Source organism: Aotus nancymaae, unplaced genomic scaffold (genome assembly GCF_030222135.1).
Source record: "Aotus nancymaae isolate 86718 unplaced genomic scaffold, 86718_ANA_hifiasm-v0.15.2.pri h1tg000089l, whole genome shotgun sequence".
Lineage (NCBI taxonomy): Eukaryota > Metazoa > Chordata > Mammalia > Primates > Aotidae > Aotus > Aotus nancymaae.
The window spans coordinates 8,485,532-8,626,314 of NW_026988504.1; the positions used below are offsets into that span (position 1 = coordinate 8,485,532).

Below are 140,783 nucleotides of genomic sequence, written 5' to 3' on the forward strand. Positions count from 1 at the left end.
CTTGCTATTATGGCTAAAGCATTTACCCTTAGAAAAATGGTTCTGGTTAACTTCTGGACTCTAAAATCCCCTTACTAATTAAGTACCATCTTAATCGGAGACAGAATAGGTGCCTTAAAGGAACATAGGAACCAAATGGCCATTTTTCTGCCAATGGGACAATACTGAGACTAAAATTTGGCTACAGAAGATATCTTAGTCCTAACTGCTAAAGGCAGAACTTTCCCATTTCCAGAAGAGGCCTACAGCCTGATTTCTAACAGTGCAAAAGGAAGCTGCAGTGTTACCATGAAAAATACATATATATGCCTTCTGTAGAGGATTTCTATTTCTACTAGGTGGCACTATTGGCTTAGAAATACTATGTGCTCCCCAGAGAAGTGGTAGTGAGTAACCTCACCATAGGAGAAAGAGAACTCTTCCTAGAAGATTGTAACGGCGTCTTCTCCTGACTTTGCCTAACAGGATTACTTTCCTAGGCTGTGAAAATTGCCACACATTTCACACAGAGAAAGAGTTAAGAGACCGCAGATAGAGAAGGAAGAAGAGTTTTGCAACAGGACAGTTGGGGATTCTTTGCCAACACCCAGAATGGGCTGTCGGAGGCTGGGTCCAGTCCAGAGGCCTTTGAATCATGCCAGGGTGTGTCCTGGCCAGAAATTCTAAGTTGTCTTGGAACTTTTCTCAGCCTTGCACAATGGCGAGGTCTTCCTGTGAAAAGAAGCTGATTTGAAACATGGCCACATTCCCAATGACCTGGTGGCATTGTGGGGGCGGGGGGTCTCCATGTTCTCACTAACAAGCCTCACATTTGGGTCTTTAGTACTGCAGCCAGCACTAAGTGTATGTACCCAGCTGATGGATGCTCATTGATTTATTTTATTTTAAAACAGAGGCTAAGAGCACCTCAAAATGAAGAAACAGATTTTAAGCTCACTCCCATACTTACCACTTCGATAAATGCTGTGCCTTGGGTTCTTGCCCAGTGCACCAAAATGATATGGCTCCAATGACTGGAGGAACACTTTGGTCTCGCGCCAGTTTGAATAAAACGACATGGACACACGTGGAGTGGTTTTAAGGAGCAGAGAATTTAATAGACAAGAAAGAAGGAAGAGGCTCCCCCTGTACAGAGACAAGGTTGGGGGTTCCAAGCTGATAGAGGGAACCTTGAGTGTGGCAGAAAACAGCCAGTTATATGAGAAGGCTGGAGTGGAGGAAGTGGTATCTGATTTGCATAGGGCCCAGGGGATTGGTTTGACTGGGTGTCATTCAAGTACCCCACGAAAAAAACTAGCCCTCCTACCCTAGCCTTTTAATATGCAAATGCAGGTGCCACGAGGTTCTACATACATGAGGATATGTGGGGGCAGCCATGTTGCCAGGCACATGTAGGGTCAAGAAGAAGACGGTGGGAATCTCCATGTTTGTTTGGACCCAGTTTCTAATGGCCTACATTTGCACATCAAAGCTTGCCTACCCAGCTAAGAGCCGGGGCTTTTCTGCTAGACAAGAAATGTTTCTGAAGCTGTTTTAAAAGAAAAAAAGAACTTCCCAAGGACCCCTTTTCCTCTCTATCTGCCTAAAATAATTTCTTTTTTTTTCATTACCTCCAATAATGGCTATAAGCAAGCCTCAAATAATTTCTTAATAACTCCTATAATAACAACAAACATTAGGAGCCCAGTTAATAGATGCAATAACTGAGGCACAGAGATGTTGTGTTGTTCACAGTCATGCAGCTTGCAGGTGGTGCTCATGGGTTTAGAGCTAGGTCTGTCTGACCCAGCAGTCTGCACATTTATGCTCTTGGCCATAACACCTGAACAAATGCATCTTCTAGTGTGCCCAGCATGGCTCACCTGACATCTCAGTTGGGTGTTCCCTGCTCTTGGGAGAGTGTTACGCCCCTGGGACCCAAGGCCTGCTAGGCCAGATGCCCCCACCCCACTCCTTCTGCAGACATATCTCCCCCTCCCCTCCTCACCCTGCACAGTCCCCTCTCTCCTCTTTTTCACATAGTGACGATGCTCAAGCCCCGTGGCCCAGCCCTGCCAAAAAATGACACCTCTTTCGTTGAATAATTAAAAGCAGGAAATACCCACTCTATAAAAGGAAGTGAATGAGTGAGAAAGTAAAAGGCGGTCTAGATGTGCACAAGGTGCAAGCTGGGCCCAGGCAGAGCTTCCAGAGTGCAGCTGGGATCTGCGTTTGCCACTGATGCAGATCAGGTGATGAGGAGCCGGGAAGGTAGAGCCATGTGGCTTTCCCCAGCTCTGCTCCTTCTCAGCCTCTCAGGTGAGTAGGGCTGGGACCTTGGGCAGTTGTATGACAGGGGCAGAGCAGGCGGCAGAGGGCATTTATCCTTCCACATCCAGGGGAATCAGAGGTGGCTTTGTGAAGTTATTCAACTGGGGCACTGGGGACTGACATCAGTGCCTCGGGCCCTGAGAACATCGAAGGAAAAGAGTAGAACCGGCGGTAAGGAAGACTTGAGACCGGGCACGGTGGCTCACGCCTGTAATCCCAGCACTTTGGGAGGCCAATGCGGGTGGATCACCTGAGGTCTGGAGTTCGAGACCAGCCTGGACAACATGGTGAAACCCCATCTCTACGAAAACTACAAAATTAGCCAGGTATAGTGGCAGGCACCTGTAGTCCCAGCTACTCGGGAGGCTGAGGCAGGAGAATTGCTTGAACCTGGGAGGCAGAGGTTACAGTGAGCTGAGATCATACCACTGCACTCCAGCCTGAGCAACAAGAGCAAAACTCCATCTCAAAAAAAAAGAAGGCTCCAGGCTTGGGGCAATGGCTCACACCTGTAATCCTAACACTTTGGGAGGCCAAAGTGGGATGAGTGCTTAAATCCAGGCGTTTAAGACCAGCCTGGGCAACATAGTGAGACCTCATCTCCACAGAAAATTAACAAAAATTATCTGGGCATGGTGACATGTGCCTGTAGTCCCAGCTACTTGGGAGGCTGAAGCTGGAGGATCCCTTGAGCTTAGGAGTTCAATTCTGCAGAGTTATGATCACACCACTGCACTCTAGCCTGGGTGACAGAGCAAGACCCTGTCTAAAAAAAAAAAAAAGTGAAAAGACTCTGGATGGCTTAGTGGGTGAGACATACACATAAACAATGAGCAGGACACAATAAGGCTTTGGTGGAGGTGTGTGCAGAGGGTGAAGCAGTTCTCTCTGGTTAGCTAGAGAAAGACTCACGCAGCTGTGCACTTCATGTGCCCTGTAGCAGGAAGGTCAGTTCCTGAAGCAGAGCTGAGAGAAGAGCACTCTAGGGAGTTGGGTGGGGGGAGGACACCTGTACAGAGGGATGGAGGCTTAGAAAGAACGGTGCATCCACGCAGAGGGAGCTGCAGTGTGCAGGACATCTCGTCTTGGGGGCGGCGAGTTGAATATGAGGTTGGAAACACAAAAGACAAGATTGTGAAGGCCATCCAGGCCAGGCTCAGGAGCTGAGACTTTCAAAGAAAAAAACTCAAGAACCCAGGTGGAAAGTGGGAAGGGCTAGATTATCTTCTCCATGGCAAAGCTTGGTGGACACCTACAGGGCATTACGGGGCAATACCGAATTTTGCACAGGCTGTGCAATGTGTGGGCCACACAATTTTCTCTTGGAGCCTCGGGACTGACCGTCTGGCACAGACAGAGCAGTCCATAGAGGAACAATGGGAAGGGGCACAGCGGGGGAGTTCTGAGACCTGACTCCAGCTCTGCCTGGGGCCGGGGATCCAGACAATTCCCTGGTTGTTCTAAGACCTGGATTTCCAGTGTGAATAGAAAGTCCCCAGCTGGGCGCGGTGGCTCATGCCTGTAATCCTAGCACTTTGGGAGGCTGAGGTGGGTGGATCGCAAGGTCAGGAGTTCAAGACCAACCTGGCCAATATGGTGAAACCCTGTCTCTACTAAAAATACAAAAAAAAATTAGCTGGGTGTAGTGGTGCGCACCTTAGTCCTAGCTACTCGGGAGGCTGAGGCAGGAGAATCACTTGAACCTGGGAGGCAGAGGTTGCAGTGAGCTGAGATTTTACCACTGCACTCTTGCCAGGGTGACAGAGCAAGATTCCATCTCAAAAAAAAATCCAGGAGGTCCTCTTTACACCCCTCATATTGGATGGAGTAAAGAAGGGCTGTGGGCTCTCTCTGAATTACTGCCACTGTTGTTGACTTTATTGATGATGGAGAAGCCCAGCGGTAATACCAGGAGACTGACTGGCTATGAGGGCAGCAGCTGTAGGAATTAGGCAGGACTCCACAGGGCCCAGAATTCGCAGGGCTCCGTGATTCAGAATGTTTGCATCACCCCTGAGCTCCAGGTTTGCATTTGAGTTCAGAGATCCCCAGGTGGGATCTCAGCTGGGATCCCTGAACTCAGTGGGAGAGGGGTGATGCTCCTCTCTTAATCTCTCCATCCTGGTCACCTGGAGGCCAGGGAGAAGGGTGTGGACAAAATATGCCTGGGCACACTCTCACACGCACACACACAACACACTCAGTGGAGTCTAAGGCACATGCCCTCATGCAGTCACACTCCATACACATCTCCGCCACACACTCATACAGTGGCACAAAATGACATGTACACCTGCACTCACTTGCACACGGCCACTCACCAGGTGAAGGCTGAGACCCACCATGACTGCTCTGTGGCTTGGGGAGGGTGGGTCCTGCAGAGACAGGACAGAGAGGCCCTCCTGGTCCATCCCTGCCAGTCAACATGGGAAAGGGGTGAGTCACTCAAGGATGGAAGAAAAGCCACCCTGTCAGGTTTTTGTCAACAGATTGCCATTAGCCACTCTGGGGGTGTTTCTGTGAGATGGAAGAAAGGGAAACTCAGAATGACCCAATGTCTGGTAGGATGTCTTCCAATCTGCTTGGTTATATGACTGTCACGTCCACCAAAGCCACAAGAGGAAGGCAGGGCACTGGTGTGACAGCATCCAACGTGACAGGAGTGTAAGGCCAGCTGCCTCGCCAGGAGCTCGGACACACACCCGCCCCCCCGCTTTGTCCGAAAGCTCGGACATGCTCGGGTTGTTCCCTTCTCCCCTTCTCACACAGCCTGGCTTTCCCTTAAAGAACCCAGTATGCAAGCGGGGTCTTGTGATTCTAGCCAATAGCAGCCGAGTCTTTTTAGCCAATAGCAGTTGAGTAATCCTAACCAATAGCAGCCAAGTCCTGTATGCAAATGAAGGCTTGTGACATTACCCAATAGTAGTCCTGCTCTCCCACAACCAATCGAGCTCCTCCACTCCCTATAAAACCCCACGTCTGAGAGGAGTCTGTGCGACTTCTCCGGCCCCTCCTGTCGGACCGCAGAACCTCGCCCAGGAGTCTGAATAAGTTCCTTCATATTGGATCTTCTTGTGTTGGCCTCAGTTTCTTCCTTTTAAACTCAGCAAGAACAAACCTTGTAAGGTTTGAAAGGAGGAAAGAAGAACAGCGGGAGGGTAGGGAATGAGGCAAGTGGCTGTGAGGCTTTGATTGGCACTCACTGAATCCTCATTTTACATGTGAAAAGAGGGGAGTGCTCCGTAAAACCTACATTGTACGTGAGATAAAGTAGGCATGGGAAATGACCGCTGTCTGGGAACAAAAGGAAGGTAGTTCTTTTTCAGTTTTGTTTTGTTTTTTGAGTGACAGATCCCAAGCTTCACTTTTCCCCTTGGCACAGTGAGTCCGGGGGTCTTGAGATTTTATTTTCCTTTCACAAAGTCTTAATCCCCAGTTTCTCAGAATGGGACCTTATTTAGAGACAGAGCCTTTATGGAGGAAGCCGAGTTAAGACAAGGTCATTAGGGTGAGCTCTCATTTGAAATGACTTATGAGAAGAGGGAGGCCAGGCTCAGTGGCTCATGCCTGTAATCCCAGCACTTTGGGAGGCCAAGGTGGACGGATCACAAGGTCAGGAGTTCAAGACCAGCCTGACCAACATAGCGAAACCCCATCTCTATTAAAAATACAAAAAAATTAGCTGGATGTGGTGGCGGGCACCTATAATCCCAGCTACTTGGGAGGCTGAGGCAAGGAGAATCACTTTAACCTGGGAGGTGGAGGTTGCAGTGAGCTGAGATCGTGCCCCTGCATTCCAGCCCAGGCAACAGTGCAGGACTCCATCTCAAACAAAAAAAAAAAAAAAAAAAAAGGGAAGAAGAAAGGACGGAATGAGGACACAGACGTATGTAGAGGGCATCTACAAGACAAGGAGAGAGGCCTAGACCTCCCACTACTCTGCTGACCCTAAGTGTTTGTGAGTGGAAGAACAAACCCCGCTTCTCCCCAAGGAGAAAGTGATGTGGGGATAGCGGAAGGCACAGATCTCCACCTAGGAGATGAAATCTTCAGAGCTTGACTTGTATGGACACACCTTGGGCATGATGGACACTCGGAGGTCTGCAGAGTTGCACTGACCTCTAGGTGCAAAATGAGATAGGCTTAAATGACTGTGACCACTCCACAGTCAGGGAGGTTCCAGCGAGGCTGCCTGGATTTCTGCGACATGGGCGCTGACTCTCCCAGGGGCGTCTCTGCGCTGAGCTCTGTGCTTTGCTGCCTGGGGCTCCATTTGTGCACTATTCATCACTTGCCGTCAGCCCAGACACGGAGCGCAGACCATTCTCTTGATTTCAAGACAAGACCATTCACACCGGGATTTTGTTCACAATGAGGACATGTGGCAAGCCTTCCTGGAGAATTGACACAAAACAGGATGTTTACATCTCAGGTTCACAAAATGAAAAACCTGAAATTGAAAGAGGCTTATGCTTTTAAAAACCATTTAGGTCAGGCACAGTGGCTCACACCTGTAATCCCAGCACTTTGATAGGCCGAGGCCAGTGGATCACCTGAGGTCAAGTGTTCAAGACCAGCCTGGTCAACATGGCGAAACCCCGTCTCTACCAAAAATACAAAAATTAGCCAGGCATGGTGGTGGGTGCCGTAAACCCAGCTACTCAGAAGGCTGAGACAGGAGAATCGCTTGAACTTGGGAGGCAGAGGTTGCAGTAAGCTGAGATTGCGCCATTGTACTCCAGCCTGGGTGACAGAGCGAGACTCTGTCTCAAAACAAACAAAACAAATCAAAACAAAAGCCCTTCAATCCTTCAGCCCATTCAACAGGGCTCTGCTCCAAGCTGACGGCTGCCCTGTCATTTCCATCCCTACTGTCCCTCATACCAACTCTTGACAAAAAATAGAAGCCTGATTAATAGCTCCAGCCATCATACTCTGTGGTAGAGAAGCCCCCACGTATTTTTTAAACAGGCCTAATTACACTGTGAGCCCTTTACAGCTTGAATGACTGCAGCTGGGATTGATGACATTTTATTCAATGCAGCGGCATCTCTTATCTCTTTGCTGCTGTTAGTGATTGCTGACAAATCCAATTTAGGTTTTTGATTTTGTTTTTTGAGATGGAATTTCACTCTGTCGCCCAGGCTGGAGTGCAGTGGTATGATCTTGGCTCACTGCAAACTCCACCTCCAGGATTCAAGTGATTCTCTTGGCTCAGCCTCCTGAGTAGCTGGGAATACAGACACCTGCCACCACACCCAGATAATTTTTGTATTTTTAGTAGAGACAGGGTTTTGCCATGTTGGCAAGGCTGGTCTCAAACTCCTGACCTCAAGTGATCCACCCGCTTCGGCCTCCCAAAGTGCTGGGATTACAGGCATGAGCCACGGTGCCTGGCCCTGAAAACTTTTTAGATGCTCAGGACAAGTGCAGCCGATGAGGATGAGACAGTCTCAGTACCCAGCTCGGGCAGCAGTATGGAGAGGAGAGCTGGGGAGGATGCTGCTGGGGCTGGGAAGACCTCTCCAGAAGCACTGCCACGATCCAGCCACAGGTGAGGGCCTGACCTGTTGATGAGCTGTCACCAACAGAGCAACCCCCAAATGTCTGGTGTTGGAGATACATCCAAGTCTTCTTTTAAATTAAAAAATAATTTTTTAGAGACAGTGTCTCACTCTGTCACCCAGGCTGACGTGCCATGGTGGGTGATCATAACTCACTGCAGCCTTGAACTCTCAGGCTCAAGCGATCCTCCCACCTCAGCCTCCAAAGCAGCTGGGACCACAGGCATGCACCATCACTCCCGGCTAATCTTTTATCTTTTGCAGACACAGGGTTTCACCATGTTGCCCAGGTCAGTCTAGAACTCCCGGGCTCAAGTGATCCTCCTGCCTCAGCCTCCCACAGCGTTGGGATTACAGGCATGAGCCACCTTGCCCAGCCTACACACATCCAAGGCCCATTTGTTTTTGTTTGAGATGGAGTTTCATTCTGTCACACAGGCTGGAGTGACAGAATGGCTCTTCAAGATAGAGAGTAGCATGACTGTTTCACGAATAAGGAAGTGACACTTGCAGAGGTTAAGCAACTCTGCCAGGGTTTCCCAACTAGTTCAGGGTCGTCAGGTCTTTCTGCATTCAAAGCTCACACCCCCTCTGCTGTCATGCTGTCCTGTGGCCTGCGATGGCGGAGACTGAAAGAAGAAGAAGAAAATCTAAGGAGCATCTCTAGGGTAGAGCTGACTAAGCTGGCTATTAATCAGCTGTGGGGGCTGAAGGAGAGGACAGCATTGAAGAAGATGCCAATGGTAGGCTGGGTGGTGAAGCTGCTGGTTTGAAGAGAATCAAGTTGGTTCTGCTGACTGAATGCTGTGTTAATTTCCAGTGGCTGCTGTAACAAATTAACATGATCTCTGTGGCTTAGAACTGCAGAAATTCATCATCTCATTGATGCTTCTGAAGACCAGAGTCTGGCATGGTCTTACTGGTTAAAATCGAAGTGTAGAGTTGCATTTCTTTAGAGCAGTGGGGTCCCCAACCTTTTTGGCATTAGGAACCAGTTTCATGGAAGACAATTTTTCCGCAGACCAGGAGTGGGGTGAGGATGGTTTGGGGATGATTTGAGAGCATTACACTTACTGTGTGCTTTATTTCTATTATCATTACATTGTACTATATAATGAAATAATTGCACACTGCACCATAATGTCAATCAGTGGGAGCCCTGAGCTTGTTTTCCTGCAATGGTCCCATCTCGGGGCAATGGGAGACAGTGACGGGTCATCAGGCATTAGATTCTCATCAAGTGTGCTCAGTGTAGGTACCTCACACACGCAGTTCACAATAGGGTTCACACTTCTGTGAGAATCGAATGCCACCACCGATCTGGAGGCGGAGGTCAGGTGGCAATTCTAACAAGGGGGAGCGGCTGTCAATACAGGCGAGGTCCTGACCTGTTGAGCTGTCACCGAGAGAGCGACCCCCACATGCTTTGCTTGCTCGCGCACCACTCACCTCCCACTGTAAGACCAGGTTCCTAACAGGCCATGGACCGGTGCCAGTCTGTGGTCTGGGGTTGGGAGTCCCTATTCTGAAGGCTCTAGGAGGGAATCTGTTTCCCTGCATTTTCCAGCTTCTAGAAGCCGTCTGCTTTCCTTGGCCTGTGGCCCCTTCCTCCTCTTCAAAGCCAGCAACAGACCATCTTCCAATCAGACTCTCCTTCAACCCTCTTTCACTTAGAATATCCAGGGAGGTTATCCAGGATACCCTTCCTGTCTCAAGGTCCTTACCTTCATCATGTCTGCAGAGTCCCTCTGGCCATGTCTAGGGGACATATTGGCAGGTTCTGTGTATGAGGATGCCAACATCTACGGGGGACAGTATTCTACCAACCATGAATGCCAAGTTCAAGAAAGCTAAAATAGCTTCAGGGGGAGAAGGCCCAAGCTGTGAGGAGGCGGCACCTGCCTAGGGAAGTAGACCTGATTCTCCTGGTCTCCTGCAGAGACCCCCAGCCTGGGCCTGCAGCTCTGAGGCCAAGAGACAGTCAAGAGAGTCTTCCCTGGTGATTCTCTGCCCTTTTATCCACTTCTGCATGATCAAGAAACCTGTGTCATTGCCAAGGAAACAGCCTGTCTGAACACAGCCTAACTGGAGTCAGTCAGCGGAGGCAGGGGCAGCCTTTGATTAGGCTCACCTCTAACCTGTTCGGCTTCCATCAGGCCTTTGCTAGTCTTTCCACATCCAATCCCCCACTAGAAGAAAGTTCAGGGTGGGAGAGTGTGGGGAGTAGAAAAGTTCCTTTTTAAAATTTCCTTTCTTGTTAAAGAATAAATTTGCTAATAACTCTGTTAAGCCCTATCCTATGTAGCTGTTAGACATGCTTATAGGCATGTAGTACATTCTATGTCCTTGTACTTTAACCAAGACATCTGTGCTAGATGTGTTCACAGGCATGTCCCAGCTCTCCGTTGCTTTTACCTTTTAGAAAAGTTTTAAGTTGTTAGCCAATCAGGTTTTAGTTTAGATTGTGAGGTCTGGCTCCAGCCAACAGAGATCAGACAAAGCGGTAAGGACAACCCCAGATGCATAAGGGATAAATATGTCTGCTTTTCCTTTGTTCATTGTACTCTTGTGGCAAGATGGCTAACAAGAGTACTCTTCCTGCAGTCCAGGAAGTAAAAATTGCTCGCTGAAAGATCCTTTGTCTCCGTGCTGATTTTTCTTTGTGGCACTGAGCCTCTGTTTCCAACAGAGAGGAAGTGCATTCAGTTCTGCAATGAAGGAATTTGGGGTGGAGACCTCCAGTGTGTCTTTATAAATGGTGGGCTAGCTAAGGGGAGTCTGAGCTACAAATATGGATTTGGGAGTCATTAGGAAACAAGTCATCATTAAAGCCATGGAAATGGAGAGACTCCCTCCATGGAGGCTTGTAAGGTGAGACAAGATGAAGGCTGGAGAGGGAAACCTGGGTACCCCCGCAGAGTCCTGGAGCCGGCTCACACTGGCTCACAGGAGCTGGTTTGGGACACCTTTTCCCAGCTCTGTGTCCAGGGACATCACATGGATAACCTGACATCTGCCACCGTGGGAGTATTTACACTAGAGAATTTGGCAAATATTAAAACCAGAGTTTTTTGTTTTCTTTTTCTTTTTTTTTGAGACAAGCGTCTCAATCTGTTGCCAAGGCTGGAGTGCAGTCCTAAGATCTCAGCTCATTGCAACCTACGCCTCCTAGATTCAGGTGATTTTTGTGCCTCAGCCTCCTATGTAGCTGGGACTACAGGTGACTGCCACCATGCCCAGCTAATTTTTGTATTTTTAGTAGAGACAGGGTTTCACCATGTTGGCCAGGCTGATCTTGAACTCCTGATCTCGGGTGATCTGCCTCCCTTGGCCTCCCAAAGTGTGGGATTACAGGTGTGAGCCACTGCACTCAGCCTGAATACCAGATATTTTTTTCCCCCAGAGGGCTGGTTGTTAAATATTTGGCCCTGATGAGAATAGCATTGAAAGGACAAGGAACGAAGGTGGTAGGAGACCATGGTGTCACATGCTAAGCAGGTCTAGAAGCTGATGGGGGCCGGACTGATGGGGAGGTGGGGATGAGGAATTGGGTGAGCTAGAGACACATCTGGGACTCTCATTCAGTCCGTGAACCTCAAACTGGCTCAGGCAACAGGAGCTGTATCTTGGGATTCTGTTTTCCAGGCTGTTTCTCCATCCACAGCCAAGAGTCCGTGAGAGCCCCAGAGCAGGGGTCCGTGACCGTGCAGTGCCACTATCAGCAAAGATGGGAGACCTACGTCAAGTGGTGGTGTCGAGGGGTGCGCTGGGATTCATGCACTATCCTCGTTCAAACCAGAGGGTCAGAGCAAGAAGAGAAGAGGGACCGTGTGCTCATCAAGGACAATCAGAGAGACCACGTGTTCACTGTGACCATGGAGGGGCTCAGGCGGAATGACACAGACATTTACTGGTGTGGGATTAAGAGACTAGGAACTGACCTTGGGACTCAAGTGAAAGTGATTGTTGACCCAGGTAAGAACTTTCTCATCTACGTGAGGAGGCCCTGGAGCTCAGGACTAGAAAAGTCAGTGCTTTTACCTATGAGCCTAAGAGAGAGACAGATAGACAGACAGATGACAGATGGAAGGACTGGGAGGGAGGTGAGAGAAACGAAGGGAGAGTGGCAGCCAGCATCACTCTGCTGTCTCAGTCCCTGAGGTCTCCCCAAGAAATCCAGGTGTCGTGTGGCAGGGCTGGCAGGGTTTGGGGTGGGAGTGGGAATGTGGACCTCAGCTTTGGTGACTAGTGGCTCAGTCCTGCTTATGACATGGGAGGTGGAGGGCCTAGAGCAGCCCAGAGGGTCCTAGTTTGAGTCGCAAGAACTGCGCCAACCCAGAGTAGCCCTGGGTGTCTTACAATGCCCTCCTCTGTGGGTCCCAAGCCACTGCTCTGCTACTTTATCTGGCTGTATAAGATGAGCATGGGGTAAGGAAGCTCATGGAGGTGCATGAATGACAGTGGACTCTTTAAAGCGAAAGGATGGCTTCAATCATGGGCAATGTCAGGGATCTCTCTGGCTGCCCTGGTGTCTCCTTCATGCCTTGGACTCCACTCACAGAATCTGGGGTCTTCCTGCCGTTGTTGGAGTCAGGGAAACAGCCCTCCACCCACTTCCACCCACATACCCGTGCTCAGTCCTTTGTCAGCTCAGTGTCCACTTGGGTCCATTTGGTGGTGATGTGCAAATAGACAATGGTGGCATTAGAACAAGCCTGTGTACTGTTGGGGTTGGTGCCAAAGAGGCACATGGACACAGTGGCTGCATCTGGGTAAAGAGGAGTCCAGGGAGGGTCAAGCAAGACTTTCTCAGGGCTGCCAAGTAGGGGAAGCCCAGAAGATCTATGTGGGCAAAGAGGAGATCGAGCAAGACATGCAGGCAGTACAGAGAGACAAAAAACCATGGCCAGTGTGGAGCTTTAGGGAGAGAGACATTCAGGAGTCTCAGGTTGGGGACTTACAGGAGCATCAGCCTGTAAGACGACAAGGGGCTTCACAGCAACTGTTGTGACTGGAATTACCTGCAGCTTAGACAGGAGCCTTCCTAGCATGGCCATACCCTGGGCTGTTTTGTTGTTGTTGTTTGTGTTTTGTTTTGAGACAGGGTCTCACTCTGTAGCCCAGGCTGGAGGGCAGTGGGGCGAACTTGACTCACTGCAGCCTCGACCACCTGGGCTCAGTGGATCCTTTCACTTCAGCTTCCTGAGTAGCTGGGACTACAGGTGCACATGACCATGCCTGGTTCATTTTCTATTTTTTGTAGAGATGGGGTTTCACCATGTTGCCCAGGCTGGTTTCAAACTCTTGGGCTCAAGCGATCTGCCTGCCTTGGTCTTCCAAAGTGCTGGGATTACAGGCGTGAACCACTGCGCCTGGCCAGCCTGGCACTTTTGGGAAGAATTTTCTGGGGCCAAGGACTGAAATAAAAGATCATTGGTGGGTCATGGATACTCAGTGCTGGGCTGGCCTCAGGGGCCCCCGACCGGACTGCCCCCAACAAATTGCCTACATAGTTACTCTAAGAATGTTCCATTCCTCACAGTCACTGTTCACCATTTAACTGGAGTGTGCCCTTTTCTTCATGAGCCTTCTGGAGCCCCCTTTCTCTTTTCTGGACTACCCCAATTTCTAAACAGCCCATTTCCAGAATCTTCTCTCCTTAAGCCCTGCTCAGGCACCACTCCAGTAGAAAAGACCTGAGATTTATTTCCCCATCCAATAGTCCCACTTATAGGATAGGTGGAAAGAGAGTATGAAAAAGTCTCTCTCTCACCCAGAATACATTACAGTGCTTACTCCTATTTAATTTTTAATTTTTCTTGCCACACCTGAAAATGATGGGAAAAGAATGTCTCTGTGTTGAGATTGAGGTGACTCAGTAGAAGCTCGAGGGGCTGTAGCAGGAGAGGAAAATCCTCCTACTCCAGGGCAAAGGGTCTTCTGGTGAGGGCTGGCAGGGTCGGGTGACTTTGTGACCCCTGCATGAGCTCCCAACTGTGCCAATAACCTGCGGCTGACTTTGCCTGTGTCTAGTGGGAGCAGCTTCCACACCAGCAAGCTCGTCTTCCAAATTGACTACCAACAGGAATATGGGGGTGTTCATCAGCTCCCACAAGAGGTGAGTCATGAGGTTCTTTCTCCTGCCCCTACTTGGGGTCCCTCCTAAGGGGAAGCCAAGCCTGGGAACTCCTTCTGCCTGTTACCAAATGCCAACAGCTGCTCTAGCCAGAGTCAAGGCCCCAAGCCCATCCTCCATCTCTCTCCTGCCCCCATCACTGCAGTCCACCATTTCCCTACTCTAGCTCTCACCAGAAAACCTCTCCACAGAGCCCTTCTCAGTGAGCATCATCCATTCAGTCAATCGGTCAACCTTGCATTGGTGGCCTCATGGGTGCCAGGGGGAAATACGAAACCACCTTCCATGGTGCAAGACATCAAGGGACACAGAGCAGGAAGGGTGATTTACCAACCTGGAGCTGGCATTAGCAGGAACAGAGGCAGGAAAAACAATCTGTATTTGGTGACCTCTTATGCTTCCATTGAGCTGAGATGTACTTTGGCCAAAAAGGGTCCCAGAAGGTGACATTAGAAAGGTGACATTTGCCCTGTGCAGAGCCAGCCAAGGTGACTGTCAGAGGAGCTCTTGAGATTGAACCAAGGAGGAGATTTATGGGGATCTTTAGAATGGGGCTGCCCGGCCCAGGGTCACAGGCTTTGGCTGGTGGCTCACAGGGTCAGGGGAGGGGAGTGATGTGGCCTTGGGAGGCCCAGGGTTCTGACCACTCTGTCCCCTTCCCCAGGACCCACTACGTGCTCCTGGTATTTGTGAAGGTGCCCATCTTGCTCATCTTGTTCGGTACCATCCTCTGGTTGAAGGAGTCTCAGAGGGTCCCTGAGAAGCCATGGGAACAACCTATCTATATGAACTTATCCTCTAAACATCTGAACAAAGACATGGCTGCTTAGAGAGATGGATCTGCAGAGCCTTCCTGCCCTGGACTGCATTTCCATAAGAGATCTGGACTGTGGAAGGAACATCTCTGAGTCCTTGGGATGCAGCCACTGAGATGGGGGCCCTGGGCCTCCACCCTGGCCTTGGAGCTGGTGGGTACATCCCTGTTCTGCACAGCTTAGGGACTTAGCTGGGGCCTCTCCTGAGCCCCCATCACCTCCTGGAATGTCAGCACCTGTTTTCTTGGTCAGGAGCTGTAGAGATGGAGCTCAAGCAGTGGATGACTGTGTCTCTACTGCTGGAATAACTTGGGGCACAGAGCCTGGGGCCAAAATACAGAGAGAGGTTGGAAGAGACTCCCCAGCCCTAGACTTCCGTCATTCCGGAGCCCAGCTCAACACCGTCTTTGCCTGAGAGCCTGACAGATCCATTTTTAAAAAATATTTTTCCTGGTAAAGTTGGGTGTTGATGACTTGTGTTCATAGGAAAACTGACTGATCCCACACACAAGGAGGGTGATTCTGGGCTGAGTTCCTCGTTCTGGGGCACGAGGGGCTGGACGGACCCTCTCCCCTGGGAGGACATGGCTTTGAGCCCACAGGGCTAAGGAGGCAATGGGAGCCTCCCTGGCCCACGCTAATACTTAGCTTCCTCCTCCTCCCTCCTCCTCCTCCTGGCCCCGCAAGCTCCCTGGCCACTCCCCCACCTCCCGGGGGCTGTAGCTTGGGAGCCTCCTCAGCACGACAGCTCGGGCCTCCTCCCCAAAGAGGCTCTTGGGCCTCGAGAACCACCTCCAGGTGGGGAGGGCAGTAATGAAAACCATCGCAGGAAATGGCACCCTCCCGTTTCAGTGATGTTGAAATCATGTTACTAATGAAAAGTGTCCTAGGGAAGTGGTGCTGTCTCCTCACGCGCCTCACCCACTGCGATGACACCCTCGAATAGGGTCACTTTGTGCTGTATGGGTGACGGACCCCCACACCAAAGGGACCTTCACTTCTTGGGAGGAGAACCAGCCCCATGTGAGACGTGCTCCCGCCCCCAGTTGCCCACACGCAGACACATCACACGTGTTGGGAATGCTGCCCTTTGGACACCCATAAGGATGCCTCCATCCTGCCCTTGGTTCTAATAAGGATCCCTGACTGCCAGCAGTGGGTAAAGGAGAGGGGACCCTCTGGTCCCTAGCATGGCACCCGGAGCCTCTGCTTCCCATTGGGACTCTATAATCCCCTCTTGTTGTCCTTCAGCCAAAGGGAAACTTTCTCTGATTTTGAACTGAATTTAGGACTCTGGACATGATGGGCCTAAAAATTCCATAATGGCCAGAGAGGAGAGTTCAAGCCAGGCTAAGACCCCCTCAGTCATTCTGTGGGGACCAAGACCCACAGTCCACCAGCCCCAGGGCCCTGCCTTCTGGAATGCTTTTCTGGATTCAGCCTCCTGAAGATCCAGCCAGACTCAGGAAGGATGCCACCGCTCTGCCAATGAATCCCTCAATCTTCTGGGAGCTAGCTGGGTTATTATTCTTGTGGGTCCATCAACAAGAATCCACTGAAGTAGAGCAGGCATCTATTGTCGTCTGCTCAACTACCACCCACCACACACGCCCTCGCACCACCACCCCACGTACACATTTCTAGGAAACACCCCTTGGGGTTCCAACGCAAGCTGACAAGCAAGGCTTGCCCCATATGCCCCTTCTCTAAGGTAGGGAAAAAGACAGAAAGTCAATAAATGAGCCGCTAGTGCTGGCATTGCATTTTCCAGCAAATGCGTTTCAATCAGGAGCCTGGAGCCAAGCCCTCATGCCCTTAAATAGCCACGGACCATGAGGATTTGTCATATGTGATTTTCACACTTATGGAACCAAAAGTTAGTGATGGGCTGGGCATGGTGGCTCCCGTCTGTAAAGAACTTTGGGAGGCTGAGGCAGTTGGATCACCTGAGGTCAGGAGTTCAAGACCAGCCTAGCCAACATGGCGAAACCGCTGTATCTACTAAAAATACAACAATTAGCTGGGTGTGGTGGCACACACCTGTATTCCCAGCTACTTGGGAGGCTGAGGCAAGAGGATCACTTGAACCCGGGAGGTGGAGGTTGCAGTGAGCTGAGATCGTGCCACTGCACTCCAGCCTGGGTGATAGAATGAGACTCTATCTCAAAAAAAAAAAAAAAAAAAAAAAGGTAGTGGGCAGGTGTGGCTCTCTTGCTCTTTGAAGAGAAAAGCACAACTTCTCCTTCCCTGTGGGGCCCTTCCCACAGGCCTTTACTTCTGAACAACTGCACAGCCACAGAGGAAGTTCAGAGCCAAGGGCAGCTGGCCAGGGGCAGTAGAGAGCAGTGGGAAGGCTCTCACCAGGGCGGGGACATGGGTTCCTTCTTCCCCTTTTTAAAAATTGTGGTTAAAAATGAACAAAGAAAAAACACCTAACCTGAAATCTGTCCTCTTAACAAACTCTTAGATGTGCAGAACAACATTCCTGATTATATGCACAGTGCTGTACAGCAGAATTCTAGAACTTTTTCACCTTGCATGACTAAATCACGCCCATTGAACAGCAACTTCCCCCTCCCACTCCTCCACCAGCCCCCAGCTACCACTCTTTTAGTTTTTGCTTCTATGAGTTTGATTAGTTTAACTACATCATGTAACAGAACCATGCAGTCTTCATCCTCCTGTGTCTGTCTTATTTTAGTTACTATAATGTCCTCAAGATGCATCCATGTTGTTGAATATGGCAGGATTTCCTTCTTTGTTAAGGTTGAATAAAATTATAGTCCACTGTAAGATAAAGAACGTGTGGCACATATACATAGTGGAATACTACTTAGCCATAAAAAGGAACAAATTTGGCCAGGCATGGTGGCTCATGACTGTAATCCCCGCACTTTCGGAGGCTGAGGTGGACAGATTATGAGGTCAAGAGATTGAGATCATCCTGGCCAACATGGGGAAACCCTGTCTCTACCAAAAATACAAAAATTAGCTGGGCCTGGTGGCTTGCACCTGTGGTCCCAGCTACTTGGGAGGCTGAGGCAGGAGAATTGTTTGAACCTGGGAGGCAGAGGTTGCAGTGAGCCGAGATCGCATCACTGCACTCCAGCCTGGTGACAGAGCACAGCTCCGTCTCAAAGAAGAAGAAGAAGAAAAAGAACAAAATTCTGTAATTCTATTGCTTGTAGCAGCATGGATGAGCTTAGAGGACGTTCTGTGAAGTGAAATAAGTCAGGCACAGAAAGAGAAACACTGCATATTCTCAAGTTGACCTCAAGACATAGAGAGTAGAACAGTGATTATTAGAGGTAGGGAAGTGTGTTGAGGGTTAGGGGATAGCCAGAGATGTGTTAACAGATTCAAAAGTACAGCTGGGTAGGCGGAATAAATCCTTGTGTTCTATAGCACTAGAGGATGTCTATAATTGTCAACAATTTATTGTATGTTTTCAAATAGCTAAAAGAGTAGATTTTGAATGTTTCCAACACAAAGAAAAGTGAGGTGATGGCTGTGCTAATTACCCTTCTTTGATCATTACATATTATATACAATTATCAAAATATTACAATATACCCCATAAATACGTCTGATTATGCATCAGTTAAAAAAATAATAATTTTTAAAAAGAAAAGAAATAGAAGAAAAAACTGTGTTCTCACCCTACTTTCAGCCACATTATAAAATATTTTTTTCTCATCCCCACCCTAAAATATTATTCCATTGTGTATTAGCCTGTTTTCATGCTGCTCATAAAGACATACCTGAGCCTGGGCAATTTACAAAAGAAAGAGTTTTATTCCACAGGGCTGGGGAGGCCTTATAATCATGGTGGACAGCAAGGAGGAGCAAGTCACATCTTGCGTGGATGGCAGCAGGCAAAGAGAGAGCTTGTGCAGGGAGACTCCCGTTTATAAAACTATCAGATCTCGTGAGACCCATTCACTATCACGAGAACAGCACGGGAAAGACCTGCCCCCATGATTCAGTCATCTCCCACCAGGTCCCTCCTACAACATGTGGAATTATGGGAGCCACAGATGAGATTTGTGTGGGGACGCAGAGCCAAACCATGTCACATTGCATGTACATATCACACTTTCTTTATCCATTCATCCACTGATGGACATTTAGTTTGTTTCCATTGCTTGGATATTGTGAATAATGCTGCTTCTAGTGAACACGGGCATGCAGATACCACTTTGTGATCCTGTTTTCAGTTCTTCTGGATAAATACCAGAAGTGGGACTGCTGGATCATGTGACAGTTCTATTTTTAATTTTTTTAGAAACATCTATACTGTTTCCCATAACAGTAGCTGCACCATTTTACCCTCCCACCAACAGTGCACGAGGGTTCTAGTTTCTCCACATTCTCACCAGCATTTGTTGTTTTCTATTGTTTTTCTACATGTGTCTGCATATATATGTGCATGTGTATATACATGTACATACACATACATATACATATATATGCACACATGTAGAAAAACACACATGTATACATATATACACATACACATGTATACATATATACACACATATGTATACATATATACACACACATATATGTATACATATATATACACACACAATGGCTATTGTAACAGGTGTGAAGTGATATCCCATTGTGGTTTTAATTTGCATTTTCCTGATAATGAGTGATGTTGAGCAGCTTTTCATGTATTTGTTGGCCATTTGTAGATTTCCTCCGGAGAAATCTACAAATGTCAAGTCCTTTGCCCGTTTCTTAATCGGGCTTTCTTTTTTTCTTGTAGAGTTTTAGGAGTTCTCTCTATATTTGGCCTATAATTCCTTATCAGATACGTAATTTGCAAATATTTTATCCCATTGTGTGAGCTGCTTTTTATTGTGTTGATATTGTCACTTGGTGCACAAATTTTTAAATTTTAGCCAGGCAAGGTGGTTTGCACCTGTAATCCTGGCTACTCAGGAGGCAGAGGTGAGAGGATCACTTGAACTCAGGAGTTCGAGGCTGCGATGCACCATGATCATGCCTGTAAATAGCCACTGCATTTCAGCCTGGGCAGCACAGCAAGACCCCCATACCTAAAAAAAAAGATATTAGTCAAAAATGCATATTTTAAATTTTCACGAAGCTCCGTGTGTCTGTTTTGTTGCTGTGGGCTGTGCCTTCAGCATCATGTCTGTGAAATCACTGGCAAATCCAATGCTGTGAAACGGTTGCCTTGTGTTTTCTTCTAATTGTTTTGTGGTTTTAGATCTTACATTGAGGTATTTGATTCATTTGAGTTAATTTTTGTCTATGGTATGAGGGAAGGTTCCAATGTCATTCTTTTGCAGATGGATTTCCGGTTTTTAAATTATTACTATTTTTTTTAAAAAATCATTCCCCTTACTCACAAGTAGGTAGCTTCTAGTCCAAGATTTTATCTGGGAGGTAGCGCCTTTGAGTATTCTGACCGTAAGTGGAGTCTCAGACATGGTGCCCCACTTGGGGTGTTCTAACCCTATTGCTCCCCTGAACCCTACAGTTCATCCTCTAAACACTGGCCTCTCTGTAAGGTCATTTGGCTCCAGGAAGCCACTGCCTCGTCTCTGGCTTCACTGTCAACTGCTCGTTTGAGGCTTTTGGTTGGTTTGTTTGGCCTTCGCGGTGTCCTTGGGGTTGGTTGATGCGAGTTCCTTCTTGCTCTCTGGTCACGGCCTCAGCACTCTCTTCATTCTAAGGCTGGTTCTCTTCCTGGCTCCCAGGAAGTAGGCAGCAGACAGAGATCACACCCAGACACCAGACACAAGGGCATCTGAGGAAGAAAGCCAGACCACTCCTCCCAGAAGTTTCCAGAGCCCCCACCCCCATCACATCCCCTCAGTGTCTCATTGGGTGCTTCAGACTCTAGTGACCACCCTTAGCTTAATCACTGACAAGGTGATTGGGACCACCTTGCAGCTGGGACCATCCTCTCCTGATTCACATGTGGAAGGGTAGTCGCCCAGACCTGGTGGTGGCTCCATCCTGGAGTGGAGTTGGGTAGGAGATGACCAAAACACCTGCTGCAGAAGTCTTGCTGGACCCCCCTCGGTTCTAAGCCTCCTCTCAGGTCTTTCTGGACCCCTATGCCTCTGTCTCTGTGAACACAATAAGCTCCTGCCCTTGCACCCGCTCCTGAGACAGGTTGGAGGGGTCTCTGCGGGCTGCAGTGTCAGGAACTTGACGCTTTCTCTCCCTCCCCACCGGCAACTTTCTTTCTGCAAACAGAAGGCTCCAGGAGGACACAGCCTCCTCAGAGCTGAACTTCTGTGCAAGCCAGCATCCCTCACCATCATCCTTTTGTCTCAGAACAAACCCAGGCAACAATGCCACTGGCAAAAAAAAAAAAAAAAAAAAAAAGGTACCGTGATGATTAATACTGAATGTCAACTTGATTGGATTGAAGGATGCCAAGTCTTGTTCCTGAGCGTGTCTGTGAGGGTGTTGCCAAAGGAGATTAACGTGTAAGTCAGTGGACTGGGAGAGGCAGACCCACCCTCAGTCTGGGTGAGCACCGTCCGGTCAGCTGCCAGCATGGCCAGAACAAAAGCAGGCAGAAGAACGTGGAAAGCCTAGACTGGGTGAGTCTTCTGGCCTCTATCTTTCTCCCGCACTGGATGCTTCCTGCCCTTGAACATTGGACTCCATGTTCTTCAGCTTCTGGACTCTAGGACTCACACCAGTGATTCGTCAGGGGTTCTTGGGCCTTCGGCCACAGACTGAAGGTCGCTCTGTCGGCTTCCCTGCTTTTGAGTTTTGGGGACTTGGACTTGCTTTCTGGCTCCTCAACTTGCAGACGGCCTATTGTGGGACTTTACCTTGTGACCGTGTGAGTCAATTTTCCTAATAAATTTCCCTTCATATATGTGTGTGTGTATATATATATATATATATATATATCCTATCAGTTCTGTCCCTCTAGAGAACCCTGACTAATACAGGTACTAAACTTTATTCAGCTGCCAATTTCTGTCCTTAATCTACGTTTGCCAGGGAACAACTGGCCCGCAAATACTCACGGGCGTTACCTTGGCTCTCCTCCCTTACTTACTCACAAGTAGGTAGTTTCTAGTCCACCGTTTTACCTGGAAGGTGGTGCCGTTGAGTATTCTGGGCGTAAGTGGAGTCTCAGACACGGCTGGCTCCCCACTTGGGTGGCCTCAAGGTCACACCCAGGGAGGGAGCGTCTAACCTCAGGGCATCCTCGGGGGCATCAGTCAAAGGGAGATGGGGCCACAGGCCTGAGAGCAGGAAGCTGCAGAATTCTGCAAGGCACTGCTCAGGATCCACAGTCAGGAGGTCCCCTGTATGTGCGTGTAGAATCTAGGGTGACCCTTTGACAGAGATGCCTCGTCAAGCCTTTGTTTCAGAGACACCGCTCTTCATCCATTACTGATTGGCCATTTATCATGAAGCAAGAGGAGGCAGAGAAAAGAGGGGGTTCCAGCAAGGCCAGAGCAGCCAGAGACAGTGAACGATGCCACCCAATATCTGGCTCCCAAGTTTATGCAGGAAAAAGGGGACGTTTTGTGTCTTCTGGGGTCTCCTTTGGTGATGTGTCCCTGTGGTGGCCCTTGGTGTGCTGTGATAAGCCACCTGCAGCAGTCACTAGGAAACCCCAGTAGAGACTGTGTTGCCAGCGTAGCAGAGAGCCAACAGCCTCTCTCTTGCTTGGTGAACAGATGCTTCCCTGGCCCATATGTGTCTCCACCACCCGTAACGTGACATCAATGTCCCAAAGATAAGCTGAACACTAAACTGATTCCGTAGAGCGAATACGGGAAGGAAAATCCAGCTCTAATCATACCCTACTCACCAAGCAGGAAAGACATGCATAAGCTTCACCGGAAAGTCTTATTTTAGGGCATGGTCCTGATCACAAAGAGAGAAAACAAGGGCCTTGGAGAGGAAAGGCAGCTAGCCAGAGGCAGGAGGGACCTGTGGCCGGGAGTCCGGAGCAATGGTGGGACATATTGGGGGAGGGGGACATTCCGTGGTTTATATGTGCATTCTGCCGATTATGGAATCAAGATGGACTGACAGTCATATTCCCATCACTGGTCCATCCAGGCTCCAAACATTTTCCGCCACCATTACCTGTCCCAATATTTGAAATTAAGACCTAGCTGGAGGGGTGAGGGGAAAAGGCAGACGAAAGAGAACTACAAAGGTGAACCAGGCTGGAGATGGGAGGGCTTCGTAACAAGCCTCCAGACCGAGGTGGTGGCCACAAGCCACGTGTGGCTCTTGGGCACCTGAACATGTGACCAGCTTGTGTCAAGATGTTCTGTAAGTGTCAAATACATATGAGGCTTTCAAGATATCATGAACAAATAATTTAATTTAAAATATCTCCATTATCATTGAAATGACATTATTTTGAGTGCTTTGGGCTAAATCAAATCTACAATAGATATGAATTTTGCCTTTTTAAAGGCTTTTTTTGTGTGGCTACTAGAAAATTTAAAATTATACACTTGGGAGCCGGGCATGGTGGCTCACGCCTGTAATCCCAGAACTTTGGGAAGCCAAGGCAGATGAATCATGAGGTCAGGAGTTCGAGACCAGCCTGGTCAATGTGGTGAAATTCCCTCTCTACTAAAAATACAAAAAATTAGCTGGGTGTGGTGGTGCATTCCTGTAATCCTAGCTACTCGGGAGGCTGAGGCAAGAGACTCACTTGAACCCAGGAGGCGGAGGTTGCAGTGAGCCAAGATCATGCCACTGTACTCCAGCCTGGTCAACAGAGCGAGATTCCATCTCAAAAAAAAAAAAATTACACACATGGCTGGCATTATATTTCTATTGGATTGTGCTGGGCTGTTGACCACGTGGCATCAGGATTTTGCAGGAGCTGGAGGGAGGTTCATGTGGCTGCCTTCAATCCTACTCCCTTCCCGCCTCCTGGAACTGGAAGGGTCAGGGTGGAAGGGCCTGTCCTGCTCCTAAGTGGGGATATTTTGAGGGAAATGACAGAGGAACGACGACGCATAGCTGAGCACAGGCAGACTGAATGTCCCCTGTGTGCTGGACACTGAGTGTGTTCTGGGGACAAAACATCATTCCTGCACTCAGAGAGCACCCCCCCACAAGCCAGCCTCTTTCCAGGGACAAGTGCCACAAGTGTGTAACATACAAGACAGATGCCCTGAGGTGGCTGCTGAGAGGCGATAGCCATCTGATTCCACGGTGACCAACAGAGACTTTGGGGGCAGAACATAACACCCGGGGCATGGAAGGATAAGTAGGAGACTCCCATGGAGAAGGAGGAAGGGGCCTTCTAGACAAGGGGGGTATGTACACCTCACAAGGACAAGAAAGAGCGTGGGGAAAGGGGCGGCTTCTCAGGATGGCAGGAGGCGGAGATGCAGAGCTAGATGAGCAGGTAGGGTCTAGTCAAAAGCATCAGACGCTGCGCCAAGAAAGATCAAGAGCTTCTGAGAATAAAATCAGGAGGGGTGCTCTAGCATCTTCTAGTCTTTTCTCTCCTGGGCAACTCTTTTGAGTCCTTTGTGGCTTTAAACTTTTTTTTTTTTTGAGACGGAGTCTTGCTCTGTCACCCAGTCTGGAGTGCACTGGTGCGATCTCTGCTAACGGCAACCTCCGCCGCCCAGGTTCAAGCGATTCTCATGCCTCAGCCTCCCGAGTAGCTGGGATTACAGGCATGCGCCACCACACCTGGCTAATTTTTGTATTTTTAATAGAGATGAGGTTTCACCATGTTGGCCAGGCTGTTCTCGAACTCCTGATGTCAGGTGATCCACTGACCTCGGCCTCCCAAAGTGCTGGGATTATAGGTGTGAGACACCCCGCCCAGCCCAAAATACAATCGTTAAGCCTAAGAAAGAAAAGCAACCTGGGTCTGCACAGCATTTGCTAAGGCTGCTCCTAAGGCACCTGGCAGAACCTGGGACTGGATCCCCTTAGGACAGACACACCCAGGCCTGAATAATGGACACCAAAGAGGCAACTGGCAGGCTCAGGGCATCTGGATTCTGGGCCTGGTTCTGTTGCGACCTTCCCTCTCTGGTCCCTTCTCTGATTTCCTTCCTCCTGTCCTCCTAACATCACGGGTACGTGAGCGCGGTAGATTTCTTGGCTTTGAACAGACCTCCGCTGTAAATTTCTAGAAGAGCACATGAGCCCTCTGCATGGCAGGCACCAACCGATGTCTGTTGGTGGTGACAGGGAGGAGGGGAGAAGAAGGAGGAGGCAGCAGAAACCTTCTTATCTTTCTTACTTCCTCATCCCAGTGTGAGGACAGCACTTGGTACCTACTAGACAGTTAACAATAGATACTAACTAAGGGAATGAGGAAATGACGAGAAGTGGGGGTGGTGGGGAGTGTGAGAGTGAGGCCTGGCTCTGAGAGAAAGAGACAGTCCATTCAAACTAAAATTCAGCATTGGAGGATGGGTGGGAAGAAAGTTTAAAAAGACCCATGGAACGTTTTCCAGGCCCGAAGGAGCCGTGTCATGACCTGGCTTTTCTCTAATGAGCCAACAAACGCTCGAAACCAGTGGTTCTCCACTGGTGGCGATGTTGCCCCGCACCTGGCAGTATCCAGAGACACAGTTGGTCGTCACAACTGATGTGTGTATGGGGGTGGCTACTGGCATCTGGTAAGTAGAGGCTAGGGATTCTGCGAAGCATCTTCCAGTGTGCAGAACGACAAAGACTTATCCCATATAAATGGCAGTAAAGTCAAATACTGAGTTACCAGAAGAGCCAGAATTCTACCCTTAGGTATATACCCAAGAGAAATGAAAATATATGCCCACATGGCAATGTGCACAAGTGTGTATAGCAGCTCACGCCTGTGATCCCAGCACTTTGGGAGGTCAAGGCAGGCCGATCACCTGAGGTCAGGAGTTTGAGACCGGCCTGACTAACATGGAGAAACCCCCTCTCTACTAAAAATACAAAATTAGCTGGGTGTAGTACCTCAATCCCAGCTACTCAGGAGGCTGAGGCAGCAGAATCACTTGAACCCAGGAGGCAGAGGTGGCGGTGAGTGATGATCGTGCCACTGCACTTCAGACTGGGTAACAAAAGTGAAACTCCATCTCAAAAAAAAAAAAAGTCACGCCTGTAATCCCAGCACTTTGGGAGGCCGAGGTGGGTGGATCACGAGGTCAAGAGATCGAGACCATCCTGGTCAACATGATGAAACCCCGTCTCTACTAAAAATACAAAAAATTAGCTGGGCATGGTGGCGCGTGCCTGTAATCCCAGCTAGTCAGGAGGCTGAGGCAGGAGAATTGCCTGAACCTAGGAGGCGGAGGTTGCAGTAAGCCAAGATCGCGCCATTGCACTTCAGCCTGGATAACGAGCGAAAGTCCGTCTCAAAAAAAAAAAAGTATGTGTAGCAGCATTATTCACAGTAGCCAAAAGGTAGAAGCAACCCAGGAGTCCACTAACTGGTGAATGAATGAACAAAATGTGGTTCATCCATACAACGGGATATTATTCAGCTGTAGAAAGCAATGAAGTACCAATCCATGCGACAACATGGATGAACCGTGAAAACATGCTAAATGAAAGCACTCAGACACAGAGGGCCACATACTGTATGACTCCATTTATACAAAGTGTCCAGAATAGGTAAATCCATAGAGAAAGAAAGTAAAGTAGTGGTTGTCAGGGGATGGGGGAGGAAATAGGGGGTCTGGGGGAATGACTGGTAGTGGGTGTGGGGTTTTTTTAGGATTAATGAAAATGTTCTGAAATTAGATAGTGATGGGCTGGGTGCAGTGGCTCATGCCTGTAATCCCAGCACTTTGGGAGGAAGAGGCGAGCAGATCACCTGAGGTCAGGAGTTCGAGACCAGACTGGCTAACATGGTGAAACTCTGTCTCTGCTAAAACAAAAATTAACTGGGCGTGTTGACACATGCCTGTAATCTCAGCTACTTGGTAAGCTGAGGCAGGAGAATTGCTTGAACCTGAGAGGTGGAGGTTGCAGTGAGCCAAGGTCACACTGCTGCACTCCAGCCTGGGTGACAAGAGTAAAACTCTGTCAAAAAAAAAAAAAAAAGAGAGAGAGAAGAAAAGAAAGGAAAAAAAAAAGAAATTAGATAGTGATGATGGGCACACAATTTTGTGAATCTTCTAAGACCCACTGAATCACAAGTGTTAAAGGTTGGATTTTATCTGTCTGAATATCTTTTTTAAAAATTAAATACAATGATATGGTTTGGCTGTGTCCTCACCCAAATTTCTTCTTGAATTGTAGCTCCTATAATTCCCATGGGTTGTGGGAGGGACCTGGTGGGAAATCATTGAATCATGGGGGCAGTTTCCCCTGTACTGTTCTAGTGGTAGTTAACAAGTCTCATGAGACCTGATGGTTTTATAAGGGAAAACCTCTTTCACTTGGTTCTCATTCTCTCGTTTGCTGCCGTGTAAAACATGGCTTTCGCCTTCCACCATGACTGTGAGGTCTCCTCAGCCACATGGAACTGTGAGTCCGTTAAACCTCTTTTTCTTTATAAATTACCCAGTTTGGGGTATGTCTTTATCAGCAACGTGACAATGGACCAATGCATACAATAATGCCAAGACTGAGACATGCTAATACGTACAATATTAGTAATGCCAAGATTGAGAAACCTTACTCCTAAACAAAGAATGTAGCTGGGCATGATGGCTCATGCCTATAATCCCAGCACTTTGGGAGGCTGAGGGGGGAGGATTGCTTGAGCACAGGAGTTTGAGACCAGCCTGTGCTGGCAAGATCCCTTCTCTATAAAACATTTAAAATAATAAATCCATAATAAAAACAAAGACTGATACCAGGAGCAGAATATTTGGTAATGGAACACAAAGAAAGACAGAGGCAGGGCAGGCCGTTCGAGGCACCTGTTCAACTCCATGCCCGTGGGCTGCCTCCTGCCTGCTCAGGTAACCTCCCAGGTAGCTGAAATCAGAAAACCAGATGAGGGTCACAGGCATTCATCTTCCTGGAAAGGAGTGTCCCCAAAATAAATCACTTGAGTTATTGTAGAGTCTGAGTCTCTCTTCTTGTCTGGATGGTTGTCAATTTCTAGATTTGGAGGAATGAGAACCAGACCCAGGTAAATTCACCAAAGTCGTATCCCTAGAGGAGATCTACTAACCACGACCTTTGCATCGTTTAACTCATCAACCTCAGAAGCCCTGGAGGGGTTGATCCATTTTAGGAGGCAGAATCCTCCCCAGGGGCACAGGTACATCCATCCAAGCCCGGCACATTCTCCCTGACTCCCACCTCAATGTCACCCGTGCATGTCCTCATTAAATCCCACAAGAGGGAGGTCAGAAAGAAGTTCTGGGCTTTTTCTGACCTCCTGTAGGGGGATGAATTTGAGACTCAGAGCAAGCAGACAGTTGCGGGAAGGAAGAGGAACTTACATCATGGATTGACAACAGCATTGCATGACTTGTGCACTCGCCGCATTTTAAAGGCTGGCAGCACCCCATTTTCACAATGTCTTTCTCATCTGTCCTTCCTGATGCTCAGGGTGGTGGGCCCGGTTAGTCTTGAGTCCACTCTGGACCAGGCTGTAAATAGACTGAAGTCACCTTATTTGAGCTGAGTTCCTTTACCCGTGAAGTACCCTTTGAGTCATCCTTTGGGTACACCCCCTTACCAACCTAAGCCTCAGTTTTTATATCTGCAAAATGGATGGTGCATGACCTCCTCTGCCCCTTTCAGCCCCAACCTGCCATGACTCAGAGCCAGTTTCCATGACTCCCAGGTCAGGCCATTCTAATCACCAACCGGGCTGGGCTGCCTCTGCCAGCACAGAATTTGAAACGGGGGAGACTTGCTGCCTCGAAATATCTGTAGTCAGAGAGTGGCTTTTTCTAAAGCTCTGTCCTCAGGAGGAAGGATGTTTGCAGTGACAGAGGGTGGAGGCAGGTGTTGGTCCCAGTACTAAAGCCCTGGTAATGGGTCCACATTTGAGATAAGAGGGAGGCTGGAAGCTCTGCCCTTTACACACCTTCCTTGCCAGGTTTCACAGGAGCTCCCAATGTAGATTTTGGAGGTCTGTTCCCTCGGGTATATGTGCTCGGGCTGTGCTTCAGGCATGGGCCTGGGACCTCGGAGCAGGGCTGGAAGAGGCTGTATCTCAGATTTGTGTTCTCCAGCACGTTTCCCACCCAGCATTGTGGAGCACCGAGCAACTCTGACTGTGAGGATGGAGTCTGCACACTGAATGCATGTGATTCTGTGGCTGAGCGGTGTGACTTGAACCCCAGTGGAAGACTGCCGGGCCATGGAGGTGTCGGCAGCAGCCCGGGACTTCAGCTGAAATGTGGCTCAGGCCACAGGGTCAGTGCTGGAAGTGACAAGAGGCCATGCATCCTCCAGGGGCTTCATGGGGGCTGCACATTCGCAGTGACCGTTTTGGATGCCAACCCACATTACTGTGGATGAGCCTCACCATGGGAGCCTCCGAAGCTGAGGTCCAAGTGAAAGACGGAGTTTCTCCCCAGGGAGTGATGAAATATGAGTTTATAAGACTCTAGGCTTCTGCCCCTTCCTTCCCTAGGATTTCGGGAGAGTCCTGGACTGCTACCTAAATCCCTGTTCTTCCCTCCGAGTCTTTTCTCCTCCACTCCGTGGCTGGCTGCATTAGAATGGGTGAGAAAATGAGGCATCCTAAACCTTTCAAGAGTAAGATCACAAAGTCCCACTCAGGCCCAGGGATGTCCCTTCCTTGTCCCCTCAGTTTCATCCTGAGTCTCATTCAGGATTCTGGGCCCAACTCCCCCTGCCCCAGAGGCTCCTAGGTCTCTCCAGAGGAGCAGAGACTGGCGAGATCTTCAAATCCTAATAAATGAGCCTCCAGGTGGGGTGTGGATGTTTTGATAAGTGGGCAGGGAGATGCTGGTAGCAACAGGTCGCACATAGCCCTCGAGGGAATGCAAGTGACCCAGACTGGGTGACCCATCCTAGCAGTGTGAATCTTCATAGCTTGCTGTCACGTTGGTAAATCAAAGAGCAGTGATCAAAAATCAGGAGGACGCGGAGCCAGATGGCCGAATAGAAACCTCCAGTGGTCCAGACACTGTGGCTCGCACCTGTAATCCCAGCACTTTGGGAGGCTAAGGTGGGTGAATCACTTGAGGCCAGGAGTTTGAGGCCAGCCTGGACATCATGGTGAAACCCCCGTCTCTACAAAAAATAGAAAAATGAGCTGGGCGTGATGGCACACACCTGTAGTCCCAGCTACTTGGGAGACTGAGGCACACAAATTGCTTGAATCTGGGAGGCAGAGATTGTAGTGAGCAGATATTGTGCCACTGCACTCCAGCCTGGGTGACAGAGCAAGACTGTCTCAAAAAAAAAAAAAAAAAGAAAGAAAGAAAGAAAAAGAAAAATGCCTCCAATGATTATCCATCTCCCCTACCACAGGAACACTAAATTGAACCACTATCCACACAAGAACACGCCCTCATAGGAACCAAAAATAAGCTTAGATACCAGCTTAGCCACAGTGGGGTAGAGCACCCAGTGGGCTCCTGGGGTCCCCGATCACAGGTATTGGATCCTGGATGACATTTCTGGACCTGCCCTGGACCCGAAGGAAGCTCAGTGCCCTGAAGGGAGAGACTGAGGACTGGCAGCATCATCACAAGCTGACTGCAGACCCCATGGGCCTGGAGGGAGCGTCGGCAGTCCCTGAGCAGCACTTGCTGCAGGCCTGGGGCGGTGGTGACCACGGGGGGAGACTCCTGCTTGAGGAAAGGGGAGGGAAGACTGGGAAGGACCGTGTCTCGTGGCTCGGGTACCAGCTTAGCTGCAGTAGGATAGAGTGTCAGGTAGATTCCTAACGCTCCTGGCTCCAGGCCTTGGCTCTGGGATGGCATCTCCAGACCCACCTGGGGCTGGGGAAGAACCTGCCACCCTGAAGGGAAGGACGCAATCTTGGCTGGATTTGCCACCTTCTGACTGTAGAGTGCTTGGGCCTTGAGTGAACGTGGGCTGCTGCCAGGCAGTGGTCACTGCCGGCCTTGGGTAACAGCAGCTTTGGAGGGCAAAGTGGGTGGATCATGAGGTCATGGGATCGAGATCATTCTGGCCAACATGGTGAAATCTCGTCTCTCCTAAAATTAGCCAGGCGTGGTGGCGTGTGCCTGTAGTCCCAGCTACTTGGGAGGCTGAGGCAGGGGAATCACTTGAACCTGGGAGGAGGAAGTTGCAGTGAGCCGAGATTGCGCCACTGCACTCCAGCCTGGAGATGGAGCAAGACTCCGTCTCAAAAAAAAAAAAAAAAAAAGAGGCAGACATTTGATTCTAAGGGAAACGTTAAATAGGGAGGCTAAGGAGAAAGTTCCAGATGACACCGTGTTGATTATGGAGTTTCAGCTCTCTCTTCGTGAAGCTCCCCCTCTCCACACACACCCCGCAGTTTTCCGGAGGCTCCGAGAGGCCAGCTATGGCCTCAGTGAGGACGAAGCTGCTTCAACTTCTTTTGTTATGTGAGTGAAAATGGCCCCAAAGTCCCATTTCCCAGAGCTCTTTCTCTGCCACTTGCAGAGAATCGTATGCAGACCTTTCTCCTGACCCCATGTCCTTTTGGTCAGCTGATGGCCTGTGGTATTGATAATCTAACAAGTTTAGGACATGCATGACCCTCTCGCCGCCCCGGCACGGAATGCTCGGTGACCGAGTTTTTCGATTCTGTTCTGCTTCTGTGGAAGCCAGAGCAGCTTGGCCCATTGATACTCTTCAGGTGACTTTGATCTTGAATTCAGTTAATTGAATGTGAGGTGATTATGGACCCCTGTCAGTCAAAGCTCCTTACTTCTTCCTCATAATCCATCATCCCTTTTGTTCCCTGGCATTCCAGATTCATCCACTGCACGCATGAACTAACAGACAGATGCCAGGGTCGCACTTTACTTTTTTTTTTGAAATGGAGTCTCACTCTGTCACCCAGGCTGGAGTGCAGTGGTGTAATCCCAGCTCACTACACCCTCCACCCCCCAGGTTCAAATGATTCTCCTGCCTTAGCCTCCCAAGTGGCTGGGATTACAGGTGCCTGCCACCATGCCTAGGTAATTTTTGCATTTTTAGTAGAGACAGGGTTTGACCATGTTGCCCAGGCTGGTCTCAAACTCCTGACCTCAGGTGATCCACCTGCCTCGGCCTCCCAAAGGGCTGGGATTACAGGGGTCAGCCACCGCATCTGGTTGGTATGGCCACACCCTTACAGATTGTTCTAATATGTCACTACTGAACACTTGCCACCACAGCTTGCATAGACAGCTGAGATCACTCAGTCACCTCATCATCTGCGATCAGCCACATCTGCTGTTGGATTTTACTAGGAAAAGAGTGGCTAGTTACACTTTAATAATTTATTAAGAAGGTCGGCTGGGCACGGTGGCTCACGCCTGTAATCCCAGCACTTTGGGAAGCCAGGGCAGGCGGATCACGAGGTCAGGAGATTGAGACCATCTTGGCTAACACGGTGAAACCCCGTCTCTACTAAAAATACAAAAATTAGCCAGATGTGGTAGCATGCGCCTGTAGTCCCAGATACTCGGGAGGCTAAGGCAGAAGAATCACTTGAACCCGGGAGGTGGAGCTTGTGGTGAGCTGAGATCGCACCACTGCACTCCACTCTAGCCTGGGCAACAGAGTGAGACTCCGTCTTAGGAAAAAAAAAGAAAAATAGGCCCAGAGGTGAGGAAACAGCATGGGGGACCCAGGGAGAGAGTGGCAGGGCCTTTTGTTAAGAGCTTGCATCAGCTGGGTGTGGTGGTTCACACTGATCAGGGGTCCCAGCCACTCAGGAGGCTGAGACGGGACGATTGCTTGAGCCTAGGAGGTTAAGCCCAACTGGGACCACATAGTGCAACCCTGTACGTATAAATAAATAAGAGTAGCCGGGCACAGTGGCTTACGTCTGTGATCCCAGCACTTTGGGAGGCCGAGGTGGGTGGATCACCTGAGGTCAGGGGTTTGAGACTAGCCTGGCCAACACGGCAAAACCCCATCTCTACTAAAATACAAAAATTAGCCCGGGGTGGTGGCAGGCGCCTGTAATCCCAGCTACTTGGAAGGCTGAGGAAGGAGAATCACTTGAACCTGAGAGGTGGAGGCTGTAGTGAGCCTAGACTGTGCCACTGCACTCCAGCCTGGGTGACACAGTGAGACTCCCTCTCAAAAAAAGAAAAAAAAGAAATAAAGAAGAGCTTGCTTCAGAGCCTGGTGAGGGTGAACGCACTGAGGGGCACTGGACCATTGCTGGAACAAATGAGGAAACTGAGACCCAGATGGCCTTGAATGGCAGCCCCAGATCATGTAGGTCACAAAGGCAGAGGTGGGATTTAAGCCTATCTGACCCCAAACCCATTACACCAATCACAGGTGGGGTGGCTGCTCTTGCCTTTCACACACTGCAATTGGGGAGGGAAAATCTAGGAATTGGGAAGGGGCAATTGGACATGAAATAAAGAAACTCAAGATTAGAGAGGAGGTGACTTTTGTTTTTTTTTGAGATGGAGTCTTGCTCTGTCGCCAAGGCTGGAGTACAATGGCATGATCTCAGCTCACTGCAACCTCCACCTCCCAGATTCAAGCGATTCTCCTGCCTCAGCTGCTGAAGTACCTGGAATTACAGGCGCCCACCACCACACCCGGCTAATTTTTGTATTTTTAGTAAAGACGGGGTGTCACCACATTGTCCAGGCTGGTGTTAAACTCCTGACCTTAGGTGATCCGCCTGCCTTAGCCTCCCAAAGTGCTGGGACTACAGTCACGAGCCACCGTGCCAGGCCAAGGAGCTGTTTTCTTTCGGCACAAAACAGCCAAGGACTGGGTGGGTAGAGAGTCTGGAAAGCCATGCAGGAGTTTTCTGTCTGTTCCTCTGTTTCAGGCCCTCCCCCTTCTCAGTTGCACTGACCCAGAAAGTACAAAGTTCCTTTGGCATCGATAGACCAACAAATTCAACAGGCTTGGAATCCAGAAATGTGTGATTCCCCACATGGCCACAGGGTGGAGATATGTGGCTATCAAATCTATGTTCTGGTTCCCAGGCAGAGTCAGATCTACAAACCAGGGCTGGGGTTTGCCTCAACAGTAAACTTTAAAAACAAAGAAACAAAATCGTGAGGTCATTTTCTAAACTGTGGCTAATTCAGCCCTGAGTCATCTTTCTAAAGGACTTGGGCCAATTAGAAAATGTCTTTCACTTCCTTAGCCCGACTGTGAACCTGTGGATGATTAACCTAACATCATTTAATCCTGCAAACATCTATCATGTTGGCTTTCTGTGGCAAGCGAGGTGCTGTATTTTGAAGGCGAACCTGGGACTGTAAAAGACAAGGACAACCTCGGGAGCGCTTCACCAACTACTTTCAGAAAACACGGGGGTGGCAGCTTGGTGTACGCGGCTCGTTCAGAGACAGCGTCAGCAAACTGTTCTCAGATGGTTCTGCGGAAAAATGCACAGATAGCAACAGTCACAAAAAAAGTGGCAAATTAAAAAAAAAAGGTAAATCTGGGAAAATGACATATGGGAGTTCTTTGTACCATTTCCACAATTTTTCCTTAAGTTTGAAATTGTTTCAAGGTTTAAGGTTTTTGTTTTGAGATGGAGTCTTGCTCTGTCACTGAGGCGGGACTGCAGTGGTGCACGATCCCGGCTCACTGTAACCGCCGCCTCCAGGGCTCAAGCGATTCTCCTGCCAGGCTGGCCTCAAACTCTTGAACTTGAATGATCCACCCACCTTGGCCTCCCAAAGTGCTTGGGATTACAGGCGTGAGCCACCGCACCCAGCCAAAGATTGCTATTTCAAACTTGCCATACACTTGGCAATAGCTATCAAAATCCCAAGTGTGCAGATTTTGAATTTCTCCAACTTTACCCTTCAGCTCTCTATGAAAATGTACAGAATGGCATGTGTATGTCATGGCACAAACACTGGAATGTTATGGGATGTTCTGCAGCATTTATAGAAGGTAAAATAATCTCAAAGATGGTTGCGACATACTACTGTGCAGGAATAGTGGGAATGGGGAGGATAGGTATATACAGGAATGGGGAGGAGCATATACATATAGGCCATATATATGTGTATATATGTGCAAGATGATTAACTAAGGTGAGAAACATAAGGAACTCTGGATACCTCGGGACAGAAATAATAAAGGAACTGACTTTTCACTGTATATTCTCCTGTAAATTTTGAGTTTGGGTAGGGCATGGTAGCTCATGCCTATAATCCTAGCATTTTGGGAGGCTGAAGTGGGTGGATTGCTTGAGCTCAGGAGTTCAAGTGCAGTCTGGGCAACACGACGAAACCCTATCTCTATAAAAAATTGAAAAATTAGCCGGGCGTGGTGGTGCACGCCTGGAGTTCTAGCTACTCAGGAGGCTGAGGCAGGAGAATTGCTGGAGCCTGGGAGTTCGAGGCTGCAGTGAGCCATAATTGCACCATTGCACTCTAGCCTGGGCAACAGAGCAAGACCCTGTCTCTGGTTTGACAAAGATGACCCTTCCCAGTGTACTTGGTGGAATGCAGAGCTTCCTAGAAGGGAGTTGGGTAGTAAGACTTCTGGAAGACTATGGAAAGCCAGCCCATTCCCTCCTGCTGTGAGACCTCCTTGGAGAACAGGGGTGGTCGCAACTGAGACTCACTGGTAGGAAGTGATAGGAAGGACTCCCAAGGGGCTGCCACTTTCCAAGGGGCAGGTGGTTTATACCTGGGAACTTATTCGCTCACCAAGCCTTAGAGATTGACAGGGCAAGGGGCTGGGGTCAGTGTGTGGCTGTGGCTGTAACACGCTCCTGCCCTAGCCTCGCCGCCGCCACTCCACCCAGTTTTATTGTGGAGGCTGTAGTTGTTACAGTGGCTGGCATTGATAGCCTAGACATTTGCATTTTACAGAGGACTTACTTTTTTTTTTTTCTTTGAGACAGAGTCTTGTTCTGTCGCCAGGCTGGAGTGCAGTGGTGCGATCTTGGCTCACTGCAACCTCCACCTTCCAGATTCAAGTGATTCTCCCGCCTCAGACTCCTGAGTAGCTGAGATTACAGGGGTGTGCCACCACACCCAGCTAATTTTTTTTGTTTTTAGTAGAGATGGGGTTTCACCATGTTGGCCAGGGTGGTCTTGATCTCCTGACCTCGTGATCCGCCCACCTCCGCTTCCGAAAGTGCTGGGATTACAGGTGTGAGCCACCATGCCCGGCCGAGGACTTACTTCTAATTGATAGAAATTCAGACCGAATTAAAGAAAAACTATTAATTCATAGAATTATAGAGAATTAAAGTTCACTCCTATTGAGGAGAAGGGGTCCCTCGAACAACCTCCTGAGTCTTAGAATCTGTCTGGTGCCACGCGCCTCTGTGTTTTAAACCAGAATTCCAGAGGCAGAATTCTGTCTCTGGAAACAGGACCCTGTTTCCAGAGAAGAAGGGTTACTGCAGGTCAGGACTGGAACGTGACTGGGCTCAATTCAAGTGAAGTCAACAACTGTTTCTGAGTTCCCCTCCATACCAGGTGCACGTCTAAGCCCCGCCCACATTATAGGCTCCATGGCAGCCTCACCTTTCAGATCCAGGAGTGCCTGGACAACTCTTTAAATCAAATCTGACAAGAAAACTGCTGTGTTTTCCATCATGGAAATGGCGGGGCATGGTGGCTCATGCTGTAATCCCAGCACTCAGGGAGGCCAAGGCGAAAGGATCGCTTGAGGCCGGGAGTTCAAGACCAGCCTGGGCAATACAGCGAGACCCCATCTTTACAAAACATAAAAAAGTCAGGCATGGCAGCACGTGTCTGTAGTCCCAGCTACTCAGGAGGCTGAGGCAGGAGGATCACTTGAGCCCAAGAGTTCCAGGCTGCAATGAGCCGTGATCGTACCACTGCACTCCAGCCTGGGGGACACAGCGAGGCCATGTCTCAAAAAAACAAACAAGCAAACAGACAGACATCATGGTGAGAAGCAGCTGTGACCCCTCTTCTCCCACTCAGGGAGGACTTCTCTTAGGAGGTCCCCAACCCGTACCCTCGAGCCTTCTCTGCACTTATCTGATATCAAAGCCAGGAGCTTTCTTCAGCAGAGGATTGCAGACACACAGCAGGCATTGTTTAAATAACTTTTTACTTCTCCCTTAAGAAGATATTTGAAACTGTTTTTATATCTCATATTAAAAATAAACCTAAGAGTCCAGAGAAACTTGCCACTGGTTCTGGAGCCATGAGCAACCCTCTCCTCCCTCTGGCCTCGGTTTCCTTGTCTGTGAGATGGGGAGGGACTTGATCATTAGTGGACTCCCCCCGGGGTCCCCCCACCATGGTCCCATGTGAATAGATCGCCACTTTGGCTCTTCTTGCCAGTTCTCCCCAACTCCCAAGCAATTCCATACGTTCCCATGGGGCTGTAATTGACGAAGCTCTTGGCAGGTGAGCCACGTCTTTTCCTGGAGCCACACGGGAAGGAGCTTTGTCCTCCACACACAGAGCCAGGATGAAGCCGGGGCAAAGGGGAAAGAGGCAAGAGGTGCTGGTGGCTGGGAGTGCTTCCTACTGCTTCCTGGAACCCCCAGCCCTGCTGGCCCTCAAGGAAGCCAGCCGAGCTGATGGCACCAGAGGGACGGCCTGGGGAACCCAGCTGCCCGTCTGTTGGTCACTGTCGTTGAGGGCAGGCTGAGGAGGACGTGGGCCAGGGATAAGGGAGCCGTCCCTGGGCTCCCTGGGGCAGACAGCGAGGCAGGCCTATGTCTTCTTTATCACACTGTAATTTGAATCTGGTTCCTCCTCCCTGGACCTCTGAGCAGCTATCCTGTTGGCGTTAGAATTCTGACTCCGGGAGTCAAACACCACTGAGGCATAGTGAAGTTCTTCCCTGGGGGCGGCCTGCAGAGAGAAACCGGAGGCTCAGGAGAGGCAGGGGAAGGAAGAACCCCCAGCACAGGATGGAGGAGGGAGGACACCTGAGGGGCCTTGGGGAGGCCTCACTATAGAGGCTCCACTGTCCCGGCCTCTTTCCCTCCTGAGGACCGGGCTCCACGATCCTGTTCCTCCCGACCTGGGCAAGCCACAGCACGATGTCCCTGGCATCAGAGGCAGGAGACTCCCTGGGCTCCTCAGGGCTGACCCAGCCTGGTCCATTCTACGGGAAGAAACTGAGGCCCTGAGAGTTGACTGGGCTCCCCCGAGACACCTCTGTGCTTCTCTTGATGAAATGTTCTCACAGCTGGGTGCGGCAGCTCACGCCTGTAATCCCAGCACTTTGGGAGGCTGAGGAGGGCAGATCACTTGAGGTCAGGAGTTTGAGACCAGCCTGACCAACATGGTGAAACCCTGTCTCTGCTAAAAATACCAAAATTAGCTGGGTGTGGTGGCAGACACCTGTAATCCCAGCTACTCAGGAGGCTGAGGCAGGAGAATAGCTTGAACCAGGGAGGCAGAGGTTGCAATGGGCCGAGATTAGACCACTGCACTCCAGCCTGGGTGACAGAGTGAGACTCCATCACAAAAAAAAGAAAAAAAAGAAAACTTCTCACAATGAAGCAGCCTCAGACCCCCCTTTCTGAGGTCCCTTTCTGCAGAGGACCCCTAGCTCTCGAGGAGAGTTGAGGCCGGTATAGGGGCACCCCGTTGGCCCTGCAGCTCTGATTAACTCATTGTGCTGTGGGCATGAGTCCCAACTTGTACCAAGGGGGCCAGGAGAAGAGTAAGGCCATGCCCCATCCGCTTTAGAGCATGAGATACCCAGTTAGAGAAACAAGGCTGTTGCTGGTCCCAGGCCACGAAGCTGTGTGGACACAAGATCATGTTATGCAAGGAGGGGAGCAGGCTTGACCATTGCAGGGGTGCTCAGAAACTTGGCCAGGAGCTGGCCGGGCGAAGTGGCTCATGCCTGTAATCCCAGCACTTTGGGAAGCCAGGGCAGGCGGATCACTTGAGGTCAGGAGTTCAAGACAAGCCTGGCTAACATGGTAAAACCCAATCTCTACTAAAAACACAAAAATTAGCCAGTGCAGTGGCATGTGCCTGTAGTCCCAGCTACTTGGGAGGCTGAGGCAGGAGAATTGCTTGAACCTGGGAGGCGGAGATTGCAGTGAGCCAAGACTGTGCCACTGTATTCCAGCCTGGTCGACAGAGTGAGATGCAAAAAAAGAAAAAAGAAAAGAAACTTGGCCAGGAGCCATCCAGGACCCTGGGCCCCCAGACAACTTTCATCCTCATCCAGATAGCTGGCTGGAGGTCGGGGAGGGGTGTGGCTATCAGGGGACCTGCAATTGATAGGATTGCATCCCTCTTCCTCTGTCCGATGCAAGAACAGCGGCCTGGGGAGAATGGTACCAGGTGGAGACATCCCAGGGAGTTGGGCCACTTTTCCAGGCAGACCAGTAACAGTATCCCCTGTCTCCCTGGCACCAGCCCTCCACGGCACCACACAACCTGTCTGAGGGGCTCCTTTGGCTCCAAGGCCTGGGGGGTCCTTTAAGCATCTCTGTCTGATGCTTACCCATCCTCTCTGCCAAGTGACCCCCAGCCTCTGCTTGAACTCTCCCACTAGCAGGTGGGTCACCACCCAGGGAGGCAGCCCCATCCCTTTATCCCAGTTGAAGGTGGCTGTGCCCTAGGGTTGACCCACAGCGGGTCACAGACAAAAACCTGGAAAGCAGAATTGATGCCAAAGAGATGATGAGACCAAAACAGTGAGAAATGGCAGGTTCTCACCTTGGCGCATGATATACAGCAGGTGCTTAACCCATCCTGGACTTCACGGACTGTCAGGGCCACAGCTGGTGGCCACGCCCCGACCACCAGCCACAGTGACACCAAGCCCTTCTAAGGACCTCTGCTCTGGCAAAATCTACACTTGCTCCATCTCCATGTGGCCCTGTCCCTGAGAGTCACAAGATCACCAAGCTGACCCCTTCTTTCCCCTTCTGCCCACCCCCCAGAGGTGCCCTGGCACAGCCCAGGGGCCTCATGCCCTGCAGCCGGGCTCCCGCACTTACCACGGTGCTGTATTCCACTTCCATCTGGGTTGGTGGTGTTGGCTTTTCCTGCAGAGGCCACGTCAGCAGCTCCAGATTCGCGTAGTACAGCTCACTCTCCTCGGCAGCCTGGTGGGGGGGCAGGAGGTGCCGGGTGGGTGTCCACGGAGCCCTGTAGCCTCTGTCCCTGCATCTCTGCATGTGTCTCCCTTCCTCTATGCTCTGGGCGTCTCAGCCCCGACCTTCCCCTTCCTGCCTCCACCCCACCCTGCCAAGTAGTTGAATGTTCCCCAGGTCCGCTCAGCTGGGAGGGCCCCCACTTCATTCCATGTGCCCTGGTGGGGAGAGGACAGCCTGGCCAGGACTTGGAACAAGACCCAGTGACCCAGCAGCATTTGTCCTGCTCTGGGCAAGCTCCACACTCCATCCATCCACCATCCATCCTCCACTGGCTGATGGGACTGTCCAGCTCCCCAGCATCCTCTGTACCCTCTGCCCAGCCACCGGAGACACCTCCTGCTGAAGCTCCCCTTACCTGCCTGTGGTTCTGGGACAGCTCTGAATGCTCACCAGCTAGAGACAAGAGGGGAGGAAGGAGGTTGAATCCTGGAGCAAGGGCCGGACTGAGGGCCCTACGAGCCTTCTGGGCAAAGGCCTTTCCCTGGAGACCTCAGCCCTGGGGACCTAGCCCTTCAGGCCTGAGGCATGCTAGGAACTCAAGGGTGTGTTGAGTGAGTGAATTAGTGACTTAGTAAATGGATGAATGAACACAGGATGAATGAATAAATGGACAAATAGATCCCAGCTGGAGGAGAGGATCTTTGTTCCACAGTAAGCAAGCTCTCAACATAGGACCTCACACAAACGTTTCCAGGGGAGGAAGGATACCACTGAAAAAGACTGTGCATTTGGGACTGAGGGCTGCATTCGACTGTGGGAGGTTGCTGGGAGTCTCCGCTCCCATCCCGGTGCCTGAGGTCTGCCCTCCCGGGCAGCCACCCTCCTGCTGCCCCAGGCCGTAGGGAAGGAGGCCTGTCAGCCCCAGGCATCCCAGCTCGGGCTCACAAGCCCTTGGCTCCTGGCACCTGCTCTGTAGGGGAGCTGCCTGTGCGCACAGCCCTGTACCCCCCGACCCTTTCACCCCAGGAGCCCAGACAAGGTGGGCAGTGGGTGACACACGCCACCAATGCCCTTGGTTAGGCCCACCTCCAGGCAACCACAGAGCCCATTGCACTGGATGAAACTGGGAGAGACACTCTGTCCACCCCTCAGGGAGCTCCCAGAATGAAAGGGGAGGACCCCACAATTGGGAGACACAGGACCATGGACAGTGACGGGCCTGCTGAGCCCCCGCTGACCTAACAGAGCACGCAGCTGGGTACTCTGGGATGCACAGTGCTCTGCTTCCAAATGCTGTGTGCAGGTGCCACACCACCCTCCCTGTCCCCACCTGGGACAGGTGTTCTGATGAGAAGGCGAAAAAGAGCTGGTGGGGAAGAGACAGGAGTTCAAAGCCAGGGAGGGAGGGTGGTAGTGAGAAGGTTCTGGGGAGCCAGCCGCAGGGGAAGCTCACTGAAGGTGAGACTTGGTCTACCCCGGTCACAATGGTGTCCCCAGGGCCCAGCATAGGCCTGGCACCCGGGGCGGCACAGGGGCTTGCAAAGCAGGGGACAGAGAGTCAAAAATGTTTGAACAGAAAGTCTTTATCTTGTTACTGAGGATGCCTTAAAGGAAGTTTAAGACCCTGGTAAACTCTGCAGCCTGTGATTTTTAGAGCATTTAATAGCTGGGAACATGGTACAATATGTTACGTGCAAAAACAGAGGTTTAAAAGAAAATAAGTGGTATGAGGTCAATTTGTTAAGAAATCGCAGATGCTTGACTGGGTGTGGTGACTCACATCTGTAATCCCAGCACTCTGGGCTTGAGCTCAGGAGTTCAAGACCAGGCTGGGCAACACAGTTGCAAAAAAAAAAAAAAAAAAATTAAACAATTAGCCGGACATGGAGGTGAGCACCTGTATTCCCCATTACTTGTGAGGCTAAGGCAGGAGGATTGCTGGAGCCTGGGGGGTCAAGACTGGAACAAGCCAAGGTCGCATCACTGCACTCCAGTCTGGGTGACAGAGTAAGACTCTGTCTCAAAAAAAAAAAAAAAAAAAAGAAATCAAAGATGGATATATGTAGGCAGAGAGGAAAGACGACTGGAAGCACATACTTAGGTGCCCGTGGCTGGTCTTCTCTAGGTGGTGGGGCTTTTAGTTATCATTGACGATGGGGAATTTATTTCCTGCTTTGTGCCTTTACTCATTTTTCAGATTCCCTACAATAATCGTATATATCCTCTTTAAGCGGGGAGAAGGCTCTTTGAGGAGCGAGAGTCTTTCTGGGTGAAAGGGCAATGAGGAAACCGAAAGGGGCTCAGAGCTGAGACAAGCGCCTATGTGGTCAGTGACGCCCACGTGGGTGCTGAAGTTTAGAGTGGGGTTACCAGAAAATGACTCAAGCAAAGCAGGCGGGAAAGAGGAAGTGATTATCTTTCCATACACCCTGCACAGATCAACTGAGGCTGATTTCTCCCCCGAAGGCATGGGTCCACGGGAGGCACTGGGAGGGGTGGTGTGAGCAGTGCCCCCACAAGCACGCACCAGCGTATCCTGCAGCTTTGGGAAGGGGTAACCCATCTCTTCCCACACCAGTCTCACTGCGGTCTTGGAAGGCTTTGGACAAAGATTCCCCTGAGAATCTTTTGCCCGTGGAATCTCAAACTCTCTGAACGGGGAGGAAGCTTCAGGCTTACACTTCACCTTGGCCAGGGATCTGCTCTCCTGGAGGACTGGTGGCCACACCTCCACGTGTGCCTCTGTTCCTGTGCTTATTCAATTTATCAGGTATTTATTGAGCACCTACTTACTGAGTGCCAAGAGTTCCTGCTCTGTCTTTTAATCTGAGCTCAGAGGATGGCAGCTGGACTAGAGGTTGCCTGGAGGCCCCTGGGGTGCCCGTTGTGGCTGGAGATATTGAATAACACATTAATTTGATGAATATTGGTTCTGTACCTCCTTGAAGCACATGCCTGTGGAAAGGCAGGTGAGGAAGCCAGCAATGACAGGCTGGTTCCCCAAAGTCTGTGACAGCAGAGGTATAGCCAGAAGGGGCCCAAGCCACTCTTTGGAGTCAAAGAAGATGTCCCAGGGAACAGGAAGTCTGAGGACAGCTGTTGGAGTTCACTGGGAGCGAGCTGGGAGGGCAGGGGAGGGAGAGCAGGGAGGGAGGGCAGGGGAGGGAGGGCAGGGGAGACCTCCTTAAATGCTCAGAGCAAACCCAGAGGGAGAGAAGGAGAGGCTGAGGTTGAGGCTCTCATTAAAGCACAAGGAGATCCAAGAAGTTGGTTTCCAGAGCACATGGACGGAGAGAGGGAGGTGGGTAGGGCCAGATCGTGGAGGGCCATGACTCCCATAGGGACCCGGACTTTTTATGGTAGGGGAGACCATGCAAGGGTTTATTTTATTTTATATACACAGGCTGGTCTTGAATTCCTGGGCTCAAGCGATCCTCCCATCTCAGCCTCCTCAGTAGCTGGAACTATAGATGCACACCACTGTGCCCAGCTCACCATGCCAAAGTTTTTTCTCTAACTTTTTAAGTAGATAGATAAAGTCAATTTAATAAAATTAGACACTGGCCAGGTGAGGTGGCTCACGCCTGTAATCCCTGGTGGATGAGCTTGCCTTCTCCAGCGTCTTGTATTTTTTTGAGAACAGGGTCATGGCTTCATGGGGCAGCCACCCTCGGCCCAGCAGTGGGAAAGCCTCCTGCTGGGAAGCCACCTCTCGCAGCCTGTAACCACCACACTCAAGGGTGCCTCCTTTGGGACCAGCCCTGTGGGATCGCCCAGGATGTGCAGTCTGGATGTGGCATTTGGTGGCAATACCGGGGGACAAGGACGTAGCTTCGAAATGAGTGGCTGTGGTCAGGGCCTGACCACCCCAGGTGGGGGCAGAGGGGTGTGGGGAGCCAACTCACCTTTGACCCGTTTCTGAAACATCCTCCATACTAGCAGGGAGGCCCCCACCAACAGAAGCAGTAACAGCGCCAGCAGGGAGAGGAGCAGCGGGAGCCTGGAGGAGGCGCAGGATGGTGAGGGTGGGTGAGCTTGCCTTCCCCACGTTATTTTTTTGAGACAGGATCTGGCTCTATTACACAGGCTGGAGTGCAGCAGTGATCATGGCCCACTGCAGCCTCGAACCCCTGGGCTCAAGTGATCCTCCTGCCTCAGCCTCCTGAGTAGCTGGGATACAGGCCACCACACCCAGCTAATTTTTAACTTTTTTGTAGAGATGCAGTTTTGCTATATTGCTCAGACTGGTCTCAGACTCCTGGGCTCAAGCCGCCCTCCCGCCTCAACCTCCCAAAGTGCTGGGATGACCCGCACGAACCAACACACCTGGTCTCCTTCTCCAACTTTTTAAGTAACTTTTTAAGGTCAATTTTCTAAGTAACTTTTTAAGTAACTTTTAAGGTCAATGTTTAAAAAATTAGACAGTGGCTGGGTACGGTGGCTCACGCCTGTAATCCCAGCTCTTAGGGAGGCCGAGGCAGGTGGATCATAAGGTCAGGAGTTTGAGACCAGCTCAGCCAACATGGTGAAACCCCGTCTCTACTAAAAATACAAAAAATTAGCTGGGTGTGGTGGCAGGCACCTGTAATCCCAGCTACTTGGGAGGCTGAGACAGGAGAATTGCGTGAACCCAGGAGGCGGAGGTTGCAGTGAGCTGAGATTGCGCCACTGAACTCCAGCCTGGGCAACAGAGCAAGACTCTGTCTCAAAAAAAAAAAAAAAAAAGAGACAGTATAAAGTCCCCTTTCTACAGACCCCCCATTTACACATCCCCCAATTTCCCTACCTATACACACGTGCTGTTCTTAAGAACCTTCCAGAGTTTATGTGTATACAAGCACACAAGAATGTACAGGATTTCCCTTCTCTTTTCACACAAAGGAGACCTCATCTAACACGATTCTGGTTTTACTTAACAATAAATCTTAGAGGTCTTTCCACATCAGTACATAAAGAAGTCCCTCACTCTTTCCTATAGCTGCAGGGTATTCCAACACACGGATAAACCATGATTTATTGAAATGTTCCCTCTGAATGGGCATTTCCCCCAGTCCTCTGCAATGATAAACGTTGCTTATAAATTGCCTTGCAGCTCCACCTTTTCAAAAAACACCTGACCACACAGCAGCAAATTGACCAGGAGGCTGACGCAGCCCAGCTTCAGGCCCCTCCACTGCTTGGGGCCCTTCCTTCATGCCTACATTTGCATTCATAATTTTCTCATCTTTTTCTTAGATTGCCACCTCCCCCAGACGGGCTCGGTGGCTCACACCTGTAATCCCAGCACTTTGGGAGGCCGAGGCAGGTGGATCACCTGAGGTCAGGAGTCTGAGACCAGCCTGACCAACATGGAGAAACCCTATCTCTACTAAAAATACAAAATTAGCCAAGCGTGGTGGCACATGCCTGTAATCCCAGCTACTTGGGAGGCTAAGGCAGGAGAATTGTTTGAACCTGAGAGGCGGAGGTTGTGGTGAGCCGAGATCTCACCACTGCACTCCAGTCTGGGCAACAAGAGCGAAACTCCATCTCAAAAAAATAAAAGTGATTGCCCTGCCCCCCACCCACAAATTGCACAAACTTCAGGCCCTACAGAACCCAGCTCTACCATCTATGTGTATCTACAGGGTAAACTTCTGGAAGTGGCACGTTCAAGCCTGAATTTTGCCTTGTCCAATATTGAGATTGTGATTCTGGGTTGGCAGAAGCCTGTGGAGGGTTTTCTGGGTATCATTTAGTAAAGAATCTGGCTGGCCTTTGTCCCTGGATCTTAGGAGGGAGGCTCTAAATCCTTGGAATTTGTCAAGAATTAGGAGTGTCTTTCTCGTTCATGAATCACACCTGGACTTTGCTAAGAGCTGAGATAACAGGACGGGGCTGGTCACCACAAAGGTCAACCATGTCATTAGAGATTTGGAGCCTTGAACCAGCCCAACCTCCCAAAGAGGGATTGGAGGTGGAGACAGTTCAATCACATCATACCTATGTAATGAAACCCAATCAAAACTCTGGACACCAAAGCTTGGAGGAGCGTCCTGGCTGATAAACATTGAGGTGGGGGTAGGGCGGGGAGTGATGCAGGTGATGCTCCCTGATTCCACCTGGAGAGGGCACAGAAGCTCTGATTGGGATTCTCCCAAGCCTTGTCCTATGTGTCTCTTCATTGGCTGGTCCTAATCTTTATCCTTTACGATAAAACTGTAATTGTAAGTATAATGCTTTCCAGAGTCTTGAGTCTAACAAATTATGGAACCTGAGGGGGTCCTGGGGACCCCCAAATTTGCAGCCAGTTGGTCAGAAACGTGGTGCTCTGGGGATCCCCAAAGTTTGGCTAGCATCTAAATCAGGGTGGTCTTGTGGATGTTGAAGCTCTTCACCTGTGGGGTCTGCAGCAACTCCAGGTCACCAGCACCAGAATTGAATTGTGGGGTTTTATGCTAGAATAGGGAGTCCATGAACCCCAGAAATTGTTTGTGACTGTATGTGTTTTTCTGGGGAGACTGTCTCTAGATGTCAGATTCTATGTGGGTTTGGTGACCCCCAAAAAGGTTAAGAACCACTATTTAGAGAGGAGAACTTGAGGCTTTGGAGTCACTTAAACCAGAATTGGAAGCTTAGCCTTGCTTCTTGTAGCTACTTGACTGGGCAAATTGCTTAACCTCTCTGAGTCTCAGTTTACTCATCTGCAAAATGGGGATTGATGTGGGTTGGCTGCGTCCTCACCCAAATCTCATCTTGAGTTGTAGCTCCCATAATTCCCACGTGTTGTGGGAGGGACTCAGTGGGAGATAATTGAATCATGGGGTGTTTCCCCCCATACTGTTCTCATGGTAGTGAATTAAGTCTCACGAGATCTGATGGCTCTACAAGAGGAAACCTCTTTTGCTTGGTTCTCGTTCTCTCTTTTGCCTTCTGCCATGATTGTGAGGCCGCCCAGTCATGTGGAACTGTGAGTCCATTAAACCTCTTTCTCTTTTTTTTAATTTTTTTGAGATGGAGTTTCGCTTTCGTTGCCCAGGCTGGGGTGCAGTGGCAGGATCTCGGCTCGCCGCAACCTCTGCCTCCCAGGTTCAAGCAATTCTCCTGCCTCAGCCTCCTGAGTAGCTGAGATTACAGGCATGCGCCACCACACCCGGCTAATTTTGTATTTTTAGTATAGACTGGGTTTCTCCATGTTGGTCAGGCTGACCTCAGGTGATCCGCCTGCCTCCGTCTCCCAAAGTGCTGGGATTACAGGCGTGAGCCACCGCGCTCGGCTCACCTCTTTCTCTTCATGATTTACCCAGTCTTGGGTATGTCTTTATCAACAGTGTGAAATCGAACTGATACAGGAATGGCGACAGCACAGGGCTGTGATGAAGGGCAAATGAGAATACTCACATGAAGCGTCTAACACAGGCTTAGCAGGATGTCACCAGCGCTCAGTAACTATCACTTTCCTTCCATCTGCCCCCCAACTTCTCCCTTACCTGAGCCCCCTTCCAAAGCCAAGGACAGGTCCAAGCCGGAGTATACAGACTGGCTTCCAACCTGTGCCTGGGGCAAAAGGAGTGATGCGCACCTCCGGCTGCCCCACAGGGCCGAGGTCCCCACCCTGGGCTCCTTCCCACAGGGCCCCTCCGTGTCTCAGGGGCTAGGGTGCTTACTGTAAGTTCACGACCTCCTCATTGTCCCCCTGGATGCTGGTACTGTGGGTGGCACTCACTGTCAACAGGGTAGTGGATGGCACAGGTGGAAATGCAGTTGTGATTGCTGAGGTCCTGGCTGCAGTGACGCTGGTAGGTGTCACTGACGTTGATGCTAGTGACAAAACCACAAGTCAGATCTAGGGAGCTGTCTTCACACTCTCTCACCACTCAGGATGTTTTTTTGGTTTGATTTCATGTGAAATGCCCACTCAGGAAGGGGGCGGGATGCAGGACCTCCTGGGCCAACTGGGCATTTCTGAACAGGACCCAGGTTCCACTCCCAATGGTCCTGATTTTCCATCCTGCTGGTGAGGGTCCAGGTGCTCCTGCAAGCCGCCATGCCGCAGAGGAGTCAGTCTACACTGCAAATCTGACCTGTCACATGGTAAGGCTCCCCCTGAGAGCAGCAGCTTCCCATCTGGCCCCCAGAGCCTCTCTGTTCAGCCCCACTCTCTCCCCACACAGGTGCACGTCCATGGTGCTGAGCCTCAGGTGCGCTCCTGGCTCCTTCTCAGGCAATGCTCTCTCAGCCTCCCTGTCACCGGACCCTTCCCTTCTTCAATACTGGGCAGAGATGTCAGCTGCTTCAGGAGAGACCCCCTGACTGTTCCCCTGGCCCCATCTCTCTCCCTCTCTTACACACACACACACACACACACACTCTCTCTCTCTCTCTCTCTCTCTCTCTCTCTGCTTCACATCTCCAGTCTGATTCCTGCCCCAACAATTCCAACCTGAGGCCTATTTAGGCACTGAGGGAAGGAGGGGCTCACCTGGGAACACGGACACCTCAACCTGGATGAAGGGATCACGAAGGTCTTTGAGCAATGGTGTATCCACCCCACACCAGTACGTGCCTGCGTCGTCCTCTGTAAGATTCTCCAGGGTCACTGTGAAGCTGAGGTTTGCAGGATGGTCCCTGATGGACACTCGGCCGTTCCTCACTTTTCCTGCTGAGCTTCTGGTCTCCACAATCTTGGTACATGGGATAATCCACGGTGCTCTGCACCAATATTTGTTGAGATTCCTGTGTTTCTCCTCATACTCACAGTGCACGCTCAGGGATCCCCCCAGGGGACCTGCCACAGTGAGGGAGCCGCTCAGAGCAAAACAGCCTGAAAAACACAAGCCCGAGTCCCGCCTCCTCCTCAGATGGGCCTGGCCAGGGGTGCCCTGGGGCCAGGGGTGCCCTGGGGTCAGGGCTGCATGGACCCTGGGGGTGTGGAGGAGGCAGCGGCAGGCAGGCAGGCTTTGTCCACTCAGGAGTGGGGACTGTGGGTGAGAGTCTCCCTCCGTGCACAGGTGGGAATGGGGCAGAGGCTTCCATAGAGACTGGAAGGGCTCAGGCTGGGTTCCCTGGGGTCACCTCCTCCAAAGATTTCCCAGCCCCGCATCAGCACCCCAGCCCTTAGCCCCTGACTCCTTCACCTCATATCAGCCCCATCAGCCAGATCATACCTTGAGCATTCTCTTTTCTGCTCTGCGACCCCCGAGATTTTGCTCACAGCAGCCCCTTTCTCCAGCCCCCTGCCTCCTTTTCCTTACCCTTCCCACCCCTCTCACCCACAGGGGCCTCCTACTTCCAAACCTGCCAGGACCATGAGAACTTACCCCTAAGTACCTGCCTTTCCGGGAGGGCCACCCCAGCCCTGGGCACCCTAGTGAGAGGAAGACCAGCCCACATACCGATCTGGTCCCATCAGGGGGACAAACCTGGACAGCAATAGGGTTGTCAAGCCATTTTGACAAGAATACTGGCCAGGTACAGTGGCTCACGCCTGTAATCCCAGCACTTTGGGAGGCTAAGGCAGGTGGATCACTTGAGACCAGGAGTTCGAGACCAGCCTAGCCAACATGGTGAAACCCCGTCTCAACTAAGAATACAAAAATTAGCCCACATGGTAGCACACCCCAGTAATTGTAGCTACTGGGAAGCTGAGGCATGAGAATCGCTTCAACCCTGGAGGTGGAGGTTACGTTGAGCTGCAATGGCGCCATTGCACTCTAGCCTGAGTGACAGCGAGACTCCATTTCAAAAAAAAGTCACAAACGCAGAAGGCGCACTGACAAAAACTTTAATTAATCCTGTGTCTTACCTTATTTTGCCCAGCTCTCCTAGACTTAAATCTTGGAAATAAATGAGCTTCCTTGAAAATTAGGTCTGCCATTTTCCCAAATAATTCTCAAACGAAAAGTAGGGAAAGTAAGTTGATGGCTGGAAGCTAGTGTCTGCCGCCAAGCAGAGGACACATGGACCCTCCCCCAGGCAGATGGGCATGTGCCCGCTGGACAGTTGTGTGTGCAGTGTCTCACTGCCCTTGTAATTCTGTGATCGGGCCCCATATTGGCTGGGGATGGTGGGAGGCGGGCTTGCTTTCCTTTCCTCAGGTTAGAACTCTAATTTTTTTTTGAGATGGAGTCTCTCTCTGTCGCCCAGGCTGGAGTGCAGTGGCAGGATCTCGGCTCACTGCAACCTCCGCCTCCTGGGTTCAAGCGATTCTCCTGCCTCAGCCTCCCTAGTAACTAGGATTACAGGTGTCCACCATATCCATCTAATTTTTGTATTTTTAGTAGCGATGGGGTTTCACCATGTTGGCCAGGCTGGTTGTGAACTCCTGACCTCAGGTGATCTGCTTGCCTCGGCCTCTCAAAGTGCTGGGATTACGGGTGTGAGCTACTGCGCCTGGCCAGAACTCTTTAATTTCACTTACTGTTTCAAATGGTTAAATCTCCTCACATGAGACTTTGGGAGCACTGAAATGGAAGCCCCAGCGGGCAGGGGTCTCCTTCTCATCCCTTCAGTGTCCACAGGTGCCTTGAGTACGGTAGGCCTTTTATAGAAACTTTATGACCCCTCCTCCTCGACCCCATCGGCTCCACACCCAGCCCATGGCTGCCCAAAGATGATGACCAGCTCCCCAGTGCCTCTCCCAGAGGCCCCTGCAAACCTCCCCTCCTGACCTGGATGTACAGATCCCCTGCAGAGGAGGCCTTTCTAAGCTTGTCACAGGTGTGATGTTTCCTGAGGCTCTCAGCGGCAATTGCCAGGACAAAGCAGAAGGAACCTCAGAAGAATCTGCGTTTATATCTCTACCCTATTATGTATCAGTTAGGTGTTCTGAGACAAGTTAGTTAACCTCTCTGAGCTTCAGACACCTTGCCTAGGAAGTGGTGACAATTGTCCCTGCCTCATATGGCCTTTGCGGGTGTTAAATGAGATCAGAGGTGCAAAACGTCTGGCAAATAACATTAGGTTGAATCACACAAAATGGCCAAGATTCAACTTTTTGACCAAGACTACAGGGTTTCATATGACTCGGGCTAATGAAGATGGACAACCTTTGGGCTGCTCTGAATAAGAAATGACAAGAGAAAAGGACCCAGATGAAGGAAGAATGGAGAGTCAAGATATCATTTTGCAGAAATTCCCTACAAAAAATTCATAAACTTAGATGAATGTGATTTTCTAGAAAAATGCAAATCACTAAAATTGACACATACTAAGTGCTTAATAAATAAATGTAGACTGGGCAACATGGCGAGATCTCATCTCTACAAAAAGAATACAAAAATTACCTGCGTGTGCTGGTGCACACGTGCAGTCCCAGTCACTCAGGAGGCTGAGGTGGGAGGATCACTTTAGTCCAGGAGGTTGAGGCTGCAGTGAGCTATGATCACATCACTGCACTCCAGCCTGGGTGACAGTGAGACCCTGTCTTAAATAGGCCAGGTGCAGTGAGTGGCTCATGCCTGTAATCCTAGCACTTTAGTAGGCCAAAGTGGGAGGATCACTTGAGCCTGGGAGTTTGATGCCAGCCTGGGCAACATGATGAGATCCCATCTCTACCAAAAATACAAAAAATTAGCAAGGTGTGGTGGCACGTGCCTGCATTCCCAGCTACTAAGGAGGCTGAGGCAGGAGGATCACTTGAGTCCAAAAGGTGAAGATTGCATTGAGCTGTGATCATACCACTGCACTCCAGCCTGGGCAACAGAGTGAGACCCTATCTCAAAACATACATATATACATAAATGCATGAATGAATGAATGAATGAATGAATGAATGTCAGTTCCCAGCCCTCTTCCACCCAAGATACTGCTCCTGGTCCCTGTCCTGACCCGATTCCCTGCCTCTCCTGAGCTGTGAATTGTCATCTTTTTGTCTATTTTGGCTTCTCTCCTGACCTCAGTGACCCCACCTCCTCTGCCCATGGCACCCAGTCCTGTCTCTCATCCCACCTCCAGTGTCTGACTTGTCTTTGGATCCTCTCTCCTCTTTTCTCTCTCTCTCTCTCTTTTCTGTCTCTCCTGATTAACTTCTCCCCTCTGAAATCTTGGATAAAAAAATGTAACCTGGCCGGGTGTGGTGGCTCACGCCTGTAATCCCAGCACTTTGGGAGGCCGAGGTGGGCAGATCACGAGGTCAGGAGTTAGAGACCAGCCTGACCAACATGGTGAATCCCTGTCTCTACTAAAAATACCAAAATTAGCCAGGTGTGGTGGTGCATGCCTGTAATCCCAGCTACTTAGGAGACTGAGGCAGGAGAATCGCTTGAACCTGGGAGGCGGAGGTTACAGTAAGCTGAGATTGCACCATTGCACTCCAGCCTGGGTGACAGAGCAAGATTCTAACTCAAAAAAAAAAAAAAACGAAGAACTATCACCTAATCTGCCCAAAGCTCTGCCCCACCTGTGAAGGTGGCATTATAATTTATAGATTGGGAAGTGTCAGAAAACCCTCTGTTTATTTCCCCTAACCACACGTATTCCCAGCGCTCCCAGCCCCAATCCTCTAATCATAAACAGGAGACTGGAGACCACCTTGGGGCCAGGGTCCTCTACCAGGATGCTTATCTGTTGTCTTAATGTTTTCCTTTAAGATCAGAGTCTTGACCCATTAACTCTCAGATAAATGACTGAATTGTCCAACTCAAGAGGTCAGAAAAGGAACACACGCATACACGACGTAGAACCAGTTCTTCTTTCACGAATTTGTGAATTCACAGAAATCAGTGAAATAAGAAACAAAAACAGTAAGAACAAAAAGAATAATATATATATAAAACACGACAGAAGAAACAACAGAGGAGTTAGCATATACATTTAAAAATGGATTTTTCTTTTGGAAGTGGCAAAAGCCTAATTATTTTACTTTTTTGAGATGGAGTTTCGCTCTTGTCACCCAGGCTGGAGTGCGGTGGTGTGATCTCAGCTCACTGCAACATCCGCCACCCGGGTTCAAGTGACTCTCATGTCTCAGCCTCTCAAGTGGCTGGGACTACAGGGTGTGAGCCATCACGCCTGGCTAATTTTGTGTTTTTAGTAGAGATGGGGTTTCACCATGTTGGCCAGGCTGGTCTCGAACTCCTCACTTCGTGATCTGCCCACCTTGGCCTCCCAAAGTGCTGGGATTACAGGAGTGAGCCACCGCGCTTGGCCTCAAACAATTAACTAGACTAGTGGGTAGCCAGACCAAAAAAATAGACACAGATATACAATTTAAAAAAAAATAACAGTTTAATTTGCAAATCTCTACAAATAAGCCTGTCAACCTGGATGACATTGATGATTTTTAAGGAAAATATAAATTACCAACATAGGCCAAGATTAGATTTTTTTTTCTTTTTTAAGAGATAGAGTCTTGCTATATTGCTCAGGCCAGTCTTGAGTTCCTGGGCTCAAGTGATCCTTCCACCTCAGCCTCCTCAAATTCTGGGATTACAGGTGTGAGCCACTGCATTCAGCTAGATTTTTTTAAATGTAGACCAAAAATGATGAGTGTTATTAAGAAATGCTTTCCCTTCCACCAAAAGAAAAGAAGCAAAACTCAGACGGTTTTACAAGTTAGTTCTTTCTAAACTTCAAGGAACAAAAAATTTCAGGTGTATTTAAACATTTGCAGAGAACACGGAAACAGGGAAATCTCCCTAATTCTTTTCATGAAGCCAGCATAATATAGCAAGACAAAAATCTGACCAGATCTCTTAATGTAATTCACCTCCTTCATAGCTGAAAGGATAAAAATAATTTCTATAGGAAATAAAAATGGTACTTTGTAGGGGCTGGGGGCAGTGGCTCATGCCTGTAATCCTAGCACTTTGGGAGGCCAAGGCTGGCAGAATTGCCTGAGCTCAGGAGCTCGAGGCCACCCTGGGCAACACGGTGAAACCCCATCTCTACTAAAAAATACAAAAAATTAGCCAGAAATGGTGGCAGGTGCCTCTAATCCCAGCTACTCGGGAGGCTGAGGCAGGAGAATTGCTTGAACCTAGGAGTTGGAGGTTGCAGTGACCCAAGATTGAGCCACTGCACTCCAGCCTGGGTGACAGAGAGAGACATTTGTCTTCAAAAAAATAAAAAAATAAAATGTTTTGTAGGGACCAAGTGTGGTGGTTCATGCCTGTAATCCCAGCATTTTGGGAGGACAAGGCAGGAGGATTGCTTGAGCCCAGGAGGTGGAGGCCAGCCTCAGTAACATGGTAAGACCCTGTCCCTACAAAAAACTTCAAAACCAGCTGGGTGTGATGGCACACACCTGTCATCTCAGCTACTGTGGAGGTTGAGGTGGGAGGATCACTTGAGCCGGGGAGGTGGAGGCTGCAGTGAACCATGATTGCACCAACTACACTCCAGTCGGGTGATGGAGGGAGACCCTGTCTCAAAAAAATAAAACTGCTTTGTAGAGGCTGGGTGCGGTGGCTCAGGCCTGTAATCCTAGCTTTTTGGGAGGCCAAGGTGGGTGGATCACCTGAGGTCAGTAGTTCGACCTGACCAACATGGACAAACTCTCTCTACTAAAAATACAAAATTAGCTGGGTGTGGTGACATGTCCCTGTAATCCCAGCTACTCGGGAGGCTGAAGCAAGAGAATCACTTGAACCTGAGAGGCAGAGGTTGCAGTGAGCCGAGATCGCACCATTGCACTCCAGCCTGGGCAACAAGAGCAAAACTCTGTCTCTAAAAAAAAGGCTTTGTAGATAGCCATTGGCGGATGACTTCTTCCTACTAAATGAGAAGCGCTGGTCCTTTTCCCCTGAGTCAGCGACAAGACAGGGACAACCACTACCACTGCATCTGCTGGGCCTCATTCCGGCTGTACCAGCCAATGAGTCAGTGGGAGAAAGAGAAATAGATATCAGACAGGAACTGAAGACTCCCCATGCACACCAATCCTATGGGCACAGAAGAACACCCAAGAGAATTGCAGGAATATCCGTCATGGAAGGATGACCTGTTTCCAAGTGAAGCTACCAAAAGTAATAACCTTCTCACAGACAAGTAGTTAGCAAATATAATTGCAGGAAACCTCCAATCTGGCTGGGCACGGTGGCTCATGCCTGTAATCCCAGCACTTTGGGAGGCTAAGGCGGGTGGATCATGAGGTCAGGGGTTTGAGACCAGAGACCAGCCTGACCAACATGGTGAAACCCTGTCTCTACCAAAAATACAAATGTTAACTGGGCGTGGTCACCCACCTGTAATCCCAACTACTGAGGAGGCTGAGGCAGGAGAATCGCTTCAACCTGGGAGGCAGAGGTTGCATAAGCCGAGATCACACCACTGCACTCCAGCCTGGGCGACAGAGTGAGACTGTCTCAAAAAAAAAAAAAAAAAAAAAATCCTCCAATCTGTAAGGAAAGCAACCAAAAAGATGTCACATATCCTAAGACTAGGCCTGAGAGTCTTCACAGGACCTTCCGAGGAGAGCGGTGGACGTGGACTGACCAACGGCACAGCAGGTGACTGCAGGAGGAAGCCCTGACCTTGGACAGGTAAGGCTCCACCCTACGATTCTCCCTAAAGAAGATCTCAGCGCTTCTCTGCCTGGTTTATTTTCCCTCCTCGTCCTCCCCGCCACCTTTTCTGCCCCCTCCTCTGTCCCATATCCCCTCCTTGCAGATGGCTGACCTCTGGTTCTCAGGCCCATGCTGGGGCCACCCCCAGTCAAGCCGGCCTCAGGACATCCCCCTGCTCAGACTCCAGCCTCTGGGCTGCCCTGGTTAAATCTCCATGTTCCTGAGACAAATGACCTGCTCCCTACCCACACCCTCCCAGCCCCCCACCCTTCCTCCACACCTTGCACCTGGTGAGCCAGGCATCGCCCCCACCCTCCCCACATGCCCCTCGCAGCCAGTGGCTGCCACTCTACACCCACCAGAACACATCCTGCCTCTCGTCCCCCTTCCTGTGAGAATTCAACTGAAAACCTACAAAGTCCCTTTTCTGCAGCCACCCCTTATCACTCACCCCGCTCTGGTTCAGCCAAGGTATGTGAGTGCAGAGCTGGGAGAGGTGGGCCCCTTCCTCTCCCAGGAGTGTGGTCCCTCATATAAGATGGACAGAGCACACCCCATTCTGTGTTCTGCTCGGAGTCCAGACTCAGGGGTGTCTTGTGCAACACCTGCCCTGTGGCCCTGCCCCTCGCACCCTCCCTCCCTGCTGCAGACATTCCTGGGCAGAAAGCCCCTCACCTGGGACCCAGAGGAGCAGCAGAGTCCAAGGCAGCCACATGGCCCCTTCCCCAGCACAGGTGGCACTTGCAACAGCGCCTGGACCGCGGCGCCTCAGGGAGGGTCTCCAAGCTTTCGACTTCTGCTTTTCGTGGTACTGCGCGCTTCCTTGTTCAGCTGCTTTTGGTTCTTTTCCTAGAGGCAGTCAGAAAATGGAGGAAGCTGGGGAGACCTGGCTGAGGCTCCCCTGGGAACAGCATGACCTCCTTAACCCAGGTGGAGGCTGCAGGTTCCTCGGCTATTGCTAGTGATGAGACCTCTCCCGTGGTGACCCCGTAGCTGGCAGGCATGCTCCCTGACTCTCACCTCCTGGGTCTGTGGGGTCCAGGTTTCCTTCTAGTGGAAGGCCCAGTAACTCCTCCCTCCTTTCCCTGTGGTTAAGATGGTCAACCCTGGGGGAGGGGCCCGCTGAGGCGGCTGCCCTTGGGAACTCCCCTTCCCTGAGTCCCTTCTCTGAGTCCTTTCCCTGAGTCCCTTGGGGGCCAGACCTGGGGATCCGGACTCAGGGAAGGGGACTTGTCATCGGCCTCAGAGTCCCTGAATGGTTCCTAGTCTTGGAAATGTGTCCTCAACTTGACAGGGAGGTCCTCCAGCCCAGCCTTCCTTTCTATATAGCCCCACTGGAGCCAGCTAGGGGCTGGGCGCAGAGCAGGGGCTCAGCGAGCCTGCAGGGACCCTTTTCCTTCCTGATCCACATGCAGTTCAGACTCTAGACATACATGCACACTCACACATATGCACTCAAACACACACACATACACACTCATACACACATTCCCATACACACATTCACACACTCACACATACACAAACACACACATACATATACATACACACACATTCATATACACTCATTCACAAGCACATACACTCACACATACACAAACACACTACATACTCATACATACAAACACATTCACATACACTCATTCACAGACACACACATACATATACATACACACACATTCATGTACACTCATTCACAAACACACACACATACTCATACACATACACACATTCACACACACATACACAAACACACACATACATATACATACACACACATTCATGTACACTCATTCACAAACACACATACACTCACACACACATTCATATACACTCATTCACGTACACAAACATACACATACAAACACACATACACATACACTCACACATACACACACATGTTCACATACACACAAACACATTCACACACTCACACACATACACAAACTCACATTCACACATATACACCCTCACACACAAACGCACTCTCACCCACACACATTCACACACTCATTCACACACATTCACACAAACACACACACACTCTTAGCCACACATTCACACACACTGACACATACAAACACATTCACACATACACATTCACACACACTGAAACACACACACACACAACTGACATACACATTCAGACACACGGACACATTCCCACACACACAAACACACAGTCTCACACGCACCTTGTGTAAGTGACCCAGCTTGTACAGAATGACCAGGCGAGCACAGAAAATGCCAGTCCTAATGTGAAATGCGTCACCTGGGAGCTTGCAGTCCCCAAGCTCAGAGTGTCCACTCACACGGAACCCTGTGCCAGCTCTGGGGTCCCAAGAATGCCCTTCCCTCTGGCTCCTTTTGGAATTTTTCCCTTTTCTCTACCTTCTGGCCATAGTAGCACCTTGACCAGGAAGGTGTCAGGACGTCACGGAGGCCTGTGGGCTCTGCTGCTGGAAGATTCCAGGACAGAGCCTGGAGGACATCATGGGAATTTCTATTACCATGCAGCCAGAGACTAAAGCTCATCAAGATCCAAGACACTGGCCGGGCGCGGTGACCCATGCCTGGAATCCCAGCACTTTGGGAGGTGGGTGGAGCATCTGAGGTCAGGAGTTCGAGACCAGCCTGGCCAATATGGTGAAACCCAGTCTCTACTAAAAATACAAAAAAATTACCCAGGCTTGGTGGCGGGCACCTGTAGTCCCAGCTACTCATGAGGCTTAGGCAGGAGAATCGCTTGAACCTGGGAGACAGAGATTGCAGTGAGCTGAGATCGTGGCATTGCACTCCAGCCTGGGCAGCAAGAGTGAAACTGTGTCTCAAAAAAAAAAAAAAAAAAAAAAAAGATCCAAGACACTTTGGATTGTGACATTATTGAGCGGAACATAAAAATGCAGGAGATGCATCATATTCGGTGGTTTATGTGGCCTGATCATTGCAAAGTTTCCTAAAAATTATTTTTAATTCAATCATGACCAAAAAAGGCACTGCTGCAGTCTTGAACGTCCAGACCAGAGAGAGAAGCAGAAGGCTACGTTGTGGCATGGCTCGTCCACTTACCACCGAATGGCTTCTGTGAAACATCAGTAATGACAGCTCCTCCGTGGGAATAAGTAGTATGATTATGATACAAATACTCAAATGTCAGTGTTACTTAACATCCTCAGGTCAGTTTTCTCCTGAGGGAATACATCTCTACTTTTGATGAAAGGTAATCGGAAAATTGGACTCAATAGGGAGAAGGGTGCTTTGCAGATAATCTCTGGGATGCAATTCTCCTTAGGCACATAGAGAAACACCTGACTTACTGTAAAGGGGAAGGGATCGGGGACTCACCCTGCCACACCCATCCTGATCACCCCATCCTGTCCACAAACCCAAAGGGAGAAGCAAAATGGTGCAAAACAACCACAAAACATGAGAGAATTCGGGAAGTGACACGTTCCGGCCACGTGCCGACGGCCATCAGGTGGCATGACTCAGGGGGGCATGAGCTGAGGCCATTTCCCAGGGTGGGGCGGAGAGGGGGTCACACAGCAACCGCAAAACCTCTGATTGGCTCTGGAGCCTCTTCCTGGTGTGGACACACGTGCTCAGAGGCCAGTGAGGGGCACTGGTGGTGATGTGGGGTGGGGGGTTTCCTGGGAAGACCTGCCGCAGCAGCATTGAATCCTGTGAACTGCAGGGTCCCCAGAAAAGATGTGGGGAGTGGAGGAGCTACGGGACTTCTCAGCAGAACTTCCCTTTTGAAAGCAGCCCGATCTCAAAGCCACCCTCCCGCCAGAGCAGTCTGGCTGTTCCCCATCCTCTCTGTTCCTTCCTCCCCTTGAGCCTGAAGGAGGGAGGGCCTTGGCCCCATGGGTGCCACTCAAGGGCAGCCCAGAGGCTGGGCAGACCAGAAGCTGGGCACCCAGGGCTGAGAAGCAGGATTGGGCCTGCATGACTGTGGCCCTCGTATTGGGACGAAGAGCTTGACAGCTGCTGAGCACAGGATGGAAAAGCGGGGCAGGCTGACCTCTGCGGAATACCTACTGCTGCTTGATGCTTTTGCTGTGTGTGCCTCGAGTTGTGTACTCAAGGTCCTAATGAGATTTGCAGGGGGAGGGGCACTGGGGAAGGGCAGAGACTGGGGACTAGGAAGATCTCACTTCCTTTCCCCAAGAGCCTGAGTGAGACCAGCTGTAAGGGCCTGACCCTGCCTGGGGACTCCCCATGCCCATCTCTGGGGAAGCTTCCCCACCCCTCCTGCACCCCCCAGAGGCTGAGGCAGCTTCAACAACCCATGCCCCAGCACGTCCCACAGTCCCCGGGCCTTAGTCCACACCAGCTGGTCATGATGACGGCTCACCTGCTCACCGGCTTGATCCTGGGTATGCTGTGGTCAAGATGAAGGGGAAGAGGAAGCCGTAAGCAGATGTCCAGTAGTCACAGTCAGGGGCCTGGGAGCCTCAGCGTCCCCCAAGACTTCCTGTCCACAGAGTCACTGCTCCATCCAGGCCCTAAACCCAATCACAGGGGCCTGGCATGGAAATAACTTCTCCGCTTTGGAGAGAGGAGCCAGGTACAGGACCTGGCCCAACAGCCTGGGGCCTGCGGAGCTCAGCAGGGCACCAGGAGTACTTAAGATCTGTGCATTACACCTAAGTTTTTTCTGTTCCCTCTGCTGCCAGACCCCCTTAGACCCTTCCTGGCACTGATGAGTTGTTAGTTTTTCAGAGACCTGACTCCCTCCTTCTTGCAAAGCCAGAGGAAACAGGGAAGGCTGTCAACAAACCAAGTACCCAGGTGGTTAGACGCTCCCAACAGAAGGCACGGGCTCCCTACATCTCTGGGGAGTGAGGAATTGAGTGCTGTGTGTGGGTGCTACATGTCAACACAGCTGAAGGCAAAGTCTCCTGGCCAGGCCTGGCCTGGCCTGGCCCCAGGTGTGCCCAACAAATTCCTATCTGGCTCCATGGCACCCCAAACCCCAGCACCTTCTCTCTGCCCCAACTTGTGATTGCTCACCTGGCTTTAGAACCCTGGCTCCAGGACCAGGCATCGTGGCTCACACCTGTAATCCCAGCATTTTGAGAGGCTAAGGTAGGCAGATCACCTGAGGTCAAGAGTTCAAGACCAGCCTGGCCAACATAGTGAAACCCTGTCTCTACTAAAAATACAAAAATTAGCCCAGCGTGGTGGCGCACGCCCGTAGTCCCAGCTACTCAGGAGGCTGAGGCAGGAGAATCGCTTGAATCTGGGAAGTGGAGGTTGTAGTGAGCTGAGATCATGCCACCATAATCCAGCCTGGGTGACAGTGAAACTCCATCTCAAAAAAAAAGAAAAAGAACCCTGGCTCTACCTTGGCTCTGTCCCCACCCCCCATCCATCCCTGCTTTTCTGTCCCACATCTGGTTGGCCCCAAGGGGACATGTTGTGACCCTAAAAACTCAGGGTGGCAGGCAGTAGAGTGAGCAGAGGCTGGACAGGGTGGAGCTGGGGTGAACCAGATGGGGAAACTGAGCCCTGGAACAGGCAGGTTGTGGGGAGGTGCTTGAGGGGCTCCCACAGTCCTGCTCCTAACTCCCAAAGTGGCTGGAGCCAGAGGATGCAAATCAGGCAGTGGGACCTAGCAGCCCGGAAGGGTGCTGTCTACAGCCCCCGAAAGAAGCTGCTGTTCTTGGAACCCAGGCGACGGCTAAACTGGCCAGCCACGAGCAGCCTCTGTCGCCATCTGATGGTGGCTGCTAGAACTGCCTGCTTTCTTGGACAGGCAAATCTGTTCCTATCTCTGCACATCTGCAAGTGGAGAGGCGTCTGTATGCAGATCTTTCCAGATTCCCCAGCCAGTAGACCAGGAACAGGGGAAGGCTCCAGCCCCTTTGGAGGAGAATCTGAAGGCTCCAGAGGGTGAAGCCCTCCAAGAGAGAAGAGGGGTGGATGAAAGGAGAAAGGCAGAGGTCACAGGGGAGGGCCAGGAGCAGTGGCTCAAGCCTGTAAGTGCAACACTTTGGGAGACCGAGGCCCGAGATGGCTTGAGCCCAGGAGGTGGAGGCTGCAGAGAGCTATGATCGTGCCCCTGCACTCCAGCCTGGGAGACAGAGAGAAACCCTGTCTCTAGAAAAATAATAAAAATGTTTTTAAAAGATGTCACAGAGAAGAAAATGGCACAGTGCCCAGACTTCAGACCAGGCCACCCAGGAGGCACCAAGGGTGCTGCAGCTTGGCCTCTGTGGTCTCTTGGGCTCCTGGTTGGCAGTGAGGAGACCCAGGGGGCTCTCAATGCCCAAGAGGGCCTGCAGCCCTGAGGCCAGCCTGGGACTGCCCAGCTGCCCCATCAGGGTGAGCCGGCTGCGGCACTGGCTCCACTGCTTGCCTCTGATGGAAAGTTCCAGAAGAGGGGAGGGGCTAGGCTACAGGTGGGGAGTTAAGGAACGCCCGCCTTGCCTCTAGGACTGAGAGGGGAAAGACAGTTATCTGGGTTTCACGCCTCCCTCCCCTCCCCTGAGTAAGGTTACATCCTTTACTGTAAGGCTCTGGGGTCAAGGGACACCACCCCAGGGCTCCCAGCTGCCAGGAACCCCTTTGTGAACATGTGTTTTGGCCACAAGTGCAGGGACCTGGGTTGTGACCTTAAATACTGCTGAGGGGCTGGGCGCAGTGGTTCACGCCTGTGATCCTAGCACTTTGGGAGGCTGAGGTGGGCAGATCACTTGAAGTCGGGAGTTTGAAACCAGCCTGGAAACATGGTGAAACCCCGTCTCCATTAAAAATACCAAAACCTTATCTGGGCGTGTTGGCAGGCACCTGTAATCACAGCTACTTGGGAGGTTGAGGCAGGAGAATTGCTTGAACCCAGGAGGCGAAGGTTGCAGTGAACCGAGATTGTGCCACTGTACTCCATCCTGGGTGACAGAGCAAGACTCCATCTCAAAAAATCATAAATAAATAAATACTGCTGAGGTCTCTAGCTTCTAGAGAATAAGAGAGTCAACTTTTATCATGGGTGGTTTTGGGGGTGTATTAGGGTTTTCTAGAGGGGCAGAACTAGCAGAGATATATGTACGAAGGGGAGTTTATTAAGGAGTGTCGACTCACAGGACCACAAGGGGAGGTCCCACAATGGGCCGTCTGCAAGCAGGGGAGCTAGGAAGCCAGTCCAAGTCCCAAAACAGCAAAAGCAGAGAAGCCGACAGAGCAGCCTTCAGTCTGTGGCCGAAGCCCAACAGCCCCTGTCAAACCACTGGCCCAAAAGCTGAAGAACTTGGAGTCCAGTGTCAAGGGCAGGAAGCATCCAGCACGGGAGACATGGAGGCTGGAAGACTCAGCCAGTCTGCTCTTCTCATGACTGCTTTTATGGTGTCCCCGCAGATTGAGGGTGGGTCTGCCTTTCCCAGTCCACTGACTCAAACGTTCATCTCCTTTGACCACACCCTCTCAGACATACCCAGGGACAATACTTTGCATCCTTCAATCCAATCAAGTTGACACTCAGTATTAACCATCACAGGGGTCAGTGTCTATGATGGGGCAGGGACTTGGAGTGTAGCAAAAACAGCAGCGAGCTGGAGGGAGCTCTGCGCGGTGAGGCAGAAAGAGACGTAACTCCGATGCGGTTTCCCAGTCCCGCTGACCGCATCTGCCTGCACAGACACTGGCAGAAGTCTCAAGCCTGGATGCACAATCCTTCGGGGGCCTTTAAAAAATATCCGACTGGGCGCGGTGGCTCACGCCTGTAATCCTGGCACTTTGGGAGGCCGAGGCGGGTGGATCACGAGGTCAAGAGATCCAGACCATCCTGGTCAACATGGTGAAACCCTGTCTCTACTAAAAATACAAAAAATTAGCTGGGCATAGTGCCGTGTGCCTGTAATCCCAGTTACTCAGGAGGCTGAGGCAGGAGAATTGCCTGAACCCAGGAGGCAGAGGTTGCGGTGAGCCGAGATCGTGCCATTGCACTCCAGCCTGGGTAAAACTAGCGAAACTCCGTCTCCAAAAAATATATATGTATCCATGCCAGCTGGGCATGGTGGCCGCACCTGCAATCCCAGCCAGTCAGGAGGCTGAGGTGGGAAGAGGGCAAGAGTCCTAGACCAGCAGGGCAACATGTGGAGACCTTGCCTCTAAAGAAGAACGGTGAAAACACCCATGCCCGAACCCATGAGTGGAGCCCTGGCAGGCCTTCCATGCCTTGAGGAAGGTCGGGGGAGGGCATTGCGTAAGAGGTTTCAGGCACCAGACAGCATAGGAAGGGGTGGAGGAAGTGCAGGAGTCGCCGTTCCAATTCAGGGAGATGTTCTCCAGCCCCAGGACGACCTAAACTCTCCGCAGACAAAAAGGGGGTCCTGGCTGAGCGTGGTGGCTCACGCCTGTAATCCTAACACTTCGGGAGGCCGAGGCGGGTGGATCACCTGAGGTCAGGAGTTCAAGACCAGCCTGGCCAATGTGGGGAAACTTTGTCTCTACTAAAAATACAAAAATTAGCTGGGTGTGGTGGCGCATGTCTGTAATCCCAGCCACTCAGGAGGTAAGGGAGGAGAATCACTTGTACTCATGAGGCGGAGGTTGCAGTGAACGGAGATCACGTCACTGCACTCCACGCTGCGCGCCAGGAGCGAGACTCTGTCTCAAAAAAATAAAACAACAAAAAAGGGGTCCCTTCAGGGAGGACTCAGCATGACAAGTCCCAGCCTTCTGCTGATTCAGGCCCATAAAGTTGGTTTTGAAAGTGAATAAATGAATGAATGCTGCGAGTGATTAGGAGCATGGGCTCTGGGTCTCACAGCCTGGTTGGAATCCCCTGCCTCTGATAAGCTGTGTGACCTTGGCTGAGTTACTAACCTCTCTCAGCCTCAGCTTCTCCATCTGCAAAATGGGACTGACAATCACAGCACTCCACAGTGTCCACACTCTGCAAAGGTGGGGATTGATGTCATTTCCACACGCTTTACCACATCACCACCGCCCTCCTTACTCGCGGGGAACGCATGGTGCTGCGTCCCGTGCCCCTTCCTCCCTATCCAGAGGGAACAGAAGAGCCTCCTTGGCCTCACCTGGTCCATCACACAGCCTTTTCCCTCTTCTTTCTCCACGCCCTGAGTGTCTCCGGCTCCCTTTCCCACCTGCCCCTTGTTATCCTGGGAGAGTCACATCTTTCAAAGGCCCACCCCTCACCTCCCCACCAGACCTTGTTCAGGGACCCCTTCCCCTCCACACACGACTTCACACTTGGATGGGCCGCCCCAAAGCAGAGGACCAGGATGCGTGCCCCCAGGTCCGCCGCTCCAATTATCTAAGCACCACCATGCCCTCTGACACCGCCAGGTGGCGCTCGGTGCCCAGGCACTGCCAATTTGTTCAACAGACATTAATGGCTGCCCTCACTGAGCCAGGCACTGGGCCCAAAGATTCGGACATGAAGATAAAAATATCTCCTTTTCAGGAGTTCATGGTTTCGTGGGAAACATGTAAACAAAAACAGGAAAACAAAGGATTGCCTTAAAAGCTGAGAGGCAGAAATCCCAGTGGCCTGGGTAGGAAGGGGCCCCTTCTATCAGACATGGGGAAACAGCAGATGACTGGCCGGGGGGTCCTGGACCCCAGCCCTGAGCCTCCTTCTCAACCCACTTGCTCTCTCTCCCCGTTGAGGAATTCTCGAAGGAGGGTGAACGGAGCCCTTGAAAAATACAGAAAAACGTCCAGCCTGTCCTCAAATGGGTCCTCTGTCATGGGGGACCATGGGGGACCACAGCCTTGGATCTCTTGACTCTTCCCTCTCCTACCCGCACCCCGTACCACGGTCCCCACACAAGCTCCCACCTCCACCATGGAAAAGGTGAGAAGGTGATGGCTTGAAAGGCCTCCCGGTCACTCAGTCACCTGACCTCTTCTCCTGACTCCCCAGGCAGTGGTGAACGGCATTAACCCCTCTCAGCCTCCCCTACAGCAGCGGGGCCCACGCTTGGCTGATGTAACAAACACCTAGGAAACGGCTGGTTGAGAATGCAGATTCTGGGGCCTGCCTCAGACCAGCTGAATCAGGCGTCTCTCTGGTTGGGGAATGGGAATCTGTCATTTTAACAAACTTCTCCAGATGATTTCCAGAATCAGACAAGTTTAGGAACTGGAGTGCGTGGGGGTTATAAAACCTGGCACTTCACCGGTGCCCAGCAGAGCACCCTCTTAACCCTTCTGACTATGACCAAGAGAGGGAGTCCCGAACGCCAACCCAGGCTATCTCCCTGGCCTCACTTTCCCCTCCCCTCCCCTTCCCTCTCCCTGGCCTCACTTTCCCCTCCCCTCTCCTTCCCTCCCCTCTTCTTCCCTTTCCCTGGCCTCCCTCCCTCCCTCCCTTCCTTCCTTCTTTCCTTTTTTCCTTCCTCTTTTTTCTTTTCTTTTTTTTTTTTTTTTGAGACAGAGTCTCTATGTGTTGTCACCCAGGCTGGAGTGCAGTGGCACGATCTTTGCCCACTGCAACCTCCACTTCCTGGGTTCAAGCAATTCTCCTGCCTCAGCCACCGAAGCAGTTAGGATTACAGGTGTGTGCCACCAGGCCCGGCTGATTTTTGTATTTTTAGTAGAGACAGGGTTTCACCTTGTTGGCCAGGCTGGTCTCAAACTCTTGGCCTCAAGTGATCCACCTGCCTTGTCCTTCCAAAGTGCTGAGATTACAGGTGTGAGCCACCAAGCCTGGCCCACTGGCCTCACTTTCAAAGCTGAGACACAACTGTCCCCAGGTGACCAAAGTCCCCATCAAGTGAGCCCTCATCCCCAACATAGGGACATGAACACAGACGCAGGGATGGGGTGACTCTGCCCCTGGAGGCCTCAGAGCAGGTCAGCATCTGTGGACACCGTCAAGTAGCTGAGGAATTGGCACACACAGTAAGAGGTTCGCCTCAGAGACCCAGGACACCCGGCTGCAGTGGGCTGCGGAGATGGAAGCCTCAGATTTGAGGAGGTGAAAAAACTGTGTGCCAGACAGACTTGAGTACTAGGAGAGAGATCAGTGTGGGAACTGATGTTAATTAGAATGATGGCACGGAGCAGCCTTTGATAAATATGGATGAAGACCTGATGAACCAATGAATTAATGAGCCAAATGCTATTCCCATTCCTGTTGTTGTCTGCCCCCCGGGACACGGCATGTTTCATAATGATGAGCTACGCGCGGAGAAACAGCACACCAATCTGCTCCACGGATGTAAATCTAATTCAGTCTTTGAAGAATTATTTAGCAAGGCTGGGTGGAGGGCGGGCGCCCCATGCCACATACACGCAATGGGACACACACTCCCCACCCCAGCATCCTCAAAAAACCTCCCAAGGAGAGAATGTGTTGGAAAATCTAGGCGGGGTAAAAGTTGGCCCACCTTTTTCAGGGGGGGAGATGAGGAAGGGGATTGTGGCTGAGGGTAGCTCAGTCTGGCGTTTGTGAGGGCAGGGGCAGGGACATCGAAGGTGCTGCAGCTGCTGGTCGGGGGCCACTGCTACCCTGCCCCCTTTTATTTCTTTCAGATGAATTTTTTTTAAATATGTAATTTGTTTTCGTGGAAAAGAGAGAAAGGAAGGAGAGAGAGAAAAAGCAAAACAAGATAGAAAAAATCTTGTCCCTCATCGGCCTGGTACCAGTGGGTCCCCACCCCCAACCACCCTTGCCCCCCACCGCCAACTCCCCCACCGGTCCACTTTCACATCTGTTAATGGTGCCTTTTTTCTGTTTCCAGATTTCCTATGCAAATCCAGGCAATTGTGAATACACAGAGGGAGGCGGCACGACTAAAACCTCCCCGACCTCCTGAAGTCCAGAATTGGATTCTTCTGAAAATTCTGCTTTGCTTTGTGGGGTGGGATGTAGATGGCAGTTGGGGCCAACAGCGCCCTGCCCCAGCCCTCTCACCGCCCTCCGGGCTCTGATGAGCCCCTAAATGGGCCTGGTGAAGGGAAAGGGAGGGATCCTCCCCAGCTGGGACCAACTCCTTTTGTGCCCTTCCCACGCCCCACCCCCGTGTGTGTGTGTGTGTGTGTGTGTGTGTGTGTCTTTTGTGTCCTTCCCATGCCCCTCCCCGTGTGTGTGTATCTTTTGTGTCCTTCCCATGCCCCACCCCGTGTGTGTGTATCTTTTGTGTCCTTCCCACGCCCCACCCCATGTGTGTGTGTGTGTGTGTGTGTATGTGTGTGTAAGGGGTGGGCCCTGTGGGCCAGGATGCCCCTGACCTTCAGCCCTGACAGCCCCTGGACTCACATGGTGGCAGCCCAGCTTCTCCTTGGGAACCTCAGGCTGCCCATGGACACCCAGTGCCTGGGTCTCTTTCTGGTGCCCCAACCGGCCTGACTGCTAGTGACCGGCTTGCCTCCAGCATCCCCTGTCCCATCCCCCGTCCCAGCACCCACATCAGGGTGGGGCAGAAGGTGTCCCTGCAGTGAGAGGGCCTGGCAGGTAACACGCTGCCCAGATACTGTCAGGCCAAGGGTCACAGTTCCCAGGCCGGCCTGAAGCAGCTGGCAGCCGCGGGGAGCGGGGAGGCCAGCACCAGAATCCTGGGATGCAGGGACCTCGGGTTTCAGGCCCCCAGCCTGTGTGACTGCCTCAATTGCCCACCGAGAAACCCTAGGGGAGTGGGTCTCCATTCGGACAGTTTGACCCCTGTGGACATTTGGCTGTGTCCGGAAACGGTTTTGTTTGCCACGGCTTGGGGGCTGGCTGTGCCCTTGACATCCAGTGGAGGGGGTCAGGGATGCCACCGGATATCCCGCAGTGCTGGGGCCAGCCCCACTACACAGCGATCCGGCCCAAATGTCGCTGGCGGAGCCGAGGAACCCCGGCCTAGAGCCAGACCGAAGGCAGCCGCAGGGCTCCCCGTGCCCCCGGCCCCACTACGCCCACCCGCAGAGACGCCACGACCCGGCGGGCCTCCAGGAGGGGCTTCTTCCCTTGGGAAAAGGTACCAGGGCCTGCTTCCCTGGCGTCACCCACCCCACCCCCGTTTCTGCGCTGGCCTGGGAGACGCGGGGATAAATGCGACCCCCGCAATACCCGGCGGCTACGAGGCCCGGCGCCGAGGGCGGGGAGGGGCGGCGGCCGGGCCCCCAGGCTGCGGCAGGAACTGGGACAGATGGCTCGGGCCGCGGCCCCGAGGCGGGGATCGGGTTGCAGGGGCCGGGGCGGGGTTTGGGGTGGGGCGCGAGAGGCGGCCTTGGGTTGGCTGGCGCTGGGTGGCCGGGCCCTAGCGGGAGAGGCAGGCGGGCGCGCCGGCTGCTCGGGCCCACCCCCACCTCCCCCCACCTCCCCCCACCTCCCCCCACCTCCCCCCACCCAGGTGTGTGCGGGGGAGTGGGCTGTCTGCGGTTGGGGTTCCAGGACCCCGCGCCCTCTCCCAACCCGGACGCTGGGTTAAGGACGCAGCGTAAAACTTTCCCCGCGGTCCCTCTCTTGCCGTCGGTGGAGTTACGAGGGGAGGCGAGCCACCGTCACCTTTGGGCAATCAGAAGAAACAGCCACCTCCGGCTCCCTGGCTTGGAGGAGTTTGGAGGGGGACAAGGGGTAGGGGAATGGGGCGGACAGCCGGCTGAGACTGGCCCCACTCACCCTCCGGGACCCAGTTTCTCTGTCCAAAGCACAGCCAGGCGGTGGGCCTGTGTCCTGGGGGTGCATCTGCGGCACAGCCGGCACAGCCCTGGGGCTTTAGGTCCTCTCTCCACTGCTGGGGACCCCACCTCCAGGGCTTAGACATTGCTGGAGACGTGGGGTGCATTTTACAAATAGGAAAACCCTGGGGAGTCAAGGGAGCTGTCCAAGGCCACAGAGCTAGCTGGAGCCAGGCCCTGGCCCGAGACGCCCTGCCCACCTCCAAAGTGCCACTTGGGAAGGGTATGGTGGAAGCTTGCTGAAGGCACCTGCCTGCTTACTCCCAAAAACGCATTTGCTGGGACTCACCATGGCCACTCCCACTTCAGCCCTCAGGCCTGACCTGGCAAAGCAGGGCAAGGACCAGATCGCTCTCATCTCCACCCACTCCCCTCCACCCAGTAGACACTCAGTGGACATTTGCTGGCAGAGAGCAGTTCCGTCCCAGCTCTTCAGCCTAGCTTCTTAGACTTCCTGAACACCTGGTGACCCTCCTAACGCCTGTTAGTCCTTCTTCCCTGCCAATCAGGCACGGGCACTGCCGTAGCATCCTCTTCCAGCTGTGGCAACCTGCCAAGCCACCCACTCTGGGGACCCAGGGCATGAGGCACAGCAGAGGGAAGGGAGGATGTGGTACCAGGCGGTGCCAAACTGAAATCTGGCCAGGAGATCTGCTTGTCTGCGAAGGAAACACTAGGCAGATGGTGCCTGGATACTCTGCCTTGGCTATGACTTTCAGGGGGTGACCCCGAGGGGACAGAATGCCAATCACAAACTCAGGGGGCTGGTACCCCCATTTTTCAGATGAGAAGACTGAGGAAGGACCAAGGGAGCTGCTGAAGCTCACGGAGCTACTAACAGCCAGGATCTGAACCCGCAGCCTCTGATTCCGGAGTCACAGTCTCTCCATGCTGCAGTGGCCTCCTGCTACGAGGGCATGGGTCCCTGCACCCTACCCTCTTCTCCAAGGGCACCAGTGAATTGCTTCTCTTAATCACCCGCACCCCAGAGGGACCCACCGCTCCAGCCTCTGCCGATCAGCAACCTTTTCTCAAGGAGGATGAGGTCAGAGCCGCACCCCGGGCCCAAGGAGGATGAGGTCAGAGCACTCCCAGTCTGGTGCAGATGCTAAATAATTCATGCAGCTGCTGTGAACAGGGGCTGCAGCTTCCTGGAGGCCCCAGAGTAGAGACGGCAGACAGGAAACAAATGCGGGTCCCTGGCACCTGGGCCTGACCTTGGCATGTCCTCTGGGGCTAGTGAAAGTGCTGGCCTTGGCGAGAATGGCTTGGAGGGCCAACAGACCCTTCCGGGCAGCAACCCCCGCCCCCCCACCCCTAAGGCAGGCACTTAGCCTCTGTTGCCTGCTCTCTTCTATGAGCTGTGGGTGGCTGATGAACAAGAGCAGAGACAGGAGTAAACTGGAAAGCCGGGCGTGGTGCTCGGCAGGTCTTCACGGCCTGGGGGATTTATCAGCCATCCCTGCTTCTGGTATGGCTTTTTTTTACTCCTGACCTCGTGGTCCACCCACCTTGGCCTCTGAAAATGCTAGGATTACAGGCATGAGCCACCACACCTGGCCTTTGGCATGCCTTTCTGTGTACGGAGAATCTCACCCAATGGGTTGTCCTGGCTGCCTCTCCCAGCCATGCCAGGCGGCAAGAGGGTTACTATTGGGGTTGCCTCCCCCCCCACCCACATCTTGTGTAGGTAGCAGAGTTCTCTGGCCTTGGCTGGTTGACAGCTCAGTAGTTTTTGGAGGCCTGGTTTTCCCCTTAAAATAAATCCCCCCCCCCAAAAAATAAAATAAAATAAAATAAATCCCCAACAAAGAAAAAGCTTAGTTGGAATCAAATGGCCTTTGTTGGTGTAAAAAGCAAGAGGTACACGGGGGAAATACACGTGAAGAAATCTCAGAGGCAGGGTGGGGGTGGGGTGGGGGAGCAGGCACCTGGAATCCCAGCTACTTGGAAGGCTGAGATGGGAGAATCGCTGAGGCCAGGATTTTGAGACCAGCCTGGGCAGCTTAGCAAGACCCTGTCTCTAAAAATAATTTAACAAAACAAAACAAAACTAGTAAATCCCAGAAGAATTTATGAACACACAGGAATTCAGTGGCAGTAAGCCCTTACCCACAGAGGTAAGGTCATTTAATTCTGAGCAGTGATGAAGTCCAAAGTCCTCAGCATTAAGCTGCGTGGTGTGACAGTGGTGGGTGTGAGGTTTTCCACGGTCTTGGCTGGATGATGGTGAATCTACAGGCTCTACCTCTTCTAGTTTTCCTCCATTCAAGGCTTGTGATGCTGCTTGATCACCCCAAGAAGCTGCCTCTCTCCTCCTAAGAACTCATCTGTCTTCTTCGCCACTTGGTCCAGGCCGGAGTAAGCAGGGCCAGTGGGAGCGTACTCCTGAATACCGGCAGCCTGCACCTTTCAGGAGCCCATCCCTCCCTGAGCCTCACGAGCAGACCCCCAGAGGACTCAGGCTATACACAAACCCACGTCCACTGGAGACTGAAGCCTCTGGGCATCAGACACTGCCAGGGACTCCTTTGAAATTATCACCTACAGGCCGCTCACGCCTGTAATCCCAGCACTTTGAGAGGCCGAAGTGGGCGGATCACCTGAGGTCAGAGTTTGAGACCAGCTGGACCGACATGGAGAAATCCTGTCTCTACCAAAAGTTAAAAATTAGCTGGGCGTGGTGGCAGGTGCCTGTAATCCCAGCTACTCCGGAGGCTGAGGCAGGAGAATTGCTTGAAGCCGGGAGGTGGAGGTTTCAGTAGGCCGAGATTGTGCCACTGCACTCCAGCCTGGGCGACAAGAGCGAAACTCCTTCTCAAAAAAAAAAAGAAAGAGAAAGAAAGAAAGAAAGAAATTATCAGCTAGGAAAGTGCCTTGATTCACTAAGGGACCTTAGGGCTGCTAAGCTAGACCGAGAGCAGCGTGAGGTCCGCGGAACTCCCCGCTTCCCTTCCACCGGAGGGAAATAACGCTCTGATCATGGACTTCAGCAAGCCAGCAACAGAGTTCGGGGGCCACGGGCAGGGCTGCAGTCCTACTCTGCAGGGACCACGTGCCCAATTTAGCTCTGGAAAAATATGCCAGTGACAAAGGCACAGGCTGCTGGGGACGGGGGTAGCACTGGAGAGCGGTGGGACTGGCTACAGGGCATCTCCCCTGAGGAGGTGCTGCTGGGTCGCCACCCTCCACCCCAGCACCCAGAGGTGCTGCTGGGCTGAGGACTCAGCTCCAGGGCCCACCTTGGGTAAGTCAGCTCCGTCTGGTACCAGAGGCAGGAAAAACCCCAGGAGATGATGCTAAAGATAGCCCATTTTCACCAGCCTGGAGCTGTGCCCAGCTCTGTCCTTGGTGCCAGCGCCATGGAGGCCCTGAGAAGGCCCCCTCTTCCCTGGGTGACCATCGGGATCCTTTGGAGCATGTCCGAGGGCCCAGAACACAAGAGGCTCCTCCAGTGAGGAACCAGCGCTGGCACACCCAGGTGCTGCCCAAGGCGAGGTAGAAACTGAAAGCATCCGCCCATCAGGAAAGAGCACAGTCTTTAGTCCTGGGTCCCACTCACCTGAGGATGCCACTCACATACCTGCCCATCAGGAAATAGCATCTTTAGTCCTGGATCTCACGGGCCTCCCCATGTCCAAGTCCCAGTCACGGGAGAGGCCTAGACTCCAGTTCATCTGGTCCAGGGCTCTCCACTGGTCCCTGAGAAGGCAGTCCTGACCCTGACCCCGCATGCCCTAAGGGTGCTTCTAGGCCCTGACCGGAGATGCTGGAATAGCCACGGGAGGCCCCTGCTGCATTCCCAGAACCCGTGAGATCCCGGGAATCGGGCCCATTGACACCTGTTCCTGCCACAGGAGCCATCTTGAACCCCGGCTGCCAGGGTGGCCTGCCATTCCCAAATCCTTAGTGAGCTCTCCATGAGGTAGTGCTGGATGGAGAGAGCTGCCTCTTCCCGGCGTGGCCATCCTCGTCCCAGATGGCAAGGGGCAATGGGGGCAGAGTGCAGGCAGGGCTGGCCTGGCTTGCTGGCGGGACCCACTTTGTGGAAGAAGTGGATGGCTCAGGGGCTCTTGAGTGAAACACCCCAGGGGCTCAGATCTGGGACCCACAGGCTGTGGAGAGCAGCAGTGTGCCCAGGCCTCGGGCTGAGCTCCGCCCCCAACTCAGTGGCCTTCCACAGTCCAGGTGGTGGCAGGAGGCTCTGGTGAGAAGGGCAGGGGCTAACTTCTGCCCCAGCTTGTTTCCAAAGACTCATGGAAGAGATCCGTCTAGGCAGAAGGCGGGACAAGCCAATGCCAGACACCAAGATGGCGGGGCCAGGAAGGTCCAGAGTCAAGATGGGGCACTGAGACCTGTCTTTCACAATGGGGAGGATGGCCATCTGGAGAACCACAGCTCAGGGACACAGGGCTATGATTTGGGGAGGGTGTCAAGAGGGGAGCTAGAGGTGGCCTGGGGGACAGCTCCCTGCAGCCGCAGCCACTTGGGGACCAGGAAGATGGGCTGGGCAGGAAAGGGAGGGGCCCTAGGCGCTCCAGTCACATGCTCAGGGCTTCATGGAGACCCACTCAGTCCACTGCTTCAGGTCGGTGGCCTCCGGTCCCTCCCAGCTCCAATGACAAGGACAGGAAAGGAAAGGTGCTGGGCCCAGCCCAGCCCAGCCTGGGTACAGAGGAATGAGGACATCAGGATGCCGTGCGATCCAGGGAAGAGGGCTTCTACCATCTCGTTTTACTTTGCGGGGACTGAGCCTAAAGTAACCAGAAAGAACAAGAGTCAACAGGGACTCTACTGCGTGGGGCCCAAGCACTGGTTTTTACTTAAAAATAGTGTTTCAGTCCCCAGGAGGCCAATGCAATCTGAACATAGAAGGAGAAATTTGGGAGAAGTTTATTTCTTTTTCCCAGCAACCTTTCTCTGCCTTTCAACAAAAACATTTCTTCCCTACAACTGGTATCAGAAAATAGCTTCTGACTAGTTGAGGAGAAACATTCCCAAGCCTGGGAGGAGTGGGCTCCCCGGGGCAGGCCTGGCAGCCCCCTGGCAAAGCCTCGAGGCAGCGTCCAAAGGTCGGGACCCTGCTGTCTCATCCACACGGCTGGAAGTGCCACCCACTGGACTGGCTCGCCCAGCGTGGGCCAAAGAGAAAGGCTGCTGGCCGTCAGAGTCTTAGGAAAACCTGGTCGGTGTCGGCCTGTCCACCCAGACCTCTCTGGGTCAGTTCGCTTACCTGTAAAAGGGGGCGGTATGACCACTCTGAGACCCTGCCTTACCCCAAAATCATATAGTTCTGGGACTTTGAGTCTGAAAAACGGAGAGAATACTAGTCCTGCCCACCTCCTAGGGCAGCCTCGGGGAATAAAATGAGCTGGTGGGCTGGGTGTGGTGGCTCATGCCTGTAACCCTAGCACTTCAGGAAGCCGATGTGGGCAGATCACTTGAGGCCAGGAGTTTGCGACCAGCCTGGGCAACACGGTGAAACCTTGTCTCTACTGCATATAGAAAAGTTAGCCGGGTGTGGTGGCACATGTCTGTAATCTCAGCTACTCGGGAGGCTGAGCCGGGAGGATCGCTTGAACCTGGAGGTTGCAGTGAGCTGAGATTGTGCCACTGTACTCCAGCCTAGGCAACAGAGCAAGACTGTCTCAAAAAAAAAAAATTAAATTAAAAAACAAATGAGCTGATGAAGAAAGGCTTTGCTTACCATAAAGTACTGAGCAAACTGACTTTCTTTTTTCTGAGACTGAGTCTTGCTGTTGGCCAGGCAGGAGTGCAGTGGTGCAATCATGGCTCACTGCAGCCTCAACCTCCTGGGTTCAAGACATCCTCCCACCTCAGGCCCGTGAGTAGCTGGGACTAATGCCTGGCTAATTCTTTAATTTTTTAAATTTTTTTTTGTGGAAACAGCATCTCACTATGTTACCCAAGCTAGGCTGGAACTCTTAGGCTTAAGGGATCCTCTCACCTTGGCCTCCCAAGGTGCTGGGATTACAAGCATGAGCCACCGCGCTCTGCACAAATGGACACTTTAAGGACCACTCAGGAATGAAACCAACCAGAACTGGCCCAACCCTTTGCACCTTTGTCAACCCTTTCGTAAACAATTCCTGACCCTCTCTAGGCCATTCCTTTGCACGTACCACATGGTGTGATCTCAAAGCATGGAGCAGAAGAGTCTCCACTTGGTCCCCTATGGGATCTTCCCTGTCATTCATCCCAGGAGAAGCTAAAATTAGTTCATCTTCCCTTATACACACAGACACCTGCTCAAGGCCCACCTTCCCAATCCTGTCCCCGCAGCCACTGGAGGGGGGTCCCAGAGGAAAACTGCCTGGCCTCAGACAAGCCCAGGTGCAGGACTGCATCCTAGGCACGCGCTGAGCCCGGGTGTTCAATCTGATCACACACAATACAGAGGACCTGCTAAAGAATCCTTTGCTGGGGAGAGGCATCAGCTACTTAATTGCACAAAAGGAGAAATCTGCAGCAGCTTTAAATGTGAGCTGGATTTGGAGGGAAGAGAAAGACTCGTCACCCACAGGCCACGGTGGAGGAGAGGTTCATTGGAAGCCAGGAGCCCAGGTCAGAAACCACAGCCCCAGAGCGAGAGTTAATAAAGCAGAAACATGTTTATTAGGCACTCTTGTTCCTCACAGAGGAGCAAGATCCAAGCCTGAGCGCCTGGAAAGTCTCTTGAGGTTGCAGGAATCTCCAGAGAAACATAGGCGCTGCCCGGCCACCACCCCGAGAACACTATTTGGCTGGAGTGAGACCGCCGAGGTGACCCTGGCAGGAGGCCGGGCTTGGCTCCTCGACTCCACAAACACTGAGGAGTGGGTGGGGACACCCAGGACATCCACCCAAACACTGGCAGAAAGGGAGGCCCATCCAGCTCCAGGGCCCACGCTGCTAAGCCTGCCTGGGGGAAGAGAAGCCTGGAGAGTCCCTTGCCCGGAGCCAGGTCCTCAGGGCCCTCCCCAAATCTGCCCGCTTCTCCTGGCCGCCGCTGACTCAGTCCCACACGTAGGGGTTTCTAAAGACCTGAGAGTTCTTGCCATCTTTCAGCGGCGTGGCCGCCTGGTGGCTCTGGGCCGAGTACATGTCTTCAGCCCGCAGGGTCGAGTTGGCACTGCCCATCACCTGGCTGTTGGCGGTGGCCCGTGGGAGGATGACATCGTAAGCTCCTTCGGACTGGAAGGAAGAACAGGCGGTCTCACGGTCGGGGATCAGGAGCCAGGTTCCGCAGGGGCGGATGCACAAACACTCACTTCCTGCAGGGCTGGGCCTGCCAGCTCCCCCCATCCTCCCCACCTTCCCCCTCGGCTCCTCTGCCCCCTCTGGATGGGCCCCAGGGGTGGCCTGGGACGGCCAGATCTGAGCCCCTTACCTCACCCTGCTTCTGGGCATGGGAACAGGGCCCCTGGTGACCTTGGATGGTGCTGGGGCTTAACAGAGGGGGGTCCTCTTCCCAAGCCCCCCTCCCGCTTCCAATTCTTTAGGGAAACCTTAGGGCCAGTGGAGGGTCAGCCACACGGAGCTGCTACTACTTGTCTGGTAATGGCTCCCAGGCTCCCTCCCTCCAAGAATCTTACCCCGAGTCTATCACTGTCACTACCACCCCCTAGCATCACAGCTGTGGTTTTCCTGGCCGAGGACATGGCCCTGGGTGTGCCCACACCTCTCTCTGGGCATCTAGGCTGGCCGGTCTGATTTGGAGTCTTTTTTTTTTTTTTTAGTGGAGATGGTGGCAGTGGGGAGGGGGGCGTCTCACTACATTGCCAGGGCTGGTCTCAAACTCCCGGCCTCAAGCAATTCTCCCATGTCAGTCTCCCAAAGCGTTGGGATTAAAGGCATGAGCCACTGCATCTGGCCCGGATTTGTTGTCTTGAAACCTGAATTCTCTGCTTGGAACTGGGTCTTGCTCCCCTGTGGGTGAGAGACACCGACTGTGGGGTTTAGAGGGTCCTGAGGTAGCTGTTCTGGCTCCCATGCTGCAGGGAAGGTGAATTCCTGGCCCCTGTGTCTTAGCCCTATGGGAAAGAGCTGCCACCAAATCTCTGTAGCTCCCAGGCTCCAAACCAGCCTTCAAGTCAATCAGACCCAGGAGGGCCTCAGGCCTGTCTGCAATAGCTCCCTGTCCACCTGGCCCCGAGCCTGGGTGTGCACTGGAATCACCTGCGCTGCTTGTTAAGCCTCACCAACTCATAGCTGGACCGTCCCCAGTGGGCCCCACGCAGCTGGCAGCAACTGGGGCTGGGGGAGGGAGTGCTGAATGCAGGGCTTACAGATCTGCTCTGGATAGTGCCCCCTGCTGGCCATGCCCTGAAGGGACGCTAACAGTTGGCTCCATCCCAGCTCTGGCCCCACCCCACCCGCACTTTTATTATTTTTATTTATTTTTTGAGATAAAAAATATTGTTGTCCAGGCTGGAGTGCAGTGGTGAGATCTTGGCTCACTGCAGCCTCCACCTCCCGGGTTCAAGCAATCCTCTGGCCTTAGCCTCCCTAGTATCTGGGGCTAGAGGCGTGTGCCACCACACCTGACTTTTTTTTTTTTTTTTTTTAAGTAGAGACGAGGTTTCGGCATGTTGGCCAGGCTGATCTTGAACTCCTGACCTCAGTGAACCACGTGCCTCAGGCTCCCAAAGTGCTGGGATTACGGGTGTGAACCACTGGCCCGGCCCCCATTTGCACTTTTAGCAGGTTCCCAGGTAAGACTAACGCTGGGACCATGTTTTGAGAACTAGTCAGATAAAATCTCCCTGTTAGTACACATCATCCCCCAGGAATCCGACTCCAAACACGCTGGGGAGCAAGGCGCAATGGCGGTGAGGGAAGCCACTCAGGAAAGGCTTCTGTGGCTGCCTATGCCCCCAGGGCTGGCGGCCCGCAGCTTCCACTCCTGGTCCTCGGGGAAACTCTCCTCTGCCCAGGCTCAGGTTCAGGCTCGGGAGCGGGGAGGTGCTGGGATTGGAAGCTTCAGCCACACTTGCCTCCCCCTGCCCTGGGGCTCTCACAGAGAGGGCGGGGAGGGGGATGAGAACGCCACCCGGCTGACCTCCTCGCTTCCTGTTCCCAGCGTCCTGCCAAGAAGGGTCACTGACTTCTCCCCACAGCCTCTGCCAACCGGGAGGAGGAACACATATAGGAGTGAATAGAATCCAACCCACCGTCTTCCTGCTCACACCCCCACTTACTAACGGAGCATCTAGCTTCCAGAACCCAGGGGAGTTGTAAGGTCGAGACTCACTGCCTACCGGAGTGGGAGGGGAGGCGCGGGCCCCCTTGGCACAGCTGTGGTTCAGAAGTAAACAAACACCTCTCCAAACCTGCTACATTTGGTCCCTTGTCCACTTTGGGAGCACTTGGCTGAGACCCTTCTTTGTCCCTCCCCAGGTTGTCCGGAATAAAGCTGGCAGCTCCCACCAAGGAGAGCTCACCCAGCATTCCCTGTAGCATCCAGACACGGCCTGTGTGGATGCCAAAGTGACACAGGGCAGGCCCCACTGCAGTGCAACTGAAGGTGGTGGGCACACCGGCTCCAGGAGAAGGAAGTCGAGAACTAGGGCTCTGGATTCGCTGGAGAAACCTGCCTTTCCCCTACCACTTCCACCCAACCCAGCTCCGGCCACACAGCCCTCTCCTGCTGACCCGCTAAGGCTGTGCTCTGTCCCCAGCCGCGTCGCGGGGACCTGGGGACCCACTCACCGGGCCTTTGTGCATCAGGGCCATCTCAGTGGGCTGGTACACACTGGTCAGCAGCTGCCCGTTGTACCCGCTGTACGGCGACACTGGCCTCTTAGCTGCAAGGAAAAGCAGGAACAAACTGAAGATCCCAGAGCTCTCAGCTCCCTTCCCCACCTCCCGCAAGGCAAGCAAGGCTCTCTGGGGGCAGGGAAGAGGGAAGAGGGGACAGGCCAACCCTGGCATAGTCTCTAACCCAGGAGTGGCCAACTTGAAGTTGAGGTGAACACAGGGGCCCCCTCCCAAGCCCAACAGCCCTTTGTACAGATGCACGGGAGGAAACAGCACTGTGGGCTTCCCTGCAGTGTAGGACCCCCAGTTCAGAAAATGCTCTGTCAGCAACCTCCACATCCCCATCCGCCCTCAGGGGCCAGAGGCCAAGAGGACACATGGGCCTTCGGCTGCCTTCCAAGATGGCCAGCCTCCAGCTCTGCCTGTCACCACGGGCCAGCTGCCAGGCGCAGGGGTAAATACATCATCTGAGACCCACTGGCCTAAGCCTCTTCATGTCCTCCCTGGGCGCCCCTTCCCCACTACACCAACCCAGAGCCCGGCCGGCGAGCCTTAATGCAGTCCCACACCGTGGATCCCGGGCAAGTCTCCAGAACTATTTTAATCTCCAGGGATATTTCCCTGTGCCTTTGCGGTGTTGGTTTCCCGATGTGTTCCACCCTGCTGGGCACTCCCAGGGTGTTTGAGGAGGGCTGCAGACCCACCCGGGACCTTGGAACCGGCCTGGCTGGGAGGGCGGCACAGCGGATGTCTGGCTCCGGAAGGGCCGACGGTTCCCCAGCTCTGAGGGACCGCAACTTACATAGCTTCCTAAGTGCTGGGCTCACTCTATTGATTTTTCCATTTAGAAAAAAAAAAAGGAAAAACTCAGCCCCAAACGCTGAGAACCATTTGGCCCTGACAGGTACTTGGTGTGGGGGCGGGGCCTGAGGCTCCTCCCAGCACTTGTCCATAAGCCCCGCCTCTCCGGTGGGCTTTGCCAATTCCACCCCCCATGCACACTCTGTGAGTGTGACAGGAGCCACCCCGGGGTATGGCCAGCGCCTTCGCCCAGGTGGGTAGATCAAAGATCAAGTGCCTGGCAGGACAAGGGTCATCTCTTTCCCTAAAGCAAGGATTATGAGTATTTCACAGTTTGTAGAAAAGAAAGGAATGTCTCCGATTCTGGAACTTCCGCGGCAGCCTGACTCTGACCTCCCGGCAGAGGCCCCAGAGCCGGTGCCCGTTAACCCAGCAGTTAAGAAAGTCTTAAGCCCCGAGGCCTCCAGATCATCACAGTCTGGGGCCCGGGTCAAGGCTTTGAGATGGTGTCCTCAGATTTCCAGGTCATGTCAGATGAGGGGCTGCAGCCAGCAGGCTGAGGAAGAGCACGCGAGATGCATGCAACGGGCCACACCGGGAAGGGAATTAGCACAGGGGCTGGCCTAGAGCAGGTGCTGAGGAAATGCTAGTGGGCTGCACAGCTAACAGGGGTGCTGCTGAGACCACTATGTGGCACCCCAAGTGCTTTTATAAAAAGAGAAAAGGGCCGGGTATGGTGGCTCATGCCTGTAATCCCAGCACTTTGAGAGGCCAAGGCAGGTGGATCACTTGAGGTCAGGAGTTCAAGACCAGCCTGGCCAACATAGTGAAACCCCGTCTCTACTAAAAATCCAAAAATGGGCCAGGTGTGGTGATGTGCGTCTGTATTCCCAACTACTGGGGAGGCTGAGGCAGGAGAATCGCTTGAGCTGGGGAGGAGGAGGTTGCAGTGAGCTGAGATCGCACCACTGCATTCCAGCCTGGGTGACAGAGTGAGATCCCGTCTCAAAAAATTGAAAAAAAGAAAAAAACTAACTGAAAAATACTTCCTTTTAAAGAAAACTAAGGTGATTATGGATACATACATATAGAAAACAAGTTCTGAAAGGATAGTATTAGCAAAATATGTAAAATAATAGTCATACACATATAGCAAATAGCAAATTCTTCGAGAGAGCTTTTCATGAGCTGGGCACTAAGCAATTTATTTTTAAGATAATCCAAGCTGGAATGTGGTGGCATAATCATGGCTCACTGAGGCCTCAACCTCCTGAACTCAGGCAATTCTCCTGCTTCAGCCTCCCAAGGAGCTGGGACCATAGGTGTGCACCACCACACCTGGCTAATTTTAAAAATTACTTGTAGAGACGGGGGCCTCACTATGTTGCCCAGGTTGGTCTCAACTCCCGGGCTCAAGCCCCATCCAGCTCAGCCTCCCAAAGTGCTGGGATTACAGGTGTGAGCCAATTCGCCCAGCCGGCACTAATTAATTTAATCCTCACAAGAACCCTATGAAATAGGTACTATTATTATCCCCATTTTACAAATGGAGAAACGGAGGCACATAGATATTATACCAGTCAATAGCGGTCACTTCTGCATATGGAACAGGATGGAATGGGTCTGACTGGGGAGGTAGCTGGGGAGAATTCCATTTTATCTGAAATGTTTGAAATTTTACAGTAAGAATATGTGCATGAATTATATAAACATAGAAAAAAACTTTATTATCATTATTTTTTGAGACAGAGTCTCACTCTGTCACCCAGGCTGGAGTGTAGTGGCTCAAACTTGGCTCACTGCAACCTCTGCCTCCTGGGTTCAAGTGATTTTCCTGCCTCAACCTCCTGAGTAGCTGGGATTACAGGCACGCACCACTACATCCAGCTTTTCTTTTTAATTTTTTTTTTGAGACAAGGTCTTTCTGTCACCCAGGCTGGAGTGCAGTGGTGCAATCTTGGCTCAATGCAACCTCCAACTCCTGGGTTCAAGTGATTCACCTGCCTCAGCCTCCCAAGTAGCTGGGACTACAGGTGTGCGTACCACCATGCCCAGCTACTCACACTCAGCTAATTTTTTTTTGGATTTTTAGTAGAGACGGGGGTTTCACCATGTGGGTCAGGCTGGTCTCAAGTGATCCACCCACCTTGGCCTCCCAAAGTGCTGCGATTACAGGCATGATCCGCCTTCCTGGATGAAAAAAATCTTTAAAATAAATGGAATTTAGAGACACTTAGGCAGAAAACCTCAAGAACCTTCCCTTTTGCTCAAGAGACTGGCTCCCTGTCCTGCAGTAAAAGACATGGGATGGAGAAAGGGGCCTGGAGGGCGCCCCTGGAGACCCACCTGCCGCCGGCTCATCCATGGAAAAGGCCTTGTTCTCCACAAACATGCTCTGACCCTTCTGCTCTTTCAGGATGGTCTCATAGCCCACGCCCCGGGTGGGGTACATGTCCCCCTGGTAGCTTTGCTCTGGGCTGGCCTTGGTCACCTGGGAGACCTCGGGGATGACATAGAAGAGGACGAAGGCCCAGGCGTTGGCGGCGAGGGCGATGGCCAGTGTGGGGTCATCCCAGGTGGGACTGTTGCGCTGCCTGTTGCCGTAGGTATACATGACGATCCACACCACCCAGATGGCCATGGAGGTGGCTGTGGTGAGCAGCACAAAGACTCCGTGCTTACGCCAGCGCTTGAAGCGGCCGCACAGAGCGGGCCAGGCCCCCAGGAAGGCAGCCAGCAGCAGCAGCATGACGTAGATGAGCGCCATGACGAAGTCCATGTTGGCAATGGCGCAGGGGGAGGCCACGGCCCAGTTGGCACTGCTGTTGCCCTGAGGGCTGCCCTCGCCACTGCCTCGAACCAGGGTGATGATCAGCCACTCCGTGTTGATGATGACCTCCACCAGGGTCAGCAGCAGAGCCACAGTGAAGATCACCCAGCCCCGGGGCCCATGGTTCTTCCGGGCCAGGAAGTTGAGGGCAAAGACGTGGGCCACCAGACAGGAGAAGCAGATGGCGAACAGGACCCCAAAGAGGAAGCGCCGAGAGGCACAGGTGGAGAAGTCGGGCTTCACCACGCAGGCGAACACGAGGCAGAAGAGGCCCAGGGTCCCCAGCAGGAAGAACACCTGGGTCCCCAGCAGGCTCCGCTTCTTGGCGTCCTGCACAAAGGGGAGGCTGGCCACCAGGATGATGGTGAGCACAAACGTAGTGACGACGCCTGCCCCAGCCACTGCCTCCAGGACGATGCCCCATGCCCCAGAGCGGTCACACAGGTTGTAATAGAGGGGGTTGAGGTCTGGGCTGCAGCCGGGTGGAGCATGGCCCTGGGCCTGGGCCTGAGCCCCTGGGAACAGGAAGAGAGGCAGTCCCAGGCACATCACCAAGGCTTTGTGGATGGCCATCCTGGCTCCCAGGCCAGGCTCCAGTCGGGTCCCTAGAGAAGAAAGGGACAAAGGAAGGAAGGAAAAGGGACAAAATTAGTCCTCCAAGGTCAGACTCCAATAAACATGGTGCTGCTTCCCCCATCCCAAACCCAGTGAGACAGTGCTAGCTGACCATGAGGCTCTCTGGACCTCAGAATCCTTCTTAACACAGAACTCCTAAGAGGCATTTCAACTGGCTAGAGAGGCAAATGAGATGAATCCCATTTGTCAGTCCTTTTCTTAGCCATGGCAAAGGAAAAAACCGTCATGGAATTTTCAGTTCCCTCCCTTCCACCAACCATAACCTGGGTTCAGCTATTCCCTGAGCTCTGGCAGCTAGGATAGAGGACGACGGGGCTTGTGAACAAGTCAAGACCAAGCACCCCACCCACCCAGCACTTCCTCTCAGCCCTGGGACTTCCAGGCTCCAGGAGGTCAGCTGCTATGCCCCTAAACTCCATCCCTGTGATGCTTAAATCCATAGCCAGGCAGTTATGCATTCATTCATTCATTCACTCATTCATTCATTCAATAAGGACTTAACAAGCACCTGAAGCAGGCATAGCCAGCAGCTAGGAAAAATGAAGAGACAGTCATTTTCCCATTTTCAGTGCCAAGTCTCCACTTCAGAATCTTCCATTTTTTGCCTAGCTCAGATGCTGAAGTCAAGAATAAAATAAAGTCCCCAGCTAAGGAGTTAATGACTTAATGCAAAAATTTTCCTGCGGAGCATTAACATTTTAAAAGCAAGAACCAGGCAAGGGCAAGGCAAAACCCAAAGGAATTACTCTTTAATGGAAGACTTTAAGACGTCCTCGCTAGAAGGCAAGAAAGGTAGCTTTTATTAACACCAGCAAGGTAATTTTCACTCCATCTACTCACTGCAAGCTCTACCAAGTACCATAGAGCTGCGCCAGAGAAGAAAACCAAACCCCTGCTCCTAATAGCGACTGGATGTTCCCCGTGTGAAGTAGAGGTAATGGATGTATAGGTTAAGAGACATTAAAGACCAAATCAATGAGTTTTCTCCAATCAAAAGTTTTAAATGTACTTGGAGGAAACCTTACACTGAAAATGTAAATGCAGCCGGGCACGTTGGTTCATGCCTATAATCCCAGCACTTTGGTAGGTCAAGGTGGACGGATTGCTTGAGTTCAGGAGTTTGAGACCAGCCTGGGCAACATGGTGAAACTGGTCTCCACAAAAAAATATATAAATTAGCAGCCGGGCGTGGTGGCTCACAACTGTAATCCCAGCACTTTGGGAGGCCGAGGTGGGCAGATCACTTGAGGTCAGGAGTTTGAGACCAGCCTGACCAAAATAGTGAAACCCCATCTCTACTAAAAATACAAAAATTAGCCAGGTGTGGAGGTGTGCACCTGTAATCCCAGCTACTCAGGAGCCTGAGGCAGGAGAATCGCTTGAGCCCGGGAGGTGGAGATGGCAGTGAGCTGAGATGGAACCACTGCACTCCAGCCTGGGCAAAAGAATAAAACTCCATCTGAAAAAAAAAAAAAAATACATATATATATCTAGCAGGGTGTGGTGGCATGTGCCTGTAGTCTGAGCTACTTGGGAGGCTGAGGTCAGAGGATCATCTGAGCCCAGATCAAGACTGTAGTGAGCTGTGATTGTACCACTGCACTGTAGCCTGGGCAACAGAGCGAGACTCTGTTTCCAAAAAAAGAAAGTAAAGAAAGAGAAATTTTAAATGCTTTAAGAAGCACATTATGCACTTTCAAATTCTATGAACGCAGGTAGTCCAGATTTAAGTCACCCCACGTGTTCAAAGAACTAGTTGTAACCCCGCCTCATCAGGAACTCTGGAAAGACAGCAACCAAGCTTTCCTGGTCTGACAGTGACCACTAGTGGCTGGCAGGGGAATGGCATTATCTAACTACCCTGTGAGGCTACAGCCCTTCTTCCTTTTTTAGGGGGATTGGGGGGTTGTTTATACACGGTTTACCTCCTTACTGTTTTTTAGACAGAGTTTCACTCGTTATTCAGGCTGAAGTGCAATGGTGCGATCTTGACTCACCGCAACCTCTGCCTCCTGGGTTCAAGCAATTCTCCTGCCTCAGCCTCCCGAGTAGCTGGGACTACAGGCATGCACCATCACGCCCATCTAATTTTTGCATTTTTAGTAGAGACAGGGTTTCACCATGTTGACCAGGATGGTATCGATCTCTTGACCTCGTGATCCACCTGCCTCGGCCTCCCAAAGTGCTGGAATTATAGGCGTGAGCTGTTTTATTTGTTAAACCATTCATGGCTACTTAATATCTAAAAGGCAAACAAAAACCCTAAATCCCACAGCTGATAGAAATTGTCCCTCTCTTCAACACAGAAACAAAAAAAATTAAAAAAAAAAATTCTGTCCATAATTAATATGTGAAAGAACACTTACACTAAATCGGGGCAATGAAACTCATAAAATTAAGTGAAATAGACACAATAAAGAGGATGCATTTTCAAAGTCCCTGCAGGTATCCTGCATGCCACTTGAAAATATTTAGGTCTTCCTAGCCATCTCAGCGACCTCATCTTTCCATTAAGCTCGCTTAACTCTTAAAATTAACTCCCTTATGTAAATGTACTGTTGTTTTCCTAAAAAACTGGCTTTGTCACAGCTAGTTTCTCTTCACTTCTAATGCAGGGCTTAAGTAAGCGTCTGTAGGGGACTTTGTAAATCAATAAAGCACCAACTGTATTTTATTTACAAGTGCTGGAGAGAGGAGTAAGCCAGGGCTAAGACGCAAGGAGTAGTATTGAGCCACTCCCAGGAGATAATTTATGAATAACAACATGCTCTGGAATCCTAAATGTTCAGCTCCATCTTGGGCCCTACAGCCAGCCAGCCAGAACTTCCAGCTGAAGCTGGAAGTAGGGAAGAGAACAAACACTGAGAAGGGCCATTTAGCCTCTGGGCACCTGCACTTACTTTTTTTTTTTTTTGAGACGAACTGTTGCTCTTGTTGCCCAGGCTGGAGTGTAATGGTGCGATCTCAGCTCACTGTGCCCCCACCTCCCAGGTTCAAGTGATTCTCCTGCCTCAGCCTCCCAAGTAGCTGAAATTACAGGCAGCTGCCACCATGCACAGCTAATTTTGTATTTTTAATAGAGATGGCGGGGGCGGGGTTTCTCCATGTTGATCAGGCTGGTCTCAAACTCCCGACCTCAGGTGATCCACCTGCCTCAGCCTCCAAAGTACTGGAATTACAGGCTGCACCTGCACTTTCATGGGCTTCTCACCCGACCTCCCTCGGCCAGGGCCCAGTTTAGAACACACAACTTCTCCCAATCAGCAAATATTGACTGTGAACCTAGGAAAGAAAGGCCCTGTTGTTCTCAGAGCTGTGAAAAATACAAACATGAACACAGTCCCTGGCTTGACAGTATTTAAAATCTAATAGGAGAGATAAGGTAGGTACTCAGAAAAATTACACAAGGGAGAATATGATTAAGAACCACACAACAGAATTTACCTGTAGGAGAGAGACAGGGGCTACAGGATCACGGAAGAGAACCAGGAAGAGCAGAGAAAGACTGTTCCACAGTTTCATTCAATATCTAATTAAAAAAAAAAAAAATACCAGGTCCCAGACACCGGCAAGAGACAGGGACACTCGGAAGCTAAGCCCTGAAGAAGATGAGGAAGGGCTGAGCAGGCAAAGGGAGCAATGAGGGGGAAATGCAAGGCAGAAAAGACGGTGTGAGTCAAAGCCCTAGGTTGAGCCCAAATCCGGAGCAAGTGAAAAAAAGAATTCAGTTTGCCAAGTATCAGCTGAGTTTGTAAAGGGAGGCTGCAGCTGCTGGCTGACAGACTGGAAATGCTACAGGGGTGGGGCTGGGGGCATGATTCTAAAAGGCAACGGGCAGCCACTGAAGGCTGTTTTTAGCATGATGGGGGCATAGCCAGGGTCGTGCTTTTAAGAGATGAGTGGTAAAAAAGCACAGGCAATCGATTTGTTGGGGGGCACATTCAACCCAGTTTAAAGGTCAAGGCCAAAGGTAAAGCCATAATGGCCAGCTCTGAGAGATCCTTTCCAAAAAACAATCGAAGGACTGGTTGGATGATGGCGGGGTGGCGGTGGCAGGTGGGTGCTGTGGAGCTAAAGCCCACCCTACAAGTTCAAATCTAACGGGGATGTCATTACAAAAAATCAAGCCAGGGACCCAATGTCACTCATTCTTCTTGCCCTAGAAATACTTACCTGTACCCTGCCAGCCCCCAGAAGCCCATAGGCACTTGGGCCAGGGTCAGGGAAGCTTCACAGCTCTCTGTCCCCAAGCCCCCACCTCCAATTTCCCCCTGACTTTGCGGTTGGTGAGCAGCAACTTCCTTCTGCACCTGACCCTCCAAGTCTTGCTTCTGCTGCCAACCCCCTCATTCTAGAAACTTCCAAGGAATGAAAGAGGAGCCTGTATCTGCCCCTCACTCCATCCAGGTACCATGCTGCTGCCCAGCAGCGAGGCTGCCGCTTTTAGTAAGTTGCTGAGCAATTTCATAGCCTCAGAGGAAACAACCTGGTCCCATCCTGAAATACCTTATTTCTCTGGTTCACCCAGAAATGGAAGGGCAGGTGGGAAAACTGGGCTTTCTGGGCGTGGCTCTCATCTATTGCCTGGGACAGGGACCCTCAGAGAGAGTTAAAGAGAAGCTCAGAAGAGCTCGGCTCCAGGAGCACGACTCCAGCCGTCTGATGCTGGGAGTGCACATGAAGCCAATGCCACCTCTTTTGTTTGTTTGTTTGAGACAGAGTCTCGCTCTGTCGCCCAGGCTGGAGTGCAGCTCAGCTCACTGCAACCTCCACCTCCCAGGTTGAAGTGATTCTCCAGCCTCAGCCTCCTGAGAAGCTGGGATTACAGGTGCCCGCCACCATGGCTGGCTAATTTTTGTTTTTTAGTAGAGATGGGGTTTTACCATGTTGGTCAGGCTGTTCTTGAACTCCTGACCTCAGGTGATCTGCCCACCTCAGCCTCTCAAAGTGCTAGGATTACAGGCATGAGCCACTGTGCCTGGCCCAATGCCACCTTTTAAGATGGTGACTTTTCCTCAGGGCCCTGGAGGAACCTTCTGCCTCCTATGGGTCCCTAGACCCTGCACTAAAACTGAGCCATCTGACCCCTGAATGTTCAAATCATGTCCGTGTCTCCCTTCCAGGGCTGTAGGATCTCTGAAGCTGGTGAACAAGACTTCTGGCATCCTCTGCCACAGCTGGTGCTGTGCCTAAACACAGTGGGCATTTGCAAGTCACCTCTGGATGGTCTCAGGTGCACGTCTCCGCACCCAGGACTGCCCCTCCACTTTGGAGTTGCATCTTCTGCTTAAAGGTTCTCACAGGGTGTAAGGAGTGGGGTAGGAGGGGGACCTCCTTCCACCCTGAGTCTCCCCCACCCCACAGCTGAAGCCCAGCCCCAACCTCAGATTATTTTCTGGACAAAAGGGCCTTTTGCTTCACTTCCCTGGAATCAGTTGTACAAATATTTTTAATCACCTCTGAAATCGGCCTTTCCCCAGGCTCAGCCACCCGGCCCCCAGCTCTGGTCTGAGTCAGTCCAATCCAGTTGCTGAATCCCCCTCCTCCCTCCTTCTCTCTCCAGGGGGAGCAGAGGCCTGGTGGGCTCAGAGGCTCAGAGGCCCAAGCAACCCTGACTGGTTTCCCCCAGCAACAAGTGGCTTCATCCAGCAACAGTGGAGACAGCCAGGCCTTCTCACTCTTCCAGAGCGACACCCGCTTCCTTGCTTCAGCATCATCCACATACAAGCCTGAGACGCCCTCCATTCACCAGGGCAAAGGATACCATCCTGGAAAGAGAGCTCCAGGGTGTCACAGGGCCACCCTGTGACAGGTCAGCTCAACACTGACCCATGGCCAATGGCTATCTTCCAGGCGCCATGATCCTGGCGCTCTCAAGGGAGGTGTTCACCCAGGGATACCTTCCTTCTTCCCATCCCACACACTCAGCAGCCTATCGAGAAAGGTGATGGCCCCACTGACAGGTTTCCTGCCTCCACTCCCATGGACTCTCTCTCTGTCCCTGGTGAGGTCCCATTGTCTCACCCCTCTGTCCAGGGCGCTCAGGTGTTTCATTAATTAGAAGGCGCACAGGAGATGACTGTGCCAGGAAGGAGCTGCCTCAGTGGGTAGGGGTTCCTCGAACCTCAGCCTAGGTACCCCACCCCATCCCCCTACCTCCGCCCCGCACCAAGGCCAGGCATTTGGGTCAAAATGCCTTGAGCACTCTGAGACTTGGGAGTCTTCAAGGGTCTGCTCTGGAATGTCACTCTGGAATGCGCCCTACCCCCCAAGGCACTCCCTCCCCCAGTCACAGTTGAAGGCACAGGGGCGGGGTGGGGGTGGGGGTGGGGGCCGCGGTATTGAGACCTAGGGGCCAGGCTGCCAGAGGAGAGGCGCTTTGATTGTCTGAAATTCCAAACTTCCGCAGGGAGATTCCGAACCCTCTCGTCCCCACTCGGGGACAACGGTGCGGGGGGTCTACACCTGCGCTCCCCAGGTGGCTGGAACGGGGAGCAGGGGAACCAGTCACTCTCTCCCAGTTTTAGGGCCACAGAAACCTGCCCTCCCTATCCACAGTAGCAGACGGCGGAGAGGACGCCGACCCACCAGAGTCACGGTGACCGCGGACTCCCACCGAGAGGCACATGGTGGAGGGGCTCCCCTTGGAGACCCCGAATTGTGGAGTCCTTTCCTCTCCCTCCAGTCCAAGCCGCAGCGCCCGACTCCCCCACCCCCAGTCGGCTCGAGTCTGAAAACTTTCAGGGACCGAGCGGAGTTGGCGCGGCGTCCCCCGCCCGCAGGATGTCCAGCCCCCGCCTCTGCCCTCGCCCACTCCCCGCCGGCCCGACCCCACTCTTCCGGGCGGCGGAGAGGAGGGCGGAGCGGGAAGGCAGCAGCCCTTACCTGGGACGCGCCGCCGGCCCCGCTCCGGCGCGGCGTTTAGGGCCAACTCCAGCCCCAGGCGGGGCGCGGGCGGGTGTGGGAGGGACTCGGCGCGGGGCGCGGAGCCAGGCGGGGTCCTGGCTGGGGTGGCGGGGCCCGGGCCGGGGCGCAGGGCCTGCCTGTCCCCGGGACCCGGGCGCGCAGGGTCTCTCGCTCTCGCGCGGGCCTGTCCCCAGGCAAGGCACCTGGCTGTCGGTGAGAGTGGGCTGGCGCCGGCATCACCGTTACATCACCTCCATTCCGGGCGCTTATCGGGCGCCAGCAGCGCTCCAGGTATGTGCGCTCCGTTTACACAGGAACAAAGCCTGCCCGGCCCTCCCCGCCCCGACTCACCTCCAGACTGGGCCGACTCGCACTTTCCGGCTGGGGAGGAAGATTGGAGTTTCTGGTCCTGCAGGCGAGTAGGTTGTTGCTGTTTGCTGCCACGCCCCCGCACGCGGGCGCGCGCACACTCACGCGCACTCACTTTCTGGGCTCAGCCTCCGCTGGGGCAAGCGGTGTGGGGGTGCAGCCCTGCGCGCCCCACACGGCGTCTCCCAGCGTGCGCGCGTACGGACACGCGCGGGGCTACCTTAGCGCGTCTCTCGGTGGCAGACACTTAGCCTTTGTCACCTTCGTCCTGGCCCTCCTGTGAGACACACTTCGGGCACAGTTCGCTGGGAGCAGGCCGGAGCGAGGCGCACACTCAAGACAGAGTCCGTCTTTGTCACGCCGCCTGCGCCCCCTCCCCTCCCCAGCTTGCACACGTGGACACACCGTACACCGAGGTTTGTCTTTTGCGCGTGCCGTCCTTCTCTGGGACTCCAGTCACCAAGCGCTCCTCTCACGCGTGGCCCAAGTCCAGAGCCACTGCGGACTGTGGGCAAAGGTCGCGGGTTTCCTGCGACGGTTCCAGGTTCTGCCCAACTCGGAGCGCGGGCTCCGCTCCCCGCGTCCTCGTTCCCTGTTCTGACTTGTCCTAATTAGTTTTCACGGTTTTCTTCCCCGAGGTACAGTGTTTAGTTCGGCCCCTGCGGTCTCTGCGCTCCGGGACACGTTGGCTCTGACTGCGAGTCCGTCCCCTCCACCGGCCCGGGGACCTTTCCAGGAGGTCAGGTTCCCTCCAGCCCCACCCCCACTCCCTGTCCCGGGGTGGATCTGTGGGTTGCCACCCTTTCCCCTCCGGCTCCAGGAATCTGCCGAAGGGTGACCGCAGAAACAGGGAAGCGAATCCCGGCTGGGACCTCTCCAGCTCGGTAAACAAGAGGTTTTCCGGCCGCCTTCCCGCGGGGCTTCGGGCCTCGTGGGAGGTGGGGGGCGGCGTCCCGGGGGCCCGGAGCGAGGCCTAGTTAGCCCGCGCTGGAGGCCCGCAGGGGCCGGGGCGCACGGAGGAGGGAGAGGTTGTTGGGCCTGGCCAGGGCCCTGGGGACGCGGAGGGAGGGCAGGGCGGCGGGTCTCTGGGTGCTGGTTCTCGTGACGCCGAGTCGCCTGGGGCATCGCCAGCAGCGCGCAGGTCGGAGCCAGCTGGTGGTGGGGCGGGCGGCCCGGAGTGTTTGCTCAACCCCCATCGCCCGAGAGGGGGAGGGGAGGCAGCTGGTCACGGGCTAGGGGGCAGCAAGGTGGAGGAGCGGGGGAAGGGAAAGGGGAGGGTATCTCCCGGGCTGCTTGTTTGCGTGCCTGCCTCGGTCTATGACAACCCGGAGTCTAAACTCTATGAATCACCCAGAGTTGCCGGAGCGATAAACCTCAGTCTGGTTCCTCCCCTCGCACACCGCCTTCTCCGACTCCGGGAGGGAATGTTTGCTTAGCGGCTGGAGCTGGCAGTGAGGCCCTGGTTCTCTAGAACCCTGTATCCCTTCCTGCCTTGCTCTCACGGGCTGGTCTGGGGTGGCCGAGACTGATTTGTTTCAGTCTCTTCAATACTGAGAAGAGGGGCGCGGTGCTGCTGCCGATCTGTTCCTCGCTCCTGGGCTCCCTCCCCTAGCTCCACCTCCCACCCCAAGATTCAGACGCCCCCATGTCATGGAGGCAAACGCTTGTAGGGTCCAAGCAGTTGGGTGCCCACGCTAGAAAGGCAAACGGCCGGTCAGACCTAAGTGAGGGGCGTATGTGACTCTGGCTTGGGACTAGTTTTCATAACCAGGCAACTAGTGCTGAAGTCAGTGTGCAGGGAGGGGCCGTTCATTAGCATATATGAAAAACCAGCTAGGAGCTAGAGGAAGGTGGAGTGAAAATAGTCTTTGAGGCGGCTTGTGACCTTAAGAAGCCAAAGATGAGTTGTGGATCTAGCAGATTTGTTTCAGTTTATTTTCAAGCTTCGGGAGTCTCTATTCCCTATCTAGGTTCTCCAAAAAGGCAACTCTTGGTCCCTGCCTCCCGACTCAGGCAGGGGAAAGGCTGGGGTGTCTGGGACCTGGGCACCCCAGCAGCGGAGCCCTGCCCACAGCCAGCCCTGCATGGTAAATGGCAGTGGAAATGTAGGGAGGCTTTCTGAGAGCTGTTTGCTCTTTTTGTGTTCACTCCATCTCACTTCCGGAACAGGATCTGCCTTCCAAGGACAAAGCAAGTCGTTTGGGGTGGGTGACCTGGGCCTCAGCCTCCAGGGACCCTGTTGCCCTCTGCTCTAGTCCCAGGGGCCTGTGTTGGCCTAGGGTGGGGAGGCAGGAGTTGGAGAGGCCATGAGACCCCTCCACCATGAGTCAGACCCTGGTGGGGGCCGCCAGACACAGTGAGCCTGTGGTGCTAGAAGGGACGATCCGTGGGAGGTGGCGTTGCTTTCCAAGACTCCAGCCACAGGGTCCTCTGTGCCTCCAAACGCCCTTCACTTTGATTTAATACCCCAATGGCATAGAACCTATTGTGAACTCCACTTTCACCAAAAAAACTACACTCTGAGAAGTGTTCAAAGAGATCTTGGAGCCCACTGCAGTGACTCACACCTGTAATCCCAGCACTTAGGGAGTCCTAAGTGGGAGGATCACCTGAGCCCAGGAGTTGGAGACCAGCCTGGGCAACAGAGACCTCATCTCTACTGAAACAAACAAAAAAGATGGGGTCTCACTGTGTTGCCCAGGCTGGTTTTGAACTCCTGAGCTCAAGCGATCCTCCCACCTCAGCCTCCCAAAGTGCTGAGATTACAGGTATCAGCCACTGCTCAGCCTATTTAAAAAAAATTTTTTTTAGGCCGGGTGCAGTGGCTCACACCTGTAATCCCAGTGGATCACAAGGTCAGTAGTTCGAGGCCAGCCTGGCCAACATAGTGAAACCCCATCTCTACTAAAATTGCAAAATTAACTGGGTGTGGTAGGCAGAGGTTGCAGTGAGCCGGGATCATGCCACTGCAACCCAGCCCGGACGACAGTGTGACACTACGTTTCAAAAAAAAAAAAAAATCTAAATTTCGGAGGAGCATATCTGTGTCCTCTACCCCAACCCGAGTTAGGTTCCTCCTGGCAGAGTGAGAAACCACCTTTGTTCACTGGAAAGCTTCCTTCAGAGATGTCTGAGGCGTTGACAAGGCCCAGTGCTGAGAACAGCTGTGCCACCTGACGGCTGTGTGACTTGGATGCGTTGCCTCATCTCTCTGACCCCCACTATCCTAAACTGTAAAACGGGATGATAAGATCGCCCCCAGAATCAAGCCGTGTCTGGAATGTTCCTCACACAAGTCTGGCACTTACAGTGACCAGCCTCCCTTTCCTGGCGTGATTGCCGTTCCCTCTAAGCCTTGAGAGGTCTAACAGATTTAGTTATAATTTAAATTTAAATAATTAATTATTTTTGAGATAGGCTTTCACTCTGTCACCTCAGCTGGAATGCAGTGATGCGATCTCAGCTCAGTGCAGCCTCAACTTTCCAGGCTCAAGTGACCCTCCTGCCTCAGCCTCTCAAGTGTCTGGGACTATAGAAGTGCTTACTTGTGCATGGCTAATTTTTGTATTTTTTGTAGAGACGGGGTCTCACAATGTTGCCCAGGTTGGTCTGGAACTCCTGGGCTCAAGCGATCCTCCCTCCTTGTCCTCCCAAAGTGCTGGGATTACAGGCATGAGCCACCAAGCCTGGCCTAATGGTTTTTAACCCAAACTCTTGCAGAAACTGACACTCTTTCAGTTCTGTTTCACCGTGATTGGGATAGCTTTGCCATGCCATGTGCTGAGGTTTCATCTGTGCTGTTCCTTCTACCTCAGACATCATCACCTCTCACCCTCCTTTTTCTATGTGACCAAAAAGTTTAAAAAATCTGCCCTGCCCCAAAGCTCAGCTCCAATGTTCCTTCCTCTGAGAAGCGATCCTCACCTTCCCAGGAAAGACCCATTGTGAGCTGCCCTGTTTATCTACAGCCTGTTACACATTCATTTATTTATCATTCATCCTACTGTATCCTAATTGGCCTTCTAAATCATTTTTACTCCAATTACACTGTGCCCTTCCAGAGAGCAGGGACGCGTCTCACTCATCTTGTTTTCCCTGGCATCTGGCACTCAGACGGGTGTGGGTAGATGTTTTTAGTAAATCCTTGTGGAATATCCGTTATTCTGTGGCTGACCATGGCTGATCTTCCCCCACCCCACACCAGCGGCCGTGCAAACACCACCACCCCTGCCCCACCTCCTGTACCCCACTTCCTGGGAAGCAGGCAACCCCAGTGCCAACTGGAGAAGTCACCTCCCCTGGGCCTGCAATGCCCTCCTCAGAACCAAGGGCAGAAGGCCCTGGCAACCCGGCTTGGGGCATGGAGAGGCCTGCCCAGAGAGAGCCAGAGGTCAGTTGTGTTGTTCAGAGGGACTTCCCAGTTTGCCTGGGGAGCGGGAGTTGTGGATTGCAGTCTCAGCCTGCAGAACCTCTGATGGGAGCCTTTTCCTCCTCCACAGAGTAGGCCTATTGGTTCTACCTGGGGAGTCGGGGGCCCGTGGAGGGGGAACAGTCCCTCACTGAGCTGAGGGTGGGGCTCCAGTTTCCTGACAAGCTGGGGCCTGGAGTCCTGTGCTAGGTGGCTGGGTGCCCTGCAACCCACAGCCGGCTGGTAAACAGTTAGCATTTCACCTCTCCTTGCTCCCAGGCTTGTATTAACTGGTTACTGCCCCGGCTGCAGTGTCTGGCCAAATCTCTTTTTCTCTTAGGCTCATAAGACTTTCTGCTTGGAGCAGCAGGGACTGCCTCGTTTTCTGAAAGGACTCAGGTACCGTCGTGGTACCTCCTTATGAAGCAGGAAGCCGGAGCCCGGGAGCAGGCAAGTGAAACACTCATTCACCACAACTGGCTGCCTGTGGGTGATCGCTCTGAAAGTGTACCCAGAAGCAGGTCTTGGGCAGAGTCCCCTGGAATATCACCTGATGCTGAACCCTCCCCCATTGGCTACAAAATCTGCTCCTCCCTCATCCCCCTCCCTGCCCATGGCTCAATGGCCGCTAACCAACTCCCTGCAGAAGGAGAGAACAGGGTCTCCTGAACTGCTCTGATCTGGCCAGCCTCCAACCACAGACTGAGCAAATCCTGAGAACCAGACCTCAAGGCCCAGGGTCCAGGGATCCAGGCCACTCAGTCCACCCGCCTCAGTCAAAATCGAAATGGAAACGTGTCACCAGCACTGCAATGTGTTCCCCTACTTTCAGGAATCGCCTCACCCCAATCTGTGAGCAGTCCAGCGGGCAGCATTCCTTCCACCTCGCTGTAGTGGCTGCACCAGCCCCTAGACCAATGGCTCTGGTGGCAGTCTTCCTCCAGTCACCCTGCAGACCCCCATTGGGGGCAGGACCTTCACTGACTTCACCCAGCACCCTTCACTCATAACACCTTCACTGGCTCCTGGTGCCTTTATGTGAAAGTCCAAGCTCCCTTGCCTGGCATTCAAGACCTCTGCAACCTGTACCTAACCTTGGCTCCAGCCTCCTCTCCTTCCTGTCCTGCCACGGGAAATGGTCACTGCAGCCTGAGAAGCCTGCTCCGAGTCTGCCTAGCACCCCGCCCCCGCGCCCGCCCACTTGCCTTCCTGTGGCTTCGCTTACATGTCCCGTATTCTCAACCCAGGATGCCTCTCTCTTCCTCTCAGCCCCTTGATTCCATCCCCCTTTAGAGCTTGGCTCCCCCCAGAAACTTTTGCTTGTGCTCCCCCCATCCTGTAGTCCTCTTCCTCCGTCTGCTCCTGGGACCCCACCTCTGGCATGCATTTGCTACTCTTACATGGCTCTGCCTTAGGTGTATCTTTTTCTTTTCTTTCTTTTTTTGGCGGGGGTGGGGACAGAACCTTGCTCTGTTGCCCAGGCTGGAGTGCAGTGGTGCAGTCTTGTCTCATTGCAACCTCCACATCCCAGGTTCAAGTGATTCTTCTGCCTCAGCCTCCCAGGTAGCTGGGATTACAGGCGCCTGCCACCACGCCTGGCTTTTTTTTTTTTTTTTGTATTTTTAGCTAATTTTTCACCATGTTGGCCAGGCTGGTCTCAGACTCCTAACCTCAGGTGATTCACCTGCCTCAGCCTCCCACAGTGCTGGGATTACAGGTACCCCCCCCACCACACACACACACCTGGCCAGGTGTATCTTATATAGAGAGAGCTTGCCTCCCTGGCTCATGATAGGTCTGTAGGAAATGGACTCTGAATTTCATGCCTCTCCATGCTCACAGTCCCTAGCATAGTGCTTTAAACATCCCAGAAATAGGCACCACATATCCGTGGGTTGATTGGATTGATTGGCCAAGAGCTGAGAGAGGCTGTGAGCCTTCTGTAAGGGGAAAGGAGGGCTCAGGGTCTAGACTTTGCTTTGCTGCTGACGAGAACCCAGTGCTCAGATCCTGGGCTCCCTGTGGCTCCCAGAATCCCAGGTGGAAAAGTTCAGAGAGATGCTGGCTGGTTGGATAATATGATACCCATAATAGCTTCCCTCTGCATAGTGCGGTACAATTTCAAGCACCTTTTATATATAGTTGATGCTTACAACCCTGTGAGCCTCCACAAGGCAGATGTTATTGTCTCCATCGTATATATTTAAAGACGGAGGTTCATAGAGGCTCAGTGGCCAGCCGTGGATTTGAACTCGATTCCTTTAGCCCTCTGGACTGGAGCCTCACTGTACTCCGCCCTCCAGTACACTTCTCTTTTCTCATACAGCCCTGACCATTTGCTGCTTTATCGATGGTTATTTCTTCCATGCTTTATGTCCCCAACCAAGGTATAAGCTCGTGGGAGGGGAAGATGCGTACCTGACTCATCTTTGTGTTTCTCTTGGTACCCTCTCTCAATTAATACTTGCAAGAGAATAAAACAGTGAAGGAGGACACTGGAAAACTCGTAACTGTTATCAAGCCAGCAACGGGTTGATGACAGTTACAACCATCTCTTTTCCCAAACATCCCTTCACCTTCAGAAGCCAGCCTCAAGACCTCGCTGCACGGGGAACTGCCTGCCCGTGGCAGGGCTGTGTGTCTCCCCATCCACCCTTCATTCCCCATCCCTATTCTGCTGGTGGCCACTGGCCCCCTAGGGTCACCTCCGCCTGGGACACACTGCAGCCTCCCCTGCCTGCAGGACCATTCAGCCCTTTAACCCCTGCTCCAGCTACTGCCACCACAGACTTCAGGAGACCCAGTCACTGATGCCGCCCTTTTGCCTGCGATTTGAGGCCACCCCTCACTCAGCTGGATCTAGCTGGGGCCCCAGGTGATGGGGGAGAGCCGCAGGGGAGCCAGACCTGCCCCCACCCACCGGAGATGGCACCTCCAGCAGGGCAGGGCAGTGCAGGGCCAGCCAGCTGACTTCTGGGCGGTGTCCAGCCCCAGCTGTCCCTGGCAGTGCTCGGGTTTGACTCGTCTCGCTCTCCGGATGCCCAGCTGCGGTGCAGCCTCAGGCTGCCGGGAACCTAACTGTGCTATTCTGGGAGTATGATGGAACCCCGGAAGGCTTGGCAGAGGCTGAAATTTCAGCCCTTTGGTTTCCACGCCGTTCTTCTCCCCTCTGATGATACAGTAGAGTTCAATCATTATGCAAAGTTCAGAACCACTGATGGTGCGTTTGAGGGTCTTGATAGCAGCTGTGGTTATGCTAAAGTGGGACCTGGCTCTATACTTCAGCCCTCGGAAGCAACAGCCTTCATTCTCGCTGTCACTCACATGGCCTCTTGGCATTTTCTTTCAGTTTTGTAATTTGTCCTCATGCCCACCCTCATGCATTAACCCATTCACAGACATGAAACAGTCCCTCCCAGTTACCCAGTGACCAATTTCCTCTGAGGGTCATTTCTATTAAAAAAATTTTTTTAGCAGGGCGTGGTGGCTCACGCCTCTAATCCCAGCACTTTGGGAGGCTAAGGCGGGTGGATCACGAGGTCAAGAGATCAAGACCATCCTGGCCAACATGGTGAAACCCCATCTCTACTAAAATTACAAAAATTAGCTGGGTGTGGTGGCCTGCGCCTGTAGTCCCAGCTACCGGGGAGGCTGAGGCAGAATTGCTTGAACCCAGGAGGCGGAGGTTGCAGTGAGCCGAGATTGTACCATTGCACTCCAGCTTGGGCGACAGAGCGAGACTCTGTCTCAAAAAAAAAAGGGTGGGTGGGCAATGACCCCTGCCTCTGGGGCTTGCTGTGGAGCTTAAATGAAACCACAGATCCCAGAGTCCCTGGTAGCGGAGCTCAGTGATTGGGTGCTGCTAGCTCTTGGCTCATCGTCCTCTGCTCTGCAATTATGTGGAGGGGAAAGCAGCTGGCAAAAATGGTGATGAAGCCAGCCCCTTGACTTCCTCCTGCATCAGTGCACAGCTTCAGAACCAGTTACACTGTTTGTTTGGAAAGCGGATTTCTGGGCTCCTTTCTGGATCACTGAATCGGAATCTCTAGCTGACGAGCCTCCGAGCCTATTTCACATCCCCATCCCCTAAATGTGGTTAGTGATTGATACAGTTTGGCTGTGTCCCCACCCAAATCTCATCTTGAATTCCCATGTGTTGTGAGAGGGAACTGGTGGGAGGTAATTGAATCGTGGGGCAGGTTTTTCCCATGCTGTTCTTATGATAGTGAACAAGTCTCATGAGATCTGATGGCTTTATAAGCCAGGGTTTCCCTACCCAAGCTCTCTCTCTGCCTGCTGCATCCGTGTAAGGCATGACTTGCTTCTCCTTGCTTTCCACCCATGATTGTGAGGTCTCCCCAGCCATGTGGAACAGTATGTCCATTAAACCTCTTTCTCTTGTAAATTGCCCAGCCTCCGATATATCTTTATCAGCAGCATGAAAACGGACTAATGCGGTGATGCACACTGGCCTTGGGCACCAGGGCGGCAAGTTTAAGAATTGTGGATGTTGCCAGGCATGGTGGCTCATGCCTGTAATCCTAGCACTTTGGAAGGTTGAGGTGGGCAGATCACCTGAGGTCAGAAGTTCAAGACCAGCCTGGCCAACATAGTGAAACCCCATCTCTTAAAAAAAAAAAAAAAGAATTGTGGATGTTAACTGGGAGGAAAGAATGGAGAAACAGCCTCAACACAAACAGCGTGGATGCCCCATGAAGGATTCCGTGAGGTGTGGCCAGGCAGGCCAGGTCGGCTGCTGCTTGGAGAATGAGGGACTTCAAGAATCAGTGTAGGGTGGGGCCAGGTGAGGTGGCACAGTGCCATCCACAGTGAAACCTAGAAAATTCGAGCCTTGGCTAGGTGCAGTGGCTCACACCTGTAATCCCAGAACTTTAGGAGGCTGAGGCAGGCAGATTGGTTGAGGCCAGGAGTTCAAGACCAGCCTGATCAACGTGGTGAAACCCCGTCTCTACTAAAAATACAGAAATTAGCTGGGCGTGGTGGCGCATGCCTGTAATCCCAGCTACTCGGGAGGCTGAGGCAGGAGAATCACTTGAACCCGGGAGACAGAGGTGGCAGTGAAACAAGATCGTGCCACTGCACTCCAGTCTGGATGACAGAGTGAGTGAGGCTCCATCTCAAAAAAGAAAGCGACAGCTTTGCATTTCTTTCTATTCTTCCCCTTTTTTTGCCCAACTTCTGTTGAAAAGATAATTACAGGATAGGAAGTTACTATTAGGCATCTCTACCTTTCTAGTGCCCTCTTTCCCCCTTCCCAAAATACTTCCCGTCCCTGTCTGAAGTCATCCTCATGACGGCATGGCTCCTAGGAGTTCTCAGTTCACCTCCTTCGCAGTCTCCTGCAAGCTTTATTAAGACCATGACCTGGCCCAGTGCGGTGGCTGATGCCTATAATCCCAGCACTTTGGGAGGTCAAGGTGGGAGGATTGCTTGAGCCCAAGAGTTTGAGAATAGACTCGGTGACATAGCAAGACCCTGTTTCTACAAAAAATACAAAGATTAGCTGGATATACTGGGAGACTGAGAGAGGAGAATCGCCTGAGCCCAGGAAATCAAGGTTGCAGTGAGCCAAGATCCTGCCACTGTACTCCAGCCTGGGTGACAGAATGAGACCTTGTCTCAAAAAAACAAAAAATGAAATGAATTTTTAAAAGACTATTACCTGGCTGGGTGCAGTGGCTCACGTCTGTAATCCCAGCACTTTGGGAGACCAAGGTGGGTGGATCATCTGAGGTCAGGAGTTCGAGACCAGCCTGGCCAACATGGTGAAACCCCATCTCTATTGAAAAAAAAAAAAGAAAGAAAAGAAAGAACCCAGTCTCTGCCTTCGGAGGCTCTGCCACATCAAAGATTCTTCCTTGCAAAACTGAAGAGCAGGGCCCAGACTGGGACTTCTTTTTTCTTCTTCACCCCTCCTGAACTGGCTTGTGAACGCTTTCTCCTGTCTCTCTCCTCTTGATGTTAAATGCTGTAATGTATAACGTGTATATATCGCTTAAGTATACTATTATGTATGGTTTGCAGAATTGATGGACCTGTGGAGAGGCTTGAGCTTCTGTGCGGCTCTGAGTACCAGTGAATGGGAAGTCCTAAGGACAATTGCCTTCTTGGGAACTCCAGGTAGCTCGTGGCTTCTGTGATTGAGATGGCTTCAGTAAAAGCCTGACATTGTGGAAAGTCACAAGCAGGTGCCCTTGCTTATCTCTAACCTTGCACCATTCTTGACGCTCACCCAAACCTATCAGAATCTATATTTCAAGTGCTCCAGGTGACTGTTACGTCTAATAAAGTTTGAGAGCCAATAAAATACAAATCCATTTTCTTTTCTTTTTTTTTTTTTTGAAACGGAGTTTTGCTCTTTTTGCCCAGGCTGAAACACAAATGGCATGATCTTGTCTCACTACAACCTCCCCCTCCCAGGTTCAAGTGATTCTCCTGCCTCAGCCTCCCGAGTAGCTTGGATTACAGGTGTGCACTACTGCACCCAGCTAATTTTTGTACGTTTAGTAGAGATGGGGTTTCAACATGTTGGCCAGGCTGGTCTCGAACTCCTGACTTCAAGTGATCCACCCACCCCAGCCTCCCAAAGTGCTGGGATTACAGGCACGAGCCACCATGCCCGGCCCAAATCCATTTTCAATACAAGCAAATGCTTTCCGGGAGGGTTAAAGTGGAGTCTGGGGGCTGAGGAGCTGCAACTGTGACTGGATGGTGTGTGGTAGGATGGCAATCTGATTTAGCCAACTCCTGGGAAGGGAGGTTTGAGGAGGAGAGAAGCCGTGAGAGTCAGAGCTTAGAGTCCTTAATAGGGAGGCCAGCAGTGAGAAGGCTTGGTTAGCTGCTCACAAAGAGAAGGCCCTAGGGAGGTGGGCAGAGTGCACAGAGAAGATGAGCCAAGCCCAAAGGCAAGATCTTACCAAGAATTTTTGGGAGCTGATTCTTTGCAGATTGTCTCTTCCCGGACATCAAAGACAATTATCATAGAATGACCATCTGCTGTTGTCTGCTCTTGCCCCATCACTCCTAACCCCCTCTTTCTTTTTTTTTTTTTCCAGCGACGGGGTCTCGCTGTGTTGCCCAGGCTGGAGCACAGTGGCTATTCACAGGTGCAATCTCACAACTGATCAGCACGGGAGTTTTGACCTGCTCCATTTCTGACCTGGGCCGGTTCACCCCTCCTTAGGCAACCTGGTGGTCCCCCACTCCTGGGAGGTCACCATATTGATGCCAAACTTAGTACAGACACCCGATCGGCATAGCGCACTACAGCCCAGAACTCCTGGGCTCAAGTGATCATCACACCTCAGCCTCCCGAGTAGCTAGGACTACAGGCACACACCACCACGCCCAGATAACCCCTCTTTCTAGAAAATGGTAAGGCTGTGGAGAAAAAGTAAATCAGTTGAAGGGATCTGAGCTCCTTGGAGTGGGGCATTTTAGGTCCTGATGGCAATTTCAGAACAACCACACTCAGTAACCCTCCTTGATGTTTTCCGTCAAGGAAAACCTAGCGTGAAGAGTCTTTAGAAAGCCACAAGCACACCTGGAGGTTCTTTGCATCCAATTTTCATAGAGGATCTTGCCCATTCAAAGGTGAATTGCACAGGCCACTAGCTTGTCTTGTTTCTGTTCTTTGTTCTTTGCATCAGTCACTCTGGCCATTCACTGCTTTTTGCTCTCAGATGTGGGGCAGGAGGCACACCCTTAGAAGAAAAAGGGGAGTAGACACTTCCGGGGCAACTGTGGCTCCTGGGCCTCTGCTTGTCCTAAGTCATTTTTGGGTTTTTTTGTTTGTTTTTTGAGATGGAGTCTCACTCTGTTGCCCAGGCTGGAGTGCAGTAGTGCGATCTCAGCGAGTGACAGCCTCTGGCTCCCAGGTTCAGGTGATTCTTCTGCCTCAGCCTCCTGAGTAGCTGGAATGCTAGGTGCCTGCCACCATGCCCAGCTAATTTTTGTATTTTCAGTAGTGACTGGGTTTTACTATATTAGCCAGGCTGGTCTCGAACTCCTGACCTCAGGTGATCCGCCCACCTCCACCTCCCAAAGTACTGGGATTACAGGTGTGAGCCGTTGTGCCCCACCTGTCCTAGGTCATTTTGATCGGCTTAAACTAAAGCAGCCTGTGCAGCAGGGATTTACTTCCAGCAGCCTTTTTGCCCTAATGTCGTATTGCCTTTCAACACAGTTGTCCTGCTCTCCTGGCCTTTCCCAAACCGGGGCTGCAAGCAGCAGCTCGGCTCCTTCCCTGACCTTGGACCTGCTCTGGCAATGAAATGTGATCCAGAAAAGCCCCTCTCAGAGACCGCGCAGCCTGCTGTCTGCCTGCCCTAGCACACCTTCCTAACATCCCTCCTGCAGGAACCATGGGGCTCTCTTCCCAGGGTGAGGCCCAGAGCCACAGTGACCCAACTGGCTGCCCCTCCCACCCCAGCACAGGTGTACAGCCAGCTGTTGACAGTGCACAGCTGTGTCTGCAGCCATACCAGCCTGAACATGCCCGATCTCATCTCAGAAGCTAAGTGGGGTTGGGCCTGGTTAGTACTTGGATGGGAGACAGTGCACTGCTGCTGAAACAGCCTGCTGCACAGGAGGGAATGACAGACGTGACATGCTCGCAGAGCATCGGGTTTCACCAGCCATTCTGCTTCCAGGTTACAGTTGAACCATGAGCACTGCACAGGGAGTCAGGAGACCCGGATTCAGGACTCAGCCTGACCAGTGAGTCACGGGCTGTGCTGTCCTGGAGTTGTCTTTTCACTGCTTTTGAGCTGTTTAGTCACCCACGTGATTATAAGGACTGATTTTTTTTTTTTTTTTTTGAGACGGAGTTTTGCTCTTGTTACGCAGGCTGGAGTGCAACGGCAGGATCTCGGCTCACCACAACCTCCTCCTCCTGGGTTTAGGCAATTCTCCTGCCTCAGCCTCCTGAGTAGCCGGGATTACAGGCACACGCCACCGTGCCCAGCTAATTTTTTGTATTTTTGGTAGAGACGGGGTTTCACCATGTTGACCAGGATGGTCTCAATCTCTTGACCTCGTGATCCACCCGCCTTGGCCTCCCAAAGTGCTGGGATTACAGGCATGAGCCACCGTGCCCAGCCAGAACTGACATTTTTAACATTTTCTATGCCACAGGGACCATTAGAAGTTAAATAGTAACTCCCTTGCTCCTCCCAGCTGTCTTTTATTGTTGTTTTTTTGAGATAATCTCACTGTGTTGCCCAGGCTGGAGCACAGTGGCTCACTCAGCCTCCGTCTCCTGGGTTCAAACGATTCTCCTGCCTCAGCTTCCCAAGTAGCTGGGCTACAGGTGTGAGCCAGTATGCCTGGCTGATTTTTGTATTTTTATTAGAGACAGGGCTTGCTATGTTGGCCAGGCTGATCTCCAACTCCTTCCCTCAAGCGATCCACCCACCTCGGCCTCCCAAAGTGCTGGAATCACAGGCATGAGCCACTGTACCCAGCCTTCCAGCAGTTTTATAAGGCAGATACAGTTATTTTACCTGCTTACACATGAGGAGACTCAGAGAGGGCTGAAGCAACTTACTAAGGTCAATAGCTAGTAAGTGATAGTTGATTTTTCCTTTGTAGAAATGGAATTTCACTATATTGCCCAGGATGGTCTTGAACTCCTGGCCTCCAGTGATCCTCCTGCTTCAGCATCCCAAAGTGTTGAGATTACTGACGTGAGCCACTGTGCCCAGCCAATATTTGAGACAGGGTTTTACTATGTCACCCAGGCTGGAGCTCAGTGGTTCAAACATGGCTCACTGCAGCCTCACCCTCCTGAGCTCAGGCGATCCTCCTGAGTATCTGGAACCACAGACACGCCATGCCTGACTAAATTTTTAATTTTTAAATTTTTTATAGAGTCAGGGTCTTGCCATGTTGCTCAAGCTGGTCTTGAACTCCTGGACTCCAGCGATCCTCCTGCCTCGGCCTCCCAAAGTGCTGAGGTTACAGACATGAGCCACTGCACCCAGCCAACAGTTGACTTTTAACCACTATGCATGCTGTCTCTGACAAGACAGGACAAATCTATTAGTTATCTATTGCACAGTGGAGTGGTGCAAAGCAGTAAACATGTAGGATAACATGCAATTTCTGTGGATCAGGCATGAGAGAGTAGCTTAAGTGAGGGTTCTGGATGAAGGTGTCATGAATTTCTGGTCAAGATGTCACTGGCCAGGTGCAGTGGTTCGTACCTGTAAGCAGCTCAGGAGTTCAAGACTAGCCTGGGCAACACGGTGAGACCCTGTCTCTGCTAAAAATACAAAAATCAGCCAGGCACGGTGCGCCTGTGGTTCCAGCTACTTGGGAGGGTCACCTGAACCCAGGAGGTCGAGGCTTCTGTGAGCCGTATTTGTACCACTGCACTCCAGCCTGGGCGACAGAGCAAGACTCTGCCTCAAAAAAATAAATAAGGAAAAACAGAAGTCAATTTTGGCCAGGCATGGTGGCTCACCCAGTAATCAAGGTGTCAGCAAAGCCGTGTTCCCTCTCGGGAAGAATCCTTCCCGTCCCTTCCAGGTTCTGGAGGCCACAGGCAGTTGTTGGCGCTTCTTGGCTTGCAGCACCATCACTCCGGTCTCTTTTTGTTGTTGTCATTGCTGTTTTTTGAAACAGTCTTGCGCTGTCACCCAGGCTGGAGTGCAGTGGTGCAATCACAGCTCACTGCAGCCTCAGGCTTTTGGCTCAAGTGATCCTCCTGCCTCAGCCTCCCGAAGTGCTGGGATTCCAGGTGTGAGCCGCCGCACTTGCTTGCCTCCCTGTGATTTGTGTCTCCTCACTTGGCCTTCTTATAAGAACACCAGTCCTGGCCGGGCGCGGTGGCTCACGCCTGTAATCCCAGCACTTTGGGAGGCTGAGGTGGGGGGATCACGAGGTCAAGAGACTGAGACCATCCTGGCTAACATGGCGAAACCCCATCTCTACTAAAAATACAAAAAATTAGCCGGGCATGGTGGCACGCGCCTATAGTCCCAGCTACTTGGGAGGCTGAGGCAGGAGAATTGCTTGAGCTTGGGAGGCAAAAGTTGCAATGATCCCAGATCACACCACTGCACTCCAGCCTGGGCAACAAGAGCAAGACTTCATCTCTAAATCAGTCAATCAATCAATCAATCAATCAATCAATAAAAAACACCAATCCTATTGGACTGGGGTCCACCCTAATCGAGATGACCTCATTGTCACTTGATTTTATCCACAAAGACTCTATTTCCAAATAAAGTAACATTCACAGTTTCAGGGGGTTAGAACTTCCAGGTATCTTTGGGCGGGGGTGGTGAGGTGCACAATGTAACCTACAACCCAGGCTTTATGATGTGAAGAGCCCTGTGTACATATGAGTCAGTGTCATCTTCATTGCTGCGGTGCTGGGAGAAAGCATGATCCTGGAAGCTGAGGAAAGAGTGATGATTAGACCGGCCTGCCTTGTCAATGTCATCAGCGCATAGCAGCACAGGTGGGCGGTTCTTTCAAGTCACTTCGTGTGTTTATTTATTTTTATTTTATTTTATTTTTTTGAGATAGAGTCTTACTCTGTCACCAAGGCTGGAGTGCAGTGGTGCGACCTTGGTCCACTGCAACCTCTGCCTCCAGGGTTCAAGCACTTCTTGTGCCTCAGCCTCCTGAGTAGCTGAGATTACAGTTGCCCGCCACCATGCCCAGCTAATTTTTGTATTTTTAGTAGACACGGGGTTTCGCTATGTAGGTCAGGATGGTCTCAAACTCCTAACCTCGGGTAATCCACCTACCTCGGCCTCCCAAAGTGTTGGGTTTATAGGCATGAGCCACATCACCTCGCTTTTGTTTTTATTCTTCTGAGACAGGGTGTCACTTTGTCACACAGGCTGGAGTGCAATGGCGTGATCATAGCTCACTGCAGACTGGACCTCCTGGGCTCGAGTGATCCTCCTGCCCCAGCCTCCTGAGTAGCTGGGACCGCAGGCATGCACCAGCCACCATACCCAGCTCCTGAGTAGCTGGGACCGCAGGCATGCACCAGCCACCATACCCAGCTCTTTAAGTCACTTTGGAAGTCCTTGATGCCTAGGTCATTTTCCCAAGCTTCGGATGCCCTCTCTCACTGGAGAGTTCTCATGGCTTTTAGTGGATTCTGGATTCTGCCCACAGAATTTGTCTCCATTGATTTCTTCCTGGAATGTTCTATCTTCCTAAGGCTGATTCGGCTCCAGAACGTTCCCACCTGACTATCCCAAACACCTCTGTGGCCCATGTCTCCCTCTATGTTTCGGAGGCCACCATTTCTCTGAAAGCTCTGTTTCTAGGTAGAGTCCTGGCACCCCTCCAAGAAATATCACCCAGCCTCTCAGTCCTGTTGCTCCCTGACTCCTCTGCCAAACCAGGCACTTGGCCATGCATGCCAAGAAAAGACTGAACTGGGAATGGGTTGCTAGTCCCAGCTCTGCCTCCAGGGAGCTAGGTGAGCTCAGGTAAGGCCCTTTGCCTCTTCAAACTGTAGCTTCCTGATGTATCAGGCCCATTTCAACAGATACTTAATGAATACTCCCAGCAAGCCAGGCAAGAGTTACAAGGGAAACTGAGTCACCATCTCTAATCAGTGAGACAAATGTCACCCAGTCATTAGGATACAGACAGGATTGCAGTTTCAGGGGAAGTACAGATGACCCTCAACTCACAAAGAGGTTACAGCCCATCCTAAGAGGAACATATCTTTAAGTCAAAAATGTATTTATGGTGGTTCACACCTATAACCCAGTGCTTTGAGAGGCCAAGGCAGGAGGATCACCTGAAGCCAGGAATTTGAGACCAGCCTGGGCAACATAGTGACACCCAGCCAGACACCATGGCTCACGCCTGTAATCTCAGTACTTTGGGAGGCCAAGGCGGGTGGATCACTTGAGGTCAGGAGTTTGAGACCAGTCTGGCCAACATGATGAAACCCTGTCTCTACCAAAAATATAAAAAATTAGCCAGGTGTGGTGGTGCACTCCTATAATCCCAGATACTCGGGAGGCTGAGGCAGGGGAATTGCTTGAACCCAGGAGGCAGAGGTTGCAGTGAGCCGAGACTGCACCACTGCACTACAGCCTGGGTGACAGAGTCAGACTCCATCTCAAAAAAACAAAAGAAAAGGAAAAAAAAAGACATCCCATCTCTATACAAACTTTTTAAAAAATTGGCTGAGTGTGGTAGAGTGTACTTGTCCCAGCTACCATGAAGGCTGAGGCGCGGGGTGGGGATTGCCTGAGCCCAGGAGTTCAAGGTTACAGTGGGCTATGATTGTGCCACTGCACTCCAGCCTGGGTGACCCTGTCTCTAAAAAAATGCATTTGGGGCCAGGTGTGGTGGCTCATGCCTGTAATACCAGAACTTTGGGAGGCCAAGGCGGGTGGATCACCTGAGGTCAGGAGTTTGAGACAAGCCTGGCTAACATGGTGAAACCCCATTTCTACTAAAAATACGAAAAATTAGCCAGGCGTGGTGATGTGCCCTGTAATCCCAGCTACTCGGGAGGCTGAGACAGGAGAATTGCTTGAACCCTGAAGGCAGAGGTTGCAGTGAGCCGAGATCACAGCATGGTGCTGTAGCTTAGGCAATAAGAGCGAAACTCTGTCTCAAAAAAAAAAAAGTATTTGTTAAACCTAACCTACAAATCATCATAGCTCAGCCCAGTGTTCCTTAAACATGCTCCAAACACTTAACTTTAGCCGAGAGTTGGACACAGTCATCTAACACAAAGCCTGTTTTATAATAAAATGTTGCATAGCTCGTGTAACTTAAGAGTACTGTCCTGAGAGTGAAAAGCAGAATGGTGATATGGGTACTTGAAGTATGATTTCTACTGAATGGCATCGCTTTCACATCATTGTAAGGTTAAAAAATTTAAGTCGAGGCTGGGCGCAGTGGCTCATACCTGTAATCCCAGCACTTTAGGAGGCCAAGGTGAGTGGATCTCTTGAGCTCAGGAGTTCGAGACCAGCCTGGCCCATATGGTGAAACTCTATCTCTACTAAAAATACAAAAATTAGCCAAGTGTGGTGTGGGCACCTGTAATCCCAGCTACTGGGGAGGCTGAGGCAAGAGAATTGCTTGAACCTGGGAGGTAGAGGTTGCAGTGAGCCGAGGTTGCAGTGATCCAAGGTTGCCCCGCTACACTCCAGCCTGGGCAACAGAGCAAGACTCTGTCTCAAAAAAATAGAAAAGAAAAATTCTAAGTCGAATCATCATTTAGTCAGGGACCTTCTGTACACAAAGTGCCTGGGACCAAAGACCAGAAGAGGGCGGGGACTCACACAAGCCCAGAGGGCGGGGACTCACACAAGCCCAGAATGGGGGACTAGAAGCAGAGAAGTGAGATTTGAGCTGGGCCTAAGCCCCGAGTAGGAATTCCGAGGCGGAAGGGAAAGGAAGTCTGCGCAGAGGAAACAGCGTGAAAGGGACATGGAGGCTGCAAGGTCTCTGGATTCAGAAAGCAGTGAGGAGCCCAGTGTGGCTTCAGAAAGGGACCAGGGAGGGAGAGAGAAGACCTGCAGGCTGGCGATGAGGGTGGGTGGGGCCGCGGAGGCCCTGAGCTTGCCCTTGAAGGGGACGCGTCTTAGGATCTGGGGTTGGTGGTCCAGATGACAGGGGAGGAAGAGGCTAACCCGTAGTGGCACTATCCATGGAGAGAAGAAGTCAGATATGAGACCTTTCCACAAGGCAGGCTCAGAACCTCCAGAACTGGTGCGGAAACCCTGCCAAGCCTGCAAAGAGAGACAGGCAAGGCCTCTGCAAACTCCAGGCTGATTTGGATGGTCGCAGATGGGGGCATCACAACAGCACGGGGCCCAATCCCGCTTACATATGCGTTTTATCAACCCAACATTTTACTTTGAATTGGTTGCTAGAATTTTTTTTTTTTTTTGAGACGGAGTCTTGCTCTGTCACCAAGGCTGGAGTGCAGTGGTGCTTTCTGGGCTCACTGCAACCTCTGACTCCCGGGTTCAAGAGATTCTCCTGTCTCAGCCTCTGAGTAGCTGGGATTATAGGCTCCCGCCATGACGCCCAGCTAATTTTTATATTTTTAGTAGAGATGGGGGTTTCACCATGTTAGCCAGGCTGGTCTTGAACTCCTGACCTCAGGTGATCCTCTTGCTTCAGCCTCTCAAAGTGCTGGGATTACAGGCATGAGCCACCCTGCCTGGCCGGTTGCTAGAATTTAATAATCAGATTTTACACAAAAATCTAGACTTCGAGCTTCTCATGGAACTGGAAGATGTGGCAGCTCCAGGCCCATGTTCCTTTTTTTTTTTTCAAAAATTTTTTTTTGAGACGGGGTTTCACCATGTTGGCCAGGATGGTCTCGATCTCTTGACCTCATTATCCACCTGCCTCGGCCTCCCAAAGTGCTGAGATTACAGGTGTGAGCCACTGCACCCGGCCCCCATGTTCCTATATAACAGCTGTCAGCTGGGACTGTGAAGTTTGCCACACTCCCCATCACTCCCCAGTGTCTCTCATATGTAGCCTTCTTCCTTCATGTGTGTGCGGCCTCCCTGGCCCCTGTCAGCACTGCAGACGCCCCTACTTCTGTGAAGAATTGTATTTAGGTTGAACCAACTCCATGGGGCCGAGTGCAGTGGCTCACTCACTCCTGTAATCCCAACACTTTGGGAGGCCCAGGTGGGAGGATCAGTTGACCCCATCAGTTTGAGAATGGTCCAGGCAAGATGGCAAGACCCCCTCTCTACAAAAAAATTTAGAAATTAGCCAGGTGCAGTGGTGCACACCTGCAGTCCCGGCTACTCAGAAGGCTTAGGCAGGAGGATTGCTTGAGCTCAGGAATTCAAGGCTTCAGTGAGCTATGATCGTGTCACTGCACTCCAGCCTGGTCAGCAAAGGGAGACTCCCATCTCTAAGACAAAACAAAACACCCAACTCCATCCAGGTGGGGATTTAATCCCAGATCCACACAAGAGCTTTGCGTCCTGATGGCGAGCCTCTCCTGTCTGTTTCTTGCCCTGAGCCTTCTGGCCCTTTGGGCCTCACTCTAGGTGAGGCCAGCAGGCATCTTCCATCATCCCAGGAGACCTGATTACGAAGCTGCTGTCCTCCTATTTCCCCCAGGAGCATCCTGTTTTCCAGCTCTGCCTCTGACTTAGGAGTTGTAAAATACAGTCACTGATGACAGCAGCAGCAGGAACCTCTAGCCCACTGTGCTATTTCCCCTGGGGCTGCCATAACAAATTACCGTGAACTGGCCAGGCATGACCCGAGGTGGCTCACACCTGTAATCCCAGCACTTTGGGAGGCCGAGGCAGGCGGATCACCTGAGGTCAGGAGTTTGAGACCAGCCTGGCCAACATGGTGAAACCCCATCCCTACTAAAAATACAAAAATCAGCTGGGTGTGGTGGCACGTGCCGGTAATTCCAGCTACTCAGGAGAATCGCTTGAACCCAGAGGCGGAGGTTGTAGTGAGCCCAGATCATGCCACTGCACTACAGCCTGGGCAATCGAGTGCGATCCAGTCTCAAAACAAACAAACAAAAACCCAAATTGCCATGAATGTAGTGGCTTAAAACAACAGAAACTTCATTCTCGCACGGTTCTGGGGGCCAGAAGTCTGAAATTAAGGTGTCCACCAGGCTGCTCTCCTCTGAAGCTTGAGAGGAGGATCCCTCCTTGCCTCCTCCAGCTTCTGGGGGCTCCAGGTGTTCCTTGGCTTGTGGCCGTATCACTCCAGTCTCTGCCTCTGCGCTCACGTGGACTTCATCTCCGTGTCTCCCACATCCGTGTCTCCCTGTGTCTTCTCCTTTCCTGTCTCATAAGAACACTGGTCACTGAATTTAGGACCTAAAGCAAAATGACCTGATGTCAAGATCCACGTTTTAATTACATCTGTGAAGACACTCATTCCAACCACGGTCACTTTCAGAGGTTCCAGGTGGACATTTCTCTCTCTCTTTTTTTTCTTTTAGGGGAACAGATGGGACACCTTTCAACCCACTCTACCCCAGCCACCCTATTCCCGTTATGTAACATTGCCGTGGAACAAATAACATCCAAACTTAGTGGCTTCAAACAGCAACAACCATCTTATTACCTCCCACGGTTTCTTTGGGCTAGGAGTCCAGGCAGGGCCTGGCTGGGCATGATCTTAGCTCCCCGCAGCCTCCTCCCAGGCCTAAGTGATCCTCCCATCTCAGCCTCCCGAGTAGCTGGGACTACAGGCGTGCACCACCATGCCCAGCTAATTTTGTTTCTTATCGAGACCAGGTTCTAGCTCTGGGTCTTTCAGACAGGTGCAGTCAGGCAGTGCACGCTGCTGTGACAGCATGGGGCTGAGGTAGTGGGGGACTGGCAGGCATCTGTGTCCCCTCCTTCCGTCATGTGGCTTCAGGGCCTTTGCCTGTGGCTAGTTAGGGTTTCATCAGTGTGTGGCAGCCTTAGGGAAGTCCGACTGCTTCCTGGAGAGCAAGGCAGACAGCATGCATTCTTTGATCTAGCTTTCGGCATCACAGAGGGTCACTTCCGCTGTGATCTCTCAGCTGAGGCAGCCCCCAAAGCCCGTCCTGCCCCAGGGTTTTCACCAGGTCTCAGCAGTAGAGCTCTCTCCAGCAGCACATCTCCGTTTACAGCTGAAGAAATGGCATCTCCCTTCGCAGCTTCAGTAACTAGCTGCCAAGTTATCCCAACTGAGGGCAGAGCCACAGCTGGATATAGGAAGTTGACTCGGGGGCTCATGGCTACTGCCTGTCCTTCCTCCAACCTGGGAAAGGGGGCCTGTCTGAGTCGAAAACTACTCTCCAGCTGGGTGTGGTGGCTCACACCTGTAATCCCAGCTCTTAGGGAGGAGGATAGCTTGAGCCCAGGAATTTGAGAGCTGCCTGAGCAATATAGCGAGACTGTTCTCTAAAAATTAAATAAGGTCAGGTGTGGTGGCTCATGCCTGTAATCCGAGAACTTTGGGAGCCTGAGGCGGGTGGATCACCTGAGGCTAGGATTTCGAGACCACCCTGGTCAACACGGTGAAACCCTGTCTCTACTAAAAATACAAAAAATTAGCTGGGCATGGAGGTGTGAACCTGTAATCCCAGCTACTTAGGAGGCTGAGGCAGGAGAATCACTTGAACCTGGGAGGTGGAGGTTGCAGTGAGCTGAGATCACACCACTGCACTATAATGCCAACACTTTGGGAGGCTGAGGTGGATAGACCACCTGAGGTCAGGAGTTTGTGACCAGCTTGGCCAACATGGAGAAACCTCGCCTCTACTAAAATTACAAAAAAATTAGCCGGGCGTGGTGGCGCACCTGCCTGTAATTCCAGCTACTCAGGAGGCTGAGGCAGGAGAATTGTCTGAACCTGGGAGGTGGAGGTTACAGTGAGCCAAGATTGTCCAGCCGGGGCGACAGAGCGAGATTCCGTCTCAAAAGAAATTAAATAAAGAATAAATAAAAAGAAAACTGCTCTCCAGATGGTTTGAAGAGGACAGGGATGCAGTGAGAGGAGGCCCGCGGACCCCTAGCCAGACACCCTGGCTTCTATTCGTGTGGTCTAAATGTCGTTTCCTGCTCAATCACAAAAGGCAGGATGCCTGCCCGGCCGCCTTTCACGGTTGTCATGGGTGAAATGTGATGAAATATGCTCGAGTGCTTGGAACATTTGTTACTGCTCTTCGGATAAAAGCTGTTGTGTGCTCTTTCACTCCTCAGAGTGCTGCAGACATCCAGCTGTTTTACAAATAGTTGTGGATTTTAATGTAGAGGTTTCCTATCAACCCCAGAAGGAGCACCGCCTAGCAACTCTACCCTGTCACCCGGCTAGTCACCAGGGACACCACTGGGTGAAATCATGAATGAGGGGCTGTGGTCCATGTGGCCCCCAAATAGCCAGTGAATGAGGATGGGAAAGGGGACAGCTGTGTGAACACTCTACCCCAAAACTTAGTGGCTTAACCAACAATTTAGTTTTCTCTCTCACGGTTGTGTGGGTTGATGGGGTTCCACTGGTCAGTTCTTCCTCGGGGATCTCTGTGTAGTTGCAGGCAGATAGCAGCTGGGGCCGTGGTCATCTGAAGGCTCAACCGGGCTGGATGTCCAAGATGGCGGCTCAGGAACCCTCCACGTGGCCTCTCCAGCGGTACGGCCTGGGCTGCTGCTTTTTTTTTTCTTTTTTGAGAAAGGGTCTTGCTTTGTTGCACTCCAGCACTAGCATAATCTCAGCTCACTGCAGCCTCCTCCCAGGCCTAAGCAATCCTCCCGTCTGAGCTTCCTGAGTAGCTGGGATGACAGGTGTGTACCACTACACCCAGCTAATTTTGTTTATTTTTTGTAGAGATGAGGAGCCATTGTTGCCCAGACTAGTCTCCAACTCCTGGACTCAAATGATCCTCCTGCCTCAGCCTCCAAAAATGCTAGGATTACAGGCCACTGCCATCCAGCCCCAGGCTTCTTTTTTTTTTGAGATGGAGTCTCGCTCTGTTGCCCAGGCTGGTATAGGCATGATCTTGGCTCACTGCAACCTCCACCTCCTGGGTTCAAGCAATTCTCTGCCTCAGCCTCCCAAGTAGCTAAGCTTACAGGCACCCACCACCATGCTTGGCTAATTTTTGTATTTTTAGTAGAGACAGGGTTTCACCATGTTGGCCAGGCTGGTCTTGAACTCCTGACCTCATGATCCACCCACCTCAGCCTCCCAAAGTGCTGGGATTACAGGTGTGAGCCACCTTGCCCGACTGCCCCAGGCTTCTTAAATGTAAGCTCCTGGCTTCAAGAGCAGGTAGACATTGTCAGTTTTCTACAGAGCTCCAGGTGATTTGGCACAGAGTCACAAGCTGACACCACCATATTCTTTTGGTCAAGACACCCCACATTCAGTGGGGTCGTGGAGAAAGAGACTCCACCCATCAGTGGGGCAGTGACAGTGAGGGAAGGAAGTGACGCCCACTCCCTTTGGAGACAAGCTGCCACCCAGAATGAGGGCCAGTTCCACTCCTAAGCCTATCCACCTGCCTGGCTTAGAAGGTTTGTCACTGTGACAATGTGGGAGTCCTGGCTTTGGCTGGAGAGCATGGGGAGCAGCAGAGGCCCCTGAAAAGAAAAGCCACTGAGCAGCCTTACCCACCCCACCCCCAGCTGTACAGGTGCTGCTGGGTTGACTGGTGCAATGGGAATTAGAGCTCTGGGGCACCAACGTCAGGGCCAAGATACAGAGGCCTGTCCCTGGCCACCGTCCAGCCTGGCCTCCCTCCCACATCCTGACCACAGCTCTGACCAGGCAGTTGGGTGACTACGTGGGGGCGGCTTCTGATTGTCCACCGGACAGCTGTGCAGGCACAGGCGCCGAAGCTGGCCAGACAAGCCTTTCATTGGACTGGCTATCTCTTGGGTAAAGAACTGGCCACAGCCCCGTCTGTTTGCATTTCTCAAGCCTGGTGGAGCCAGTGCCATGCGCAGCCAGCCTCGCCTCTCCTGTGTGTTTTCTGGCCTCTCCCCTCCTGCCGCCTTGTAGCGGCTTCCCTTAAACTGGCACTGCTCCCAGCTTTCCGAGCTACTCCCTGCCCTGACACCTGATTTCTCCCTTTCTTTGTCCCTTTCTCCATCTATTCTCTCATTCTACCAGCAGCGTTGGGGACCTCAGAGTGGGTGGGAACCAGGGACATTGGGAACCACCCTGCAAGGCTCACACATAAATGTTGGGCGCCGTGGCTCACGCCTGTACGAGTGCTCATCCCAGCAATTTGGAAGGCCGAGGCGGGCAGATCACCTGAGGTCAGGAGTTTGAGACCAGCCTGGCCAACCTGGTCTGTCTCTACTAAAAATACAAAACTTAGCCAGGCATGGAGGCACGTGCCTGTAATTGCAGCTCCTGGGGAGGCTGAGGCAGGAGAATCGCTTGAGCCATGCTGTACTGTTTGGATAGCGCTCGAGGCCATGTGGTCATGAACGAAGTTGAAAATGTTTGCTATTTGGCTCTTTACAGAACAAGTTTGCTGAGCCCTGAATTGGGGAGGCGGTGGGGCCTCAGTATGGTCTCTGCATGAGACGGTTTCTGCCTGGGCTCCTGACAGAGGAGGGGAAAGATTTGTGTTTCCAATCTGAGACAGTCCGTTGGATGGGGTATTGGTGTCTGCATCCCAAGCTCGTGTGCTGGACTTCTTCAGGAGGGAAGCAGGGTGGGGGTTTCTGAGTGGTGCTGAGTCAGGACTGGGTCCTTCTCACTCCTTCTCAGGGGCCACCCTGCTCACTGAGCAGCTGCAGTCCCCCTCAGGCTTTGGACAGCCACCAGCGCAGGACAACTGGTGCCCCTCCCCTGCAGGTCCAGGCAGCAGCAGGAGGTCAGGACAGAACTTGTTTTCAGCACACAAGGAATCCCGCCCCCACCATACCCAGAAATGTCTGCAGAGCCCAGGGCAGGAGGTGAATCCCTGAGTGAGCCCATAACACGTTCATCTGTGAATGCTGCCTGTTTGGTGTGGGTGGCTGGAGAGGCTGGGCTCCCTGGATTCCCTGCCCTCTCTCCCCACTCCACAGAGAGAGGTCCTCAGGGTTCTACCCTCCTGTCATTGGTCAGAGTGACAGTCAGGACTGCCCTATTAGAAACAGCGGTGGTCTCTTTCTTGGGTGACTTTTCTTGCTCCTGGGGTACCTTGGGTTCTCCCCAGCCATTATGGGAGGGGCTCTGGGGAAGGGAAGGCCTGCCCTGGACGAATCTCAGCCACATGGAGAGATGAGAACACACATTCCACCTGCGAGGGGCTTTCAAACAGCAACTAAGCCGGTATAGAGGCACACAACCCCATTCCTCCTCGCTGCCCAGTGAAGCTGAGCCAGTCCCTGGCTGTGCCTTTGTGCCTGGAATACTGCTGGCCAGGCTGGCCACTGTGCTGCTGAGCCATTGGCATGCCCTGAGCCCCCAGCAGCACCAGCTCCTCGGGAGGATGGCCTCTGTGCCCAAGCTTCTTATTCTGATGGGTTGCTGCCCCAGTGATTGATTTTTTTAATGTATTTTGTGCTGACTCTATTCCGTTCAGCAGCAGCCCTCTCTCTGGCACCACAGTGCCTGCCTGCAGGCTGGGCTGGCCAGATAGCCAGGGAGAAACACATGCCCCGTGCCTGGGAGGCTCGGCGGGAGAAGGCAGGAGCCAGGCTCACGGTCAACGGACAGTCATGGAGGGGACCTCAACCCGGGTCCCCATCCTAGCTGATTTCATCAACACCCTCAGGTTTCAAATATCCACGGGCTCACCCTGCCATGCTATGAAGCCGACGTGAGTGACTCGGCTAAGCAACCGACAACACAGGCTAAGAAGGGTAGCTGGCAGCTTAGCAGGGCTGGAGACTTTGGAAGACCGCAAAACACGTGATTACATTAGCATACATGATTGCTGTGAACATTTACAAACTTTTTTTTTTTTGGAGACAGGGTCTTGCTCTGCTGCCCAGGCTCACTGCAGTCTTGACCTCCTGAACTCAGGCAATCCTCCCACTTCAGCTTCCCGAGTAGCTGGGACTATAGGTGTATCCCACCACGCCCAGCTAATTTTTTAAATTACTTATAGATATGGGGTTCCACTCTGTTGCCCAGGCTGATCTCAGATTGCTGGGCTCAAGGGATCTTCTCACCTTGGCCTCCCAAAGTGTTGGAATTACAAGTATTACCAACCGTGCTGACTTTTTTTTTTTTTTAATTATTTTTTTTGAGACAGAGTCTTGCTCTGTCACCCAGGCTGGAGTGCAGCGGTGCAGTATGGTTCACTACAACCTCCACCTCCTGGGTTCAAGCAATTCTACTGCCTCAGCCTCCCAAGTAGCTGGGATTATAGGCGCCTGCCACCATGCCAGGCTAATTTTTGTATTTTTAGTAGAGACAGGGTTTTACCATGTTTGTCAGGCTGGTCTCGAACTCCTGACCTCAGGTGATCCACCCGCCTTGGCCTCCCAAAGTGCTGGGAATTCAGGTGTGAGCCACTGCGCCCAGCCCCTGTTTTTTCTTATTAAAATTAGATACGGGGTCTGGTATATTGCCCAGGCTGATCTCAAACTCCTGGTCTCGAACTCCTAGTCTCAAACAATCCTCCTGCCTTGGCCTCTCAAGTGCTAGGATTACAAGTGTGAGCCACCATGCCTGGCCTACAAAGTTTTTAAATCACAAAAGGAATCTATATTTGTTAGAAACGTTTGAAACAAGATCAGAATTAACGGGAGACGAGAGCGGAAGGAGCAGCCGTTTTCTCCACTCACTCCCACATCCTATTCCCTACAGAAGCCACTCTCAACAGTTTGGGCTGCCTGTTTCCAGGTGTTTTCTGGAAAACTTGCTTGATCGTTTGAGACTTGCAACGACTCCAAGAGATGAGCAGGTCCGATCGCATAGTTGTCAGTTTATAGGTGAGCACAAGGGGCTCGAGGAAGTCCTTTGTCCCAGTAGAGCAGCGAGCCAGCATCAGAGCCAGAAGGAGCGCCTACATCCCAGGCCTCGCCCGTTCTCTTTCCCCCGGGACTAGCTGCCCCCATGAGTGGCCCATGACTTCTCTTCCCCAAGCAGGTCGTCTTGTTGCACAAGCAGAAAACTCAGAGGCCTCATTTCAGGTATTAAAGAAGACGGCGGCCGTCTCTAGAGGCCTCTGCTCTCCAGGCCTCCCAGGGATGCAGGGCAGTCTTCCCAGGTGCAGGACTGGGGAGCTGGGAGTGCAGAGGCAGAGGACAGCTGGCTCCCCAGTCCCAGGAAGAAGGCCAGTAGGACTCCTTTAGTGATTCCCACTCACTTCAATCCTGCTCTTAGCTTTGGTGTTGAGTGACAGCCTCGTCTATTCTAAAAACCAGAGAATTGGAGGCCAGAGTGTTCAGATCTGACAATCCCAGAACAAGAACAAGACAAGACGAACTCCCACTCCACCTTTAGGAGAAATTGTGTGTGCAGTTTCAGTGAAGTTATTTGACCTGATGAAAAACATGTTTGAAAAGGATAAGCAATACCTTCCAGGACCAGTCAGAAGTTTTCTTCCCATTTTGCTGTCAAAAAAGTGAATATAATTTGGCCTTGGAAACCAGTGGAGAACAAAATGCGAAGAGCGACTCCATAGTGACAAAAGAAAGCAAATCTGCACACTTCATACTCTTTAGGCAAAAGACAATCTGTTCCAAGAAGCAGGCGAATGGCTGTTTGTTTTTTTCTGAGTTTTCTATAAAATCAGCATTTCTCCCTTCCTTGGAACCTACCCAAAGGTTCTACCTAGAACTCTTGAGTGTCAAAATCCTACCTAGAACAAAGAGTAAAATTGGGTCATCATAAGCCTGTGCCTTGTAAAAGTAAGTTACAAAGAAGGAAAGGTTGTAGATATAGAAAGATGACTCTAAAATGTCTATGGAAGGGCAGAAGAATTAGAAAAGCCAAACAATTTTTTTTTTTTTTTTTTTTTTTAGATGGAGTTTCGCTCTTGTTACCCAGGCTGGAGTGCAACGGCACGATCTCGGCTCACCGCAACCTCCGCCTCCTGGGTTCAGGCAATTCTCCTGCCTCAGCCTCCTGAGTAGCTGGGATTACAGGCACGCGCCACCATAGCCAGCTAATTTTTTGTATTTTTAGTAGAGACGGGGTTTCACCATGTTGACCAGGATGGTCTCGATCTCTTGACCTCATGATCCACCCGCCTCGGCCTCCCAAAGTGCTGGGATTACAGGCGTGAGCCACCGCGCCCGGCCCAAGCCAAACAATTTTGAAAAAGAAGAATAATAAAGCAATAGGACTTACAATCACAGCACTCTGCTTGAAGACGTATGATAAAGTGACAGTCGTCAAGACAATGTGATGTTGGCAAATGGATGGAGGCCATCAGTCAAAGAAAGAGACTAGAGAACACATAAATAGAACAAACACACATAAGCCCAATTCATTTTTGACAAAGATGTAAATTTCATCAGTTTTGACAGAGACGTAATTGAATGAAGGAGAACAATCTTTTCAACATGTGGTTGCAATGACTGACATCCATATTTTTAAAAAGGGGGAGGAGGGTTCAAGCGATTCTCCTGCCTCAGCCTCCCGAGTAGCTGGAATTACAGGCACCCACCAACACACCCAGCTAATTTTTGTCTTTTTAGTAGAGATGGGGTTTTGCCACGTTGGCCAAGCTTGTCTTGAACTCCTGACCTCAGGCGATCTGTCTGACTCGGCCTCCCAAAGTGCTGGGACTACAGGTGTGAGCCACCATGCCTGGTTCAAAAGTTGACTTTTAAAAGGATCATAGATTTAAATGTAAAATGCAAAACCGTAAAACATTTAGAAAAAAACTTTATAATCTGCAGTTGGTTCTTGGACGTGATACCAAAAGTGCAATGCACAAAAGTTAAAAAAAAAAAAAAAAAAAAGAAAGAGAAAAAAGGCTGGGTGCTAAAAATACAAAAATTAGGCCGGGCGCGGTGGCTCACGCTTGTAATCCCAGCACTTTGGGAGGCCGAGGCAGGCGGATCACCTGAAGTCAGAAGTTCGAGACCAGCCTGGCCAAAATGGTGAAACCCCATCTCTTAGAAAAAAAGAAAAAATACAAAAATTAGCCAGGCATGGTGGCAGACATCTGTAATCCCAGCTACTAGGGAGGCTGAGGCAGGAGGATTGATTGAACTCTGGAGGCGAAGGTTGCAGTGAACTGATATCATGCCATTGCACTCCAGCTTGGATGACAAAGGAAAACTCGTCTCAAAAACAAAATAAAACAAGGCCAGGTGAGGTGGCTCATGCCTATAATCCCAGCACTTTGGGAGGCCAAAATGGGTGGACCACCTGAGATCGGGAGTTAGAGACCAGCTTGACCAACATGGAGAAACCCTGTCTCTACTTAAAATATAAAAAATTAGCCAGGCATAGTGGCACATGCCTATAATCCCAGCTACTCAGGAGGCTGAGGCAGGAGAATCACTTCAACTAGGGAGGCAGAGGTTGCTGTGAGCTTAAAATAATAATAATAATAATAATAAAAAGGTCAGGCTCAGTGGCTCACGCCTGTAATCCCAGCACTTTGGGAGGCTGAGGTGGGTGGATCACTTGAGGTCAGGAGTTCTAGACCAGCCTGGCCAACATGGTGAAACCCCATCTCTACTAAAAGTACAAAAATTAGCTAGGCATGGTGGAGGATGCCTGTAATCCCAGCTACTCAGGAGGCTGAGGCAGGAGAATCACTTGAACCTGGGAGGCGGAAGTTGTTGTGAGCTGAGATCACACCACTGCACTCCCGAGACTCTGTCACAAAAGCAAAACAAAACAAAAGAAAAACGCCTGGATGCGAGTCTTGACTCAGACACTTGCTGTGTGACCTCCACGAAGTCACCTCCCCTCTCTGAGCCTTCATTTCTTCATCCAAAAAGAAAGCCCTGCCCTCTGGATTGAAAGCAGCAACACCAATGGAGGTGTTTGCAAAACATGAATGTGAAATGGAATGACCGCTTCCCTCCGTCCCGGCATTCCGTCCTGAGCTTGCTTGCCTCTCAAGTACTGGTGTCACTTTATTCCATTATGGAGCTGGGGCTCACCTTTTAAACTGTGTTTTGTTTTTTTTTTTTCGAAATAAGTAACATGTTTGCCTAGTTCAAAAATTATTTTTGGATTTTTATTGTTTTTAGAGATGAGAGTCTCCCTGCGTGGCCTAGGCTGGAATGCCGTGGGTATTCACAGACCCGATCACGGCTCACTGCGGTCTTGAACTCGGGGCCTCAAGTGATCATTCCGCCTCAGCCTTCCGAGTAGTTGGGACTACAGGTACATGCCACCGGGCCCAGCTAACATATTTTATAATGTTTAAGTTACAAAAAGGTATACGCTTGCCTCTGTATAGCCAATGAAACCACTTTTGGGGTATCCATCCAGAGATATTCCTTAGTGTACATGTTAGACAGGCAGATGTGTTGTTTCTGTTACCCTCTTTTTATTTTTTGAGACGGAGTTTCGCTCTTGTTGTCCAGACTGGAGTATAATGGTGCAATCTTGACTCACAGCAACCTCCTCCTCCTGGGTTCAAGCAATTCTCCTGCCTCAGCCTCCCGAGTAGCTGGGATTACAGGCGCATGCCACCACACCCGGCTAATTTTGTATTTTTAGTAGAGACAGGGTTTCTCCATGTTGGTCAGGCTGGTCTTGAACTCCTGACCTCAGGTGATCCACCTGCCTCAGCCTCCCAAAGTGCTGGGATTACAGGCAAGAGCCACAGTGCCCGGCCTTCTGTTACCCTCTTTAACCCAGATGGGAGTGTGCCGTTTCATCCATTCATCGAGAATTGAAGCCAGCCAGTCCCACAGCCTGTTCTGCTCCCTGATTCCTCTTGTTTTGTTTTTCCCCTTTCCAATGTATCCAGAACACGGTTCCATATTCGTCCATCAATGTTTCCAAGTCTTTGTTCTGCCTTCTGTGACCCATCACACGGGCACACGGCAAGCATGGAACCAGCCGCCTATGTGGGTGCCTCCAATCCTTTGTCATTATTACAAACGACGCCGCCTGGGTCATGTCACAAATGTGCACGTATAGCTGGTGTTCCGTTTCTACAAGCAGAACCGCTGGGTCAAAGAATCTGTGCATTTAGTAGATAGATACTGCCAACTTGTCCTCCGAGGAGGTGGTATCATTTTACAGCCTACTAGCAACGCAAGAGAGTGGCCTCCCCTTCTTGCCAAGCGAGTGTGCCCTCAAAGCTTGCACCTCCGCCAGTCTGCTCGGTGGAAAATGGGGTCTGGGTATAGTTTTCATTTGCACTCGTCGGGTGCTAAGTGAGATTGAGCATCTTTTCAGCGTCCAGTCCTGTGGCTGGCTCCAGGTCCTCCCTGTACACAGCCCTGAGGCTGTGGCCTTGCCTGTGACTGACTCTGCAAGATCCAGGACTAGATTTGTGTTTCTATCTTCCGGCTTCTCGCTGAGTCACTCCCAGGAAGGAAAGGGCAGCAGGCTCAGGTTATTTCTGCCTGGGCCATCTGAGCCGCCAGTCCTGGGAAGACCTTGGCCTCTCGAACTCCCTGTGGGCGCCCAGCACCTGTGCATTGCACCTGTCAAACCCAGCCTTCCTGGTCCCCCCCGGGAGGGATAGGGGCTTGCAGATAGGGATCAGGCCAGGCATGTTTGTAAACTAGGCATGAAAGGACCCAGCTAGACTAGAAGAAGGATTTGGAAGAAATCAATGAGCAAAGTCCTAAGCTCTAAGTGACAGAATGAGAGGAATGGGGCCAAGTGGAGAGAAGAGATTTAAGTTGTTGAGAGGACTTTGGGCAGAGAGGGTGGTGAGCCACCGCCGGGGCATGGGACACTTAGAAACAGCTCTCATGGAATCACGTGAGACGCACTGTGCAGCTTCCGCCCTGGCTCCAGGGCCCATCATCACTTCAGGGTTAGTGCTAAGAGTTGCCGAGGATGAGAAGTAGAGACAGCATCTGGCCTGTGCTTGGAGAATCCAGGCCACGCCTGTGACCAGCCAGAGGCCTAGTGAAGCCCCTCTCTCCACAGGGACCCTCTCTGAACAGGGTCTGGGCCTCTGCAGGTCAGCTCTGGTCAGGTGGTTGTAATTTAAGCTCAGGGCCGCCCTGTGCGTCTGGCTGAGTCTTACTCACGGAAGGACGAGAGAAGCCAGGAGAAGCTGGTGGCTGCATTCCTGGGCCCCTGGGGAGTCTGCAGCCTGTTATTTCCTGACTCAAACAAAAAGCAAATTTGCACTGGAAATTGCTGAGGCAGAGTCATCCTAGAGCTCCTTGAAGAATGGGGACTTGTAATTTTCTAAGCTCCAGGGCCTCGGACTCCTGGGAGCTGGGCTTTCCCCTCTGTAAGCTTCCATGGAGACCCCGGGGCCTGTTCTAGGCTCAACCACCATCCACAGCTCAGGCTCTCCTCCCTGCTCTGCTGGGGCCGGCAATCCAACGCTAGACTTCAGAAGTGGATGGGGAGAGGGGTTTGCTGTATCTGGGGCCCCATTTCAGTTCCATCCAGGTGCCCCATGCTGCTGTGTCAGAGAGAAAATGAGCCACTGCTGATTTTTACCCCAGCCCGGATTGGAGGCTGACGTGGTTGCGGCAGGTGGCATCCTGGGAGGCGTGCAGGCAGGGTGGTGCCCCTTCCTGAAGCCAGCTTCTCAGAGTCTCTCAATGCCACATGACCAAGCAGAGTTTTCAAGGACTGTAGCTAGGGATGCCTCTCTGGGGGAAAGCACAAAAAGTCGAGGTTGTCCCTGGGGCCACCACGGAATGCTTAATTGCTTTCTGAGAGAATTGTCACCTCTTTCTGCTTTCCTCCCCCTCTCCATTGCCCTTCTCCCCATCTCCCTCCCTCACTGGAGGCCGTTGCTGGGGGAACTGGGGCTGAAGACATGTGCTCCCTCACTGTGCCCCAAGGGAACCAGGAGCATGTGCTGACGAGCAGTCCGCTTCTCCAAATATATAGCTGCACCACCTTTGCTGAAAAAAAGAACCCTATGTTTTGGAGGAATAAATGTGCCCTTTGCTGTGAGCCAGGCACGCTTTGACAGCAGATGGATGACGTCCCAGGCCAGCTGAGTCAGCCAGACTGTGAACCAAGACAGGGATGGGAGCCAGCCAAGGAAAGTAAGGTACAGGGATATTTGAAGGTTTTCATCCCAGGAGTTTAGTCAGCACCTTGTGTAATGATTTACACTGAGGGCCAAAGAGGGATGTGTATTATGAAGGGTAGGCTAGAAAGTAGTCACAAATAACCCCCCTAACGTATAATAGCTCAAATACCTTAGCAATGTATTGCTTACTCACATAACAGGCCAAGATGAGCGTTCCTGATTGGCCAGTGGCTTTCCTCCACATGGTGATTCAGGGACCCAGGCTCTTTCCATCTCAGGGCTCTGCCCTTCCCCCGGGTCTCATTAGTACCTATATCCAGCTGGCAAAGAGGAGGGAAATGACGGAGGAAGCACACCTGCTTCTGACTGCCTTGTCTCAGAGGGGCGGCACATCTTTCCTGCTCACATTCTATTGGTAGGAATTTGTCACGTGGAGATATCCAGCTGCAAAGGCAGCTGAGAAATGTAGTCTCTGATCTTAGCGAAACGCTACAAAAGGGGAGTGGAGGTTTGGTAGAGAGCTAGTCATCTTGCCACACGTCCTAAATCAAGCCACAGGACTGGGAGAGAGAGCAACTCATTTTGAGTTTGTTTTTGTTTTGTTTTGAGGCAGGGTCTCACTGTCACCTGGGCTGGAGTGCAGTGGCGTGATCATAGCGCACTGTGGCCTTGCTTCCTGGGCTCAAGCAATCCTCCCACCTCAACCTCCCAAGTAGCTGGGACTGTAGGTGTGCACCACCAAGCTCAGCTAATTTTTTTTTTTTTTTTTTTTTTTGAGACAGAGTCTCACTCTGTCACCCAGGCTGGAGTGCAGTGGGGAAATCTGGCTCACTGCAACCTCCGCCTCCTGGATTCAAGCTATTCTCCTGCCTCAGCCTCCCGAGTAGCTGGGTTTACAGGCGCCCACCACCACACCCAGCTAATTTTTGTATTTTTGGTAGAGACAGGGTTTCACTGTATTGGCCAGGCTGGTCTCGAACTCCTGACCTCGTGATCTGCCTGCCTTGGCCTCCCAAAGTGCTGGGATTACAGTTGTGAGCCACCACACCCAGCTAATTTTTTGTATTTTTTTTGTAGAATGAGGTTTCACTATGCTGCCCAGGCTGGTCTGAAATTTCAGGAATCTGCCCACCTTGGCCTCCTGGAGTGCTGCTATTACAGGTGTGAGCCACTGTGCCTGGCCTTTTAAAATAATTTTTTTTTAATTTTTTATTTCGTTTTTTGAAACAGGGTCTCGCTCTGTCTCTAGGCTGGAATACATTGGTGCGATCGTAGTGCACGTAGCCTCAGCTTCCTGGGCTCAAGCAATCCTTCTACCTCAGCCTCCCAAGAGCTGGGACTGCAGGTGCATGCCATCAGCCCAGCTAATTTATTTTTAATATTTTGTAGAGACAGGGTCTCCCTATGTTGTCTAGTTGGTCTCAAACTCATAGGCTCAAGCTATCCACCCGCCTCGGCATCCCAAAATGCTGGGATTACTAGCATGAGCCACCGCGCCTGGCCACTCTGGGTCTTTAATTAGGGATTCCTGCCTGAGTAATTTGCTAGAAAGGATTTTGCTTTTGCCAAGGATTGGAAGATCCAACAGCCTCAGAACTGGGCAGAAATACAGAGGCAAATTAACAGAGAAGAAAACTACTAAGAAACCTGGATAATGAGGCTTAAGAAGCTGCGCGATTCCCCTGCAATTGGTTTATCTGTGCAAAGTTCATGCCCAAACGTCCCAGTCTGAGCATAGAAGCTTGGGCCTCTGGCAGAAGCTGTGCGAACAAAGATGTGCATGGTTCTTTGTGGAGGAGGGGCACAGCCAGAGTGCAGGGTGAGGCTGCAACTTCAAGGCTGTGGGAAATCAGAAATGCCTCCTCTGCCTCCTCCCCTGGGAACAACATCCGAGGCCGGGAACCTTCACTGTGCGGGCACCTGCATTAGGTATTATTTCTGCATAACAAATTGCCACAAATCTAGCAGCCATTTATTTGCTCACGGTTCTATAGGTTAGAAGGAATACCATGCAGCCATAAAAAAGGATGAGTTCACATCCTTTGCAGGGACGTGGATAAAGCTGGAAACCATCATTCTCAGCAAACTGACACAAGAACAGAAAACCAAACACCGCATGTTCTCACTCATAAGTGGGTGTTGAACAATGAGAACACGTGGACACAGGGTGGAGAACATCACTTCTCCTTCTGCTGTCAGAGAGACCCCCCTGCTTTTAATAAGCTCCTGTGATTAGATCACACTCACCCAGATAACTGGCCCACTTGAAGATCAACTGATTGGTCGTGTTAATTACACCGCAGATCCCTTCTGCCATATAATATCATAAAGGAAGTAACACACCCAGGGGCAGAGACAGTGAGGTCATCTAAGAATTCTGATTCCCACAGTGCCTGAAGCTGTGGGTCTGGGACCCAGAATGGCTTACATTGAAGCTGAAAAGACTTTTGCTTTCTTTCTTTTTTTTTTTTTTTGAGATGGAGTTTCGCTCTTGATACCCAGGCTGGAGCGCAATGGCGCGATCTCGGCTCACCGCAATCTCCGCCTCCTGTGTTCAGGCAATTCTCCTGCCTCAGCCTCCTGAGTAGCTGGGATTACAGGCACGCGCCACCGTGCCCAGCTAATTTTTTGTATTAGTAGAGACGGGGTTTCATCATGTTGACCAGGATGGTCTCGATCTCTTGACCTCGTGATCCACCCGCCTCGGCCTCCCAAAGTGCTGGGATTACAGGCTTGAGCCACCGCGCCCGGCCATACTTTTGCTTTCTGGACAAATTGTTGTCCCGCTTGGTTGCACCCGACCGTGTAGGGTGATCGCGGGGCCTGGCCCCCGCTCTTGCCATGTACACAGGAGATCTAGGGACAGAGAGGAAATGGCCCCTCCTGCTGCAAGCCCCTGTCTCTTGTCAAAAGACAAAATGACAACAAATTTAAAGATCTTAATTGGCTTTTACTTGGATTTTAGAATTGGGCAACATCTCACTGTATACAATAGAATGAGTGTTCTGATTGAGCTGAGCAGTAGAGGTTGGCTTTGAAAGCAGAAACGAGAACAAACATCAGATTTCAAAGTTATTTTCCTTGTAAGATTAAAGCAGAGGGGACTTCCTTACCATACCAGCTAAAACTGGCCTGTTTGGGATCTGGCTATTATCCCTCACTCTCCTGATCTCTCGGAATGTCAGATAAACAACCTGGTGTCAACTGGGTGACGCGGAACTTCAGCATGAGTGACTCACTTCGGCTTGGTCTGCGGGGCCTATGCAGGGACTCGGCCCAAGCCAGTGGCCTCCTATACATTTCACTGAACACCCTCAGAGCCCCATGGAGACTGCACATCCTGAAGAGAGGCTCCAGACTGTGCAGAACACTCAATCCAAAAGAAATGCAGCCTGGCGGCAAGTGCGGTGGCTCACGCCTGGAATCTCGGCACTTTAGGAGCCAGGAGTTCGAGGCCAGTCTGGGCAATGTAGTGAGAACCCTGTTGCTACAAAAATTTAAAAATTACCCAGGTGTGGTGGTGTGTGCCTGTAGTCCCAGCTATTTGGGAGGCTGAGGTGGGGGGTGAGGCTACAGTGAGCTGTGGTCATGCCACTGCACTCCATCCAGTCTGGGTGACAAAGTGAGACCCTATCTCAGAAGATTAAAATAGAAAGAAAGAAGGAAAGAAAGAAAGAAGAAAAAGTGAGAAGGAAAGAAGGAAGAGAGAGAGGAAGGAAGGAAAGAAGGAAGGAAGGAGGGAAGGGAGAGAGAGGAAGGAAGGAAGGGAAGGAGGAAGGAAGAAAGGAAGGAAGGGAAGGAAGAGGGGAAGGAAGGAAGGAAAAAGAAAAAAGGAAGGAAGGAAAGAAGGAAGGAAGAGAGAGGAAGGGAGGAGGGAGGAAGGAAGGAAGAGAGGGAGGAAGGGAAGGATGGAGGGAGGGAAGCAGGGAAGAACTACAGCCTGCCTGGTTCCACTACCAGGGATCTCAGCCACTAATGTCCCCACCCTGCATCCCCGGTACCCCCCCACCCTCAAACTCTGGTCTCATGCCCCGAAGACAGCCTCAAAGCTCTCCAATTTCCCACCCCTTTGCCTCCTCCTTTCTCCCACACCCCCTTTAAGGGAAGGGCAGGCATGGGCACAGTCACTTCAGGACTTGGCCTCTTCCCGGGCATTCCCTGGCCCACCTCCTGCCACCCAGATGGTGCCCAGCCCAGAGGGGCAGCTCCTGGCCTGTCCCCTGCAGGTAGCCTGATATTGGGCAGGGTAGGGATCTCTCAACCTGGCCTCTAGATGGCTGTGGGCACCCAGGTTCCTTGGGGGTCTGCCCTTAACGTGTTTCCAGGGCTTTGCTTAACGTCTTCTCGCTCCCTTCAATGCTACTGTTTGTAGTGAGGCCAAGGGGCAGCCTCCTCTCCCCTCCCCAGGCCCCTCTCCCCTACAGTTACACAGGAATGTAGGCACCTGCAGTGAGAACCACCAGAAGCGTTTTCTCAGCTACAGGGCCTCACCCTGGGGCCCCACTGAGCAGAACGACCCTTTGAGCAGCTCCCTTCTTCGGCTCAGGAGCTGATGTCTCAGACTCGACCTTGGCCTTCCCCTTCCTTGTCCTGGAAGTTTCAGGTCCTGGAAGGTTTGGAGAGGGGCCTCCTCTTTGCAGTCAAACAACTTAACTTGAAACTCCCATGCAAAGCCGTCTACCTGGTCTGGTGGCCTTTCCTTCCCTCTGGGATAGCAAGAGGCACGGCAGGATTGTCTACAGGAACAAAGGGTGTGGGTGGTCAGAGAGCCCAAGAAGCGGCCGAAACTGCAGCCCCAGCTGGACAGGATTCAGCACAGCAAGGGCAGTGAGACTGGTGAGGCTGGATGTGTGTGCCCTTTCAAAGCTAAAAGGAAAGTATTTGATTGACCAGAAGAGATAAGCCTGGAGGAGGGAGGCTGGGAACTGCTGCTAGAATCTCAGAGCTGTAAGAGGGCTCTGGACCAGGCTCCCTTGCCTCCCAATAGGGACCGTAAGCACCGCAGATTCTAGGATGAAACCGAGAGTGTCTTTTGCCAAATTTGGTTTCAGGGAAGCATTTTGTCTTGTAACTCCTTTGTTTTTGCATTTTTTCTTTTCTTTCTTTCTTTTCTCTCTTTTTTTTTTTTTTTGAGACAGAGTCTAGCTGTGTCACCCAGGCTGGAGTGCAGTGGCGTGATCTTGGCTCACCGCAACCTCCCTCTCCCGGGTTCAAGTGATTCTCTTGCCTCAGCCTCCCGAGTAGCTTGGATTACAGGTGTGCGCCACCACGCCCGGCTAATTTTTTGTATTTTTAGTAGAGACGGAGTTTCTCCAGGTCGGTCAGGCTGGTCTCGAACTTCCGACCTCAGGTGATCCAGCCATCTCGGCCTCCCAAAGTGCTGGAATTACAGGCGTGAGGCCCCGCGCCCAGCCCCTGTTTTTCCCGTCTCCTCTAAACCTTCTGGCTTCTAAATCACTCAGGCTCCCTCGTCTCCCCGGGACTCTATCGGCATTTCTTCAAACCTCTCCTGTTTTCCTCTCTCCTTCTGCTCCCGTCCAGCCCATGTTGCATTCCTGTCCTCTTAGCTTTCAGGACCCAGCCCTTCTGCTGGACTCCTTTCTGGAGAAAGGAAGAGAGGAGGCTGAGGGCAGAGCTGAGGTGCCTGCAGGCTGCACGCAGAGACCCTCGGGTTGCCATCTCCTGCACAGCAGCACAGAATCAGAAGGGCCACCTACTGCAATGGGGGCAGCGAGGGGCCACCTCCCCTCCCTGACTCACGCTCCTCCTGTATAATATTTTGTCATTGGTGGGATGGTCCCAGGCTCTGGGATTGAAGTCTTTATTGGGTTGTGACCACACCCCTTGTCGATGGCCTGGGGGTTTTCAGCCTGAAGCTGAGCCAAGCCCTTGGAAAAATCCACAGCCACACCTGTTGCTCTCGAGAAGTCTTTTTTTCTTTGTAGGCATGGCCCTTCCATCTTGAGGTCACAGGGGAACTGAGGCCGCAGGGAGAGGGACCAGGATGCCGCAGGAATCACTCAGTCAGCCCACTCATAGCCTGGCCGCTTTTCAGGAGTGATTTCTTCAGCTTCTTTCCCTCCACAGACATGAGAAGCCACCCACACTCACCTGACCAGCCGGAACCCAGGGGAGCCGGCCTTAATCCTGGCTTCCCTGCAGCTCAAAAGACTCTGGATCACAACAGGTAGGGTTAGATTACTTGTGCCAGCGCCTCACTTCGCAGATGTAGAAACTGGGGCTCAGGGAGGGGCCTAGGGCCATGAGGCCAGTCCGGGACACGGTGGGACAGGCAACCTGGACACCTGGCCTACCAGCCCCGCCGACCTCCCCAGCCGCCGCTGATTCCCTGGGGTACCGTTTTTCCTACGCCATAAATCCCTTTCAGTATGTGCTGCGTAGGCCCTACAGTGTGGTCAAGGGAGCAGCAACTCTGGGGACAGGGATGGAGTCCACGGGCCGCTTAGAATTCTGCCTTCCGTAGTGCCTGAGGCTCCTGACCCGCCCCCACCCCACCGTTTGGATCCCCAGGCAGCTCCTGGGAGGAAGTGCCCTCTCCCACCATTGCCTGCCCCTCCTCTCAATGAGACCTGACAGCCATCCCCAGTGTGTCAATTATAACAATGTAAACCTGTGGGGCGCACGCCCCCCGACCCCCACCCTTCTGAAGGCCGGGTCCCTCCTGGCCGAGCTGGCCCAGACCCACAAGTCTTTCAGCCCGTGGTTCCAGGCTCCAACCAAGGACCTGTGATTCTTGCAGGATGCCAGAGAAGAGGTGGCCACGAGACCCCCGCAGCATTATTCTCATTGCGGGGGCTCCTCAGCCGAGATCCCTCACTCTCTTCTGGCATTCTTCTGGTTTCCTCACTGACGTCATCAAAATTTGTATTCACTCATGTAATAAATATTTATTGAGAATGTGTTCAAAGTACTGGGGTAATTAAGAGTGGAAGACAAGGGGGCAAAAATGAGTCAGCCCTGAAGCTTGCCTGTGGAAGGCTGAGCATAGAGGTGCTCAGAACCAGCAGGCTCCCGTCCAGGTTCTGAAACTTACTAGTTCCGTGACCTTAGCTACGTCAGCTCACTTTTCTGATTCTCTGTTTACTTGTCTGAAAAACTAGGGTGATACAGATTGTTGGTGAGAGACTGACTCTGCAAATGGCCAATGGCCAGACCAGACATAAAAATAGATCTCTGACCCACAATCTGCAGCAACCAGCCCAGGAAGCCGGCCTACCATCTGCTAGCTACGAGCCATACTTGTAGGAAGCCAGGCCCCAGCTCTAATGACTGGTCCAAGAAGTCAGCCAACGGACTCAACTTGGCCAGGACTTGATTTGTAATTGACGGTTTCCCTAATTCTCATCCCCGCTTTCAATTTGTCTCCATTTCCAAGAAAAAGCCAAATACCAGCTGGATGCAGGGGCTTACACCTGTGATCCCAGCACTTTGGGAGGTTAATGCAGGTGGATCTCTTGAGCCCAGGAATTTGAGACCAGCCTGGGTAACATAGTGAGACCCCATCTCTACAAAAAATACCAAAGTTAGCCAGGCGTGGTGGTGCACACCTGTAGTCCTAGCTATCTGGGAGGCTGAGGTGGGAGGATTGCTTGAGCCCATGAAGTCGAGGCTGCAGTGAGCCCAGAAGTCACCACTACACTCCAGCCTGGGCAACAGTGAGACACTGTCTCAAAATAAAAAAAAAGTGAAGCCAAATATGCCCCTCTAACCAATCCCATAGGACGCTGTGTCCTCTTCCAGTGAGCTGCCCCCAGCTTCCTAGGCCCACAGCCTCCATCAGGGTACACCTGAAGCTTTCCTTTCCTTTCTTTCCTTTCTTTCTTCCTCTTCTCTCCTCTCCTTTCCTTCTTTCGTTCCTTTCTCTTTCTTCCTTTTCTTTCCCTCCCTCTCTTCCCCCTCTCTCCTTCCTTCCTTCCTTCTTCTTTTTTTCAGGGTCTCATCCTCACCCAGGCTGAAGGTCAGTGGCACGATCACAGCTCACTGCATCCTTGATGTCCCGGCTCACGTGATCCTCCCACCTCGGGCCTCCCCAGTGGGTAGGACTACAGGTGATTGCCACCACACCTGGCTAATTTTTTGTATTTTTTGTAGGGGTGGGGTTTTGCCATATTGCCAAGGCTGGTCTTGAACTCTTAGGCTCAAGTGATCTGCCTGCCTCGGCCTCCCGAAGTGCTGGGATAACAGGTGAGGACCCCCGTGCCTGGCTGAGTCACGCAAACACAAACAAACAAAAAACCTACTTTCCTTTTGTTCCCAAACAGACAGGTGTCATTTCACATGCTTACTTTATCTCATGTAAAACGTAGATTTATTTATTTATTTATGCAAAAACGTAGATTTATTAAGCACACCTCTTTTCACGTGTAAAATGTGGATTCAGTGAGTACTAATAAAAGCCTCACAAGAATATAACCCCTTGCCTCATTGCCTGCTCTCTCTCCCTTTTTTTTTCTTTCTTCCTTTCCCTCCTGCCTGCTCTTCCCCTTTTAAATTTTTTTGTTTTTGAGACGAAGTGTCGCTATTATTGCACAGGCTGGAGTGCATCAGCGCGATCTTGGCTCACTGCAACCTCCGCCTCCCGGGTTCAAGCGATTCTCCTGCCTCAGACTCCCAAGTAGCTGGGATTACAGGTGCCCGCTAATTTTTGTATTTTTAGTAGATACAGGGTTTCACCATGTTAACCAGGCTGGTCTCGAACTCGTGACCTCAGGTGATCCACCCACCTCAGGCTCCAAAGTGCTGGGATTATAGGGGTGAATTACCGCACCCAGTCCCCTCTTTAAATTTTGAAGTCCTCGAAACTCTTTGGGAAAAGCGCAGGCCACAATCCTACCGCGACTTGTGTTTCTCTTTTTCTGGAGCATCCTCGACCTCGGCAAATAATCCTTTAAATCAATCGAGATCTGTCGCAGACACTTTCCGGCTAATGCCACCCTAAAGCTTCCCTACTCCACCTGCCTTTGAGTCCCTCTCAAATACAAGTGGCGGTGGCACAAGAGGGTGCTCCCACTGCGCTCCCTGGCCAGGGGTCCCAGCCATTTCAGTGGGTGATAGGAGCTCTTCCAGCCAGCCTGGCCCCATCACCTTCACCGTTAAGCTGTTTCCAGCCCTTTTTTTTTTTTGAGACGGAGTCTCACAGGCTGGAGTGCAATGGCGTGATCTCTGCTCACTGCAACCCCTGCCTCCCAGGTTCAAGCAATTTTCCTGCCTCAGCCTCCTGAGTAGCTGGGATTACAGCCGTCTGCCACCACGCCTGGCTATTTTTTTGCTTTTAGTAGAGACAGGGTCACACTATGTTGGCCAGGGTGGTCTTGAACTCTTGACCTCGAGATCCACCCACCTTGGCCTCCCAGAGTGCCGGGATTATAGGCATACAGGCACAAGCCACTGTGCCTGGCCTGTTTCCAGCCCTTTTTCACAATCTTTCTACATCCCTGGGAGACAGAGTCACTGGGTCTTTCTTTCATGGATAAAGAGCAACCTCCTCCCCCAACCTCACACACAGGGCCTCGAAGTCCTTTAAGAGATCACAGCCTTCCACTTAAAGCCAACTCACGTTCCTGCCCCTTCCCTCCACCTAGATTTGTCCCTTCCTCCATCCCACCCAGCTCCTGTGGCACTGCCTGCCCACCCCTTCCTCCGAAGAGCAGTGCGGTAAGTCAGAGGCTGTGGTGCCAGGGCATCTTGGCACACCTCTCTCGCCCCACCCCGCCCCGCCTGCTAAATATATATCTTGGAGGAGTCCAGGAAGGAGCTGCCACAGATGTGATTAACTCTTTGACCTCCAGCACCGTGGAGAGGGCAGCTGAAAGGAGCAGCGGGAAGGGGGTCATACCCAAGTCCAGACTACAGGAGCCCCCGCCCAGGCTCAGCTAGGGGATGGGAGGACCCAACCCCTCATGCCAGGCTGGGAGGACAAGGTCCTGAGATTCCGGGAGGGGGCTGGTCTGTGCAAAAGAGACCCCGGTGCCCTCACTGTCGCCTCCCACCCAGCCCACCTCCACTATTCAGAAGGAGGAAACTGAGTCAGAGGAGAGCGCAAGTCTCATGACAATCGTCTGGCAAAGTCAGGCCCTGACAGACTTTCTCCAGAAAGAACTGAAAGAAGACCTCAATTCTCTTTTCTAGAGAAGGTGAGGGAGGCCAGGCAGGGAGCGCACCTTCCCCCAGGTGGGCCCCTTCCCAGGCCCCTGGAGTGAGGTGTGCAGGCCTTGGAGGGAGGAAGCGCGTGGCCATGGCTGGCCCCTGGGTGACCCCTCACCTTCCCCTCTTTCCCGAGCGGCACCACCCAGCCTGGCCCCTCACTGAAAGCTGCCTGTGTGCCCCCTGAAAGACACCCCAGAGGCTCACCAAGTCCTGCTAGCTAGGTTTGAGGGATGGTGGACTCGAGAGGGTTGGGGTAGGGGGAAGCAGGAAGGTGAGAAGACTCCCAGATTCCCGCCTGGTGACAGGGGGAGGGTGTTAGCTCCAGGCCATCTCCAGAAACATCTCCCCAGGGTCCCCTGCCTGCCACTGCTCCTGACCAACCGGGGGCTTTGGCCATCTCCCCCTTCTCACCTCCCTGACCCTTTCTCTATGTTTTTGGGTGGGGCCCCTGCCAAGGCCCTAACACCCTTGGAGGGCAGGAGGCCCAAGGCTGCCGTGAACAGGAACCACTGACCTGGGGCAGGTCCAGGTGGGCCTACGGGGTGGGGCCGGCCGGACCCCAAAGACGCCGACTGAAGTCCTGGGGCCCCCACACCCCCAAAGGCCAATCTTCCTGGAGTGGGGAGGGCAGGTGAGCAGAACGTAGCCAGCAGAAGGGGCTGGTGGGACGCAGCGAGGAGGGTGGAGAGAGGAGGTGATGAATGATGAAAGGGCCTTCACACCCCTGTGCACAGGAAACCACCGAAGTCATCTGAGAAAACTGCGGGGCCCAGCAGCGCCAGGGCTGGCCAACCTCAGCGTGGCAGACGTGGCTTAGTGTGGAGGAGAGTGACAGAGGGTACAAAGCCCTCCCACATGACTACTTGGTGCTGGCTGCAGGCCCGGGGCAGGCAGTGTGTCTCTGCAATAACTCGGATCTTCCTATGGACCTGGCTTAAAGGCCCGCTCTCCTGCTCCCTGGCCTGACTGTCCAGCCTAGTCCTGCAGCGCCCCCTGCTGCCTGAGCTGACAAGGACATGCAAAAGGGGGAGGTAGGCAGAAGACCCGCCAGGGAGCTCAGGCCACCCCCACCGACAAGGAGGCCAGGAGGGCAAGATTTCCAAGACCCACCCCCCAATGCCAAGGGCTGTCCCATGGTCCCTGCCAGCCGGGACAACCAAAGGGCTCAATGTTTTATTTTTTAGACAGGGTCTGGCTCAGTTGTCCAGGCTGGAGTGCAGTGGTGTGATTTCAGCTCACTGCAGCCTCAAACTCCTGGGTTCAAGCGATTCTCCATCTCAGCCTCCTGAGCAGCTGGGATTACAGGCGCCTGCCACCATGCCCTGCTAATTTTCATTTTATTTTATTATTTTATTTTATTTCTGGTGGAGACAGGGTTTCGCCACATTGTCCAGGCTGGTCTCGAACTCCTGAGCTCAAGCCATCCTCCTGCCTTGTCTCCCAAAGTGCTAGGGATATAGGCCTGAACCACTGTGCCCGGCCGGCTCAATGGTTAATTTGGAAAATAGGGCTTTGCTTTCTGGAGCAGGGTGATGAACAGATTCTGCAGGATCTCTCTGGAAGCTTGTCTTTTCAGGGCACCCACCCAGCCATTGGTAAGCCATCTCCTAGGCCCGGGCATGGTGAGAGGAAGGGAACCTGGTCACCTTGTCAGAATCAAGGGACACTCATGTCTGTGGACTTGAGCTCCTATGAAAGATCCCAGAGCTGAAGAGACAGATGTGGGGTCCTTTTTTCCAGCCAGCATGCCTCCTCTTTCAGACTGAAAAAAAGAGGGGAAGGGGTAGAGGAGGAGGGAACTCACAGGGAGAATAGAAGTGAGCATGGGGGTCAGAGAGGGGCAGTGACTGCGAACACCGTGGGGCCTGAGACCAGCCCCGGAAGCAACCTGGGTGTGTTAATATCTATTCCAAAGACAAAAAGAAGTGTGCAGCTAAGGCCAGGCGCGGTGGTTCACACCTGTAATCCCAGCACTTTGGGAGGCCGAGGCAGTGGATCATCTGAGGTCAGGAGTTTGAGACCAGCCTGGCCAACATGGCAAAACCCCGTCTCTACTAAAAATACAAAAAATTAGCCAGGCATGCCCCTGTAATCCCAGCTACTTGGGAGGCTGAGGCAGGAGAATCTCTTGAACCCAGGAGGTGGAGGTAGCAGTGAGCTGAGATTGAGATCCTGCCACTGTACTCCAGCCTTGGCGACAGAGCAAGACTCTGTCTCAAAAAAAAAAAAAAGGGAAGGAAGGAAAGAAAAGAGAAATAAAGAAAAGAAAGAAAGAGAAAGAAGGAAAGAAAGCAAGCAAGAAAGAGAGAGAAAGGAATCTTTCTGAATGAAAAGATACTCCTAGTGTGGAAATTAAAAGACCCACCTCCAGGTACCTGTTCAACAAGGTTGAATACTTGAAAAACGTCAAGATCTTCCAAGGAGAAAGGAGAGATCATGTTTAAAGATACGAGACTGGCTTTGAGTCCTGTTATACCAGCCAAGGAGAAGAGAAACGTGGGGTCAGTTCGTATACAGTCAAGAGAAAAGTGACTTTCATCGAAGCCTGGATCCACAGCCAAGGGACACTTCTCTTTAAAATACTCATTGTTTCTCCCGACCCAAATTCATATGTGGAAGACCTAACCCCAGTACCTCAAACTGTGACTGCATTTGGGATACGGACTTGAAAGAGGCGATGGAGTTAAAATGAGGTTGTTATGATGGACCCTCATCCAACCCGACTGGCGTCTTTATAAGAAAAGATTAGGACATGCAGAGACGGTGGAGGTGTGCACGGAGGAAAGGCCGTGTGGGGACACAGGGAGAAGGTGACCTTCTGCAGGCCGAGGAGAGAGGCCTCAGAAGAAACCCAAGCTGCCAACAGCTTCCTACCCCTCCCCCTCCCCCTCCCCCTCCCTTCCCCTCCCCCTTCCCTTCCCTTCTCCTCCTCCTCCTTCTTCTTTAACTCTGTCACCCAGGCTGGGGTGCAGTGGCATGATCTTGGCTCACTGCAGCCTCAACCTCCTGGGCTTGGGTGATCCTCCTGTCTCAGCCTCCCTAGCTGGGACTACAGGCCTGTACCACCACATCCAGCTATTTTTGTATTTTTCGTAGAGACAGGGTTCTTGCTATGCTGCCTAGTCTGGTCTTGAACTCAAGTGATCCTCCTGCCTCGGCCTCTGAAAGTGCTGGGATTACAGGCCTAAGCCACTACATTCAGCTGATACATTGTTGTTGAACTTCCAGCCTCCAGAACTGTAAGAAAATACATTTCTGGCCAGGTGTGGTACCTCACGCCTGTAATCCCAGCACTTTGGGAGGCTGAGACAGGTGGGTCACTTGAGGTCAGAAGTTTGAAACCAGCCTGGCTAACATGGTGAAACACTGTCTCTACTAAAAATACAAAAATTAGCCAAGTGAGGTAATGCTACTTGGGAGAATCACTTGAACCCAGGAGGCGGAGGTTGCGTTGAGCCGCAATTGTGCCACTGCACTCCAGCCTGGGCGACAGAGCGAGACTCCATCTCAAAACAAAAACAAAGCCACCAAAAACATGTCTGTGGTTTAAGCCACCCAGTCTGTGATATTTTGTTATGGCAGCTCCTTGAAAACTAACAGAGTCCAGAAAACAATTTGTCAACCAACTTCCAAACAGCAAAAATCGTATATAGGCTTGGAAGGAATGAAAGACGCAAGCAATAACCATCCTCAGATGTTAACAGAGGATGAATGACAGGCAGTAAGATCACCCCAAACATCGAATGTTGGTGGGAACTGTTAGGAAAGAAATTCAGAATTTCGAAAGGATTTTCTTTAGCTAAGACATGTCAGCAGATGGGTGGGGAGGGCATGGAGGGAGAAGGGGAGAAGGATAAATTGTAACCATTTAAGTCTTTCTCTCCTCTAGAAGCCAGCTGAGAGATTGGCAGATTTAATACTTTTCATTTACATTTCAGTGACGTGCTTACAAAAGTGATGATCACTTCATGTTATTAAATGTTACAAAAATGCTAAAAAGAAATTGTTACCTAACGCTTTTTTTCTGAGACAAAGTGTCATTCTTGTTGCCCAGGCTGGAGTTCCATGGTGCCATCTCTGCTCACTGCAACCTCCGCCTCCTGGGTTCAAGCAATTCTCCTGCCTCAGCCTCCTGTGCACCCACCACCACACCCAGCTAATTTTTGTATTTTTTAGTAGAGATGAGGTTTCATCATGTTGGCCAGGCTGGTCTTAAACTCCTGACCTGAAGTGATTCACCCACCTCTGCCTCCCAAAGTGCTGGGATTACAGGTGTGAGCCACCACGCCCAACTGCCTAATGCATTTTATTAGGAAAATGTGATACCGGTTCTCAACTCTGATAAGCCCAGCACTAGAGAGTTCTAAGCAATGCAAAACATCCCGGGAGTGGTCTGCCTCTAATCTTCTACACTTGAGAGCCCCTGCAAGGTGTGGGGTGGAACAGGCAATGGACCTGGAACCAGGAGACTTGGGTCTGAGTCTCAGCGTTGCTCTTGACCAGCTTTGGGCTAGGGGCATACCATTTAACCTCTCTATCCGTCAGTTTCCTAAGTTTGTAAAATGCTTACAATACTACGTATGTAGGGTCATTTGAAAACACTGGCATTGCCCCAGGCTGTTGGTACAAGTGAGGTTATAGCAATTTAACACCGGGGTTATGGCGGCTCAATGCAAAATTGCCTCGACCAGCCTGGCCAGTGTGGTGGAACCCCGTCTCTACTAAAAATACAAAAGTAGGCTGGATGTGGTGGCATGTGCCTGTAGTCCTAGATATTCGGGAGGCTGAGACAGGAGAATCACTAGAACCCGGGAGGCGGAGGCTGCAGTGAACTGAGATCACGCCACTGCACTCCAGCCTGAGCAACTGGACAACAGAGCGAGACTCCATGTCAACAAAACAAACAAAACAAAACAAAACTGGGTCTTGAAAGAGCCTCCGCAACAGTTTCTGGATGTTCCTGGTTTCTCCGGTGCTCAGAGACAGGTAAGCTCATCTTGCAGCTGGTCCCCTGGAAGACAGCCCCCCAGCCAGCGGAGGAAGGCACCCTGTCTCTGGCCTAGCCCCAGCTGCTGTTGCCGACCCTGGAGACAGATGCTCTTCCCTGATCCTGGGTTCTCTCCCGCAGGGCCCCTCCAAGTTGTTCCATTTAGTTCATCCATGGCACTTTCTGCTTTCTTCCCACGCCTGCTTCTGTAGGGCAGACTCAGACCGGGCTGGGGCAGACATTGTCTGGTCCTCCGAGGGCCCTTCTCCCCCTGGCTACCTGCATTTGCATCCCCCTCCTCCTTAAGCAAGGAATAAAGCACAGGTGCCTCACCCCTGCCTGGGGATACATCTGCGCGCACACCCTGCGTGGAGTCCTCCGTCCTTAGCACCCGCTCAGGTCAGTGTAGACCACCCTGCAGCAGAAATGTTGGGTTTACAGGTCCTCGATCCTTTCCCTGAACTCGGCACCGCAGGTGTCTTGGAATTCAGAATATGTCAAGGCAGAGGAAGGTGCTGTGTGGGTCCTGTGTGGGTCCTGTGGTACGTGTTCCATCATGATTCTGTGGGGTGTGGACAGCGGTGCACGGCCACTCCGCTAACGGTCCTGGGTGGGGCTGGCAGGATTCACGATCACAGGACAATGTGGGGAGCAGAAGTCACCTCACATCAGTTCAGGTCAGGGTGCGTCATTCAATGTGTTTGTGGCAAATTCTGGAAATACGTTTTGGGTTTCAGAGCTTTTTGGAGTTAAGAATCACGGCTAACACATTGGAGACCTGCATTATCCTCCTTCTGGGTGTGGCTGCACCTCCCTGTCTGGACATCTCTATTCTGGAGTAGGGAGGAAAGGTGGAAAGCCAAGCGTTTATTCTGCGTTGACTGTGCTGGGTGCACATCCAGCTCTTCGACTGATGTCAGTCCACTAAGAGGGTGGAGGCAGGTCTGAACCTCTCATTCAGGACAAAGGTCAGCTCAGCCTGACCAGGAAGCAGGAAGTGGTCCTAGCTCAGCTGCTAATGTGTTTACTCACAGCCCGGAGCAGGTGGGAGAGCCATCTGCTAATCTCTCCCAGCTGCTGCTCCAGGATGGCTGAGAGAGGGGCCCTGGAGAGGCTCCTTGGAGAGGCCGGGGGCGCTGAGCAGAGCTCCTCATGGTCTTGATCAGCTCTGCCAGCTCCTGCCTGCCAGTGGTGGAGGAAAGACCTTTCCCCAAGGGGCGTGGGCTCAGGGGCCTCAGCAGAAGCTCAGGGTCATCTCCAGCTAGGTCCTCCTTTTCTGTTATCCAAGTGCCCTGGGCTGAGAGACCATTTTCTTTCTCCTCATTGGCAACAACAAA

The 140,783-nt window shown here is 52.0% G+C and overlaps 3 protein-coding genes and 1 long non-coding RNA gene across 7 annotated transcripts; 2 read left to right on the forward strand and 2 right to left on the reverse strand.

The window, feature by feature from the left end:
- Positions 1-2,243: 2,243 nt before the first annotated feature.
- On the forward strand, positions 2,244-15,283 carry CD300LB (CD300 molecule like family member b). The gene is made up of 4 exons (XM_012453782.3): positions 2,244-2,298; positions 11,520-11,849; positions 13,908-13,992; positions 14,675-15,283. Exons 1-4 carry the CDS (start codon positions 2,259-2,261, stop codon positions 14,838-14,840), a joined length of 621 nt encoding a protein of 206 aa, XP_012309205.3. The 5' UTR covers positions 2,244-2,258; the 3' UTR covers positions 14,841-15,283.
- Positions 15,284-36,922: 21,639 nt separating this feature from the next.
- Positions 36,923-56,496, reverse strand: CD300A (CD300a molecule). Its single transcript, XM_064369589.1, has 8 exons — positions 56,418-56,496; positions 56,073-56,246; positions 48,374-48,715; positions 47,559-47,712; positions 43,818-43,912; positions 40,328-40,365; positions 39,814-39,921; positions 36,923-37,696 (listed from the first exon to the last, which is right to left on the reverse strand). The coding sequence occupies exons 2-8, from the start codon at positions 56,110-56,112 to the stop codon at positions 37,556-37,558; spliced, it is 918 nt and encodes a 305-aa protein (XP_064225659.1). The 5' UTR covers positions 56,113-56,246; positions 56,418-56,496; the 3' UTR covers positions 36,923-37,555.
- LOC135271699 (uncharacterized) lies at positions 47,783-58,247 on the forward strand. Its single transcript, XR_010339837.1, has 3 exons — positions 47,783-47,985; positions 53,979-55,373; positions 57,802-58,247. It is a non-coding gene; the product is annotated as an uncharacterized LOC135271699 (long non-coding RNA).
- Positions 58,248-71,122: 12,875 nt separating this feature from the next.
- On the reverse strand, positions 71,123-90,457 carry GPRC5C (G protein-coupled receptor class C group 5 member C). Of its 4 annotated transcripts, none has more exons than XM_012453785.2 (5): positions 90,316-90,457; positions 81,939-83,027; positions 78,744-78,838; positions 76,077-76,226; positions 71,123-73,786 (listed from the first exon to the last, which is right to left on the reverse strand). In XM_012453785.2, exons 2-5 carry the CDS (start codon positions 82,993-82,995, stop codon positions 73,754-73,756), a joined length of 1,335 nt encoding a protein of 444 aa, XP_012309208.2. In that variant the 5' UTR covers positions 82,996-83,027; positions 90,316-90,457; the 3' UTR covers positions 71,123-73,753. The 4 variants fall into 4 exon arrangements, with proteins under 4 accessions (XP_012309208.2, XP_021526564.2, XP_012309209.2 ...); XM_021670889.2 differs by lacking the exon at positions 90,316-90,457 and adding an exon at positions 89,944-89,971; XM_012453786.2 differs by lacking the exon at positions 90,316-90,457 and adding an exon at positions 86,503-86,595.
- Positions 90,458-140,783: the final 50,326 nt, after the last annotated feature.

Excerpts from the sequence above, each read along its gene's own strand:
- CD300LB (XM_012453782.3), top strand. The coding sequence starts at position 2,259 with ATGTGGCTTTCCCCAGCTCTGCTCCTTCTCAGCCTCTCAG. Across the intron at positions 2,299-11,519 it reads GCTCCTTCTCAGCCTCTCAG|GCTGTTTCTCCATCCACAGC; the intron begins GTGAGTAGGGCT and ends TCTGTTTTCCAG. Across the intron at positions 13,993-14,674 it reads TTCATCAGCTCCCACAAGAG|GACCCACTACGTGCTCCTGG; the intron begins GTGAGTCATGAG and ends CCCCTTCCCCAG.
- CD300A (XM_064369589.1), bottom strand. The coding sequence starts at position 56,112 with ATGTGGCTGCCTTGGACTCTGCTGCTCCTCTGGGTCCCAG. Across the intron at positions 48,716-56,072 it reads GCTGCTCCTCTGGGTCCCAG|GCTGTTTTGCTCTGAGCGGC; the intron begins GTGAGGGGCTTT and ends TGTGTTTTTCAG. Across the intron at positions 40,366-43,817 it reads GTTTCAGAAACGGGTCAAAG|CTGGTGAGCATTCAGAGCTG; the intron begins GTGAGTTGGCTC and ends TCTTGTCTCTAG.
- GPRC5C (XM_012453783.2), bottom strand. Across the intron at positions 78,839-81,938 it reads CATGGATGAGCCGGCGGCAG|CTAAGAGGCCAGTGTCGCCG; the intron begins GTGGGTCTCCAG and ends TTTTCCTTGCAG. Across the intron at positions 76,227-78,743 it reads CCCTGATGCACAAAGGCCCG|TCCGAAGGAGCTTACGATGT; the intron begins GTGAGTGGGTCC and ends TCTTCCTTCCAG.